Source organism: Botryllus schlosseri, chromosome 15 (genome assembly GCF_051294905.1).
Source record: "Botryllus schlosseri isolate E-star chromosome 15, Bs_hap1, whole genome shotgun sequence".
NCBI classification, from domain to species: Eukaryota; Metazoa; Chordata; class Ascidiacea; order Stolidobranchia; family Styelidae; genus Botryllus; species Botryllus schlosseri.
In genome coordinates this window covers 1,156,931-1,280,447 of record NC_137250.1, presented here as the reverse complement: position 1 = coordinate 1,280,447, position 123,517 = coordinate 1,156,931, and the positions used below count along the sequence as shown (strand labels likewise).

At 39.2% G+C, this 123,517-nt stretch overlaps 3 protein-coding genes, 1 long non-coding RNA gene and 1 pseudogene across 4 annotated transcripts; all 5 read left to right on the top strand.

Moving 5' to 3' along the window:
• The first annotated feature begins 12,625 nt into the window (after positions 1–12,625).
• Positions 12,626–13,887, top strand: LOC145457028 (uncharacterized). Its single transcript, XR_013920764.1, has 2 exons — positions 12,626–13,255; positions 13,480–13,887. It is a non-coding gene; the product is annotated as an uncharacterized LOC145457028 (long non-coding RNA).
• A 20,100-nt stretch (positions 13,888–33,987) lies between these two features.
• Positions 33,988–58,683, top strand: LOC145457003 (uncharacterized). Its single transcript, XM_080335152.1, has 3 exons — positions 33,988–35,590; positions 46,829–48,289; positions 57,077–58,683. Exons 1-3 carry the CDS (start codon positions 35,554–35,556, stop codon positions 57,364–57,366), a joined length of 1,788 nt encoding a protein of 595 aa, XP_080191278.1. The 5' UTR covers positions 33,988–35,553; the 3' UTR covers positions 57,367–58,683.
• LOC145457015 (uncharacterized) lies at positions 57,371–111,253 on the top strand. The gene is made up of 9 exons (XM_080335174.1): positions 57,371–57,399; positions 62,397–62,501; positions 62,913–63,011; positions 100,439–100,594; positions 101,768–101,848; positions 102,046–102,216; positions 103,455–103,650; positions 106,951–107,005; positions 110,603–111,253. Exons 3-9 carry the CDS (start codon positions 62,943–62,945, stop codon positions 110,628–110,630), a joined length of 756 nt encoding a protein of 251 aa, XP_080191300.1. The 5' UTR covers positions 57,371–57,399; positions 62,397–62,501; positions 62,913–62,942; the 3' UTR covers positions 110,631–111,253.
• LOC145457001 (uncharacterized) lies at positions 86,335–92,430 on the top strand. Its single transcript, XM_080335150.1, has 5 exons — positions 86,335–88,342; positions 88,406–88,444; positions 88,513–88,555; positions 88,620–88,659; positions 88,724–92,430. The coding sequence occupies exon 5, from the start codon at positions 89,712–89,714 to the stop codon at positions 92,316–92,318; it is 2,607 nt and encodes an 868-aa protein (XP_080191276.1). The 5' UTR covers positions 86,335–88,342; positions 88,406–88,444; positions 88,513–88,555; positions 88,620–88,659; positions 88,724–89,711; the 3' UTR covers positions 92,319–92,430.
• A 1,284-nt stretch (positions 111,254–112,537) lies between the features above and the next one.
• On the top strand, positions 112,538–113,885 carry LOC145457572 (uncharacterized; annotated as a pseudogene).
• Positions 113,886–123,517: the final 9,632 nt, after the last annotated feature.

Below are 123,517 nucleotides of genomic sequence, written 5' to 3'. Positions count from 1 at the left end.
TGTATAGGTACGTGCTACGTTACGGAAAACAGATTTAGCCAAAAGTCTGTATAGAACTGCGTTGGTTTTAAAGGTGTTACATCATGAAATGTCTGACGAAATTTGGTATGGTGCATTGTTATTATGTCCTATAACCGCGTATCAACGTTCAAGGTGAGAATTCAATGTTTAGCATGCTAATTCTGTTAATAAAATTGACTATGTATGGGTATATGCTATGTTCACGAAAAACAGATATGCGTAAAAGTTGGTATTCGACTGCGATAGTTTCAAAGGTGTTCCATCATTAGATGTGTGATGAAATTTAGCATGGTGAATTGCCATAATGTCCTATAACTACGTATCAAGTTTCGAGTTGGGATTCAATGTTAAGCATGGTAATTCCGTTATTAAATTTTGTTATGTATGGGTAGGCTACGTGCTATACGCTCCCGCAAAACAGATGTACGCAAAAAGTCGATGTAGAGCCGCGTTAGTTTTAAAGTTGTTCCATCATGAAATGTGTGATGGGATTTGGTATGGTGCATTGTTATAATCTCCTATAACCGCGTACCAACTTTCAAGGTGGGAATTCAATGTTTAACACGGTAATTCTGCTATTAAAATTGACTATGTATAGGTATATGCTATGTTCACGCAAAACAGATCTGCGTAAAAGTCGGTATTCGACTGCGTTAGTTTTAAAGGTGTTCCATTATTAGATGTGTGATGAAATTTAGCATGGTGCATTGCCATAATGTCCTACAACTTACGTATCAAGTTTCGAGTTGGGATTCAATGTTAAGCATGGTAATTCCGTTGTTAAAGTTGACTATGTATAGGTACGTGCTATACGCCCCCCACGCAAAACAGATGTACGCAAAAAGTCGATGTAGAACCGCGTTAGTTTTAAAGTTGTTCCATTATGAAATGCGTGAAGAAATTTGGTATGCTGCATAATCACAATGTCCTACAACTACGTACCAAGTTTCAAGGTGAGGAGTCACATATTAGCATGATAATTCTGTTATTAAATCTGACTATGTATATGTACACGCTACCGAAAACAGATTTAGGCAAAAGTTGCTATAGAACTGCGTTAGTTTTAAAGTTGTTCCATCATGAAATGTGTGATGAAATTTGGTATGCAGCATAATCACAATGCCCTGGAGCTCATTTAGATACGTTTTTTAATTTAGTTATACATTCTAGTTGTTTTGATGTAAGGAAAAATCATTCGATAACTCGATACAGCTACTTTAACACGCGTTGATGTAACTTTCCTCATTTGTATGCATGCATAGCCTACGCGAAATTGGTTACCGAATTTTTCGATTAGTTTATATTCCGTATTTTATTTAAACTAAGTCGATTATTAACATGCTAAATCCGTTATTAAAGTTGACTATGTATAGGTACGTGCTACGCTACGGAAAAACAGATTTAGCCAAAAGTCTGTATAGAACTGCGTTGGTTTTAAAGGTGTTACATCATGAAATGTCTGACGAAATTTGGTATGGTGCATTGTTATTATGTCCTATAACCGCGTATCAACGTTCAAGGTGAGAATTCAATGTTTAGCATGCTAATTCTGTTATTAAAATTGACTATGTATGGGTATATGCTATGTTCACGAAAAACAGATATGTTGGCTATGTTGGATATGTTGGCTATGTATGGGTAGGCTACGTGCTATACGCTCCCACAAAACAGATGTACGCAAAAAGTCGATGTAGAGCCGCGTTAGTTTTAAAGTTGTTCCATCATGAAATGTGTGATGGGATTTGGTATGGTGCATTGTTATAATTATAATTATGTTATAGTTATAGTTATAGTTATAGTTATAGTTATAATTATAACAATGCACCATACCAAATCCCATCACACATTTCATGATGGAACAACTTTAAAACTAACGCGGCTCTACATCGACTTTTTGCGTACGCGGTTATAGGAGATTAATCTCCTATAACCGCGTACCAACTTTCAAGGTGGGAATTCAATGTTTAACACGGTAATTCTGCTATTAAAATTGACTATGTATAGGTATATGCTATGTTCACGCAAAACAGATCTGCGTAAAAGTCGGTATTCGACTGCGTTAGTTTTAAAGGTGTTCCATCATTAGATGTGTGATGAAATTTAGCATGGTGCATTGCCATAATGTTCTACAACTACGTATCAAGTTTCGAGTTGGGATTCAATGTTAAGCATGGTAATTCCGTTGTTAAAGTTGACTATGTATAGGTACGTGCTATACGCCCCCCACGCAAAACAGATGTACGCAAAAAGTCGATGTAGAACCGCGTTAGTTTTAAAGTTGTTCCATTATGAAATGCGTGAGGAAATTTGGTATGCTGCATAATCACAATTCCTACAACTACGTACCAAGTTTCAAGGTGAGGAGTCACATATTAGCATGAGCCGTCGAGTTCGTACATGATAAAATTCCTGGTCAAGGAATATGCTTCGGATATAATTTCATCCTTTTCTTCAGTGATCGAAGGTGCTGATACTCGTGATAATTCCATGGTTTGAGGAGAATAGCGAGTCAAAGCTTATTTCGAGATCTAAGCTACTTTGAAAATGAGGATCCTAGGATTTGCTTAATTTTCATCTATATCGTACAATGCGTTTTCGCGTTCCAGAATGACTTATGTCAATGAAAAATAGCAAAAATGGTCTCTCAAGCATTGATCATGGTTTTGTTTTTAAAAGATGCCGCGATGTCGGTATAATATTTTCTAAAACTCAAACTTGGACGAAACCATGAATGTGTAGGACTTATGATTAACATATATTGTGCGCAGACAACTTTGTTACAAGAACTATGATATTCCTGTACTTGCACGAATTACAAATGCGGTATTGTAAATTAGTATATAGCCTACTACACAAAATCCAGAGTCTAAAAGTTTTTATCACAGTTGAGAAAAAAGTACTCGATACGCTATATTTGAATCTAAAAATGTTAATCCCCGTAAAACGTACTGGGTGTGGGGTTCGAGCCCACGTGAACACCTGTTCATTGAAACTTAAGTCCAACGCCTTAACCGCTCGCTCAACCCAGTTCCATTGTATCGATATCTGAGAAACCTTTTAAATTAGGGTAGAAGTAACTATTTGCAGGTAAGTTTCATGAAGTCTCGATACCATATACTTGACTCTGAAAATATTAATCCCCATAAAACGTACTGGGTACAGGGGGTTCGAAGCCTAGACAAATAAGAGGATCGTGATTGAAAATAGATGGAGAATCACTGGATTGAACTTTACTGAATACTCCGCAATGTAAAATTAGTATACACCATACAAAATCCGGATTGTTTAAGTCTTTAGTGTAGCGGAATAGTGTAGTTTTCTAACTACTTTACAAATTCATACGGTTTTTCTTGGTGCGTTCCAGGATAAATGCAATTTTTCACGCTTTTTTATTTTTATTTTTTCATTAAAATTGGAGCTACTGTATATTATTTATCGCCTATATTTAAATTCGGTGTGCTAATGCGTTGAGGTTGAAGCTAAAACATCCTATTTCATGCGGCCAAGAAGTCTAGCACCGCGTAGCCGAATTTAGCATACCGAAAAATATCTACTTTACAAAATTTTCATTTCTTTATGTCCATTAGAGTCGCACCATCTATTTATTTCACGGATAACAAGTTACTCCTGCTTTTATCAGAGGATATACTTTCCTAGGGTTTGCCTACTAACAGTACTTAGTTTAGATTAATGAAAAATATAGTGATTGAAAATAGATCACTGGATTATAGTTTACAGAATACTCCACAATTCTATGTGACGTCCTTGCATGCCAACAACCGTCGAACTATTCGCCACCTCATAAACACTTGAGTAGGCCTACATTTGATGCGTGTGGGGAACACCTAGGTAAATTTTCATATGCGTTTAGTTTCCAGCTCTGAAAGCAAGCTTGGTCTATGATCAATAGCAACTATTTCAACAAATATTACATACCTATTGACAGATAGCTAAGGCACCATGTCGACCAAAAATTATACCTTTTGCCGTCCATACTTTTATAACCCTTGAAGGGGTAAAATTTGCAATACACTAACTTGCAATTGTGAGTCTGTAATGATGGTATTTACTACTATCCACGTGCCTCGCACAAATCGAACAGTTATTACAAAAGTATGATGATTGTTTAGCGAAAGAAAGCATAAAGTCAATTTGACGTCATTTTTCCAGCCTGTCGCAGGCTCAGACTGGCTGATATACTGTATATGTCTGCCACTACACAAGCTTCCAAACCAGGCCTTTGGTTACGTAATAATTAGAGTCCGAAAATATCAATTCACGACGGCTTGGGAGAGCTACGATTAGTATGGTGGGTCGTAAGTTAAACAAGTTTTTACAATTGCGTCGCAACAACAAAAGTTACACTACCCTTGAATTTCTAATTAGGTTTATTTGAAGTATTCCAGGTCATAAAAATTAACAATTATTATTCACGATTTTCATTCGCACTCATCCGGGATTTTCATTCGCACCGTTCGCACCATCTTCGTCATTCGCACTGCATTTATTTTCATTCGCACGAGTGCGAACCGTCACACAGGTTGAAAAGCACTGGTCTATTCGAATAATTCGATGTATAATTGAACTTTCCTCTGCATGATCATTAGGGCTTCTATTTTTTGTTGCAGGGCAACTTTGTCGTAGCCGAATGCGGTATTATCTAGCAACAAGGTTTAAATGACTCGCCTCCGGCGTTTATTGAGCGTATCACCCGTATTCTCGTCATGCAAAAATTATGCATGTATTAGTATGAAGCTCAGATGCAGCAAAGTGTGTGAGACTGCCTGTAAAATGGTGCGAAGCAGCGATTCTAATTTCCCGGCTTATAGCAAACAACGACGCTGAAATTTTACTTCAGACGCACCAAAGTGTGTGAGACCGCCTGTAAAAATGAACAGGGCGTGATAGGATCGATGTCTCCGCCAGGCAATCCCTTGCAACTGTACCGACATTCTCTGGGTTCACATCATCACCAACCGCAACAGTTACAAGTGACGACACCATACCCTACCCATGCATGAACTCTACCTCTGCTATGACGGGAATGAACGGAAGCTACAATTTGCACATCTCGGAACATCAACCGATCTGGAGGATTTCAGCACGCGAATCGACGCAATAACGATCAACGATATCATTGATATGCTCTTTTTTCGAAATAAAATAAACTCGTACACTATACAATGCTATTTCAATGAGACTGAGTAAAGTGTTAGGAGACATGAAAAGCGCTGAATCGTATGAAATGCGATGACTACAGGGTTCGAACCTACAACCTAGATCAAGATAGTTGGCTGATTCCTCTGTGATGACGTTATGAAATCTAGTTCAACGTTTAGTGTATTACGCGAGAATTCATATTCTCAAAAACAGCTCAGTACGCATAATCATGATGATGTGACAATGAGCGCGGGTGATGATGTGGCAATGGGCGTGCTATAGGTGCGGCAATGGGTGGATGATGTGGCAAGGGGCGTCCCATAGGTGCGGCAATGGGCGGATGATGTGGCAATGTAGGCGTGGCAATTAAGGCGACGTGGCCTTCTGGGATTGGCGGGGGTATATTTGATCAACCCTTACTACTCATCGCCATATTGATTCTCTGCTTCTAGTAATATCTGGCGTAACTGTTGGTGATTCAGTTTGTGAGACAAAATCATATTGACAGTTTTCATCATTGTGGCCGAAACACTATTCAGGTTTGTTGTCTTGGCGCACAATGCATTCTGGTGAATTGAAGTATAGATAACTAACCTACAGAGGCTATTTATCTATTATTAAACAGTGTAAGTTTGAGATTTTGTCATTGCGTCTGAGATGTTCCAAGGGTTTTTGAAGCAGAGGAAGAACACCTTTGTTGTCACACGCCATCAGAATGGTAAGCCCTTTAAAAAGTATGGTAGCCTACACCTTCGGTTGCGAGATACACCCGATTGATAAGCACTGATCTAATCTACTTTACAGACAATCTCCATCTCCTACTTTAACCGCCTTCGTTTTGTGGCGTAACAATAGACTAATATACGATGTAGGCTACTTATATCGCAGCAATGCCAAATTCTTTCCAAACATTGCTGTACTGCGAATTGAAGCTCATGAAACGGCGGGCCGTATTCTTGTGATATGACTGATTACTAATTAGTATGTCGCGGGCCGGACGATTTCGCTTGGCGGGCCGGATCCGGCCCGCGAACCGTAGGTTGCCGACTCTTGGCATATACATTTCAGTGCAATGGCAGGGGGGTGAACGCATCTGAAGGGGGGGGGGGGGGGGCGAAGCTGGAGTATATTAAAGAAAGTTTACCCCCAGCTTTAGTTGTTGCTCTGTGTATTGTCTGACCATCAAACTATCCGTTGGGATTGCTAGCATTTTGGTTGCACTTATTAATATTTTGTGATATAATGATAACGGCAGCGTGAAATTTTTTACTATCATAAAAGGCGGCATGCTTCAAAAAGCTTGAGAACCACTGTTTCAGAGTCTTAATAGAAGAACGTGGATAGGGGTTTAAAGAGATTTGAAGATGTATCATTTTTAACTCCGTTTCGAATCATGACGGCAAATATATTTATTTTTTAATTTACCGTCACTTTCCCATTACCAAACATCAACATTCAACACCTTCATTGAGCAGCATTTATCAACAACATAATCAGGTAATAATATTAGAATAGGCTGAAAATATAGCTAGAATTGTTCACTCGGCTAACTAACATATTTTCAGCTTCTCATTTGGCCAGCGGAGGACAATAATTGCCCACCCCTGCCTATAGCCACGGGAGGTGAAACGAGCCATATCTCCACATTTTCGTATATCTTCGTACATGATCTGTCTCGAGATTTCTTTCTTTCGCCTGTTATTCACCCTCGCGGAAAGTTAAAAGAATTAGTCTAGCTGTATTCGAAATTATGAGTGAACGGAATTTTGCCGATATCACATGACGCCATTGCTTCATTTTAGTGGTGTGCAGCCCGCAAAAACGGAATTTGGGTGACAGCTATTCCCGAGTCAGAACATGCAATGATGTACAATATGTCGGCAAACATGGGAATCCGCGACTGACGGTCCGAAGAATTGTCAACGATGATATTTTGACCTGAAAAGATCGACGGGTGTTGACCGACACCTTTATAGGCAACCTGTCTGTAATCTGAGTCCCGCGGTACAAGTAGGCGTATCACCCGCGAAATGCTATATCTGCAAGTACCTATATGATTGCGGGTATATGCGTAAACTTTGAAGCATTTTCGAGATTCGCGCGGCTGGATCATGAATGGACACTAATTCTTGACGACGCATATGTCAGCGATTCTAGTGCGTAGTAAGATAGTTCGCCGTTACCTACTCTAGCTCTTAATAAATGTTCACCAATGCTAAATTCATGTGTCCCGGAATAAACACGGTCATCTCAGTGAAACTACCGTATTTCGAAAATCAATTATCCACGAAATAAAGAAAATGGACACGACACACTGTCCAAAATGCAATTGATATATTATACAGTCGGCAAGTCCGCCTATTACTGACAGATTGTTTCAGTTCGCTTTTGGTCGAATTAAGCGGGAAAAAGCTTTGTCCGAGTTCATCAGAAAATCATGCGCATTAGACAACACTTTTAAAATATGTCGTAGTAATTGACACATATCGCATAAAATGCGAATTATTTATACCTTCGGGTTAGTTGTATTGTATAGTATTTTCGATACCCAACCATTCAACAAATACTGTGTTACTGTATTACTGTGTAATGCATGTAGGGTTCAATACCTATTTTTTGATATTTGCAACAACGGAATCAACTTCTGAACTGCCAAGGAAGGGTCTGTACTGTTTTTGTTTACTTTAGTCAGCAATTTCACTTTCTAACTGAACTTTTATCTACCAATCTTTACTACAAGATGCTGAAAATCGCACCCAATTGGAAACAAATATGATCCTGATACGGCCTTGTATGCCGATTGTTACTGCATCTATCGTCATTCTGTCACTATAATCGCTCATCCTGTATTATAGGGGCACTGATGTTTGGAAAAAACAATTGTGTTCATTATTTATCGATCTAGGATGGAAATTCAACTCTCCTTCCAAACATGCAATTATCTTCAGTAGGGGTCTCAGCCAGGGCCGTAACAGTACTTCGTCAGCCCCCCCAAAACTTTCGTCTTGGGCCCCCCATAGGGTTATAGACCTAACTTCTGGGGGGATTGGCCCCCCAGACCCCCCCCTCCGGCAATACACTGTTTACCACTATTATTCATGTTAGTTGGGAGCTTGTTGAGTGAACCGCATTTTGCCGCCTAAGCGCGCGAAGCGCGGAAAATTTCTAGAATTCATGATTCCATCGGGCAGTATGGTCGGGAATTGCATATATTGTTATCAATTTTTATCTTCTCTCTGCTCACGGAACCGGATTTGCCGGTAGAGCTGATTGAGGTGTGTTTGAAAAGGTAGGACCACTCAATAATAATTAAACATCTTCGGGCGTATACCCGTTGGCAGGAACGAAACTGCACCTCGTCGGGCCCCAAAAAACGTGTGGGTTTTGGGTTCTCATAGGGTGATAAAACGATTCCCCCCATCACGTTGTTCGCATTTGTCACGGAATTATCTGTAGGCTACTGTGTTGTGAGCCAGCGCGAAGCGCGAAAATTTTCGATAATTGATGATAAAATCGGTCAATCAGATCGGCTATTGCATATATATTATGCTATCAATTTATTATCCTATCTACTCACGTAATTAGATTTACCGGTAGAGCTGAGTGAAGTGTCTTGAAAACGGGAGGGCCCGTAAATAATGATTAAACATCTTCGGGCGGGCGGACCTGTTGATATGACTTCGTTACATGATGTTATTTCGTGACTTCCAGTCTGCTATATCAAAAAATATAGAATCGCCCAAATAGGCTTCTAAACTAAGAGACGCACACGATTTCAAATTGGTATTTCTTCACTGGCACAAAATATTTCTCAGCCGGATGGTATTTGTCTTGTGAGGTTCAGATTGCAAAGACAGGAACACTCGGCGCCAGTCATTTAGGCGACTATGGACAATTAAACCTATATGCATTTTGTATAGCCTTCGGTCTGCATAAGGGCATAGACCTTTTCGGCCAAGCTTTTCTCGCTGCCGATCGTTCTGGCACACTTCTTGGAGTCGCATGTTATATGGCCTAAAACTTGATTGTATGTCATGGTTGGTCGTGGCGCGGTAATGGCCCAATACCCAATAATATAAAAAAAAACGCTACTTAAATTTTGAAAAAATTGCATAAATTTTCAAAAAAATACTCCATGATTTATGCTAATTCACGAAATAATTTTGGGCCCCCTTCGAGCTCGCCTCCCCCCCAATTGGGGGGTTTGGGGTGCGGCAGTTACGGTGCTGGTCTCAGCTTTCCCGTGGCCACTTACTGGCCACAGATTTTTTTTTAGCCGGCCACGAATATGTCGTGGCCGGCCATGAAAATGCGTTGTCTCGTGGCCGGCCACAGTGAATTTCATGGCCAGTTCGTGATTTTTGCACATCTAGTTGGATCAAAACCCGCTATTTGCATCCAATTTGACAATACTCAAGTAGATCTTCTTCTGTTGCAATACGAACTTGCTGGCGGCAAGGTTTGTATAGACGACTTTCACTATTATCACACGTAGGCTACTTAAGTCACATTACCACTTTATTGAGTAGTTGAGGGATGGGTTCAAAATTTACACGGCTTTACACGTGTTTACCTTCTGTGTTCGCTGTAGAAATGAATTGAATTCCCACTGACTGTTGAAAAAGTACTCTGGGGCGATGCACTGTAAACTAACACCAAAGCTGATGTTCCTTGAACTTCCTAGAATCTAGATAAATATTTGATAGAGTAATGTATGCGCGTACATCTTATTGCTCGGTCAGACAGACGTCTTTATATTAAAACTGGTGTCCACACAGCTTCCACGCCAGGCGATCAACACAATGGGATTGCGTGGAAAGATAAAACCGTGGTGCGGACTCGATAGCCTTGCAGTTTCTTTGCATCTCCATCGTCCAAGCCCATTAGTGATGCAAATGTAGATAATCTGACTCCCTGCCCCTCCTTCCTTTTCTACATAAAGAAACCGTCATATTTTGCTACAAAAAGTTTGTTTATTCCGTTACCAATTTCATAAAATCCTGAACAATTGAAGATATGATTACAATCATTCACAATTCATATACAAGTAGTTGAATGCAATGTGTCTAACAGAGTTGGATCAATTGTAATTTGTAATTGTAATTGAATGTAATTAATTACATTTTTCAATGTAATTGTAATGTAATTGTAATTGAAGCATTTTTATTTTGTGTAATTGTAATTGTAATTGTAATTTGACAAAAATTTTGCTCAATTACAATTTCAATTACATTAAATTGCTATTGAGACCTGACAAGCACAACATAAAATATTTGACTTATAATGCATTCTCTTTAAATGTCGACAAGGAATTTGGTGGATCCATTCGCGGAAGCCCTTGACTGCGCCCTTGCGGGCGAAGTTTTTTTTTTACCGCTATGCTGGCCTCGGCTGCCATTGTATACAATTTTTAGATTACTAACCAACGTATGGATTCGCAACACGTGACTCACGATTGAATACGCCGAGAAGCGAACTGCTGAGCCGGCTACATGCAGCAGAATTGATATTCCCATACCTGGCGATCCAAGCGTCGAAATTTGATATGTATGGTCCTAATCGAAAGCTAGTGTCGCACTGATTCCGCAATAAAAGTATATTTCCAGGCAATGGTACCATCCCAAAATAGTCGTAAAAGTCTGGGAATCGGCATTGTTCTGAACAATCGCTGGGCGTAATTGGTAATTGTTGTGGTCATGCTGCTGCAGCGTTCTCACTTTTCAGAACAGTCGGCCTTAAACGGCTATTTTGGAGCAGTTACATTGCCCTGACGAGATTTTATTTTGTATTTTCGGAATTAGTGCATCAATAGCTTACGATAAAGACCAGATGCATCAAATTTGGACGCATGGATCGCCAGCTCTAGGACTACAAAGTTTGCTGCTTTTAGCCGGCTCTGCAGTGCGTTTGTCGGTGCATTCATCCGTGACTCACATCTTGCGCATCTACAATACGATACGATGCTGCATCGTTATTTCGTCTGGCTAACTAACCAGACCACTGGATATTATATAACGTCTTATCTGACAAAGCACGGTTTTGTTTTTACTCCTCATCCTAATTCCTACGTCCCTCGATAAAATAATATTATTTCTTTAATTATATACTATATACGCAAATCCAACACGTGCATATATTATAATACTTTTTCAACGACATACTGCACCCTATCCTTAATCCTAACCCATAGGAAATTAGGTAAATAACATTTTACATTGCCAATTGCGTGAGCCATAATTACCGAGCATACAAAACACGCTCATATTACGTCACAATGACATCTTACATAGCATACTATGTACGCACATAAACGCATTTATTACTACACAATCTGAACTAGACTTGAATTGTTGTTAAATACGACGCTACGGTTGTCAAGGAGCACGGTTGAATTTATGATTATACAATTACATGTTCACCAGCAGCAATTGTAATTGTAATTGTAATGTAATTGAAGCATGCAAGGAGTAATTGTAATTGTAATTGTAATTTAATATTTTTAGCATGGAGTAATTGTAATTGTAATGTAATTGAAACATTCATGAAAGTAATTGTAATTGTAATTGTAATTGAACTGAAATAATGTAATTGATCCAACTCTGGTGTCTAGTACATGTTTTTCACAGAAAACACCTAGGGGCACGAGAGATCAGATGCACTTTACATGGCGGTAAGTATTTTCACTGCATTTGAATGTCGAATTATAATGAATGATTGGGACTTGTCTGTGTGATCAAGATTGTTCCCTGAACATTGATTGGGGAAACATTCCATTGTTCCCTGCATCAATCCCAAATATATCATGCCTATTGGTCAATTCGCAGGCTTGGCCGGGGCATTTTTTCATTGGATTAGGCCGGGGCATTAGATGACGCAAAGTATCTGGAGTTATCTATTATTATACCAGTAATTTAATTATATAGCAGGCACATTTACGTAGTTATGCTCACCACGTCAGTTATGCTCACCACATCGGTTAGCAGCTTGATCTAACAACGACATGCGATACAAAACGATCCTTGCACCCAAGTAATCAAGTATCCTCTGGCATACACGGCATCGTAAGTGACTGCGACATGCATCTCATTCGTACATAATTTGTTTCAACCCGGAAGAATGGCACCTAGGTGGATATACATACAAATTATATGGGATCGGAAACGTGACCAAAATCATATTTCTGGGAACGAAGCCCCACATTTTACCAATATTACCGGTAGGTTACGCTACATCGTTGCCTTTATTCTACATCTACAGCACGTCTGCAGTGTGTCAAGTTCAAGTGCTGCTACAGCATAGAAATATCCATAGACTCATCGACACAATTCTCATCGTGCAACAATATGAGTGCAAGCTCCATTGATGTTGAGGATCTCGAACGTCGTATGTATTGTATAGCAGTACGATAATCAAATATGTATATAACTGGATATTGCAGACTCATCCTAGACCTAATACAGAAAAGAAGGATTGTATCAGCGTGGCATTATCCAATTCACAGCTATTCAGCTATACGAAAGATAACAAACTATGGAATTGTTTGTAACTACATGTCCTATATCGTTAGAAAGACATATCAGATCGGGGGAAGCACCGGCCACAGCGAGTTGCTCTGTGGCCGGCCACAGAATGTTATGTGGATTTCACAGCTTTTCTGGAACTTGAAAGAGTATTTTCCACATATTCTTGGTTCTTTGATTCCCTAATTGTTTCGTTCGGGTACTTTGATTACGGTATTTAGTATTGAAAACAAGAAAACAGGTAAAATGACCGCATATTGACCAGTATCTCGATGAAACATAAGGCCCATTTACATGACGGTTTAAGTCAGCTTCGAAGCTGACTCGTCGATCCGACTCTCTCGTATTCGACGAAGAGAGAAAGGCAAACTGCTTCAAGTCGACTCGAGCCTCAAGCTGTCGTGTAATGTGGTTTACGATCGGCTTGAGTATTCGGCCATCGGCGTCTGGCGATTTTCGTTCGACGGCGCTGGTTTTTGGCGTGCGGGCTCTTGGCATCGTAATCCATGTTTTTCAACTGTTGTTGAGAAATTGGGCAAACATGGGAAGGAAAGGTGGGGTTACTTTGTAAGTGCTCGCTGGTTTACGATGGAATGCATGTAATACACCAGTACCGGTGTAGCAACCGTGCTCTGTGCTCGTGCAGTTTTATTAGCGATTCCCTGTGTTCTTTGATATTTGGCTGCGACGCTTAGATCTGTAGTAGCCTAGTTGCTGTCATCAGTTACATAAAATGGGAAACAAGGTAAAACGTTACATCTGTATTTCTACTTCTCAGACTACAGTTCGGAAGCTATGTGGATTGTACCGGTAGCCTATACAATTCGACTACGAAATGCATAGCCTATGCATAGTGATAGTGAACTGATTGAAGAAACGGCTGTGCAGTGTGCTACATCGACACGGGAATACACGGACGATTGCTGCATTTCGTACATACTGTTCCACTGGCTAAACTGATGTGAGCGCGCGTGTGATGGGATGGAGCTGGTGTCTCTCCCGGCAGGATGATATAAAGATTTGTGACTCTCCTGGTGATGATGACGCGCAGCGGTGTTGGGATTATTGCTTTGTTTTTAGTTCTGGGTTATAGTGATCTGCTGACAGTTTTTATAGACATTCTTGGTATTGTTAACTTCCTATTTGGTATATCATGCCAAGATGCTTCAATAAAGTCGCTGCAGTAGTTGCTGTTTCATGACTCTTGAGTCACCCGCATACATGAGGTAGTCTGTTACAGAGGAGGGGCCGAACAACTAGAGGCCACATGGGGTTTGCAAGTGGGTCACCTGAGTGGTAATGACCTTATTTTAATCGCATCGACAAGGGATGCCTGAAATATCAAAACAGTCGTTACTCCCGCCTACTCCACGGCCAATCTTCGTTGACGCCGAAAAAGCTAGCTGATAACATATAGCCTACTTGTTGTTTTCCTTTACAATCATGATATGAACAAGAATATTTTCCTCAACAAATATCGATATTATGAGTATCTCATCATCCTCGTTAATTTCGGGGATAAGAAACGTTTCAGAGTACGACCAAACACACATTGTCGTTGTACCTTTGCCCACCAGACTTAACGAATATATATTTGTAAGGGGTAAAGCGACACCCGATCGTCCACGAAACAGCTTCCGGAAGAATCATGTAAACAGGGCCCTTTTACGAGTCAGCTCGGAGATGAGGCGTGACGTCACCGGAGACGACTTGAACGCCAAGTCGATTCGAGCATGTAACCAGGCCTATAGATTATCTATTCAAGGAGGTATATAGTCGAGTCTACTTAAGTGTAAATCGGAAAAATCTGCAATGAATTAGGACAAATTTCCAGTACACTATTGTATTATTCATAAATTCATCAGGGCAATCCACGAAAGATTATAAACTGCCTCTACATCCTTAAGCTACATGATCAAATATATGTGTATTACTTCGCATCGCAGACTCATCATAAACGATAAACATGGTTGAAAAATGAAGGACATTATCAGCATCATATTGTTCAATCGTAGGTTTGCATATTTACAAAATAAAACTAACTATACAATCGATTGCAATTGCACATCTAACGATTGAAAATCAATATCAGAACGGGGGAAGCACCAGCCACAGCGAGCTCTGATCTGATCTGTGGCCAGCCACAGAATGGCATGTGAATCTCACAGCTTTTGGGGAACTTCTAGCGATTTTCTGACAGATATCTGGTATACCTTGTTTTTTCCAATTCTATGCAGTTGCATACGATTAGCTGTGACGAGTGTCCGCCGAATATTTTGGTCTATTTCTATAAAAAAAAAGATACAAATCAACACTTACCATCAGTTGCCAGTTTTAATAATGTCTTCATCGCTTTTACCTTTCTATACCATTATTTCCTGTTTCATTTAGCCGATATCGCCCTTTTTAATGCATTCTTTACATCATTTTGTGTGTGTTTTAATTGATATATAGAGACTATTCCAGATCGTTTCATCTTCTTCCGCTATTCTTCTGGTATTTCGGGTGAAAATGCATATAAACTGAGGTAAATTCTCGCTCTCACCTAGTTCTATTTACTGTACGCCCATAATAGAACATAATTGATCATACATTTGACCACGATTGGGTCGTGTACAGTACTTATCATCAATACTAACTTGATAAATTGCAGCCGGCCATGAAATTTGGCTATGGCCGGCCATGAAATATAGTCATGGCCGGCCATGACAATGAGTTTGACATGGCCGGCCATGAAAATCACCATGGCCGGCCACAGAACAACACTTTTCATGGCCGGCCACGAAATATCTGTGGCCGGCCACGAAATTATCCGTGGCCAGTAAGTGGCCACGGGAATGCTGAAAGTCCGTCTCATTATCGTTGTGATATTTGAACTCCCGCCTACTCAAGTCTGCATTCTTTGTGAGGCTATTATATTCAAAAAATATCAAAAACACAGCCAAATATTTGCTACAGCCGTGTCATTCACCATTGCCCATGAAAATTGCGCTAGCCGGGGGGGGGGGTTATATAATGAGCAGCTTGAAATGAGTGTTGTAGCCTGCCTTCATAAACTTGGCTGCTTCACATATAAAGTCCCGAGTAAACAGGCGAGTTGGAGTTATTTTGTATTTATTGACAGATGACTGACAATATTGCGTATTATTTTCTGTCGACAACTATCTTGGATTGATTTTCATTTATAGCTATCAATATGACTAGAAAGAATCAACCGAGGAAATTTCAAGGTAGCTCAAAAACAGTATTTGCCCACTTCACAAAAGCCAATTTTATCTGATAGTCCTGTTTTGATGGAAGAAACTGAAAGTAGTACATAAGTTTTTGCTGCCTCTGAAAGAAAACTTGAGCAGACTTTACTTTGCGAAGAAGCCTATTTGGAAGAGATGGGGATGCACGTCAGTAAATGACTGGTTTTTGTTTGATTGATCTCCAGCACATTTCGAAAGCAAATCCAAAATGAGTCATTTACCTCGACCATATGGCAAAAGTGCCCAAAAGAAAGGTTCTTTAGAACTGTCGCAGTAGAACATGAGGTGGCTCTGTTGGTTCTCAACTGGAACATCGGATGCCATGTTGGGCTATTGTGTGTTCATGAAAGCCTGAACTTACCATCGAATACTTTCACAAGGAAGCACTGATGACAAAATACAAAAAAGGAAAGAATGCATCTCAACGTTCTTACTCTGTCAAAAAGCGAAAAATTGAAAGAGTTCGAGAGTCCTTAGGCTTAGACACATCTTACTATGTACCTGACGGCTATTGATACTCAGGTTGTGTTATATATATGGTGAACGATGTACTGTTTATTGTGCCATAACATAACCATAGTAATTGCGAGCGTGTGTGCGAATAAAGCGGACAATTGTTCAAATTGACCAGAGTCTTTTTACGTGCAATTTTTACTTTTGTTCCGCACCCGAGCATTTGATAAAAAAGGCGGATGTACGGATTATCCGGTGTCCGACTGTATATGGTAATTCATGCATATAGGACTTGTCAAAATCAACTATGTTGGACTGTTCGTGTTTCAATGTCGAGTCTAGTATTTGTGACCCAGTAAAATGATGTCTTAGTAGAACTAATGACTTGCAAAGTTCAAGCATACGAACTGTCGACGTCATAAACACTGTTGTGAAATGATAATGAGTGATACTCGATTCAGAATGGAATCACTGAGGCTGAGATTTTGCCCAGTCTTATACTCTCATTACTCGAATCGAATCATCACAATTTTTCGTGAACGACCTATATATCCATGGTTATCTACTACCATATACTCACTCTGCTGCGATTGAACACAGTTTAATTACGTGAACAGTGGATTGTTGAGCATGTAGCAGCCAAAAGATTCGGGGATGTAGCTCAGATGGTAGAACACGCGCTTGGCATGTGCGAGGCACCGGGATCGATGCCCGGCATCTCCATTTTCTCTTACGGAAAAGTTTCATTACTTCCACTAAATTTGACAATTAAAAATTCCTTAGCGGATAATCAATACGCTCAATAAAGTTTCCGAGCATGAAACGATTGACGAGCTGATTACATTGTACAACAAGTTTGAGTTCAAACCAAATTTCAATGTCAATGCTTTTGGATACACAATTAATCAAATAGAAACACTGTCAATGGAGTCGGGATGAATTTTTGACTTTGACTTGACATTATGGTACGTGGAGATTTTAGAATAAGATTGTTGTTATCTGTCTCATTATTATCTGTAATATACACAGAGCTACTTTCATTTTATTATTTAGGGGTGGGGTACAGTGTGCAAACTGAGGGCCTTTATGACGGTTCGCAAAAAATTCTATTGCTATTTAATCAATACTGGAGGCGTTCGGACGCATAAAGAGAAAGGCTTTTAAAGAAAGGGCTCGTGTTTTGGTGGGGAAAAGCTTGACCCCGAAGAGATTCCATCCCTCGATCTTCTGATCCCAAGTCGGACTTTTTATCGATTGGGCCAAGAGGCAGCGGCGGAGTGGGTAGCACCTCAGAACTTTGACGTCGGAATTCATGTCGCGAAGCTATTTCAGGTAGATCGCGAGGAATGTCTAAATAATACAGTTTGCTATTCACTTTGCGAAATATGCTTAAGACTTTATCTTCTCCCGATTGTATGAGCAAATGAACGCATAATAGTTGGTGAGCCAGATTTTCGTGATTGTAATTCTGATCAGAGCGCGGCATTTGGCAGTGCATTGCTGAGAATTTGGCAGTGCATTGCTGAGAATTTCAATTATTACCTTCCTCCAAGGGCAACAATCCCGCGCGATCGGTCGTTATAATCAGCCAACAACTGGCGCGACAAAATCTACTTAGAACCATATTGTGTTCGACGTCAAATATATAACTTGACAGCAAGGCAAGGCTCGCGAAGTCGCAGTAAAGACCACTAACTTGATAATGATATTTTACTATTTTGTCAAAAGAAATACAACATTGCCCCTCATAGGCTCTAGTACACTGCTAAGTGTCGCGTAATAGCACTGTCACAGTTTAAAGAAGTTTGCTTAAAATACTCCTTATCTTTAACATATAAATTGCTCGAAACGAGTTGTAGGCTATACTTTCAAACAATTTCGTGCAACACTTACACTGTTGTGGCATACGCCCAAAGTACAGCAAGAACTCTCTGTAAGGACATAATACAGAATATACCCTCCAGACTTATTGAGCAATATATAATTTGTAGTTTATTTTCTATATTTAATTTACAAGCGTCGAATTTCTTGCATTTTGTTATTGAGATATATATATTTGTCGAACCTACGGGAAAAGTACTGCGGACCGGCACCGGAGGTTGAGATCGATTGGCACACAATTTGCCACACTACGTATAGAAATAACAGAAATCAATTTAATGCCCAACTTGGAATTGACCTCAAATTAGTCAAAGTGATGCATGCTTGGGTTAGTTATTGGTCCAATACGTATCAATACTACAACGTAACAGATCTTTCGTTATGCGATATCTCTTCATATGTAGGGGAGATGTTGTACCGATGGATCAAAAATTGCAAAATGATTTCTGGCCCTCAAATCTTCAGCCGAGAATAGCGGATCTTTTGCTGTCTCAACACTTTGATACAATCTCTAACTATAGCGGGCATTTACATGGATATCCTTCTTTTCAGAAAATATATATAAACGTTTAAAATTTATTGCTCGAACGTGTCATCGGTCCCCACCCGGTGGGCCCAATGGCACACGACGATGGGACCTATGAGACATACGCTCAAAACTCAAATTATTCAGCTTGTTTTGTTGTGTACTCTAATCTAAGTTACAGCATGCCAATGAAGAATGTTTCGTCGTCACCTACAAAAATAAATTATATCAACTTAAATGTTGCGATAAAATCACGTTTTGATTTCCACCAAAATTTACAAAATTAATGCCACATACATATTACCGGAAAATCGACATTTTGACTTTCAAATACCTCGTAATAGCGATAAAAATTACGCTGTCTCTACATATGTAGGCGTGTTTTTGTTGTTAAGTGATTAGTTGGTCCAACTATTTTGCTTGATTTGGCCACGGTACCATAGCTCCCCCACCCTATAAACATTGTAATTGAATTGAAAATAGTCCACTCGAGGATGGTATTGATTCAAAAAATATGTTCCATTATATACCTTCATACAAACCCTATAATTCACATCAAAAATTATTGCGGGTTTGTTAGTCTGAAAGGTGATATAGAAAAATGTATGTGTCGATCCAAATTTACTTTGCACCCCCTACAACAGGGGTGGGCAAACTTCTGAGCTCGCGGGCCGCATTCAACATCTGAATCCATTCGCGGGCCGCACGATATAAAATTTGGATTATAAACCAAAACGCAATATTGATATTTGATTATATAGCGAGGACGTGGAGATAATATATGTGCTTATTTAAAACAAGCCAAACATTGCTTTGATGATATCGTACACGCGTCAGAAACATATAGTGGCGAGATTTCATAAGCTGGTGGAACTCATTAACCATTTTGTCAAAACTATAGAGATGAAAGTCGGTTGGCCCAATTCTTAGAACAGGATTGAAATTTAAATCTGTTAGCAGCGATCTGTTCATAGATTTACTAATTCCACTTTTCGTTCAGTTCCACGACACACAATGCTGACAGCATCATAACCATGTCAGATTCAAACACTCTTCTACCATATGTAGATAAAATATCAATATCCCAATTCTACGCATACAGACAACGAAACTACCTAATACACGCCCGAATCCTTTTTTATAAGCACATCACTGGAATAATCAAAAGTGGAGTGGCCATTCCGAAATCCCACTCGTGAACCAAATTATGTCAATCTCGTTGCTATTCTCCAGCCGTGATATCAAGTATTTACCTTAGATCAGTGGTTCTCAAACTTTTTAAGACACGCCCCCCCCCCCTTATGATGGTGAAATATTTCGCGTCCCCCTTATCGTCATATCACAAAACGAAACCAGGATGCTAGCAAACCTAGCGGGTAGTTTGATGATATGAAAGGTTACGACTGTGGATGAGAGATTTTGACATATGCAATTCAGACTAAATACAGAGCAATAACCACGAATTGGATGTAAATCGCGCGGAGTGCGAAAACATTTTTCATTTGAGCTCAGCTTTGCGCCCCCCTTCAGATGCTTTCACGCTCAGATGCTTTCACGCCCCCGGTTTGAGAACCACTATCTTAGAATTATCATGATGAAATATACTAAGAAAAAGTTGATCAAGTCCCTGCGGCCTGCATTAATTCGATTTTTAGTACGCATTTAATCAATATTTAAAAAAGTTTCTTTTGGCTCTCGCGGGCCGCACAGAACGGTGTTGCGGGCCGCATGCGGCTCGCGGGCCGTAGTTTGCCCACCCCTGCCCTACAACGTAAATGCCATAACTCACTCAGGTCGAATTTTTTTTTTGCATGTGAGGAAAGATTCTGCCAGCATGTCATTTTAGACAAAGTCGCGTAATGTAATCATGCGATTATCACAGAGAATTTTTCAAGTATTTTCGGTTCCAGTGTTTTATCGGTACCACTTCTACCCTACATATGTACAAGGTATGCATTGATATATGCGTGGAGGGCTATTGGACTTACACTTGACTATAAGCCGTTGCTTTGAAGTTGGAAAAATTACATTGACATCGCTCGTCATAGAAGTAATATATAATGGTATGAGGAGGTGGTCACCCTGGTCAGCAACGGAGTACTTCTACTTGTGACTACGGCGTTGTGGTTTCTAGTCACCATTAGTACCAGGTCGCTAACTTTGACACCCAATTCCGAGAAGGCAAGAAAGTGCGAACCCATTTCACTGACGAAAGATTAGTTATTCACAGAAGAGAAAACGCCTAGAACCCTGATATGCAGGTTACATGGAAAATATATCAGAGGTCTCCAGCCTCTAGAGAAACTCGATTGGCAATATGATACTATGAAGCAAATTCCAACGACTGTGTTTCCATTCCTCACAACGCATTCGCACGGTTGATGCCAATATATCACTAAAACGAAGGAAGCATAGAAATGTGCCAACTTAACCATGTACTCAACCCTAATGATTTAATGTATTGGTAAATTCGGGGTACCGAGCTTATCGAACGCATTGAAATCTTAATTAGGGATTGCACCATGGTGTCCTATATGGTGTGGACACAAGCAAATCTCACGGCTTAGTGAAATTGGTCTACTACGCAGTGTTGGGATGACTCCAGTCATGACTTGACTCGAGTCAGACTCGAGTCACCTTTTTCATATGACTTGACTTGACTCGAGTCACTTTTGCTAAAATGACTTGACTTGACTCAGCATATCAGAAATGTGAATTGACTCGTGACTCGGAGCAAAATTCACGAGTCAATTTCGGGTCATCAAGCAATCGATGTTGATAATAATCATTGTATCTTGCATACGTTCGGATTGTACGCGAAATGATGGTGTGAGAGCGACCAATCATTCAGTGATCGTGCGTTTTACTGAGCCTTCATTGTTCCCTCACAAATAAATTGATCGCAAACGAAATGATCGAAGCTTACAGCTTACGTTGTAGTAAAGTAATTTAATCGCAAAATGTATATTTCTGTTCTCTGTTCGTAACTTAACCAAGCCTCCTGTTTTATTAACCGAGCGAGATAGTGTAATGGTTATGCGTCCGGCTTCTCGAGCGGTAGGTCGTGGGTTCGATCCCCGCCCGGGTCATACCAAAGACTCGAAAATTGGTATCCGCAGCTATCCTGCTAGGCGCTGAGCAATTACGGATAGCATGGAGGAGAAAAAAACGGGGGCGCAGACTAGATGACCTCATGGGGCCGTATCGCAACTCCGTCGTCAAAGCATCTCGATGGCGCAGGCGAAAAGGAATATCATATCTCTCTCTCTCTCTCTCTCTCTTATTGAAATTGAATTCCAATATAATTTATACAGCCCTCAACCATCGGCGCAGGCTGGAATTGTATCATATTAATTTGTAAATGGGTAATGTATTGCCTCTTATCAACTCGTTTCTCTATATTGGCTGGTAACTAGGGATGGTGTGAACTAGGGATGGTGTGAACGTGAGGTTCACGTTCGCGTTCTGTGTGTGAACCTCGGAAATTTAGAGGTTCGTGTTCACAACAGAACCTTGGTAGGTTCTGCACTGTGAACCTTTTGGTAAATTGTAATTTTCACTCCATTGTAAGATATTTGGCTCAAATTTATTGCATTTCAACTGCGGGCCACTCCATGCATGGTGCTGGCAGCATAAAAAATCAACGCTTAACGAGCATGCACCATGCACCTTGACAACCTTAAAAGTTTTAGTTGCTTTGTTGCAAAAAGTTTCTCGGAATAACCAGCTTTCCGTTTGTGAATATTTAGTGACGATCTGCTGTGAGCTTGACCCGCAATCACACAACATCACGAGCGATATACGTAGTCAGCGAATGATGCTTATTCAACCAATCAATGACATTGATATCGTCTTCTGATGTAAAAAATCGAACGGGCGTACTGGGTCAATCTTGACTTCATATCTTTACTGTATCATTAAAACCAAATCCGTGCGATTAAGGTGCTTGCTACTGCTGCATAACTTGTTGTTTGTGGTATCCGTAGCGAGTATTGAAACCCGCTGTACACTCTGCTCAATATCAATGTAGCAATACTATGAACTCCGAACTACGAACACATTGTCCGGTCTGGCTAAGACCGTTTAGGCGTAAGCTTATATTCCTTGGTAAGTCCTCGTCGAAATTGTTGGCAAAGCGACGGAATGTACTGATTTTGCGCAATTATTATATCCTTTGATTACCGCTGTTAATACATTAAGCGACGTTTAAAACGCCGATATGTATTTCAGAATTGTGGCATTATGTGGACCGAGTCTTCGCTAGGTATCGTGTACATTAATATAGGCTATCACTTCATTGGACGATAGGGTTGGAATTAGCAATATGACGTCACGTGACGTCACGGGGTTCACGTTCGTGTTCACACAGAACCTTTCAAAAAGGTTCGCGTTCACACGAACCTGAACCTTTCAGAGGTTCACACCATCCCTAGTGTGAACCTCTGAAAGGTTCAGGTTCGTGTGAACGCGAACCTTTTTGAAAGGTTCTGTGTGAACACGAACGTGAACCCCGTGACGTCACGTGACGTCATATTGCTAATTACAACCCTATCTTCAATGAAGTGATACCCTATAATATTAATGTACACGATACCTAGCGACGACTCGGGCCACATAATGCCACAATGCATAAGTACAAATTGGCGTTTTAAACGTCGCTAAATGTATCAACTGAGGCAATCAAAAGATAAAATACTCCCGCAAAATCAATATCTTACGCCGCTTTGCCAACAATTTCTACGAGGACCTATCAGTGAATATAAGCTTACGCCTTAACGGTCCAGGCCAGACGGAACAATGTATTCTGCGTCTGAGTATTGCTATTGATACTGAGCAAAGTGTAAAACGGGTTTCTAGACTTGCTACCGATATTACCCCATTAACAAGTTCTACAGCAGTAGCCAACACCTCAATCGCACGGATTTGGTTTTAATGATGCAGTAAAGATATGAAGCCAAGATTCACCCCGTACGCCTGCTAGATTTTATACATCAGAAAACAATATCAATCTCATCATTTGGTTGAATAAGCATCATTGCCTGACCACGTATTTCGCTCTTGGTGTTGTGTGATTGCGGGTCAAGCTCACAGCAGAGAGTCACTAAATACTCACAAACAGAAAGCTGGATATTTTGAGCATACTTTTGTAACAAAGCAAGTAAAACTATTGAGATTGCCAAGGTGCATGCTCGTTTAGTGTAGATTTTTAATGCTGCCAACGCCATGCATAGAGTGGCCCGCAATTGAAATGCAATAAATTTGAACCAAAGATCTTTTATAATGAAGTGAAAATTGTAGTATATGAAAAAGGTTCACAGTGCAGAACCTACCAAGGTTCTGTTGTGAACACGAACCTCTAAATTTCCGAGGTTCACACACAGAACGCGAACGTGAACCTCACGTTCACACCATCCCTACTGGTAACTATAATCAGAGGCTATGCAATTATACTCATGTAGTCATGCATTTCTACGTATATGTGAGTAATAAACCGCCTTCTTGCGTTTATATTTAACTCTATATTCTTTCATAGGTTCAGAATCAATAACCACTCAATTTGTATTTCAGACAGCTAGCAAAATGCAATAACGTAAGCATGCCTCATACTTCCAAAAGGCAACTTGACTTGAAATGTGACTTGACTCGTGACTTGACTTGACTTGACTTGACTTGACTTGACTCGACTTGACTCGAGTCACCTCCAAAATTCGAGTGACTTGACTTGACTCGTGTCACCTTCGAAAATCGATTGACTTGACTTGATTCGAGTCAAAATGTGCAATGACTCGAAATGACTCGTGACTCGAAGGTAGTGACTTGATCCTAACACTGCTACTACGTCACACTCTCCATTTGACGAAAGGCAATTTGACGGTATTTTTGACCGGCTTGCCGAGCATTAAATCTGATAAAACTGGTATCAATCGCAAGCTATCGCGGTACTGATTGCAAAATATAAAATATTATTCTGCTCGTGGCCCTGGAACCCCCAAAATCACCCTCGAATGTTGCATTGCTACGGAGTTTGGTATTGTGACGCATCGATGCGCATATGCATGTGCGCACGAGGTAAGAGTGAGAGTATGTGAATGCTCAATTGGTTGCGCAACAATGGCCAAGACGCTTGCGGTTAGCGCTGCTTTCACTTGCTCTGAGACAGCTACGAGTAGAAAAAAAATATATTTTCGCAATCAGTACCGCGGTAGCTTTCGGTTGATAACCGTTTTATCAAATTTCGTGATCGGCAAGCCGGTCACTATATGACGCTATGATTGCGCCGTGTGTTAATTGATCAGAGAGAAGCAGACATGGCGTCGCCTGTATGACAATGTTGTTCTCAAATCTACATTGTCTTTGTCATTATCGGCGAGAAATGGCTTTGAAGTGACATTGCTGTCGTTAAAATGCATTCATTAAATACGATATATTCCGTGTATATGTGGATAAATGGGCGAATAATATATCGAATCAGCAATCCGGCCCGCCATTAGTACTTAATTTTGCTATATCCGGCCCGCCGACTGGAGAAGTTGCCCGCTCCTGATATGTATAGTACTCTTGTTCCACTATATATTCATATGTCCCTACTGTACTCTCTACTGCAGTTGTTCTCAACTTTTTTTGTCATCGCGGACCCCTTTTGGACCTTCACGGATCCCCGCGAACCCCGAATTTTTAGTTCAAATTAAGCTCAATTATCGTACAATCGTCATCTGTCTGGTGTCTTGAAGATAACATAATACTATTTGTGCAGAAATTAGGTTGACTTTTATTATTTCAAAGCGAATTTCGCAACTGCATTTCTGGAAATACGTGGTCGTCTCTTCAAATCCGGGCCTTCGATTTAAGATGAACGAGTGCCGAAAATCCATTTCCACAAGTATAGGTTGTGGCGAATGCAATAATAAAGCGTTACGCTTCCGACGGCACATTTGGGTATGATCGCGACAAATATGGCACCAAAATTGACAAATATTTTTGTAAGCTGCCGAAGGCAGCATAGCGGTAAAAGCTTGAAACACTGCGCCCGCAAGGGCGCAGTCTAGGGCTTCCGCGAATGGATCCACCAGATTCCTTGTCGGGGTTTAAAGGGAATGTATTATATACGTTGCACAATAATTTGGTTAACAAGACATTCTGGTGTTTTACGATAGGATCTTCCTCGGTAAGATGTCATAGGCGGGCTTGACCCTACCGACAAGAATTCAAAGATTGGACGTTTTGGGTGGATATCATGTAACATAACATCTGGGAATATTTAAGATTAGGAGTCCTTATGGGAAGATACAGTATAAATGAATGTAAAGCCATAATAAGGAAATAAAATAGATATCATAATTTATAGTATAAGCAGAGGGAAGTAATGTAGTAGCATGAATATGACTCAGTCCAAAGCAACTCTACCATAGCATCTCACGTCGTCAGGGGTGGTAAAGATGTAGGTAGGGCGTATTAGCCTCTCCTTTTCTGTAGCAAATACCGGTAATGCTTACGACCCGAAGGAGCAGTTGCAAATCTTTTTTTAAGTTTTGGAGTCATGTTCCTAATACTACATTACGAAGATGAGAATGAAATCATAAGACAGTATAGGAGTAAAGAGCGTGAATTAAAGTAGGTAATTGAACAGAAATAGGTGCAAATAATGAACGTATGAACCATTAAGTAGTAGGCCTATAGATGATACGAACCTTATCCATTCGATGGTGTTACGGTGGATGAAACCACGAGTCACCTGACAATTCGTATCTTCAATATATTCGTATGCAAGCAAAGACAGTTCGGAATATGGAATTGTTATGTTTGTTAGTAGTCGTTAACGACAAAACTACTTCATATTGTGACGCAATATACGCATGTGTAGTATGCTAGGTAATTATGGCTCATGTAATTGAAAATACACGATATCATATACCTATGGGTTGGGTTACAGAATACATATAAAAACAATACAATTATATATGATCGGTTTTGGGTTAAAGTTTGGGTATAGTATATAGTAAAGTATAACGAAATATTGCTGTAAATCTACGTGTTAGGGTTAAGATTTGGTATAGTATATATAAGCTGAAGAAATAAAAATATTATTTTCTAGGGTAGTAGGAATTAGGATGAGGTATAGGAAATCGAAAAGGTGGTTTAGTCAGATAAGATGTTATATAATATCCAGTGGTCTGGTTGATTAGCCAATCTAAGAACTACACAGACGGAGTTACGATCGAATACCGTGATCCGGAGTCGTTCATAGTTGTAAGCTGCCGAAGGCAGCATAGCGGTAAAAGCTTGAAACACTGCGCCCGCAAGGGCGCAGTCTAGGGCTTCCGCGAATGGATCCACCAGATTCCTTGTCGGGGTTTAAAGGGAATGTATTATATACGTTGCACAATAATTTGGTTAACAAGACTTGTCTTGTCAGCCTGATACATCACAAATACAAGCATTCATTTTTCATTACGAGCGCATCGACGACAGCTCACAAATATAGCTTATAGAGAACCAACGAATTCACGTCTAGATACCAGCTGATAGAGAATCAACAGATGCATGTTTATGTAGAGGTACCGTTTTTCTTTCACATTAAAACGTGGTTGATTAAAAAAGGTCAACTTTCCGGCTCAGCTCCTGAAATAGCCGCCGGAGCGTTACTTCAGAGCTGATTTACTGTATCGTAGTCGAATTTGCCCGACATTTACCAAAAATTCTCAAAACAAGGACAAAATCTCAAAAAGGACGCTACTTCTTAAAATTGTTAGATTGCCCAACAGAACTTACATTTGGCTCAATTCCAGCCAGTACAAAGCAATGCTATGAGAAAAAAACTATAGATTAACTACAAAGAGAGACTGGCGATTTTTACCGACTACCTCATGATATTGTTAGATTGTGTCAAAATATGATTCATAGCAAATTTAGCTCAATTCCAACTACAAGAAGCGAAGTTATTAGAGTGGAATATTTTGGATATGAAAAATAACCGGCTTACCACTAGTATATAATTATATTACATGAAAGAATTTCTCACTAAAAATACTCCATTTATTTTCAAATCCAAAATGTTCTCTTCTGCTATCATTGATTCTACTTTTTAAAATTAAGCCAGATTCAGTGATCTTTTTATGCCACATAACAATTTTATCAAGTTGCCACCCAGTAGAATAAAAAAGAAGTTATTTTTGAACAGCCCTATTGTACAAACATCACACAACATTAGCTATTCATTATTACTCACGTGCAAAATGCACATACCTAACAAAACGTCAAATGAACGGAGGGTATTGTTTGTTTTCACAGACAGCAGATCAAATCAATGAGTTATACTTCAAAATACTAAAGTGGAAAGGAGATCCTTAGATATCTTAAAGCAGCATTGCCTTAGAATAAATCCCCATCTACTGAATACACGTTCCACGGGTGCACCATATGCAGGAATTGACAAGCATTTTTGAACCACGCTGAACGCGTGACGTGTCGTCACGCTTGCTTGCCCGGAGGGAAGTACTGCTCAGCAATCCGAACGCAACAAAATTGCTGATCCCATAGCTGACAATCCGCGCGCCTAAATTAAATAAAGTTTATTCTATTTGAAAGATACTGCAATACTGATTCCGAAAATATACAATAAAATCCAATTAGGGCAATGGAACTACCTGGAAATACACCTCGAAGTCGCAGAATCGGCATTGTTCTAAACAATCGCAGCGACGCCGCACAATGACCATAACAATAGCCCTTGCGTGGTTGCGATTGTTTAGAACAATGCCGATTTTCAAACTTTAAGGTGTATTTCAGGGGGCTCCATAGCCCTGATTGGATTTTATTGTATATTTTCGGAATCAGTGGGACAGTAGCTTTCAAATAACATCAACTTTATTGAATTTAAGAACGCGGGTCGTCAGCTATAGGATTAGCGATGATGTTGCGTTCAGATTGCTGAGCAGTATTTTCCTCCGGGCAAGCAAGCGTGACGACGGGTGTTGCGTAGCTATCCGTATGTTAGTTATCTCTAGTATATGGAAATCTATGTCCAAACCTAATCCGATTCTAACTTAACATCAAGTAAAAACGCTAATTTAGGTAAGAGAGGAATTGGAATTTTTTCTTTCACAATCAACAATTCTCCTGATGTAAGATAACTTAGCAGAAGGCTGCACCTCTCATGTTCATTGGCACCGAGTGTACCATAGTGTAGTGTGTCATAAGTATATAAATAACTGATCTGAATAAATTTTGTCGCCATTCGTCACACGACATATCAATCCCCCAGAAAATCGGTAAATCCAATCCAAATCCATTCAGCAAAAACTCTCTAATCCTAATCCAATCCAAATCCGACAAAATTTCAGAATTCCGTTTTTTTTCAAATCCTAATCCTAATCCATGCTCATCTCTGCAATGCATTGCTACTATGTATCATTGTCTGTTGTTTTTTACGGCGACATATCTGATATCAGACGAGTGCAACAAAGCAGTGGTGACAAATAGCGATGTCGGCAGAATTCGTCACATGCGTTGAACGAATCATTACGATTAACAAATTTCTTCATCTTCAAGTCATATAAAATAAGCCGAGTCAATCACTTGGGTCGAGTCAAGCGTAATGACTCGAGTACAAGTCGAGTCGATCCAAATATTGACTCGAGTCGAGTCGAGTCGAGTCGAGTCATTTTCCCATTTCAAGAAAATGACTCGAGTCAAGTCGAGTCAGAGAAAAATCGTGACTCGAGTCTGACTCGAGTCGAGTCATGACTCGAGTCATTACAGCCCGGCAGGTAACTGCTGCTACTACCACTTGTAAACGATATGATATTTGAACAAGTGATTTGTGGTACAGAACTTCAGAATACCGCGAAACAATAACTTCATATTGTTAATTTATTCGCTAAAAGCTTTTCGACTGACTCTCATCAGTAGCGAAACGTCAGTGATAGGGTGAATCAAATTCGGAATGTAAGAACTATTTTGTCTGTATGACGTAATAATAACAAAAACAAACAACTAGTAGACGGGCAAGATACGGTAGTAACGGTACAAAACAAACGTTAACGAGTACATATTCGGTTATAAATAACCGAAAACACAACACATAACATATTGAAATATTCCAAGAGTGTAGAGGCGTTCCTTCTGGCGACAGAGAATCGGCTTTCGTAGCTTTATGATCGTAGATTCAAGGACCTTTAAATGACCTTTAAATGATATGTTGATGACACCTTCGCCATATTTGAGAATGAATCCCAGTGTGATTTGTTTCTGAGCAAATTGAATGGTCTTCACCCGTCACTGAAATTCACCTTGGAAAAAGAGGTTAATAATTCATTAGCATTCCTTGATGTTGTAGTTGAAAAGACGGGTGCTAATTTTGTTACATCAGTTTACCGTAAGCCTACATTCAGTGGGCAATACATTTCGTGGGATTCTTTCTGTCCAGTAAAACGTAAAGTAAATTTGATAACAACTCTGGTGCACAGGGCTCAGATGATTTGTAGTAAAGTCAAACTTGATTCTGAATTGGAGAACATTCGATCAATCTTTCAGTCAAATGGTTATCCTGATCATATCATTAAAATCACCATGGATCGTAAACTCAAAGATTTCAGAAAACTTAAACCGTTTGGACCTAGAAAATGTCCTGTTTATTTGCATCTTTCTTGGATTGGGAAAGTGTCCAACAGGTTTGAAAAACAAATTAAATCGTCAGTGAGGCATTGTTATTCGCAAGTAGAACCTCAGATAATCTTCATGACGAAATCTCTGATGCCTGCAACACAAAAGGATGTGCTACCTGCGACAAATCAAAGCAACATAATATATGAATAGCCTACATGTCCCACGGCAAATTAGAATAACTAATGTTTCTCCAACTCCTTCATCGCAGTCTGTTGACACAATGCGTGATTATGATCAAGTTACTGCTTGTAATTCGGCTATTGGACAGCATCTCTTATCCCATCCAGAATGTGCTGATCATTACAATGACAGTCAACTTTCTATACTTGCTCGTGGCCGTTCTCTTTTTCATTTAAAGGTCCTTGAATCTACGATCATAAAGCTACGAAAGCCGATTCTCTGTCGCCAAAAGGAACGCCTCTACCCTCTTTGAATGTTTCATTAATGTTATGTGTTGTGTTTTCGGTTATTTATAACCGAATATGTACTCGTTAACGTTTGTTTTGTACCGTTACTACCGTATCTTGCCCGTCTACTAGTTGTTTGTGTTTGTTATTATTACGTCATACAGACAAAATAGTTCTTACATTTCGAATTTGATTCACCCTATCACTGACGTTTCGCTACTGATGAGAGTCAGTCGAAAAGCTTTTAGCGAATAAATTAACAATATGAAGTTATTGTTTCGCGATATGATATTTGTTGCGCACCTCTAGTAAATATAGAAGATATAGGATGGGGTGACTTCCCATCGCTCTCAATTTGAATTGACTCGGCTTGAATGATTTTGGTAACTGGTAATTAAACTTTGTTTGGTGATATTCAGTGATTCATGCGACACCAGTGTTTGATTTTGATAGGCACTGCCTTGCTCATGGTGTGTAGACGGCAATCGGTGATCAATAGCAATGAATTCCTGCCATCCTGCGATATCAGCTCATTTTATAGCTCAATAATAAACCAACAGCTTTTATTAGAACTATAAAACATTTAGCAACTCGCTAATACTGGACGGAATAAAACTTTCAACTGCTCGTTAATACTTTTAGGAATAAAACAGAACCGTTGGTTGTCGTCATTTATGATTAATGGCACCTGCCGAAATGAATCTGTTTGAGTAAACAAACGTGCGTGTGCTACATACCAATCGGGTAAAGGATCTAGCTTTCACAAATACCGCAAAATGTTTGTGTAATATACCATATATGTTTGAAACTGGCGGGGCCGCTGGATTACAATTTTAACAGAATCGTTGTCAGTTCTATCGCGGTCGCTGACAGGAACTTCTACCAAAATTCTATAAATTATTTGGAGCTATACTTTGGGTCTCCGAGTTGTGCGCTTCCTTTCCCATATTATCGCATGTCAATCAAATATATATGTGATTGTTTCTTGTGAATGTTACTAGGCTTCGTAGTGAATAACGTGCATTTTTAGCCTACATTCACAAATAGTAACATGTATGCCTATACCCAGAGGTGGTCAGTAACGAAGTACTTCTACTTTTTTTAAGTACTCAAGTAGTTTTCCTCTACTTCTGTTACTTACTCAAGTACATCTGATTTTCTCTACTTCTACTTCTACTTCGCAATATTTTGTGACCTACTTACTTACTTTTCGCTATTTTCAGTTTGTCAAGTAGAAGTAGTTTATTCCCCAATACGGAAGATAGCCTGATGAATTTCGGGGCCGTTTTCATGGAGTACCGACATTTAATATACATAAAAGCCCAGAAATTTTGTTGCGCTTCGCGCACAGTATTCTTGGAGTGACAATTATATTTTCACGAAAGTATCAGTGAATATAATTTAGGTACCGGATTGCTTGGTTCCGCTCACACCGCATTGTGGCCCATATCAAATATTTAATCACACTAAATATGCCCCACCATAACGTTTGAAACTACCATATCGCCATCTAACAATTATCTATCATATCGTAATGTACCAGCCCAGGACGTGTCCTGCTAATTAGGAGAATCCGGCTTTTTTAACGTTACACCTGTTTTAGCAGATCACCTTTGAAGCTTTATGGACAAAAGACATGACATGTATTTTCCGCTTTTTAGAAGTGGTATTTCTATTTCAATTTCAATTCCGAGTATCATACTTAGAGTTCTAACTACTTTCAGTCCTTTTGTCTGCAGAACATACCTGTTGAAGTATGAAAGCTAGTGTAGTAATGCCTCTATTTTTCGAAAATAAAGCTACACTAAATATAAATTATACGATCCACAATATTTGTCATCAACGTATACTAATCGCGCTAAGTGTTGAAACCGTATCCGATACAACTTTTCCTTATTGCTCTTCGCCTAAACTTGGAGCCTTATAATATGGGGTAGGGCGTCATGCCATAATATTCTCTAATATGGGGTCTTCTAGTAAACAAAGGGTTAGTATCGCATTTTCATATCAATACTATAATTTGCATCCCATGATGCGAAAAAATGCTCATTCTGTCGAAAATTGATACCGCCTGGGATGCATCAATACAAATCAAGCTCTCTGCACATTCCGCATAGCTCAATTTGCAGCATTTGACAGTTCAGCCGCCGAACGAATTAGGACTGGTTTCAAAACTACTTATTTACTTGAGTAGATTTAAAGCTGGTCAATTCTACTTATACTTCAAGTAGTTTTTGGATGCTTATGGAAGAAGTACTTCTACTCGTACTTGAGTAGATTTTTCGTCGCTACTTCTATTTCTACTTGAGTAGCTTTCATGACTACTTTGACCACCTACCAAGGTGTCGCAAGTATCATGTCAATGCACTTAAAGTTGTCAAGTGCAAAGTACAAATATCCGTGCCTGTGAATTGTGGCATCTTGCTCGAATCATCATTCATCTTCAAATGCAATTTGTTGGAGAGCCTGACTCATATTAGCTTCGCAAACATAATTGAGACTTAAAATTCGAAAATCGCCGTCCTCGAAGCAACACGTTATCCATGAGCGTTATCAATGAATGTATACGTCTTTAATATGAACTACTTTAGTAAACAAGTATACCCCTGCTGCAAATAGTTTCTCAGGAACCTCTCTCTAAAGTGTGCGTGATTAACAAAACCAGCAACCCAACCATCGGTATATCCATTGGTATTTGTATGACTAAAGACATCAATAAAACATCATTCAAGGCCGATCATCATTATATTATCCATAATGTACAGGTTTTGATATCTCGGTGATGACTTTGAACATATGAGGCACTCAATTGTATATCGTTATCCTGCTGTTCATGTCACACGGTTAAGACTATGCACGAGTTTCTCGCCGTCAGTCCTGATCTCATTGTTATTAATTACTTTGTTGAAGCATGTCCTTATTTCGTGACCTACGCGAAACATCTTCGCTACGCAAATGATATTGAAATAGGTCACACGTTCCAAATAAAACCAAAAAAAACTTCTGCCCATTTCTCCACTTGATACATTCTTTCTCTCCGTGGTCGCATTTATACTGCGGGTCTCAGATTGCAGAGACATAACTATTCTGCGCTGGCCATTGCGGCACCTGCACGAATCAATATCGAAGGTGTCGGCCAATATGCTGCGCTTTTTTTGTAGGAATAGCCTACATGTTTCTCATCGTCGTATCACACATCTGCTGGCGGCTGTATATCACATTGAAATTTCATCGCAATGGGTGATTGCTTTGATATTGCATCGAGGGATTATTTGATCAAATCGCATATTCTCACGTCATGAAATGTAATCGCTTCTCCACACAGACCTCGAGTAAAGTTGGGAACTTCGTTAATGTATCACGCCCTTGTATTTTCAGTATGGTCTGATAGAATAACTGTACACACTATCAGGGGATCCTTATCATGGCGGAAAAGGTTCAAGAACAAAATTATGGTATGGCTGATGTGTTAATATATATTTGTTGCCCGATGCATGCGGTTACGGTTGGTAATTCCTGAAATTTTTAAATTCCTATTCATCAATATTAGCCTTATGAACTAGTTTCACGTTTATCGAAATATCATTTATTTTTCTCGTTGTCTATCCAAATACTGCTAAATAAGAGAGTAGAAAGTTTCGATGATCCTACAAATTCAAAACTATTTTATGAATATGCATCGAAACATCGTCTGCAGTGCAGCATTCTAGTGTTGGGATGACATAGGTCAAATTTTTGTTATGACTGATTTGACTCGAGTCACTTCGCAAAATGACTTGACTTGACTCAACGTTTCAGAAATGTGCTGCAAAATTTACGAGTCACTTTCAAGTCATCAAGTAATCGGTGCAGAATAAATCTCTGTGTATCCTACCCTGAACCAGTATTCAATGATTGTGCGTGATTCCCCGGTTTACTGAGCCTCCGTTGTGTTAGTGCAAGTGTTTTACCGAACACGAAGTGATCAGAGCTTACTTCTCACCCCTGTCGTTATCTAATAGCAATGTATCCATGGTCTATTGACTACGCACAATGCCCAATGTTCTCGATTCTCAACCCTATCATTTAAATCGAGCGAACATAATTTATGCATTTATATTACACGACAACAATTGGAGTAGGGTTATATTGTATTTTATGGAGCTGTAGTTGGGTAATGTATTGCATCATATCAATCTGTTTCAACTTTTTTCGGTTTCTTATTCTCGCCTATATTATAACTGATATAAACTCAGGCTGTACAGCTAGTTACGTAGTCTATCAATTGTACTTATGCGTGAGCTATGCAACTCATTTTTGCATGTATATTTAACTCTATATTCGTTCCTCGATTGAAAATAAATGGCGACTCAATCTGCACTTCAAACAGTTACCAAAATGCACTGCTTTTGTATCATGGTACGCACTCCAAAAATTCAACTTGCTTGACTGCAACAGTCACCTTCGAAAATCGAATGGCGTGACTTGTCTCGACGCGAGTCAAAATGTGGCATGACCCGAGAGGACTTGACGAGACTCGCAGGTAACGACTTGTTCCCAACACTGCAACATTCTGGTGTGTCTTAGGATCTGCATCGTTGGCAGAGGGTGAAAACGTCAGTCAAAATTTCGCAAACAGCTCGGTTAACGTCGTGACTGGCGATCAGATCAATGTAAACGTCTACAACGTTATGAGCACTGAAGCAGATGCAAGTTCTGCAGACCAAGGTGAGTGTAATGCTATTTCATTCAATAGATGGTGTCTCCGTTTCGAAGAATGCATGGTCTACTACAGGGTTCGGTAACTTTCGTTGATAAGATATATAGTCGACTCCGCTAAATTCGGACTGTTTGGTTCTGTTCCCTTTGGGCCGAATTAGGCGAAAAATCATTTGTTCGTTTCATGGCCATTGATCATGCGAAACGGCGCAAAATATATTCATTAAACGGTACTGTTGTGTAATAAATGAATTGTAGGTGAGCTATGTAGTAATCCGCACTGACCACAGAAGACCCTAAAGAGTTATATACCTTCGGCTTTATGGTATTGCACAGTATGTCGATACAAAACGATACAACAAATACTACATATTCTATTAATGTGTAGCACACGCATAATATAGGGATGGAATAGCACTTTTTAATCTCGCCGCCCGCGCAGCTACCTGCGAGTAGTCAGTCTTTACTCTTTATTTTCCTTTACTTTAGTAATCAATTTCACTTTTTATTCCGAACTTTTCCATACCAAGATGGTTTACAAGATGGACGCAATTGTACCGAGTATAAAAGCGACTATGAAGCTGGCACGGCCTTACATGAATTTCTTGTCGCTTGTGGGTGCACGGATCATTGCTGTGTCACAATACTCACTCATCTGTGTTGAAACGACCAAAGTAGGCTACTGCTTACAGTGTCATAACCTAACGATAGTAATTACGAACCTGTGTCCGAGTTTGGCGGGGAATTGTACAAATTAACCGGACTTTTTACGTGCAAATTTTACTTACTTAAGACGGAAGTGTAATCTTCCCGAGTACGAAATCTACTAATTTATATTCAATAGTTTGTGGTCGAATCAACAGGATCTTTCGTTGGCGAACATTGCGGCGCCGGTCTTGGTATTGATGTTATGTAGGCTAACCGGGCGATCGTGATTTGTAAATGTAAGTCCGAGTCACTTGAATATATTAATAAATGATCTACTATTCTCATCACGTAAGATTGACTCAAAGAGAGCGTCGATGATTCTTTCGAATAAACATTTTCCATTTTATTAAATTTTACAATTCACCGTTCACCGTTGAGTTACCAAACCCCGTCATTCATTATTGTATAATATTCCGCATTCGTAGCTATGTTGAAAAGCATTGTACAAGTAGATCTCGGCATGTCTAGTGATACTCGCTAATGCCTACTGCGGTATTGCATTATACCTATCCGATCAATAACCTGAAGACTATTGTACACTTTTAGTTTTAAGAGACACTAAGGCAAGGAGGTCAATTCGTTCAATGGTCAAAACTTAGAAAATGGGTAGGTATCTTACGAAATGTACGTCACCTAGTGGTCAGTTCGATGGCCTAAACGTCACATTGAAATATTGCACCCGAAGTCAAGAGCCTAAAATATTGTGGAAGCCGGCATTACAGCCATTTGAATTCGAATGTTGCATAAACTATTCCCAACCGTGGCCAGCAAAAGGTTGGGCAATGTATTCTGATCATTATTCGAGTACTGAGCAACAAATCTCGATAGTCGACGGATAATGAGCTACATGGTCTTTTATGTACGAAATGCATTACAGGAGGTATCTGCAGTAGTAATTATATAACAATAGATTAGGCACCGCAAGGATTGCTCTCATATAACACTGGTGAACACAGTTTTTGTTGACTTTGATAAGACAATTGATTTTGACTGACTTTTGGGCGCTGAATTCAAAAATTACTTCCGTTTTTTTCTATCACGTCAAGTTTTCTGGTTAGGCAACCACCACATTATCTCATAACCCACATAAAAGTAGCCTAATACTTTTAACATTTTATGTTCATTGAATGAAACGATTCAAAAACCACAAGCAGTCGAAAGTCAATCAATAGACTTCAACTAAACATTTGCACTGCTGTATTTGGTTGATTTAGACCAGGGGTGGGGCAACCTTTCCGGCCAAAGGGCCACATGAGATTTACGAACGACGGCGCGGGCCAATTCAATAGTGATTACCTTTTTTTAGTCGTCCGATAGGAGCGAGCCGAATTAGGTAACATTGAAAACGATACTTATATTACTATGCATTAAAATTGATAACAATTATGTCATAAAAACTCAGTGTGCATTCATGAGCTGGTCGCGCTAAGCGTGGAATTTTTTCAAAGGTAATTATTGAACTCGACCAATAATAATGTTACTTGCATATATTGCGGGTCTTCTTGGTATACCACTGATAGGCTCATTTGGCAAGGACAGGAGGATTCGGCCCTTAGACATATCGATATCGAATATTTCGGCAAACATGCGTCTACCATTTTGTGCAAAGTAGCGGGTCAAGCTATTGAATTTTGGGTTGGCATTTCAATGTTAACTGGATTATTAATTATTTGATGTTATAACTGATTTATAGAATTACCTCGCGGGCCACACGAAACCTTCCCGCGGGCCATATGTAAGCTTCAATCTATTCTGATATCTTACCCCCCCCCCCCCCACCCCATCATCTTCAGATATTGGGGGACAGTTTCTCCTTGCTCTTCGCTGACTATGCCAAGGTTTTCCGGGAAATTAATTAGATATTTTAGCTTTTTTGAATGTCTGCTTTCCCGACATAAAAATATGGCAGTGGCGCACGTGTATCAGGGTTACATATGTGCATCCTTATTTTCTGACCACTAAGAAAACACATTTCAAAGCTGACACATGATCCAAGCGTGCAACAAGTCAATGTTTCTGTATTATTCTCAATGTTTCTGTATTATTTACGAAGACTAACTGCGGGTGCAATTGTTACTGCACCTAAGACGTTGCCATTTTGGAGAATGCCACACTTTAGGATCCTTTCTGAGCTGCGAATGGACATTTGCCATTCATTTGAGTTGTAAATCGGGATTCCTAACTCCTCCAGTAACCCATAGTAACAGTTAGTTAGGGTTGCATTTAAAACAAATGGTTATTTAAAACATTTTGTTTAAAACCTGTTTTAAACAGTGTTTTGAACAAAGGCCTTTTTAAAAAAACAAAATTGTGCTTTTTTCAAGTTGTAAAATTATGCCAAAATTGTTTAAATACTTCCTAAAAAACATGTTGTATGAGCCTACGGACTATTACCACCCGATGTAGCCGACGTAAACCAATATGGGATGATAAGAACCCTCAAAATAGTCGGTTCAACAGCTATAGTACAGATATTTCGTAAAAGGAGCAATATTTACCCTATATTTTCAATTGTCAATGTCAATTCGCTATCACGTCACAATTGAATATTTCTGACGTCATGGCTTTAAAAAAACATGTTTTTAACAAGGGCCTTGTTTTAAACATGCTTGTTTTAAACTGACTTTGGTTTTAAATGCAATCCTAGTAACAGTGTCATGCCAATGCCAGTATCACGGCAATACACAAAGCTACCGAAACTAGCCCCACGATGAAAACACTCTTTCTCATGATGGAAAGTGAGATATCTTCTCTTTTTTGCCAAGTAATCTATTTTAAAATGGCAAGGATGTTAAAAGTACCGTACATTTTTATTGTAAGTTCCAGAGCCTATGTCAGATCATATTAACTTGTGTTGATGGACTACTCTACGTTCTGAATCATCTTCGAGTTGAAAATCTTCATCATTAGGCCTGCTATCCCTAAGATCTTCATCCTGATCCAAATTATCGAGCGTAGAGGAGTTTCAAGTTACACTTGATAAGCTGAACGGGGCATTGAACCTGTAGCTGATAGTAACTGTAATGTTTATTTTTCTTGCAATATCCTGCAGTTTGCATCAAATATGTGTCACAAATATACTCGGATGATTGCATCCTCTGACCAAAAATGGGTGAAAGCATCGGCCTAGATCAGTGGTTCTCAACCGGAGGTCTGCGAAGCAATTTCAGGGGGTCCGCGAAGCCTACAAATTTGCAAAATGGTAGATACCCGAATTTGTATTTTTTTAATTGGAGAAATCACGAGTTAGTTTCGCTTCGTAACTGCTAAAACTTCAGAACCCACATAAACAGAACGGCCGTTTGAGATGGAATATTCGACTGTGCAAACTCATTTCAAATGCCAAATTGCCTACTGATACAAACTGATTGCTGTTTAGAAATGTTTTGTTGTTGTTTTGGAAAAATATTGTTTGCAAAAATCCGTTTTCTTCTGTGATAAGCCGCTATTCCAGAAAAACTTCAAGATGAGCTGCTAGATAGAAATGACTAGGCCGAACGTTACAACTTCATTAAAGATCTGTTTCCCAATTTCGGTGCTATCCTATGTTGCGATCATACCCAAAGGTGTCGCCAGATGCTTTACGTGTTGCTACTACATTCGCCACCACCTATATTTGTGGAGAGGCATTCTCGGCACTCCTTCATATCAGATCGACGGCGCGGATTTTCAAGACACGACCGCGTGTATTAAGAGATGCAGCTACAGAATTCGCTTTGAGATACCAAAAGTCTTCCTAATTTCCACATAAATAACATGATGTTATTTTCAAAAATGGTCATTTTGTTGCTGTTTATAAGCATTATTTGCACAAGGCAGATAACGGTTGCACGAAAATATAGCTGAATTTGAACTAAAACTGTGGGTATCCGCGGGTATCCGTGGCGGTCCAAAGGGGGTCGGTGAATACGAAAAGGCTGAGATCCACTGATCTAGATGGATACCACCCAGTCAACAAAATGGAAAGCGATCGCCCGGCGTATTTTGCGCATTCAATGTCCAAATGATGCTTCAAAAGATACACTTTTCGCACTTCAGCTGCAGACTCATTAACCCTTTAGTTGCCGTTCATTAACCCTCTCGTTACTACAGCTTACAACCGCTAGTAACCCTATCGCTACCTGAATCGTTGTTGCTTTCTGGCAGATATATTAACCTTATGTTGCAAGATATCACAATTTGACAACATATTTTCATTATCATGTTGGTTATAATAAAATCCACCACGAGCATACATTCAAAATACCGGTCAAATACAGTCATAATACAGTCATATGAAATGCATAAAACGTCACATTGATTTCAGTCGAGATACAGAGAGATGTTCTTTCCGGGACAAGTTTGATACAACTATTCCTGTTCTTGAATTGAAATGCAGACAAAATCTGGTTTATCAAACAAGTCTGTGCCTTGGCGGGAAGAATAGGGTCAAGGCAACGCGGAGCTACCATCAGCAGCCAGCTTACTGTGTGGGACGCTAACTTCATTCAGAGCCCAATTGTGAATGATAAAACCCAGGGTTGTAACCAAGTCACATGGTTCCGAGTCACGAGTCAATCTGACTTTTATGGTTTTGACTCGAGTCAAGTCGAGTCATCTTCAATTCATCACCGAGTCGAGTCCGAGTCCAAGTCACAGTTTCAAGGGTCAAGTCCGAGTCATAGTGTTATGACTCGAGTCCGAGTCCAAGTCACGGTATTGAAGTCAAGTTCAACTCATGCTTTCAATCCTGCTTGGGTGATAGCGAATTCCGATGCTACAGATAGACAAGACAGGCCGCCAAAATGATAACTCTACTAATCTTAGAACTTAATATCAAATATCTGTCTTCTCAGTCCGATACACATAACAAATACAAGCACCGGCATTCTGTTTTTCTTTCGAGCAGATCGACGACAGCTCACAAATAGCTGATAGAGAACCAAGGAATTCACGTCTACATGCTATCTGATAAAAAAAACCATCGAATTCGCGTCAGAGCTAATAGAGAATCAACAAATGCACGCTAATGTCTGAAGAGGTATGTTCACCATACCAGGATGCTGTAAAAGCGTGCATGCAGCTAAGTGCACTGTGCAGTGACGAAAGAACAGATACCTTTTGATATTACTAAAGGTTTTCCCAATTGCATTACAGACTACATCGCATTTACAGCATTAAAGAAATAATTGTACAACGGGGCTCTTCAAAATCATTTTTTCAAATTTTCCGAATACTCCTTTAAATTGTACATAGTAATTGTACATTGTAAAGTCATGCTCATGTCACATCGATAGGACTATTTATCAGCCTAATGCCTGTGCGCAATGCATCACTGATCTATATAAACACCGCACACCTGCTGGTTTCCAACCGTTCATGGTCGCGACTCCATTTCCAATATGAAAATGTTCCGTGGCCCAGCTCAAAATTTGATAGGCTGATTACTAATTGAAGGTCGGCACATTTGCCCAGACTTATCCACGGCATATTTGGAAACTGATTTGATTGCATTCATCATCTTCGCGAACCCTATAATAAAGGCAAACTACCCCCAGGTTTAGAACGTCCAGGTTTAGAACCTCTACCTTTGAATAAAGCACCGAAACGGTGTAAACCGACTCTACGAATATAGCGTTATCTTGTAATTGTAATTGCAATTAGACTTATTTCTGTAAATGAATGTTATTGTTATTTATCTTTGATCACAGTTTTTGCCAGGGTGGTAGTCCCCATATTAAAGCCGACATATGTGATACTAAATCGCGCATAGCGCGAACAAAAATTTCACGTAGCATAAATCTACCCAAATATAATATTGTTTATGATGATGAAATTATGAGCTTACTTCAAAATTCCAGACATTTCGGCATATTTTCGAAATTCATCCGGGACGCAGTTTTAACAGTGAAATTCCGGACATGTCCCGGAAATTCCAGACGTGTGGCAACCCTACCTTAGAATAAACCCACCTCTACTGAATACACGTACCACTGGTGTACTAAATGCAGGAATGGACAAGCATTTTTGACCCATACTTAGGAGCGTTGGATACTCATTCTTTCTAGTTGCCGAAAAATGCAAAGAATCATCGCCTTCAAATCTACACAAGAGCTTATCAGTCTAGCTCAGTGGTTCTCAACCTGGGGGCGCGCCCTCCTTGGAAGGGGGGGGGTGGATGGGGCGTGAAACATCTGATGGGGGGCGCGATGAAGCGGTCAACTGAATTTTTTTCGCGCTCTGCGAAATTTACCGGTAATTTACCTGTAATTCACGTGTGTTTCTTTGTGTATAGACCGAATTTCATATTTTTTAATCCTCTCATCAACAGTCATAACCTTCCATGACATCAAACAATCTGTTGAGGTTGCTAGCATCCCGGTTGGATTTTGTGATATGACGATAAAGAAGCGAAAAATTTTTCACTATCATAAAGGGGGTCGTGTCTAGAAAATGGCTGAGAACCGTTGAGCTCTTCTAAGCACTTGACCATCTGAGTCATTGCATTGGCTCTAATTGAACTTTGCTTCGATTGTTTGCTTGTATAATTGAAAAGTCTTGTGTAGTTGAAAAGTCGTGAGTACTTTGATTGCGGAGGATCTATTACACCTTCATTACTGGATCATTTTGTGCAATGCATTGCTAATATGTACCATTGTCTGTTGTTTTACGGCGGCATATATCTGATATCAGACGAGTGCATCGGAAGCGGTGGTGACAAATAGCGATGGCGGCAGAATTCAACAGATGCGTTGATCTAGCCATTACGATTTGCAAATTTCTACATCCACAAGTCATATAAAATAGGCCGAGTCAATGACTTGGGTCGAGTCATGCGTAATGACTCGAGTACAAGTCGAGTCAATCCAAATATTGACTCGAGTCGAGTCGAGTCATTTTGCCATTTCAAGAAAATGACTCGAGTCAAGTCGAGTCACAAAAAAATCGTGACTCGAGTCTGACTCGAGTCGAGTCATGACTCGGGTCATTACAACCCTGATAAAACCCACGTTGAGGCTTGGCTTGGTCTCTGGTATCTGGGTTAATTCCACTGGCCTCATATTCATCGATGTACACTACAGAAAGCGAGATAACAGTAGTAGTGACAATCGGCTGATCAAGGACATTGTCGCTGCAGGCTGAACCAATGCTTAGAGAACGATTTCTTATGAACTGTTGCCTTCGCCAACGCTGCATTTCTTTCAATTCACCATCAGATTTATACTGATATTTGGGCAGTCACTTCATGGCTTCTGTCTCCATCGTAAAATAAAGGCTAGATATAGCAATAAAATAACTCGTAGATTAACTGAAATGAGTATCACAAATTTTAATCAGAAATTATTACAAGATAGAGTATTTGGCTGAACAGTTGAAATGGCAACCGTTGTAACGATTGTAAATTCAGTCACAAATAACGCAGACAGAGAAAATAGATTAGGGTTGCCATACGTCCGGAATTTCCCGGACATGTCCGGAATTTCACTGTTCAAACTAGCGTCCGGGAGGAATTTCAAAAATATGCCAAATGTCCGGAATTTTGAAGACTTGACGTAGGCTCATAACTTTTTCGTAAATCAGCATAAAAACAACATTTTTAGGGAATATTTATGCTGATGCATGATATTGTTCTTCGCGCTGCGCGCGATTTACTGTCACATTTATTGATTTTAATATGGAGACTACCACCCTCGCAAAAACTGCAATAAAATATAAATAAAACAACCTTCATTTACTGGAATAAGCGTAATTGTAATCGCAATTATAGGAGAACGTTATATTCCTAGAGACCGTTAAGGCCGTTTAAATGCTTTATTCGAAGATAGTGGTTCCAAACGGGGAGTCGAGAATCCGAAAAATCCTGCAAGAATAACGCTAATTAACCATATTTTTTTAACTACCGTAACATTTTTTACAGCCAGACTGTTCAGAGTCAAGTGTATATCTATTTGATGCTGGTGTGATCAAACTAGATGACCTTTACACCCTCATCGATCATTCCTATCTAATACCGAATACTCTGCAAGTGTGCATGCATATTTTCTGTACCACCACCACTGCCGTGTGTTATGTATTTTGGTTGGATGAAAATAAAGACCCTCTCTCTCTCTCAAAAAAAAATCCGGTTAAAATCCGACCGTCACTGCAAATTCAAAATCCGGATCCAGTCCGCCAGGTACAAATCAATGAAATCCTGCTCCGGCTCCTGAACCGGACTGTGCCCATCTGTGATCGTGACCACCTCTGGTCTATGAGGAAAGCTTTGCAAGTGTGACGTCACAACTCATTTTGAAATCCACCAGTGGGCGCTAAAGAGTGTCCGGAATTTTGGTTGCTGAAATATGGAAACCCTAAAATAGATGGTTTGGACATATCCCATGTTTCGTTAATATACCTAGCCTACATTAATGAATGCACTAGCAAATGATGTCAAAGCCATAACCACAACACGTCAAGATCCGGCGCGCGTAACGACACTCTTCCGCGGTTTACATTAAACTATATATCAACAAATCCGTAGTACGCATAACGGTCAGAACACTTGACAAGTATCACGCTGTTCACTGCCGCCAACCTGACACTTCAGGCCACGGAAAAGTCAAAGTCAGCATTTATATCAAGTCCTATTTTACAAGCCTAACGCAAACAAGCAATTAATATGACTGATCTGCTATTCGAAACACCATTTCACTACCAATGCACATCTAAGCAAGCATGTGAAAAACATCAAAATTATCCCGAACTATCTCTTGCTCCACTTAACTCAACTAAGAACTTCATTCATATTCCCTTCCATCGCTACAGTCTCGGAAATACAATTCGCCGGTACGATAATTCAAACTTCAAGTGTGCAGCGGTAAACAACATCCGATGACTTATGACATCACAATCGCCGCGTGATAATCAAGCGCAATTTGATTGGTTAATTACACTGACACCAATCTCGCTGGCCGACGAATGGAAAGGAGAACAATCGATCTTCTGAATTCGAGAGCGATCAGTTTTTGTACATCAAAGGTGCCGCCTCACTGTGGTGTCAAAACGGTTGCGTTCACTTCTCTCCTGCACTTTCTTCGCCTGTTTCGGCATTGAATGTACACACTTTTGTTGACTGGGCAGTACCTTTTTCTTAAAATTCAATTGAGCCCGTGGCTATATAACTTATTACATGATAAAAGTGTGGATTTCTATATGGTATGGAAAGTAATATGGGTAAATTCGGAAAAATTTGCATATTTTGGGCATATGACGTAGAGCAAAATCTTGACGTAATAGAAGAGAACCGCTGGCATTTTTGGAATAAGCACCCCAAAATTAGCTTATGTCAAGTGTAAAATCAAATTCGAGAAATGTTTGGTTCAAAACTGTCTCCCAGTGTAATTGTTTATTGGGCGTCGCCTCCCTAGTTCAGTTGTTTTGCTGTTAGTACGCTGTTAGTTGCGTTGTGTTATGTGTGGTTACTAGCTGTTGACTTATTGTGTTTCTAGGTTTGTCTCTCTAACCCCACAAGACTACTATTTAAAAACCTAGTTTTACGACCTACTTTGTCTTGCTTTATGCGCCGTTTATTTAAGTATGTACATCAGCTTTCATCAACGGGGTTTCGCTTTGCAAGAACGGTCGTGGAATTTGAGTTAACAACTTATTTAAAAATGGGCATCAATAACCATACTTAAGTTAGTATCAGTTATAGAATCCATGTGCAGTGATTTCGAATAAATTTTAGGTCATTAGGTAAATGTTGGCGTATTTTATACTTTTCTGTAATATGCCGCTTTCACTAAATTGCATCTCACCCGGTAGGTTTCGATCAATGTTATCCACATGCATCAGATCAAGCCACTTCATTTTAGTTTCGCAGTCAGGCCAGTAAAGCCTACGTCTTCAGGTTTACTGTGGACAATAAACATCGGTTTTTATAAATGCGATTTGCTAAATGTCAATATTGCCTTATAGTAATATCATACTTAAAATTCGATCGCCGATTCGCGATACGTCGATGGAAACAAAGACAGATTGTTACGGATGTGTTATCTTATCGTCTGTAGCTGATAGAAGTTACAATCACCGGCTAAAGATGACCAGACCACATGCGGTTATGATTTGAAAAAATTGGGTATGAGAATTCTAGTAGGATTTCTAATAGTTATCCATTTGATTTCAGTCGTTACTTTATTTGGACTTGGAATTTGGACAGGATCAAAAATGAATTGCAGATTTATATATTTTGAATATCAAATTCGATCATATCTCTCACCATGCGGTTAGAGAAGGGGAGGCTGAGATAAAAATCCGTCATTCAGTCACAGATGATCAGTTCTGACCATTCATTACTTAGTGATCCGCATAAATATCTGACTTGGGAGTAACGCAGGACGCCTATCCTGCTGCAACCCTACCCATTTATCCGGGCTTTGGACTGGAACTGATTTTGCTTGAAAACGGCTGAGGTCAGTCAGTGTTCAACGACCAGAGATCTATTGATTATAAGATCAGAAATGTAGCCCTTGAGTAGGGATGATAACATAATAACGCCTGCTGGTAATTTTTGTATTGCAGAAAAATATTCGACACTTATAAATATCGTCAATGCCAATACGCGTGGAAAAACTACCGAAAAAATTCTTGATCACTTCAAAACCGAGGGGCTGTACCAACCGGATTTTCAAGTTAATCCGCGTATGCGAAAAGTGAAAGTTGAAGATTACTTCAAAGGGAGGTATCAGCACGTCGAAGACATGGAAGTAACAACAAAGACGCTGTCATGCTTTGGTATAAAAAGAAAGAAGGTATTGAAAAATCAATTAAGAAAAGAAATAGGATTTACCAGGCACGAAGTGAAACAGGAGGATGACCTGACGTTCGATCAGGTTTTGAAGTCAATTACTGGAGAGGGCACTTCCTTAAACCGTGAGGAAAGTTCTATCGTCGGCATTGTCGCGTCCGCGGGATCCGGGAAAACCACTCTCATGCGTAGATTAGCGAGAAAATCACTCGATTCATTTTCCCCGACGCAGGAAGGCTTCAATCAAGATAGCTGTAAAATGATATATTTTGTTGAATTGAAAGCCGTGCAGTACGCCGAACATATAAAGCCGTCTAAATGTCTTTTCGGAGGACTTTTCAAAAATGAGGCTGATGTGGAAAATGCTTATCAGTGGTTGCTGGATAACCAAACGAAAGCAATTCTATATTTCGACGGTCTAGATCAGGCTGCGTGGAAGATCGATTATAAAAAAAATAGTACGAAAATTAATCCGTTTTCCCATGCCGACACGGCAACAATCATGTACAACATTCTGTCTGGGAATCTGTTCCCCCAGGCGAAAATACTCTTCGCTTCACGCGAATTTAGAGTGTCAGAGTTGCCCACAGAAGCACGACCTAGCGAAATCATCAGCCCTTCGGGGTTTACACCGGACGACGCAGAAAAGCTTTTCGTGTTTCTAATCGGAAAGAAAGGGGCTGGCGTTTGGGATAATATCCGTGTTATGTCACCTAGGCTACTTAACCTAGTGTCTGTTCCCGTGTTCCTAATTTTAACAGCAGTTGTGATGGCAAGAGATCCGACGGGATCACCTCCCACTACAGTAACCGAACTGTACAGAAGAATTATTGCTGCTCTTCGACGTGTTGAGAACGTTCGACAGCACGACAAAATTGACGATATCATATTTAAATTGAAGGAGATGGCTTATCGAGGAATGATGGAAGGGCGGGTAGTGTTTCACAAAGACGATTTGAGAAAGTCCGGTGTTGATATGGAAGACGTTAAGGACTTAATAATGAAGGTTCCTTGTAACAATCTACTTAGTCGTCATTTAATTGAGGGTGATTTTATCTTCTTCTTCTGTCATCAAAGCATTCAAGAGTTCCTTGCAGCAAGCTTTATAGCGCATATGACTTTTCGGAAATTCTCTCAATTCGATAAAAAACATCTCCATCAGGAACGATGGTCGGTCGTTCGCAGATTCGTCGCCGGACTCGTTCACGAAAAATCAACGGATGATCTTCATAAAGGTGAGTATAAACCCGCGGTTCTGAGAGTTGGAATTCTAGAAAATAGTTGGTATGTTGTATTTTTTTCAATTCATCTCAATGATATGATGTATATGAAACTATAGATAAATACAAATTTATGTTTCAAATCACAATATCACCATTAAAGCTTCTCCTGATCATCTGATCTCCCTCCACTGCGACATTTTTCTGCTACCATTCTCTCCTCTTCGCGGATGCAGTTTTCTAGAGAGCAAAATATTGAGAGGGAAGCAGGATTAAAATTAATAAATATAGCGACTTTAAAGCGCGAATAACAAATTAAAAGTTTCAGCTAACATAATCTGCCCAGTGCCCACGAATATTCTACTTTATGTTCCTTTACGAACTAATGCTTGGGACCCCTCATGTGGAGGGTTTGGACTCTTCTGGTGCAGCCCCGATTACCGAAATACACACAGGTAGCAGGCAAAAGAGCGTTTACGACCTTGTTTATGAGTCTATGTGACAGGTAAAATATATGGTGGTATACTCAAACGTAAAGATTCTCAAGTTTTTTTGACTGCTACAGTCTTGCTGAAGAAATTAAGTTTGTTGTGTGACGTACGACATACCACATCTAGTTAATCGGCAAGTGGAGTGATGAATACCTGCAACCCCTCACCTGCAAGTGATCATCCGATGTCTTTTGCATGACGAAACACTGAACGCAACTGCACATCATGCTTTATAGCTACCCAACCACCACAAAATTGCTTTTTCTTACCTTCGCCGTTATAGCTATGGAGCAGGGGTCGCCAACTCAAAATGGGTCGCGGGCTACTTTTCAAAATTCCTGGAGGCCGCGGGCCGCAAGACTTCAATATCGAGATTAAAATAGGCAACGCAGTTTAACAACCACTTTTCATAACTCTACGTTAGTACAAATAGTACAATTCTGTGCTCTCTAACATGGGCGACGGGCATAGTCACCACAAAAGAAATAATATTTTATTGTACAAACACAAATACAACAAAAAATATCATGATCACCAATTTAATCATATTTTGAACTATGAGCTGCGCACGATACCTGACAACACTCTGTAGCAACTATAACAGGGGTGACCAACCTTTTTGCTATTCACGGCGGCATTTCTATTACTCATGTAGCTTGCGGCCGCATATTGAACTAAATGGGACCAAATACCCACATTAAACTGTTCATGACCATTGCCGGTCTACTCCGGACTAATCTATTTACTCATATCGGTATACTATGCGCACCGAAATCGTGAGTTGTCATGTTATGAAGAGCCACGGGGAATAGTTCTGTAGTCGCGCCAAGCGCGAAATTTTTTTCACTTTCATTAGTGTATTTTGTCAATAAATATTACAATCAAACATTTATCTTTTCTCGGCCACTGTGATCAGATTCACCGGTAGGGTTGATGCAGGGGGTGTATTCGAAAACTTAGGGAAGTTAATAATGCGGTGCTGCATCTTTGTGTGCCAATTCTTATTACTCCCCTTTGTTGCATGCAATTATTTCTTGACCTCCCACCAGATTTTTCGGTATAGTGGAAATATAGCATATTTGATTCGCCCAAATGCAGGCCTGTACCAGAAACAAATTTCATTCATGATGAGAAGAACACGATTAAAAATTGTATTTCTTTATGGGGCGCATGCATCATTTTCTTCTGCTGTTTGCGTCTGTACTGCGGGACTCAGATTACAAAGTACACTACTATATTAAAATCGAAAATTAACACGTATTGAACCGCGCCTAGCGCGAAGAAAATTTCAAGAATAAGTCAAATCTCTCATTAAGTAGGGAGTCAATTCGCAAGTTCAATTTGCATATTGACGGCCGCCAACACATCCTAATGGAATTAAGTGTTGACGGCCGCATACTTTTCCTTCTACTGCCGCAGATTGGCCACCCCTGGATTAAAGAATCGATATTTGGGTTAGCTAGACACGGTAGCCTACTAGCTGGAAAACTATCTCCTCGTAAAGCATGGTCTTTTGTAGAGCCCGAAATCATTTTTCAAGCGCATCAGTCTCGGCAATGGTGGGCCATTGCACGTCAAGGCAATATGCCCATTCATATCAGCAAGTTCGTTCTCCTTGGAATGATATTACCATGCCGAAGCCGTATCAGATAGTGAGGAATAGTGATATTGGCCATAGTAGAATGGTTACTTTGAACACCAACAACAATATATTTTTTAACTGAAATCAGTTTCAGCATTTCAAAATGCTTTGGAAAGCGTTATTCCAAAATTTCTTCAAATCAGGTCGCGGGCCGCATGCGGCCCGCGTGTTGGTGACCCCTGCTATGGAGGCTCGTTTGTCAATCGCGTAATACCAGACTTATTGTTACAGAGGGTGGGTGTGTTTGAGAAACGGATACATAAAAAGTGGTGATGAAATTATCCGCCCCTAGACGGCAGTCCTATGGCAGGGGTTCCCAACCTAGAGGTCGCGGAGACGAAAATTAAATAACAACGACTATTACAAGAATGCCAATAAACTGGATGATATGGGCGGTTCATCTCTGAAAATTTTAGTTCAATTTTCAAACTAGAAAAAAAAGGACCTTTGAGGAATGCCTACCAGGTAATCAAATTACGAGATCAGTCAGAGCGCTATATAAAGCGTGACCTACTATATTGTAAGGTTAGCGTCTGACCGCTAGTATGAAGATGAAGAGTCGGGTGAATAGAAATCAACAGGACGGGAATTTCTCCTTTCCTGAAAACTACATATGACCGGTAGTGCTATATGTGTTGACAGTATACAATACATACAAACGTGCTCGGCGCCGCCAAATAACTTAGAGATCGATATTTGTATTTCGCTTGTCGCAGGATTTCAGGTAGGCTACTTCACTATCGATTGGATTGACATATAAATGGCTCCAAAAGACTTACGTACGTTGTTATAGTCTTCATAGATGGAGGTTTCCGAGTTCATAATTCCATAATCGCTAGTACTGTGAGTATAGTCGCCAGCTTCCACCATATGTTGTGAGAACGTTCGGGCGAAGGTGCTGACCCATTTTTAGTAATCAGCACGACAAATTGAGAAGTGAGTCATGGAACATATTCAAATCGAAATTTGGGTCGCGGACATTGTAAGGTGGGGAATCCCTGTCCTATAGGAAACCAGCGTGTTCGGGGTGGCATGTGAATTTGAACCAATTGAGACGTATTCGCAGTATCAGGATTACGTTGTCCAACACGGAGCTAAACATAACCGAGATGCTCATGGTCGCAATTAATGTTCCCTCTAAGCTGCGCAGTGCTGACATGGTCTCTGCGCACAGAAAATCTAAGTTGCGCACAAAAAATCCGAAGTGAGTTCGTGAGTGTGCGCAGACTCGTCAAAAATTAGAGGAAATATTGGTCGCAATAGCGCATACATCCGTCACATTGATGTAAAAACGTGGTGTTTTGTGTTCATTTGTGCTGTGTTTTAAAGTGTTTTAAGCTATTTAAAAAAATCCATGCGATAATTACGTCTTTTGTTTTAAGGTTTAAGAACCACCGATATATGCGATTCACTGCACACAGTATATGCATTATGCATGTTTTCCCCTACTGAATCAAGTCCAGTACCACGTTATTTACGAACAGGCCGGAATATGTAGGCCTGACGGCGAATACAGGTTCGTAGCGAGCACTGTTTCCTCTAAGCTGCGCGCGTGCGAAATTGCGCAGTGCAGACACGGTCTCTGAGCACAGAAAATCTAAGCTTCACACAAGAAAAAATTGAACCTGAATGAAAAATAAAATCAACAAAAGCAACTGCTTTCAAAGTCTGCGCGCACATAAAAATGTGTAGCGCGCACAAAAAAAGCCGAAATGATGATCTTTTTTAGTCGTTACGCACTGTTGTCCGACGGACCGCGCAGTGAGTTTATGAGTGCGCGCAGACTCGTGATAAATTAGAGGGAACATTGGCAGCGAGTATTTGTTATCTAGTCACGCCACGCTCTAGATTATTTCACAGGTATTGAATGAATATTGTCAAAAATCGTAGGTGGTCAGTAACGAAATACTTCTACTTTTTAGAAGTAATAAAGTATTTCTCCTCTACTTTTAGTACTTACTCAAGTATATCTCTGTTTTCTCTACTTCTCCTTCTTCATATTTTGTGGTTAACTTACTACTTTTCGCTATTTACAGTTTGTAAGGTAGCAGTATTGAGTGTGACAGTATTGAGTGTGACAGAGAGAGACAGAGAATGAGACGGCGAAATTTAGAGACTGTTTTCTCTGAGCACCAACAACAATTTAACTGTCACAAAATTTAAAGAATGTCCAGAATCTTCGTCGGGCTTCGCGCGAAATAAATGAGGAGCGACAAGTATGTGTTCACGGACGTATCGTCTAATATAGTTTAGGTGGCGGATGGCGCGGTTTCTTGCAAATGCCACCCCATTTTGTCGCTTGCGTCTTATATTCTCTGCATTACTTTTAATTCAGTGTGCATGCCTCTTATTTACTTCGCCTAGGCTAAGGTGGGTGTCTGATCTTAATGGCTACACCAAGTTGTTTCGACACCTTCCTATCTTTTCATTGTATCGCAGTCTTGTGATGTTTTGAAATGATGAAAATATTAATAAACCTGATTGATTGATTGATTGATTCATACCCCATTGCCGCTCATATGGCATGTTTCATCACAGTCAAAATGGCTCAGAAAATATGTTTGGAACTATCGTATCATAATCTGGCCTCCAACTATCTTATCGTTATCTAGCAGGGCGGTTCAAATATGGAAAATGTGATAGACCTACTTGACTTTTATGGGTTTGACCGTTAAGCGTCAACCACCGTTGCAACTGTCTGGAACAAAATACATTTGAATAGTACATTCATATTGAAATGAACCCGAATGTAAAATTGTATATTGAAGTTCTGTACCTCCAAGAACCTTTAAAAAGTACATGAAATATATATCCCCTTTCAGAAAATGTAGTTGTATTGCTCCTTATGCACGGTATCGTTACATTGAGGTCTTCTAATTAATCTGAGTTATTTTGCTATGAGCACATGCATGTATTGTATAAGTTTAGAACTAAGTGCGCAGTAGCCCCATTCTTTCCGAAGTAAAATTAAATGAAAATGGCATATTTGCGACCTACCATATTTTTTGTTAACATACAATAATCGCGCAAATTGTTAATGCAATGTCTGATACAACTCCATATTGCTTTAGGCCGCAACTACGGGTCTTTTAATAGAGCGGAGGGCACCATTCCATGACATTATCCGCGGCTCTGGAGTACACAAAAGCTCTTCGATAGCAAAACTATTATTTGCATCCCATGGTGCGATCGAATTCTTATGTGTGGAAACTTTGTACCTCTTGGTATGCGGCAGTACGAACCAAAGTCTCTGCATCGTAGACAGGGCTCAGTTTCCAACTATTGACAGCTAGGAGAGATGGGGTAGCCTACCGATGGCTCAATAATTGCAAAATAATCTCTGGCCCTCAATCTTCAGCCGAGAATAGGGGATCTTTTGCTGTCTCATCACTTTGATACAAGCTCTACCTATCGCGGACATTTACATGGATATCATCCATTTCGAAAAATATTTATAAACGTTTCAAATTTGTTGCTCGAACGTATCATCGGCCCCCACCCGGTGGGTCCAATGGCACACGACCATGGGACCTATGAGACATACGCTCAAAACTCTAATTTTTCAACTTGTTTTGTTGTGTAGACCAGTGGTTCTCAACCGCCGGTCCGCGGACCGGTGCCGGTCCGCGACGTCATTCCTGCCGGTCCGCCAGGTATATTACAATTTTATACCTTAAGTTCAAGATGCAATGTTTAAGGCTTGTCGATTGATAAATGATTAAAACACTAAATTTTAAACTGATTCTGAACTTCGTGAGGTGACATTATGGCTGAAAACATGTTCGATTTGACTTAAAGTCCAAGGCGTGTCATTTGACGACATGCGGGCGACAAGTACAGAACAGTTACGAGCTGACTCATCGCTAAACAGCGCAGTTTGCGCGATAATTCGTTTTCGATTCATTCATTTTGCGCAGGACCGTAACTGGGGCACCCCAAACCGTCCAATTGGAGAAGGGCCGAGCTTGAGCAGAGCCCAAAATTATTTTGCAAATGAACATAAATGATAGCGTTTTTTTTAACACTTTTCCCAACATTTGCCATTTTCCTTTCGCGCTTAACGCGATTTATTGTCACTAAATGCCTTGCTTATTCAGTGCCCTTCTCCGAAAAATACGCATGATTAATAGAAATAGGCATTTCGGCGTCAGCCATAACTGCGCCACGACGTACCAACACATAATCAAGTTTAGGCTAACATGGGACTCCGAAACGCGTGCCGAAAATTCGGCAGCGAGAAAACCGATTCAGTCATGAATGATCGAAAATTCTCGCCATTGGCGCCTTTTGGGCCCAAGACCAACGTTTTATGGGGTGGGCCGACGAAGTGCTTTTTCGGCGCGGATTGCATGTATAGCAGGGTTGTAATGACTCACGATTTTCTGATGACTCGACTTGACTCGAGTCATTTTCTCAAAATACGGAAATGACTCGACTCGACTCGAGTCAATCTGTGTATTGACTCGACTTGGACTCGAGTCATTGCGCATGACTCGAACCAAGTCATATGACTCGAGACTCAGACGGCCAAGACCGACATTTCATTGTTATGTCGAAGAACAAGTGAAGTAACCACCCTATTGGGATATCGTCTATTGGTAATGGTATTTGAAAATGCGACAGGAAACTGTTAAAAGTGCGAAAAATCAGTATTTCATAAATACGAACCATTCGATATCACCAAACAGAGTTATAAAAGTGGGTTTAACATGACTTTAACTGGAAACTGAGCATTCAACACCATGACTCGGACTCGAACCTCTGTTCGATGACTTGAACTCGGACTTGACTTGGTGGTGAATTGAAAATGACTCGACTTGACTCGAGTCAAAACTATTAAAGTAAGATTGACTTGTGACTCGGATATTTATGACTTGGTTACAACCCTGATGTATAGTGAGGTATTTTCTTCCGGCGCCCATTGTATTAGTAGTTGGCAGAGTAGCCTATGCGTTCGGTCGCAGTGGATAAATGAGCAAAGGTAGCACGAGAAGCTGCTTGGTTCGACTCCGAAACGCTTCTTCTCTCGATATTGTCAAAGAGAAAATTATTATTCGAGTTGACGTGGTCTGTTAAACCCACGGCCTTTGGCGCGAAAGACTCTAAACGACACTCGGCGGTAGCACGTTTATCCGGACGAGGCAATTTTACCTCGACTCAGCAGACTGACTACCATAAAATCACATGGATGTCATCATGAAGATAATTAATTACGATCAAAACCCTCTAAATGTCACTCTCTAGCATCATATAATTGCAAAAAACGGTTGCATACTTTACATTTTGGCTTCATTTCAATTTTGAAAGTTCACCGGTCCGCCAGACATTTTTTGAAATTTTGCCGGTCCGCGAGTTGAAAAAGGTTGAGAACCACTGGTGTAGACTATAATCTAAGCTGCAACATGCCAATGAAGAATGTTTCCTCGCCACCTTCAGGAATAAAATAAATTATATCAGCTCAGATGTTGGGATAAAATCACGTTATGATTTCCGCCGAAACTTACAAAATTAATGTCACATACATATTACCGGAAAATCTACATAATGACTTTTCAAAACCTCGTAATAGCGATAAAACACCACAGGTAACTATGATTCACAGCCTCTATATCTGTAGGCGTGTTTCTGTTGTTAAGTGATTAGTTGGTCCAACTATTTTGCTAGATTTGGCTATGGTACCATACGTCCCCCACCCTATAAATATTGTAATTTAATTGAAAATAGTCCACTCGAGGATGGTATTCAGATTCAAAAAATATCTGCCATTACCCTGATACAAGCCATATACTTTACAACAAAAATTTTTGGGGGTTTGTTAGTCTGGAAGGTGATACAGAAAAATATATACGTCGATCCAAATTTATTTACACCCCCTAAAACGTAAATCATTTGTCACAGACCCCAGAACTCACGTAGGTCGAAATTTTTTGCATGTGAGGAAAGATTCTGCCAGCATGCCATTGTAGACAAAGTCGCGTACAGTAATCACGGGATTATCAGAGATATTTTTTCAAGTATTTTTGGTTCCAGTGTCTCATCGGTACCACATCTCCCCTGCATGAGAGCGTATTCACGACCGTTTCTAGCAACTATTTCCTTTCTTGTTTACTTGAGTAGATTTTAGCTACGCTACTTCAACTTCTACTTGAGTATATTTCCTGACTACTTTGGCCTCCTCTGTCAAATATATCGTTACTATTAGTTTTGGATCATGTTTCATCAGTCACCGTGAGTAAATTTTCGGTGGGGCGACAATTTAGGGCATGTATATTTTACACACACAAAATCACGCACCAAACGGCTAGGAGTATTTTGGAGATCATCGCGAGTTGACGTCGGGCGGGTCGAGTGTTATTAATTACTTTGTCGAAGCATGCTGGTATTTCGTGACCTCCGGTAAAATTTCGCTTCTTAAAAAATATTGGAATCCTCATACGCACCGTACAAAATTAAAATGCAAACTCCTTTCTGGAAACACAAGCGATTCTAAATGCACAGTCCGCATTAATTTCATGTGCGGATCGAATTTGTTCTGCGGGGCTCAGATTGCAAGGAAATAACTATTTAATATCGAAGATCACGGCCAGTATGTGGCGTTTCGGGCCGATGTTTTGGAAGCTAACATCGCGAAGTGACGTGAATGTAACGATAGTACTTGTTTTCTAACAGTCCCACATCAGACAAAGAAACAGCGCGTTATCGCTCGATCTATTCGATCGCAACTTGATAATGAAAAGAACGAGCGCAGCCAGGATCTCAGCTTCTTTCGCATGGAACTTTATACGGCAATCTATGAATCCGACGACAATGATATGATGAAAAATCTTTCCGGGATCCAAACACCTTATATTTCATTGAGTCGGGATGAAGCTGAAATCGTTGGATCTCTTGCAGCAAGGAATGAAAGCCTCGATTATCTGTTCTTGAACGGCAGTATCGACGACGACAAGGTTTTGTAGATTATTGCAAGATGTCTTAAGAGTGCAATTCATGTAAGGTTTAGCGAAAATCACTCTGTATGTGACGATTGATTTCTTAGAAAAACTACAGAAAGGGTCATTCTGAATCAACCAAATTCAATCTGATGCAATATACCACGCGAAGCCTTCTAAGTCCTACTCTTTCATCACATCAAATTGTCACGGGACGACATTTCAATGAATCAGTATTGACCAATGATTCCTAAACTCCATTTCGCGAACCAATTCAGGTTTGAGGGGACTCATGAAAAACACGGTTCTCATTTGTGATTGATATAACTATTTTCGAAATGAGTGTAATGTTAATTTCACTGATAAACCAATAATATTACCTTCTTGCATAACATAGTTCTACAGAAGGTCAACTTTCATGGAACATCGTTTAAAAACCAGAGAGATCTGTTCGTACATAATTAGCGGAAAGAGTGCGTATTCACACCCGAAGGGCCGAAAAGGGTGTTACACGGAAACAGAACCTAACTCAGAATTATATCGCGGTCATAAATCCCGAGTGCACTCTTAACGAGAAATGTGTGTAATTCCACTTGTATACGACATTTTAATACAAATTATGCATGCATGTGGAACGTATTCAGTAGGGATGGTGTGAACGTGAGGATCAAGTTCGCGTTTTGTGCGTGGAGCTCGGAAATTTGGCGGTTCACGTTCAGAAACGAGCCTTGGCAGGTTATGCACTATGAACCTTTTTCGTATATTACAATTTTCGTTTCATTATAGCATCTATGGTTGAAATTTATTGCCTTTCAACTGTTACAAAAGTTTCTTCGAAATATCCAGTTTTCCGTTTGCGAATATGTAGTGACTCTCTGTTGTGAGCTTGACCCGCAATCACACAACATCAAAAGCGAAATACGCTACACGATCCAAAACCCAGGGTTGTAATGACTCGAGTCATGACTCGACTCGAGTCACGATTTTTTTGTGACTCGACTTGACTCGAGTCATTTTCTTGAAATGAAAAAATGACTCGACTCGACTCGAGTCAATATTTGGATTGACTCGACTTGTACTCGAGTCATTACGCATGACTCGACTCAAGTCATTGACTTGGCTTATTTTATATGACTCGAAGACGAAGAAATTTGCGAATCGTAATGGCTAGATCAACGCATCTGACGAATTCTGCCGACATCGCTATTTGTCACCACTGCTTTCGTTGCACTAGTCTGATATCAGATAGGGGCGCCGTAAAAACAACAGACAATGGTACATAGTAGCAATGCATTGTACAAAATTATCCAGTGATGAAATGGTAATAAATCCTCCGCAATCAAAGTACTCCAGACTTTTCAACTATACAAGGAAAGAATCGAAAGAAAGTTCAATTAGAGCCAATGCAATGACTCAGATGGTCAAGTACTTGGGAGAGACTGATAAGCTCATGTGTAGATTTGAAGGCGATGATTATTTGCATTTTTAGGCGACTACAAAGAATGAGTATCCAACGCTCTTCAGTGAGGTTCAAAATTGCTTGTCAATACCTGCATTTAGTGCACCAGTGGAAAGTGTATTCAGTAGATGGGGATTTATTCTAAGGCCATGCCGCTTTAATATATCTGAGGATCTGCTCTCCACTTTTGTATTTTTGTAATGTAACTCATCATTGATTTGATCTGCCGTCTGTGAAAACATACAATACCCTCCGTCCATTTGACGTTTTATTAGGTATGTGCATTGTGCACGTGAGTAATAATGAATGGCTGATGTTGTGGGATATTTGTACAATAGGACTGTTCAAAAATAACTTCTTTTTTATTTTACTTGATGGCTACTTGATAAAATTGTTATGTTACATTAATAGAACACCGAATCTGGTAAATTTTAACAAGTAGAATCAATGATATGAGAAGAGAAAATTTTGGATTTGAAAATTAATGGAGTATTTTTAGTGAGAAATTTTTTCATATAATATAATTACATACTAGTGGTTAGCCCACTGTTGGGATCAAGTCACTCCCTTCGAGTCACGAGTCATTTCGAGTCATTGCCCATTTTGACTCGAGTCAAGTCAAGTCAATCGATTTTCAAAGGTGACTCGAGTCAAGTCAAGTCACTCCATTTTTGAAGGTGACTCGAGTCAAGTCGAGTCAAGTCAAGTCAAGTCACGAGTCAAGTCACAATCCAAGTCAAGTTGCCTTTTCGAAGCATGGGGCATGATAACGTCATTGCATTTTGCAAGCTGTCTGAAATACAGATTGAGTGGTCATTGATTTTATACCGATGAACGAATATAGAGGTAAATATACACGCAAGAAGGCGCTGTATCGCTCACATATACGTAGAACTGCTAGACCAGAGTTTATAGTTACCAGCCAAAATAGAGAATAGATACGAATTGATAGGATACAATACATTACCCATTCACAAATCGATATGATACAATTCGAGCCTGTGCCAATGGTCGAGGACTATATAAACTATATTCTAATTCAATTTCAATAAAACAAGAGGTTTGGTTAAGGTAAAAACAGAGATTAATTACTTTACTATACTGGTTTACGACAACGGAAGCTGTAAGCTTCGATCACTTCGTTTGCGGTCAATTCACTTGTGAGGGAGCAATGGAGGCTCAGTAAAACGCACGATCATTAAATGATTGGTCGCGCTCACGGTTACACCAGCGTTTCTCGAACAATCCGAACATATGCAAGATTCAGTGATTTTTATCGACACCGATTACTTGATGACTTGAAATTGACTCGTGAATTTTGCTCCGAGTCACGAGTCAATCCATATTTTTAATACGCCGAGTCAAGTCAAGTCAAGTCATTTTAGCAAAGTGACTCGAGTCAAGTCAAGTCATTCGAAAAAGGTGACTCGAGTCTGACTCGAGTCAAGTCATGACTCGAGTCATCCCAACACTGGGTTAGCCGACTATTTTTTTATATCCAAAATATCCTACTCTAATAACTTCGCTTCTTCTTGATGGAATTGAGCCAAATTTGCTATGAATAATATTTTACACAATCTGACAATATCGTGAGGTAGCCAGTAAAATTCGAGAATGTCTATTCGTAATTAATCCAAAATTTTATCCCAGAGCATTTCTTTCTACCGGTCCGAATTGAGCCAAATTTGAGTTTATTTTAGGCAATCCAACAATTCTAAGAAGTAGCTGGAATTGGAAAAAATGTTTTTTAACTGCCTCAATTATTTCTCCAATGTTGTAACTGCATTGTAATCTGTAATGCAATTGGGAAACCTTTAGTAATATCAAAAGGTATATGTTTTTGTCACTGCACATAGCGGCATGCACGCTGTTACAGCATGCTGGCATGGTGAAAATACCCCTACATAAACATGCATATGTTGATTCTCTATCACCTTATTTGTCGACGTGAATTCGTAGGTTCTCTATCAGATAGTATGTAGACTTGAATTCGTTAGTTCTCAATCAGCTATTTGTGAGTTGTCGTCGATGTGGTCGTAATAAAAACTGAATGCTTGTATTTGTGATGTATCAGACTGACAAGACAGATATTTGATTTAAGATTAGTAAAGTTATCATATCGGCGGCCTGTCTCGTCTATCTGTAGCATCGGGAAATGAGGCCAGGAGCTGTCCGTAATCTACCTAAATAAACATGTGCCAAGACTCTGGTAGGGACAAAATAAGCATGTTTGGCAAGCAAGGAATTCGATATCACCCAAGCAGGATTGAAAACATCGGATTAACATGACTCCAATACAGTGACTTGGACTCGGACTCGAGTCATAACACTATGACTCGGACTTGACCCGGTAAACGGTGACTTGGACTCGGACTCGACTCAGTGATGAATTGAAAATGACTCGACTTGACTCGAGTCAAAACCACAAAAGTAAGATTGACTCGTGACTCGGAACCATGTGACTTGGTTACAACCCTGCCAAAACCTTTCAGAGGTTCACACCATCCCTAGTGGGATGGACCGCGATATAATTCTGAGTTAGGCTATATTTTTCGTGTATAACCATTTTCGGTCCTTTGGTGAATACAGTGTTTTCGCTAAGAGCGTGCGTACTTGCATACCTTCCTACGTTCCTACATACATGGATAATTTGAAGTAAAATGTAGTGCTCGATTTATACCGCGGTATAAGTCTGAGGTTGGTTCTGGTTTCGTGTGCCATGGGTGTAAATTCACACCCGTATATCAGGGATGGTACAAGGGTGCAAATACATACTCTTTCTCGAAGAGTGTAACGTACGACATTCAACACCTTTCTAGATTTTTCCATACCGCGTGAATATGTTCTCATATTATATTTATGATTATTATTATAATTGAAGCAGCCCGTGGTGAGTAACGATTGGTTAATATCAGGTGGTGAAGGCTGTGATATCCGAAAGTGTCAGCAACCCGTATATTGGCATGGTCATTAGTATTTGCGATCTGTGCGAATTCACGTGATTTTTTTCACGCGTGGCGAATTGACTGCTGAGTTTCGATATTACAGAAGCAGTCTGTTTGTATCGGGTGAATTCGTTCTTGAACGTCGTTATCAATTCGGTTTTTCTCCTGACTGTTTGTTGGCACTGGCAAGTATTGCGACTCCCGTTTGACAAGAAATACCGAGATGTAGCGTTTCATATGGTTGATTCAAGTCTGCTAACATTGATTTATGCCGATGCCAAAACTGTTATAAACAAAATTCAAAATATCCCGAAAACAATATATTTTTGTCATGTGCCAAAATTAACCATGCCTGAGTAAGTGAGTATGCCCGCTCTATCATGTAAATCGGAAAACGAATGATATTCGTCGAATCCAAATCCACGTCTACTATGAATTTCGAAATTATTTAAAATAGCGACAATGCATTCGCTTTATATCACTTAGATTCATTTAGATCACTGACGATACCTGATATAACGATCTATGATATCTCTTTGTAATGAAGACAGTTCCATTCCGTCTCGGTGGCTTCATACCTCGACGTCGATGATTTGATTTATGACTGAATTTAACGCCTAGTTCTCGTGCACATTTCATACATATATTTCCAGGTGAAGGAAGTGAATTTGGGTGGCAACAATATCTCAGCCACAGCCTTATGTTCACTTCTCGCACACCGTCGCATTGCATCGTTATCTGGAAATTTGCATTGGAATGTGAGTTCGCTTATATAATTTCGTTTATGTCTTATAAATCTTTGCTTAATCCGCATCATTATTTGACTGCGCCTTGAGCCGTATGCCCCTCCTACATCAACCCTTTTCATTTAGCCTGGTTTGTAACCGACACTGGTTTACAATGGATTCTGCTCGTCGGTGACTGCGTTTTGCGTAGGTCTACTGATAAATAACGCTAATTTGTCATAAACGTTGTTCGATGATACCGCTGAAGAATAATGAAGGCGTTTCACGCTTCAATTCTGTAGTCAAATCCATTTTTATACATGTCGTATTCTCGGGTTCCAGTATTGGCGATATAGTAGACTTCCATCATTACTATATCTGTGTTATCGATACCGATATCGATACTTTCCATGATCTCAATATTCTCATCTGTACAATGTTTAGATTGTCGAGCTTGATGTAAACGAGAATCATATGGAGCTGAGCGACAAAGAAGATGCAATCGAAATAAGTAGCGATGTTGAAGGGCATTTCAACATGAAGGTTGGATATCAAGATTATTTAAATATGAATACCATATAATACTAATGATTGAAATGGCAGTCCTTATTTCTATCGCTCACTTTTCTGTCCATCCCTCTCATTTGATATCTCACTGCAAGAATATACAGATATTTTTTATATACGTTACGGTTACGACAGTAGTTATATAGATCGCTCGTGACGGGCTATGGGGCTCTTATGGCGGGGTCGCGAGCGGCTGGAAAACCGGGGGTGGCGAGCGGCTCCTTATGCCTTATGGCGGGGTGGCGAGCGGCTATTGCGTCTTATGGCGGGGGTGGCGAGCGGCTCTTATTTCTTATGGGCGGGGTGGTGACGCGCCTGAAAACCGGGGGTGGCGAGCGGCTTTTATGTCTTATGGCGGGGGTCGCGAACGGCTATTGTGTCTTGTGGTCGCACGGTAACCCTTTTCAGCATAGACAGCGGTCGCACGCGGCTTCGTTGTCGGCATGTCGTACTTCGTGTTGAATATGTATCAAGTAAATAGTCATGTGAAAGAACCTTTGTTAATGTGTATATCGTCGTGTATTATTACGCGGTCTCTACTGATTCACCATGTGTTCTTATGGGTGCGGCCGTGAATCGCCCTTTCGGGTATTGGCATCTCTCGCGCGTCGTACTTTCGCATGTCGTGCTTTCGCGTATAGGTTGTGTTGGTGATTCGCCATGTGTTCTTATGGGTGTGGCGGTGATTCGTACTTTCGGGTATATACATCTCTCGACCGGTGTTGAATATGTATCAAGTAAATAGTCATGTGAATGAATCTTTGTTAATGTGTATATCGTGCCCCACAAACGGAAACACGGCTTGTTGTGAGGATTAAGCAGTGCGACCTATATTTCGAATGACCTGTGTGTGGAATTGTTTCACGGCCAACCGCGTGCTACTATCGATTATTACACTAATCCAGTCAGCACTATTACATTCAGGAGTATTCAGTATTCAGCAGCGACACGAAAAGCGATCAACAAATAACCGCGTTCACAAACTAACACTTCAAAAATGTGTGAAATAGTTTGCAAAACCCCGCAATCGCTGACAAGATAATGTCTCGGGCATAACCATTTTAGTGACTTGGTGTTAAAGACATACCGATCGCTCACAAGGTAATATTTCGGTAATTAGTTTGTCACAGAGCCGTCGCAGACGGTGATTCGAAAACCAACAATTTGACACTTTCTGGTGCTTGCTATATGTTTTGACACTTCGGAACGTGGTTGACTTTAGTTGTATAATAAGAATCATGTGAATATACAAGTAATGTGTCAATTTGTCAACTTGAAATGAAACTTACTGTACAAACCAAGTTGATTCGTATCTGAATGTGTTAATTCGGTACAATTCTAATTATTTTGAGAAATCTTTTGACTCGACCGTAACCGAATATTACTGACGCCGACTTTCAGCCGCATCGAATTATTCGCACATTCCGCGCCGCTGTTTTCGCACTTATAGAATCAATACAACTATAACTCTACAAGAATCAAGAATCACAAGTATGTGTATTATACAGTTATTGTCTTTATCAACACGAAATCAAACTCTTAACAAAATCACGCAACTAATCATTTGCCAGCTCTAACATTATCAAAAAATTCCAGTATTGTTGATTGAAAATCCTCGAGTCCTTATTATCAAAAACGTTATAGTACGGTGTCGGAATCCATTCGCGGAGTGTACTAAAGCTAAATCCAGATAATCCAAAATGAAATATTTGGACTTTGACATAGTGTGTATTGAAATAGGATTGACAAACATGACTACCAACTTCCCCACAGTCCCGTTTCGATATTATACACACATTGATTTGAAACAAGTAATGAAACATCACAACTCTATTCACGGTCTGGCTTTCCGTTTGTCAAAGAGATATTTTTACATCTTACCATACTCAAAAGAATTATTCACAACATTACCAATTGTTAAAAATCTAGTTTTCAATTCCTTGATTATATCACTGCAACTCATGAATTTGAATTAATTCATCCTGGCTGTATTCGTATGATCGGTCGTTTTTATTCGATTGTAAAGGTCGTTACTATTCTGAAGACAAAGTATTTACTAATCGGTGCATATACGTTTTGACTTGGACATATTATATTTTGAGTATACGAGATTTGAATGTCTGAACAATAACTGAGAAATAATTTATCACAATTAAATCCGTATATTACAGCGTAATAGATATTTGAATGTCAGCAACTCGGTAAGATCATAGTTACTACCACATTACCTAATTTACCCGACCAACTCGTCATGAGCATTCCCGAAATCAACACAAACATGACTACTGACTTGAGTTAACCACAAAACAGCATCAAGTTTTAAATCCACTTGTAGCTTACGGTTTATTTGAATGCGGGTTATGTTTTGTTGTAATTGAGTGTACGGAAATAGTATTACATCTCGACATCTTACCATCTTACCATATTCAAAGAGTCAACCACGAAAACATTGTCAAGTCAATCCGTTACCCAACCAACTCAAGCAGTATCAGTATGAAAACAACCAAGCATACACGAGTCCATACAATCGCTACAATCTAAAATCCATAGCAAGTTCGGTTTTAGGCATATACCACCAACTCGTCTTTTTTTGTTCAACTGTAAAAGTCGTTACTATACCACAAGACAAAGAGATTACTATGCGATATATTTCGTAAGACAAAAGTAATTACTTCTCAGCGTCGGCGACTTGAGATTAACATACTATGTTTGAGTATAGGAGATTTGAAAGTATGGCCATCGTAGTTTCTTACAATCGAACACAGGTGTTATATCAAAAGTTATCATACTGTAAACATGAGGATTGTCACATCGATTTAACATATGAGATTTTGTAATGGTCTATCATGACTTGATTATTAAATTATTCGCGTTAATTAGACCCGGCGTTGTGTTGAAAGTTATGACAGCAACAAACTTTTCAGTACCGTTGTTATTAACATATTGAGTTGTAAAACTATGCGTGTCTGAAATGTTCTTGAATGGAAAATTATTCCACCTTGGTACATATCACCCTGCGTATCGCGGATATCAGAAAATATTTTACAAATGTAATTGTCTCCACTAACCGAGACTAAAGATGAAACAACAATTTCCTTTGTTAAACAATAACCGGTACAATACTTTATCATCGTAAACAGCAGCGAGAATTGAAACACTTTCGCACATTATCCGGTGTCAAGATATCACACTAGGTGAATTGACATACGGCCGCCTGATTAATACCTAATCCATTCGCACCATTTCACATACTTTGATCATTACAAAAGTAAATTGGAATATGTTTGCTAGATGCATCCAATTCAACTAGAAGTGTCTAGTACCCAACACTCGTAATATCGAAAAAGTACTTGCTACACTGTTATTTACTAAACGTGTTTTGCATTGTTGTTCATTTCTAGTATTGATTGTTTTTGAACCGCCAAATAATAATTCCCGACATGAAACCAAACCACCGAAAGTCGTTACCATCACAACGAAACAATCTGTACAATGTTTGCCAAATGTATCCTATAGTTAGGTGTACTAGAATTATTTGTCTAACACATACACCGACAACGCAACCGAAAATTTTTCCGTTATCATTCGCTAAAGTAAATGTCGTCACAATACTCATCAAGCTGTCATCTGTAAATCAAGATTACATCCAACTTGCAACTGTATCGTTTAACTACCGGGTTGCATCAGTTTGCTATTTTTGTCATTTAGTGACTGCTGAACATACCAAACGATACACATTCACTTACGAAATACTGTGTTGATCGTAATTTCCATCATCGTGATAATCGAAGTACATTTGTTTCGAGTTCATAACAACCGACTACTTCTCTATGACATGACGAATTTTTGAAAAGTTATGCTTAGAAGATTGGTGCATCTCGCGAAAAATAATATACCACTCATATTGATACTGTTACTCCATTGACCGGTATTTTCAAACGAGTCGATTTTCAACCGAGCAAAATTTCTTACTTGAGTTTCTCCGCTTAATGTAAATGTAAACTCACCCGTCTTTCAACAACAAACAATGATAAAAAGTACACAATCAAACACAACAAGTTTTACTTTTGTTGGACACTAATTATTATTCCACACATCACATTTCATACTAAGTGTATATGAAAGATATTCACGGCACACGAAAATGTTCGATATTCAATGCTACGAACATACGCAATGATTGGTGACGCTTTCACACTATTTCGATTTAGTGTAACAAAAACAACAACAACAATATTTCCCCTCTCTTGACTTATGAAAACAACAGGCGAACCTTCATTCAATATTTTGTTTTTGTCAACTAGTTACTTTTTCATGAGACCCCCACAACTCTTACAAAAGTATGAAAGATATTTACATCACACAAAGTAATCAACTTTACTCGATATTCTCACATGACGAAACTAAAGAATGGTTGGTTTGACTCTACAAACTGTTTCGTTACCTCAAGACCTTTATTGTCTGAATGGTTGTTCATGTGTCTTAAGAACCAAATAGTTCAACACAGCACTAGTACCAACAGCAACATCAGAGTTGTTTACACAAAAGTTTGTATGTGCGCAGTATGCAAATACCACGTGTAAGTCCAGCACAATTGCAGTATCCAGCCGAGATTAGTTAACACCAATTTATTACATCGGAGCCGCGTAAACTTTCGTGAATGTAAGGCATACTCACTTCTCGAGTTTCTGTCAATGTCATAGCAATAAACCAGCTACTCTAGTAGCTCTAGTAACGACTCTCGAATCTTACACACAGATCAATCTACTTTGCTAACGAAAAGTGCTGAGTCATCACATGATTATCCTCACAGCAACCAGTAGATGGAGCTGTATTAAAATGTTCCTAACCATCTGCACATCAGTGCCAAATTGTTTTGAGAATCGAGTTGTTGTTCCGCGTCAAGTCTCCATGTTGAAGCGTACATTAAACAGTACAATCCAATTAAAACCATGAATCTATTTTCATTTCGTCACATACAGAAAAATAAATTTTCTTTCTCCAACACATACTTGTAACCAATCGCTTTCATTAAACACACAACACCATAAAAGTATTTACTTTCTACAACATAGACATTCCGATGTAGTCAAGAAATATTTTTATTAATCAAAATCATCGATTTCTGTTCACGGTGTTAGTGTGTGCATTTCATACCTGTGGGTCCCGTATTAAAATGGACACGACACGACTGAATGTAAGGGGGGTAGAAGTCTATCACATCGATTTACATGTGGTCTTCGCTACGGTTTCAAAAAACGAATCATCTATTTTGCATTGGTCGAGACCGAGCGAACCAGTTACATGTATTCGCGGTAATGATTTTGCTTGTCATATGCGAATGATAGGTTGCTACTCCGACAAATCAACATACAACAATCTTCTGACGATCATAATAGCAATTTCATTTTACGCCGCTTCGTAATTGTACAACTCGGTAACTACGTTTAACAAGACCAATCACACTACCGGCGTTGAACACAAGATACCTACCCAAGTAAAAATATCATTCTGGTTTGGACAACTGACGTTTACCTGTGTAAAATTATCATTTTCACTTGGAGGACCACCGTTACCTAACTAAAGTACCATTGTCCTTTGGAGATTTATCGTTTACCTAGTGTAACAAACCCCTTTTTCACTTGGAAATATGTTTTTACCCAGTGTAACAAAACCCTTTTCTTTTGGAAATCTATTTTTGCCCTGGATAACAAACCTTTTTCACTTGGAAATCGATTTTTGCCCCGGATAACAAACCTTTTTCACTTGGAAATATATTTTTTCCCTGGGTAACAAACCTTTTTCACTTGGAAATCTATTTTTTCTCTGGGTAACAAACCTTTTTCACTTGGAAATATATTTTTCCCTGGGTAACAAACCTTTTTCACTTGGAAATCTATTTTTTCTCTGGGTAACAAACCTTTTTCACTTGGAAATATATTTTTTCCCTGGGTAACAAACCTTTTTCACTTGGAAATATATTTTTTCCCTGAGCAACAAACCATTTTCACTTGGTGGGTCGTCGTTTACCTGAGTAAAAATATCATTTTCCTTTGGAGATCCGGCGTTTACCCAGTGTAACAATACATTTTCTCCTGGTCATCTAGCTTTTCCTAGAGTAACAAAACCATTTTCATTTTGAAATCTGACAAACACACCTGACAATTTGGTATTTGTTGTATTGACGATAGTTTGAAATAGATTACAACGGATAGCGACAAAATATACACCAACAACAACTCCGATACATTTGTTTAATCAAATATTCACTTGTTCTGATTCATCCCATCAAAATCATTGGGTAATCGCATGCAATAACAATGTGCTGTTGTACATCGACATGTATGTTTTCGGAATTGGCGAATAAAGCGGTTTCCGATATGTCCGTGATGTCCGGGTTCGTGCTTTGGATTTTCCAGAGTCAAAATGTCTGAATAAAACACCTCATCGACTTTGGTAACTGGTTGATACATGGATAATGGCGTTTGGAAAACGGATGAATTTATGTTCCCCATCGCGCTGACAACATCGGGTTACTTGTGAGTTTCCTCGGGTCAGTTTACTATATTGTGTCTTTACTGGTCAATACATGTCGCTCCAGTCAGCTGAAACCGGATCACTAATATGAGAAAGTGTGTGGACCGGATCCGGATATTCACACATGAACCAACGACCAATATTCAAGTAAACATGTTACAGACCGTGTTTTTTCACCATGAAAAATACCAATGCATACACCATCACATCAAGTACGTCACGATTGTTCACAAGTATTCGCGTAAACCAGGTGTACATACAATGTGTCGGTGTACAAACATCATGGGACACAAATTCATGTTCTCAAGTCTCATCATGCGACGACTCTGTACATTCAATGTGGGTATAGATGACTTGGGGACAGGCAAGCAGCCATATTTGGACGTAACATGGTCTTAGTATGAACCAACCTCCACCCAACTTGTGAAAAAATCAATCTCATACGAGTACAACCCTTTCACGGGTTCACACCTTGATTTTGCAAGATTGTTCGGATTCTCAGGTAGACTTGCATCGTGATCAAGACCTCGATATAATCGTGTTGCGTAACTCACTCAATCCCTGCACATTGTTGGTCATAACCTGCTAACTGTTTCGCCGAGACCGCAGTGTTTCACCCGACATAATGTATTTGGCGATCACCATCGTTATCAATCTTTCACGCGATGAATATGTCAGATGTCGCTACTCCCGCATAACGACTACAGATAAACATCGTGAGCAGTGACTCCGCATTGAAATCGTAAACATGGACTCTGTGTGTGTGTGTGAATCTCGAGTTCGATTACGATTTGATAATGTAATCCAAGGTGAATCTCTGTGAGTCGAAGACTGATTTCGTGTTAATCACGCCACAAGAGGGCGCTGTCTCGTAATTCTACAGGTCAACATAAACCGCGGTTGGAAACTTTTGGTCTAGTTGATCCAGCTACGTATTGAAACAGTGTACCCACACAGACCATTGAGAAAACGTTGTCGTTACCTGACTATATCCACGAATGAATATGGGACTACGCGTAACGTTCCATAGATTCCTCTGGCCCCACACCGTGGTTTTACGACACAGACAAGATGCGGTAGTGGAAATATTAAAAATGAAAAACGATACCTTGGTGACATTTGATTTGGATTTTACACCTGATGAACCATACACTCGACTGGTACATTGGGATGACAACTCTATCATCAAGGTTGAGGGAAAAGAAATGTACAGATTTGTTGGTGTTGTGGATATTCAGCGAAAATCAGGGTATATGATTGTGTATGGTTCGCATATTTGACTGAGAATATATCGGTACGCATAATGCACTGTCCATTGTATCATGTCTCCAAGTCATCTATACCCACATTGAATGTACAGAGTCGTCGCATGATGAGACTTGAGAACATGAATTTGTGTCCCATGATGTTTGTACACCGACACATTGTATGTACACCTGGTTTACGCGAATACTTGTGAACAATCGTGACGTACTTGATGTGATGGTGTATGCATTGGTATTTTTCATGGTGAAAAAACACGGTCTGTAACATGTTTACTTGAATATTGGTCGTTGGTTCATGTGTGAATATCCGGATCCGGTCCACACACTTTCTCATATTAGTGATCCGGTTTCAGCTGACTGGAGCGACATGTATTGACCAGTAAAGACACAATATAGTAAACTGACCCGAGGAAACTCACAAGTAACCCGATGTTGTCAGCGCGATGGGGAACATAAATTCATCCGTTTTCCAAACGCCATTATCCATGTATCAACCAGTTACCAAAGTCGATGAGGTGTTTTATTCAGACATTTTGACTCTGGAAAATCCAAAGCACGAACCCGGACATCACGGACATATCGGAAACCGCTTTATTCGCCAATTCCGAAAACATACATGTCGATGTACAACAGCACATTGTTATTGCATGCGATTACCCAATGATTTTGATGGGATGAATCAGAACAAGTGAATATTTGATTAAACAAATGTATCGGAGTTGTTGTTGGTGTATATTTTGTCGCTATCCGTTGTAATCTATTTCAAACTATCGTCAATACAACAAATACCAAATTGTCAGGTGTGTTTGTCAGATTTCAAAATGAAAATGGTTTTGTTACTCTAGGAAAAGCTAGATGACCAGGAGAAAATGTATTGTTACACTGGGTAAACGCCGGATCTCCAAAGGAAAATGATATTTTTACTCAGGTAAACGACGACCCACCAAGTGAAAATGGTTTGTTGCTCAGGGAAAAAATATATTTCCAAGTGAAAAAGGTTTGTTACCCAGGGAAAAAATATATTTCCAAGTGAAAAAGGTTTGTTACCCAGAGAAAAAATAGATTTCCAAGTGAAAAAGGTTTGTTACCCAGGGAAAAATATATTTCCAAGTGAAAAAGGTTTGTTACCCAGAGAAAAAATAGATTTCCAAGTGAAAAAGGTTTGTTACCCAGGGAAAAAATATATTTCCAAGTGAAAAAGGTTTGTTATCCGGGGCAAAAATCGATTTCCAAGTGAAAAAGGTTTGTTATCCAGGGCAAAAATAGATTTCCAAAAGAAAAGGGTTTTGTTACACTGGGTAAAAACATATTTCCAAGTGAAAAAGGGGTTTGTTACACTAGGTAAACGATAAATCTCCAAAGGACAATGGTACTTTAGTTAGGTAACGGTGGTCCTCCAAGTGAAAATGATAATTTTACACAGGTAAACGTCAGTTGTCCAAACCAGAATGATATTTTTACTTGGGTAGGTATCTTGTGTTCAACGCCGGTAGTGTGATTGGTCTTGTTAAACGTAGTTACCGAGTTGTACAATTACGAAGCGGCGTAAAATGAAATTGCTATTATGATCGTCAGAAGATTGTTGTATGTTGATTTGTCGGAGTAGCAACCTATCATTCGCATATGACAAGCAAAATCATTACCGCGAATACATGTAACTGGTTCGCTCGGTCTCGACCAATGCAAAATAGATGATTCGTTTTTTGAAACCGTAGCGAAGACCACATGTAAATCGATGTGATAGACTTCTACCCCCCTTACATTCAGTCGTGTCGTGTCCATTTTAATACGGGACCCACAGGTATGAAATGCACACACTAACACCGTGAACAGAAATCGATGATTTTGATTAATAAAAATATTTCTTGACTACATCGGAATGTCTATGTTGTAGAAAGTAAATACTTTTATGGTGTTGTGTGTTTAATGAAAGCGATTGGTTACAAGTATGTGTTGGAGAAAGAAAATTTATTTTTCTGTATGTGACGAAATGAAAATAGATTCATGGTTTTAATTGGATTGTACTGTTTAATGTACGCTTCAACATGGAGACTTGACGCGGAACAACAACTCGATTCTCAAAACAATTTGGCACTGATGTGCAGATGGTTAGGAACATTTTAATACAGCTCCATCTACTGGTTGCTGTGAGGATAATCATGTGATGACTCAGCACTTTTCGTTAGCAAAGTAGATTGATCTGTGTGTAAGATTCGAGAGTCGTTACTAGAGCTACTAGAGTAGCTGGTTTATTGCTATGACATTGACAGAAACTCGAGAAGTGAGTATGCCTTACATTCACGAAAGTTTACGCGGCTCCGATGTAATAAATTGGTGTTAACTAATCTCGGCTGGATACTGCAATTGTGCTGGACTTACACGTGGTATTTGCATACTGCGCACATACAAACTTTTGTGTAAACAACTCTGATGTTGCTGTTGGTACTAGTGCTGTGTTGAACTATTTGGTTCTTAAGACACATGAACAACCATTCAGACAATAAAGGTCTTGAGGTAACGAAACAGTTTGTAGAGTCAAACCAACCATTCTTTAGTTTCGTCATGTGAGAATATCGAGTAAAGTTGATTACTTTGTGTGATGTAAATATCTTTCATACTTTTGTAAGAGTTGTGGGGGTCTCATGAAAAAGTAACTAGTTGACAAAAACAAAATATTGAATGAAGGTTCGCCTGTTGTTTTCATAAGTCAAGAGAGGGGAAATATTGTTGTTGTTGTTTTTGTTACACTAAATCGAAATAGTGTGAAAGCGTCACCAATCATTGCGTATGTTCGTAGCATTGAATATCGAACATTTTCGTGTGCCGTGAATATCTTTCATATACACTTAGTATGAAGTGTGATGTGTGGAATAATAATTAGTGTCCAACAAAAGTAAAACTTGTTGTGTTTGATTGTGTACTTTTTATCATTGTTTGTTGTTGAAAGACGGGTGAGTTTACATTTACATTAAGCGGAGAAACTCAAGTAAGAAATTTTGCTCGGTTGAAAATCGACTCGTTTGAAAATACCGGTCAATGGAGTAACAGTATCAATATGAGTGGTATATTATTTTTCGCGAGATGCACCAATCTTCTAAGCATAACTTTTCAAAAATTCGTCATGTCATAGAGAAGTAGTCGGTTGTTATGAACTCGAAACAAATGTACTTCGATTATCACGATGATGGAAATTACGATCAACACAGTATTTCGTAAGTGAATGTGTATCGTTTGGTATGTTCAGCAGTCACTAAATGACAAAAATAGCAAACTGATGCAACCCGGTAGTTAAACGATACAGTTGCAAGTTGGATGTAATCTTGATTTACAGATGACAGCTTGATGAGTATTGTGACGACATTTACTTTAGCGAATGATAACGGAAAAATTTTCGGTTGCGTTGTCGGTGTATGTGTTAGACAAATAATTCTAGTACACCTAACTATAGGATACATTTGGCAAACATTGTACAGATTGTTTCGTTGTGATGGTAACGACTTTCGGTGGTTTGGTTTCATGTCGGGAATTATTATTTGGCGGTTCAAAAACAATCAATACTAGAAATGAACAACAATGCAAAACACGTTTAGTAAATAACAGTGTAGCAAGTACTTTTTCGATATTACGAGTGTTGGGTACTAGACACTTCTAGTTGAATTGGATGCATCTAGCAAACATATTCCAATTTACTTTTGTAATGATCAAAGTATGTGAAATGGTGCGAATGGATTAGGTATTAATCAGGCGGCCGTATGTCAATTCACCTAGTGTGATATCTTGACACCGGATAATGTGCGAAAGTGTTTCAATTCTCGCTGCTGTTTACGATGATAAAGTATTGTACCGGTTATTGTTTAACAAAGGAAATTGTTGTTTCATCTTTAGTCTCGGTTAGTGGAGACAATTACATTTGTAAAATATTTTCTGATATCCGCGATACGCAGGGTGATATGTACCAAGGTGGAATAATTTTCCATTCAAGAACATTTCAGACACGCATAGTTTTACAACTCAATATGTTAATAACAACGGTACTGAAAAGTTTGTTGCTGTCATAACTTTCAACACAACGCCGGGTCTAATTAACGCGAATAATTTAATAATCAAGTCATGATAGACCATTACAAAATCTCATATGTTAAATCGATGTGACAATCCTCATGTTTACAGTATGATAACTTTTGATATAACACCTGTGTTCGATTGTAAGAAACTACGATGGCCATACTTTCAAATCTCCTATACTCAAACATAGTATGTTAATCTCAAGTCGCCGACGCTGAGAAGTAATTACTTTTGTCTTACGAAATATATCGCATAGTAATCTCTTTGTCTTGTGGTATAGTAACGACTTTTACAGTTGAACAAAAAAGACGAGTTGGTGGTATATGCCTAAAACCGAACTTGCTATGGATTTTAGATTGTAGCGATTGTATGGACTCGTGTATGCTTGGTTGTTTTCATACTGATACTGCTTGAGTTGGTTGGGTAACGGATTGACTTGACAATGTTTTCGTGGTTGACTCTTTGAATATGGTAAGATGGTAAGATGTCGAGATGTAATACTATTTCCGTACACTCAATTACAACAAAACATAACCCGCATTCAAATAAACCGTAAGCTACAAGTGGATTTAAAACTTGATGCTGTTTTGTGGTTAACTCAAGTCAGTAGTCATGTTTGTGTTGATTTCGGGAATGCTCATGACGAGTTGGTCGGGTAAATTAGGTAATGTGGTAGTAACTATGATCTTACCGAGTTGCTGACATTCAAATATCTATTACGCTGTAATATACGGATTTAATTGTGATAAATTATTTCTCAGTTATTGTTCAGACATTCAAATCTCGTATACTCAAAATATAATATGTCCAAGTCAAAACGTATATGCACCGATTAGTAAATACTTTGTCTTCAGAATAGTAACGACCTTTACAATCGAATAAAAACGACCGATCATACGAATACAGCCAGGATGAATTAATTCAAATTCATGAGTTGCAGTGATATAATCAAGGAATTGAAAACTAGATTTTTAACAATTGGTAATGTTGTGAATAATTCTTTTGAGTATGGTAAGATGTAAAAATATCTCTTTGACAAACGGAAAGCCAGACCGTGAATAGAGTTGTGATGTTTCATTACTTGTTTCAAATCAGTGTGTGTATAATATCGAAACGGGACTGTGGGGAAGTTGGTAGTCATGTTTGTCAATCCTATTTCAATACACACTATGTCAAAGTCCAAATATTTCATTTTGGATTATCTGGATTTAGCTTTAGTACACTCCGCGAATGGATTCCGACACCGTACTATAACGTTTTTGATAATAAGGACTCGAGGATTTTCAATCAACAATACTGGAATTTTTTGATAATGTTAGAGCTGGCAAATGATTAGTTGCGTGATTTTGTTAAGAGTTTGATTTCGTGTTGATAAAGACAATAACTGTATAATACACATACTTGTGATTCTTGATTCTTGTAGAGTTATAGTTGTATTGATTCTATAAGTGCGAAAACAGCGGCGCGGAATGTGCGAATAATTCGATGCGGCTGAAAGTCGGCGTCAGTAATATTCGGTTACGGTCGAGTCAAAAGATTTCTCAAAATAATTAGAATTGTACCGAATTAACACATTCAGATACGAATCAACTTGGTTTGTACAGTAAGTTTCATTTCAAGTTGACAAATTGACACATTACTTGTATATTCACATGATTCTTATTATACAACTAAAGTCAACCACGTTCCGAAGTGTCAAAACATATAGCAAGCACCAGAAAGTGTCAAATTGTTGGTTTTCGAATCACCGTCTGCGACGGCTCTGTGACAAACTAATTACCGAAATATTACCTTGTGAGCGATCGGTATGTCTTTAACACCAAGTCACTAAAATGGTTATGCCCGAGACATTATCTTGTCAGCGATTGCGGGGTTTTGCAAACTATTTCACACATTTTTGAAGTGTTAGTTTGTGAACGCGGTTATTTGTTGATCGCTTTTCGTGTCGCTGCTGAATACTGAATACTCCTGAATGTAATAGTGCTGACTGGATTAGTGTAATAATCGATAGTAGCACGCGGTTGGCCGTGAAACAATTCCACACACAGGTCATTCGAAATATAGGTCGCACTGCTTAATCCTCACAACAAGCCGTGTTTCCGTTTGTGGGGCACGATATACACATTAACAAAGATTCATTCACATGACTATTTACTTGATACATATTCAACACCGGTCGAGAGATGTATATACCCGAAAGTACGAATCACCGCCACACCCATAAGAACACATGGCGAATCACCAACACAACCTATACGCGAAAGCACGACATGCGAAAGTACGACGCGCGAGAGATGCCAATACCCGAAAGGGCGATTCACGGCCGCACCCATAAGAACACATGGTGAATCAGTAGAGACCGCGTAATAATACACGACGATATACACATTAACAAAGGTTCTTTCACATGACTATTTACTTGATACATATTCAACACGAAGTACGACATGCCGACAACGAAGCCGCGTGCGACCGCTGTCTATGCTGAAAAGGGTTACCGTGCGACCACAAGACACAATAGCCGTTCGCGAGCCCCGCCATAAGACATAAAAGCCGCTCGCCACCCCCGGTTTTCAGGCGCGTCACCACCCCGCCCATAAGAAATAAGAGCCGCTCGCCACCCCCGCCATAAGACGCAATAGCCGCTCGCCACCCCGCCATAAGGCATAAGGAGCCGCTCGCCACCCCCGGTTTTCCAGCCGCTCGCGACCCCGCCATAAGAGCCCCATAGCCCGTCACGAGCGATCTATATAACTACTTACGACATCGTGTAATTTTCTTCGAACTACTGGAATGAAAGTTATAGAACAATGGGTTATTAAATTACGGGTCGCGACCCAAACATGGGTCAAGAAGGGTATAATTTGGGGTCGCGACGGCACTAGAGCTATCTTTGAATATGCATGTATTATTTGCTGAATTTCTTGCAACCAAAATTTCTGCGCGCTTCTCTCGATTTCCTGTGGAAAATTTACATCCGAGGTCACTTGCCAATTTACGTGAGACACGTATTAAAGTTGTTATTAAATTCTGGCTTGGTCATAAAAATGCGCCAACCTCTTTATTCTACCAATCGGTTCGAAATCATGACAAGATTTGTCCGACATTGGTTTCTCCGGTATCCACCGTTAGAGTTATTGTGTGCCGCTAGCGTGTGCGGAAATATGATATGCAGCTATTTAGAGGTCAACACCTTCGCTCCGGGACACTTGAAGACATGACGTTTTGACCAGTATACGGTTGGGCAAAGTGCGTTGCTAAAGAGATCGGCGGCGATAAAACATTGGCCAAAATTGCCCATTGCTGGTTGGCTCAAAACATCCGGTCGTCGAAATGGTCGCCACAGAATAGTCGCATCCTTGCAATCTGAGTAGACGCGCAGCGAAAATGCAGCAAAACTAGAGGAGAATACACCCTATTTGAAATTTCGTGCGTCAGTCATCTTTAATCGAGCTACGTTGCGTACAAATGTTGTTTGCGCGTTCTGTATGTCAAAGATTCTCGTAAGAACGTAGCATAGGCTACTAATACCAATATTTAAAATGTGTGAGACTTGAGTCGCGAGATGCCATTAAAACTCAAATTTTTGTCGCGGTCTGAAAAGCTTAGGAGCCATTGCTATAGAACGATAATAAGAGCATGTGGGTTGAAATTGGGGTTGTGAATTGGGCTAGAGCAGGGTTCGGTGAACCCCGGCACTATTTGTGGCACGCGAGATCATTTTTCATGGCACGCCAAATGAATTGACGAACACGACATATTATAACCATGTTGTTTTGCAAAGAATTTCACATAGGTTTTCAAAATGGAAAAAGCTAAAATTAATTGATAACTCAATATATAATACAGTCTTTTTGTGGCAGATTTTAGTTATCCTGAGCTTTTTTTCGCGCTCCGTGCGATTTACCCTGACCCAATTTCTAGATTTTGGGAAACCCACAAAATTATATATACGGCGACTTAATATCGTAAGAAACCGTTTGGATGCTTCAGTCTAAAATTGTGCACTGTGCAGCCTGTGGAAACTCGAATAAGATATATGAGCCAGCATTTTAGCGCTGGGCATTTTAAAGCTAGGAGACACACGTTTAGGCAACGTACGACTGCGTGCGCTGTGTGCGTTGCCAAATTGATTTGCAGCGATAAAACATTAAAATATAATAACTGCCGAATGTTGGCCAAAACGTTTGACATCGATATGTCCACTGTTCAGGCGCCGAAATGAGCGGCGCGAACTATCCAGCTCCCGCAGCTTGAGCTACACGTCTCAAATGAGACCCACAGAGGAAATAATGATTCTCGTGTCGAAATGTGGATTTTGAATTGTGTTCGTCTCACGAAAGGATATATTGTTTTAGTTTCGTCTAATACGTGTAAGCGATCCCAATATATCTGGAGCAACGGCAATAATCTTTACCACTATACCGCGATCTTTGGAGCTTTGCAGACAAATCCAGTGCCAGTCCAACTTAATTGTGATATCAAATTAGGCTTACCATACGTCCTCTTTTAAGAGGATTTGTCCTCTTTTTTGACTTTTTTGAAAGTGTGCTCGGAGGACGCCCTTTTGTCCTCTTTTTTGAGATTTTGTCCTCTTTTTTGAAATTTTAGGTCAGATTCAGTGATATGTGATATGCCGCAAATTTGCACAGAAGTGAAGCTCTGACGGGTATTTCGGAGTGAAAAACGGTGATTTTAGCTCTGAGCGAAAAGATGACCTTTTTTTTTAGCCAACCGATCACAAAGTAGGAAAAATTCACCGGATGTTGAGAATTCTACTCCGGTTTTGCAAGTTGCAAATTTCTGAAAAAGTGTCCTCTTTTTAGATTTCCAAAATATGGTAAGCCTATATCAAATCGACTTGCATGATACATGGATTTGTACATTTTTATCATCAGACCATCTTATCATAACATCTTTGACGGGCCGGTCACTTATTATAGCTATGGTACCGAACACAGTAGACTTGGGAACGATCCAAGCAACCACTGAAGATCGATTATTACGCGATTAAATGTAAATGAAGCACGTATTACGTGCATTAGGCGGTAGGGACCAAAATTTATACCCTTCGTGACCAAAACTGTAAGAATCACTGACGTAACCGATGCCTCTGCCAGCTGCAAATGGTAGTTGGTGTGGTTCCCTGCTTCAAACGCTAATATGACAAAATAAAATATGGTTGGCTCGCCAGTTGGTAATATTTTACAATGCATTAATATTATGGTGTAGAAATAACGCCAATAACAACGATATACTGACGCAAATTGTGAATTTATCTTATCGAAGAGCTTATATTTTATGATTACTATCAATGCGCGTGACTCTAGTTGTTTTTTTGGAAAGACTAACCTACGACTTTGATCTTTGACCTATGGGCTACAGGACTATTTTGAGGTGAGCCACAGAGCTGCTAGGAAAATTGTGGCGTATGTGAAAGTTTAGTTCTGTCATATTATCGCCGCAAACAATTATTGATATTGTCGAATCACACGTAGGCTAGGCCTACATCAAGTTTTTCACGCAGTTGACTCCGATAAATGGCACGTGTGGTGAAACGTATTGCGTCGAAATGTTGAAGTCGAAAATGAGAGGGGCGATGGCGTGTGTTACAATTACCACTGCTCCGGCTCCGGCCCGGAAAATTATCGAATGTGTCTGTCTATATCAGGGGTGGCCAACCCGCAGGCCAAATGTGGCCCGCGATAGGGTTTTGAGTGGCCCGCGAGGTAATTTCCTCTTATATTATCGAATTCCTGTTATGTTAACGAAAATGAATTGCTCAGATTGTGAACTTGCAAGGCTAATAAAAAATTACAAGTCTGGCTGAGACACTTGGGATGTTGATGACTAAAATATCAGTTCCGGTGCATTGGCAGATCCAGGGTCCAGTCTCATAGTAAATCGTCGTACATTACAATGAACTAAAATAGTAGTGATATTATTCCTCACGCTTCGCGTGTTTAATTGTCACACGATTTCTTTCTTGGTAGCCTACCCCCTCCTGAAAATGAAAAAAGCCTAATTTACCCGATTGAGTCTAACTGTATTCGCAATTACCGGAGAAAGTCTTTTCGCGTTTTCGTTCGCAACGAGATCGTCGACGATGAAATGATTGCCGCATATTACCGGAAACCTTCGAAATCGATGTGTCCAGATGCCGAATAGTCGTGTCCTTGCAAACTGAGCCCAGCAGGCGGTATCCAAGCGTGCTGTTAAATTATGTAAAATCAGCAGATATGGTTGTTGCATATATAATAGCATCTTATGAAAAACGTCGGAGCCGGAGCTACTCCTCAAATAACGGGCCCCAGCTCCGGCTCCAGCTGAATTTTATGTAGAGCTCCGGCTCCGGCTCCAGCTCCGGGGAAAATGAGCGGCTCCGGCTCCAAAGCCCTGAATGCACGGATTAGATTGGTGACTTGGTAGGAACAGCGGACGGCCATGATAATATATGTGAATAGTACATGGGCTACATGAAAGATGTCATGTGAACGATACGAGATCGGTTGACTTGTTTTACCTACCTGCTAGTAAGTAACGAATTGGTATGAAAGAATTACAATGCATGCATGAACTGGACTGTTGCATTCCCCTGTCATGCGATATATATGAGCAGTCGGTTCCTAAATCTCCGGACTGCTGATGAATCGATTATTTATTATCAAATAACATATTTCAATAATTGATTGCCTTATTGTATTTAAGTCTAATAAACCCACTTAGCCATAGTTTCGTCGATATGAAAACCGTTCGTTTAATCTGTCCTCGTCCAAGTTTGCTGGCAATCTTCAGAAGCACGATATCTTGCAACTATTTATAGCCTACATTACAAGTCAAGTATTCCGTCTGTATTTTTAGCAGAACTAAGCATCGAAGAAGTGGGATACAGAACATTTTCAAACCGGAAATGGGCCACGGTCGAAAAGAGGTTGAAAACCGTGAACTATAGCACTAGGGTTGTATTTCGAAAAAAGGAGTTTTAAGGTTTAAAACATGTTTTAAACGTTATTTTAAACAAAAGGCTCTTCGCCTTTCTGACCTCGCGACACCCTCTGAGAGGGAAAAATAGTTCGTGGCACCCTATCACTTCGAATACACCGAGTGAAAGGTTTGGGAAGCTGGTAAGGTCATCAACTAACGTCAAATCAATGTTCAGCCCCAGATTCCGATGTTAATGACTGAGCAAATCTCATCAATACTGCACCCAATATCCCTGCCTCATTGCCGGTGAATGGGATTTCTCATCGCAATTGATTACGACGAATATAGCATTTTCAAGTCATGGTAATTGCAATCTATAACATTAGAAAAATCGATAATCGCAACAGATTATTTGACATATCTAATCGATTTCGCTGTAGAATAACGATTATTCAACCTTTTACTATCACGAGGACTAATGAGCGGAACATTCGTGAACTAGGAATAGTTCTCGTCTCTATTTAAATCACAAGTATTAGCTGTTATCGTGATCGAAAAACGAATTATTCACACATATCCGATTTTGATGTAGTAGTATGATTGCGGGAACCAAAGGCATGTCGTATGTTTTTTCATAACTCACACAACACTACTTAATGGTAGAGAATGATAATTCCCAATCTGCCCAGATTGAAAATTAATGTTTTATGTTTAATTATGCTTTCTTAAACGCAGTTTGAACGTTGCGGCTTGGCCAGAGGTATGTAAGCTGGACAAAAATTCAAGGATATTTATTCGTCAATTAAAACATGACGATTTCTACATCAAATCATCAGAAATCAACAGCTACTGATATAAATCATAACCGAACTGTTCGTCGTCGTTACTCGTAACGGTGATCCACAATATCAGTGTCGTGTGGATTGAAAGTATACGTATGTACATTGTACAATTGTACATTGTACAACTACTTCGAAAAGCAATATCGGTTATGGCCAAATTTCATGTTCGCTTTCATACTGCTGTGGCCATATACTTTGGACGGGCACCAATCTATACTTTGCAATCCTTTGCTTAATATTTAAATATACCACCCACTTACACACCATGTTGTTGAATTCTAACAGCAGACACGCCACAACTACCAAGTGTGAGCTGGTTTATTGTCAAAGCAGGAACGCGAGTTCCTCACACAGCAGCAGAATACAAGGAATAAGCCAGACTACATAATAAGCACGTGCACAATAACAAAAGCAAGGGCAACACTAAAGGTTGCTGTCTAGCAGAGTCAATTAATCATCAATCACATTACAACACATGTTAGAATGAAAATCCCCAGCTATAAAGTTGAACAATGGATTTATTGGGACGTAGCAAGCAAATGACGGCATATTCTCTTATGAACTATTCTGATTGCAATCGATATGGTGTCTTCCAATAGGTGTACAATGTACATGTACAAGGCTCAAGTTCAAGGGGCGTTTAAACGTTTTAAACATGTTAGTTTTAAATTGATTTTTGTTCTTAATTCAACCCTAACTGCTATGCATATTACGACTACACCGTTTTCTTTGCGACAGTGTTATAGCATTGAGGTTGAAATCACATATCGGGCATTCTTAAGAACTAATTTATCTGTAAATAAAAATAAAAGTACACATGGACAAACTCAACATTTAGATTACTAGGATGCATCAATATGTTTCAGCAATACGATGCAGCCGGTCGCTTTATGGATTTATTATGTGACAATACAGGTAACTCATAATGAAATACCCACTTGTCACTCCTGAGTTTCGTTCCCAATTGATCTTCGTGGCAAACTTGAAATTAAAACTGATACCGGTCACAATTCGTGTTTTTATGGATCGATTTCCTCTCTTCATGTAATCGATGTGCGTAAGCTAGGAAGGATTCGGAACAGTGGGAGGTGTCAATATTTGTTTTTCGTTTAGTGTAGGGTTGCCATACGTCCGGAATTTCCCTCACGTGTCCGTAATTTCACTGCTAAACCTGCGTCCGGAAGGAATTTCTAAAATATGTCCAAATGTCCGGAATTTTAAAGGCTTCAAGTATAAGCTCATATTTTTTCGTAAATCAACATAAACAATAATATTTTTGTCCGGATTTATGCTACATTAAATTTTTCTTCGCGCTGCGCGCGATTTGTACTACATATATTGGTTTTAACATGGGGACTACCACCTTCGCAAAAACTGCGACCGAAAATAAATAACAATAACATTCATTTATAAAAGAAGTCTGCTATAATCGCAATTACAATATAACGGTATATTCATAGAGTCGGTTTAGTCCGTTTGGATGCTTTATTCAAAGATAGTGGTTTTAAACCTGAGGGGTACTTTGCCTTTATTCTGGGGCTCACGAAGAGGTTGAACGTAATCAGCTTCCAAAATAGGCCACGAGAAAGTCTGGGCAAATGCGCCCACATTTAATTAGTAGTCAGCTCATCAAATTTTGAACTGGGCCACGGAACATATTAAAATTGGAAATGGAGTCGCGACCATAAAAGTTTGGAAACCACCGGATGTGGGGTGTTTATATAGCTCAGTGGTGTAGTGCGCACCGGCATTATACGCTGATAAACAACCTTATCGGTGTGACATGAACATGACTTAACGATGTACAATTACGCTCCTTGACCACCTCTAATCGATAGACAAAGCTTTACTGGTGTGACGTCATATTGAAATCCGCTAGTGGGCGCTATGGAGCGTCCGGAATTTATGTAACAGAAATATGGTAACCCTAGTTTAGTGAGACCGAGACTTCTTGACCGTATATCTGAGATTATGCCGCAATTACATGTTTGTTGTTGGTAGACTATGACGTAAATACCAAACTTTGTTTTGTCACAGGAGTAGTGTAGTCGATCGCTCGTGACTTGGTGTTTTTTGCATGGGGTTCTTATGGGATCTCTGGTGAGGTGCCGCGAAACTCGTGTTGGTGATGGCACCCTTTTGACCCCCCCTTCCGCTGGTGAGGTGCCATGTGTTCTTATGGGATCTCTGGTGATGGTACCCTTTCGGGTATAGGCTTCGTCGGTGATGTGCCGTGAAAACTCGTGTTGGTGATGGAACCCTTTCAGACCCCCTATCGCTCGTGATGTGCCATTGTTTCTTACGGGATCTCTGGTGGTGTACCATTGGTTCTTATGGGATCTCTGGTGAGGTGTCATGTGTTCTTATGGATGCGGTCGTGATTCGCCTTTTCCGGTATAGGGCGTGGTCGTGATTCGCCGTGAAAAACTCGGGGTCGTGACTCATCTTCTTTGCTATAGGCGGTGGCGGCGATTCGCCTGTCGTGTATTCTTACGGGATCTCTGGTGATTTACCATGTGTTCTTACGGATGTGGCGGTGATTCGCACTTTCGAGTATAGCCATCTCTCGCGCGGTGTTGAATATGTACGAGTCACCAACAATAACCGCGCGGACGGAAACGTGGCTTGTTGTGAGGATTAAGCAGTGCGTCCTATATTCCGAATGACCTGTGCGCTGAATTGTTTCCGTGCAGTTGTGTGCTACTATCGATTATTACACTAAACCGGTCAGTGTGAAATAGTTTGATCGTAAATTATAATATATGATGTAGTTTAGTCGTATCAAATGACCGATCGTGTTCCTTGCTATTGATTGCTACCTGAATAATATTCTCGGATTATTCGCTGTTTCGCCCCTACAGAATAGTCTGCTGTTCACAGTCACAACTTCATCGCGATAGCACAATTTTCACACCTCGATCAGTAGAACAACACCGCACTAACCCAGTTGTCGAATCACATAGGTCATACATTTTACGCGAAATGAAATATTGTATTGTGGTATACAAATATGCAAACTATTCTTTCAATTCAACAAGTCTAGTTAACGAATCGATTTTCAAGCTGCCGACACAGTTTTTAACACGAGTGAGTTGATATTTCTTCCCGGGTACGAGCGACGCTTTGTTCCATTGGTCCAAAACCACCTCACCAGTATCATCCTTCAATGTAAAACTGTATAATTTCAACTCCTTTCCGGCACCAGAATTGATCGTCTTCTCCTCTCGAGAAACACAAGTAGCGGCGATCGAGACGTATTCATCTTTATTTCCGTATACCGATTCACAGGTCAATAATGGGTATTCTTCGGTCGTATGTCTCGATTTTCCATGCAGAGTTACTGACGAAGCCCGTCCCAGTAATACAGCCGGTTTTCCAGTAAACTTGTCAATTTGGACCCAACCGGATTTGACCATGAGTTTTTTTCGTTTGGAGAATGCTTTCTCAATGACCCCGAACAAATCACGATTGAAACACGTGAAAGATATCTCTTCGTTATTGCCATCGATGAATATACCTTTGAGATATTGGCTAACACAACCTCTTTTGGGTGATGATACGAATTTGACGCCGACGTGAAAATTTGAAGCTGCTCCGACTTGCATAGTGTTGACGCTGTTCGATGCCATATCGTTTGATAAAGTGAGAGTCATCAACAAATCCGTCGATATTTATAGAATTAGGTGCGTGGTATTGAGTGAGTTAACAGTCTTTGTAAAATCCTGATGACCCGCGTGAATAGACTTGGATTGAAATAAACTTTACAGGAGTTCTGTAAGAAAGGATGCCGTTCACAAGTGAAAAACGACACGAATGAATTTTCTTCTTACCCAGTCACTTATCAATGTACTGTAGTGAGTATTCAAGACGTATGTTGCTAAATCTCTGTACGCCGCTAGGGTACTTATGTCACTTTTCATCGCCGCAATGCTTATGACACTAAAAACCCCATTCCAGTCGATACCGTACGATCGAATCGAGTTAACCAATGCGGTAAAATCGCACTTTCGAACACGGCTCACGTTTTCTCCATGTACATAGAAATCTAGTACTCCGTGGATGAATTTTTCCGTTTCGCTCAATGTGGGGGTTGTCAAGTTATGATAATAGAGAAGGTAATTCTCAATAATCGCGCTAGTTGCCATAACGAGTATATGTAACTATCAACTGAAAAAGTAAACCGTGAGAATGACACCACAATGTGTTAAAATAGTGAAATACACCGCTCAGATTTCGAAAAAACAGATATTGGTGGGTGCGTTTGACATGTGTGACACAATAAAAATCGTCCGTTTCGCTAAACAGGAAATTCGCTAAAGCACGGCGCGCTGTGCGATTTTGAAAAAACAGATGGCCGCGACCGCGTTTTGACCTGTGTGACACACTAAATACGTCCGGTTCTGAAATTCGGAAACGCAGTCGGTTCTGAGGATTACGCAGTGTGCGTGCGACCTATATTTCGAACGACCTGCGCACTGAATTATTTCCCATCCAGCCGCGTGCTACTATCGAATTTAATCTATAAATAGCCAACACCGCGATCCGGTTGTTATACTTCGCTGTCGCAGACATAAACGTTGGTTGTAGCAGTTAGATTAATTATTGTACAATGGTCGAGGCTCAGATAGATAATCTTGATAAATTTGGTTATGAACCAAATGCATTCGAATCGCAATTTGAAGAGAATGCGGATATCTTTGACGTGATTAATCCTGGTGATCTGATGACGCCTGATTTAAGAGTTGAATCCGCAGAACGCGACCTTACGACAACGATCGAAATGCAACCAAACCACGCAGATATAGCGCCCCAGGCGTCGCTGAAGTCGGTGAGTCGACGCAGACGGAGTCGTGTTCGCGAGGAAGAAGACACACCACCAGAGACAGGCGACCAATACCAAGAAGTTGTATCCCAGAACTGGCAAGCGATAAAATCATATGTAGTGAATCAGAGTCGGCGCGTGTATAATATCCGAGTCATCGATCGGGAGCTAGCGGATGTTTTCCGTGATATACAAGCTATATTTTTCTCAGAGTCGACTCGTTTCAAAATCAATTTCGCGTATGGAGTCATTCTACATAACATCGCGGTTGGGAGATTTCGCTATTTTCATGCATCGGCGAATGTTGATAGTGTATTAGAAACACCAGCGGCGATTTCAACACTAGCTAAATTCGATGAATTTGTTGAATCTATTCGCTTGGAAACGGCACTAGATGTGTTGCAAGACTCTCGACTAGATACAAAATACAGGGCGGTCTGTCTGGCTAATGTACAGTTTTATGTATATCCTACCGATGGCGTGTTGATTGGTTGATCTGATATCGAAATACCACCAGGACTTGCACAATCAAGATGTGCCACACCATTTATACGGTGAAAAAACTACGATGTCGATGTGTCTTTTCATGATCTCAATCATTTTCATAATGATCCAAGAAAATAATCCTGGCATTGAATTCTATTGAGATGTACTTGTATGTATTGTGTGTGGTGTTATTGGGATATATTTGTACATTATGTTTGTTTAATATGATTTTTTGTATTGTTTGTTAATGTATCATTTGTTTTCCAGGTGGATAACATTATTTCATATCTCAAGTCGGTTATGTCATTAGATTTAAATAGTTTACATATAGAGATTACATTGGCGCAGGGATTAAGGGTTTAATGAGTAAGTTATTCGGTACGAGTACTTTGATTTATGAATATAATTTGTTATTTGTTTATCCTGCAGACAAAACAAACATCGAAATTTAAACAAAGAATAGCAGAGGTGAGTTATTACTGTTCAGAACTAACGAGTGTGATGTAATGATTTTTTTTTTGTTTGTTGTTGAACAGACGGAGCGAACTCGAGGTTTGAGTTGAATACACGAGTTTACTGGTAAGTTATCTGCTATAACACAACGTTAGCGTGCGTAGTTTAATATGTCGCTGGTTTTATTAAGCATAAAGAGTCAAGGGAGACGCCGACAAAGAAAATAGATTGTAAGTAAGACTAGTTTAATGTTCCTCAAGTGCTGAATTTAACCGCGTGTTATCAATTTTACAGATGAGTCGACACCTTTGGAATCACGAGGATGAGAATGTGCTGCCAGAGATCAACAACCAAAAGCAACAAATTACATCTCAGAACTGGCAAGCGGTGAAATCGTATGTAGTGAACAGTAGCCACGCACACAATACTATCGTCATCAATCGTAAGCGATCGGATGTTTTCCATGATACACAAGTTGTCTGTCTGATCATCCCGCAGTTATATGTATATCCTACCGATGGTGTGTTGATTGGTTGTGGTGGTATTAAGCTACCGACATGGCTTACAAAATCGAAATGTATCATGACATTTACACGTCGAAAAAACACGGTACCATACAAGGACAATCTGTGTGCTTTTCGCTGTATTGGTCACTCACTAGGTAAAGATACCAAAGATTTGGCTCGAAAGTTCACTTCGGTGTATGGTGTAAATGTAGAATCTGGCGTAACTCTTGACATGTTGGATGATATTGAGGATTTGTTGAATGTGGCTATATTTGTGTATACCAAGACTGATGGTAAAGCTATCGCACTACGTCGTAGTACGTTTGAAGGGAAGCCTGTATACTTACATTTAGAAAATGCACACTTCTGTCTCATAACAAACATAAAACGATATATGGAGAGCTATCGATGTGATGTTTGTCAAAGATTTTTTAATTTACAGTACGAATTGACCAGACACAAATGTACAACAGAGCCTGTTGAAGTGTTTCCCGGCGGCGTGTATACACCTCCTCTGAACATTTTTGAAAAACTCGATCTAGAAGGGGTGTTCGTTCCCCACCGGCTTCGTTATTTCAAATATCGTATCGCGTTCGATATAGAGAGCATGTTTGAGAAGTGTGATATTCCGGATTCCTCCAAAACTTCATGGGAGTGCAAACATATCCCCATTTCTGTTAGTATATCATCTAATGTGGACGGGTTCTTGGAACCGTATGTAATTGTCTCGAACGGTGACCCAAACGACTTGTGTGCGGAAATGGTTGATCATTTTCATGATATTCAAAGTGAGTCATTTAGGTTGTTACAGATGGAATATCAACACTACTTGGACATGCTCGAATGTAAAATTACCGAAATTACCGCTCGACCCCGCCGAGAGAAAAATACCACTTGAACGTTTACAAGAGGAGTTTATGCGATATTTAAAACAAATCCCTGTTTTGTCGTTCAATGGCGGTCGGTATGACTTGAACTGTCTCAAAGAGTACTTGATGGGTTTACTCGTTGATGAAAATCTGAGTGTATTGAAGCGGGGTAACAACTTCCTCTCGTTGACAACTAACAGACTTAAATTTTTGGACATTGTAAATTACTTGGCACCCGGATTCTCGTACGATGCTTATTTGAAAGCCTTCAAATGTAGCGCCGCTAAAGGTCATTTTCCGTATGAGTTTCTGACTAGTTTGGAAAAGTTGGATTATACGAGTCTACCTAGCCACGATGAGTTTTACAGCTCGCTAAAAGGTCGTAATATATCCACAGCTGAATATGAAAACTGTTTGAAGGTTTGGAACGATAACAAAATGACGACTTTACGTGATTATCTCAAATGGTACAACGCAATCGATACTCATTACTTCATTGAGGGGTTAGAAAAACAATTTCAATCTTTCAAAAGTCAATTCAGTGTGGATATATTCAAGGAAGCTGTCTCCCTACCCGGGGTTGTATCGAGACATCTTTTCAATAGCATTCCGCGTGATTTCACCTTGTTCAATGATAAACACCAAGATCTGGTTTCGCTATTCAGAGATATTTTAGTGGGCGGACCGTCGGTCATTTTCCATCGATATCAAAAACAGGGTGAAACTCGAATCAAAGAAGTTTTTTATAAGGAAAACGCTCAGATTACCCAACATGTAACAGGGCTGGACAGCAATTCGTTATACCTTTTTGCTTTGAGTGAACCTAGTCCAACTGGTTTCCCGGTCCATTGGCAACCACTCGATGCTGAGTGTACTAAATTCAAACCTGTCAAGACCGCACCGAAATGGGGGGAGACAGCAGCTCAATGGTTAAACTGGTATTCGTATACCCACAATGTACATGTCCACCATGCTTTTAATGGACCCGAAATCCGCATAGGAGCTCGTAATTATCCTGCTGATGGGTTCTATCGTAATTCAGCTGGTCAAGGGGTAATCTTGTCTTTTCTTGGATGTCATTTCCATGCGCATCAGTGCAGATTTGGCTGTGATGATTTGGAACGTCGAGAACGGACTAAACGTGTTCATGATTATTACAAAAACCTCAATTACCAAGTCATATGTAAATGGGAATGCGACTGGCACACGGAGAAACAGGAAAATCCTGATATTGTGCGATATCTTAATGGTATTCAACCACAATTGACTCGAACCAAGTCTGTCACCACACAAAAATTGATGGAGATGGTAATGACTGGTACATTCTTCGGATGTTTATCAGTTGATATTTTTACGCCAAAACATTTACAAAGGAAGTTTGTTGAACTATGTCCGATATTCAAAAATACGATGGTGTCTCGCGAGCATTTGACAGGTCACATGAAACAGTTTGCCATTGATCGTAAATTACTCACCAAACCCACGCGCATGTTGGTTGCTTCATACTGGGGCAAGAAAATCTTGTTGACCTCCGACTTGATCAAGTGGTATGTAGAGCACGGGTTGATTATATCCAAAATTCATGAGGCGGTCGAATTCACAAAAAAGACATGTTTTGACAACTTTGCGAAAAATGTCTCAGATTGTCGACGAGCTGGCGACCGCGACCCTAGCCTAGAGATCATCGCCCTGACACAAAAATTAGCCGGAAACAGCAGCTATGGCCGCGTCTTGATGAACCCACGTAAATTCAAACGAACCTCCTACTGTGATAAAAGCGAATTGGGCGCCAATGTGAAGGATCGTTTTTTTGTGAAACATGATGAATTGCACGCTGATCTGTTTGAAATAACGAAGCGACTTAAAACGATCAAGTGGGGTAACTGTATTCAAGTGGGATTCTGGGTGTATAACAACGCTAAGCTCAAGATGCTCTCGTTTTTTTATGACTGCTTGTGTAAATATTTCCGTGACGAATGCTTCATGCTATTAATGATGGACACAGACTCTCTCTATCTCTCGCATTCAGCCTCATTCGACGACATTCTTATCCCCGAGAAAAGAGATGAATTTTATCTTGAATACGAGAACTGGTTTCCACGCTATTTTTGTGACAACCACCGAAACGAGTTTTTGACTGACCCGGTTTCTTTTGATCGCTCGAGGCAGTGTTGCAAAGACACGTATGCGTATTACCTTCGTCAACCGGGTTTGATGAAAGTGGAGTATGAAGGTGGTACATCTTTCTGCGGTCTCCAATCAAAAAATTACTTTTGTGATGGTCCAAAGAAAAAATTGGCTTCCAAAGGTCTCCAGAAATCCAACCCAATCGATTTCGAAACTTTTCTGGGTGTTCTGACGTCTAAAGAATCTGTCGGGGGAGTGAACAAGGGGTTTCGGTGCAGAGATGGAGGTGTCTATACGTACAAACAACAGCGTAAAACATTTTCCTATTTCTACGCCAAACGTCGAGTGCTTGAGGATGGTGTGTCAACCCTACCATTAAACGTGTAATTGTGTGTTATTGTATTTTATTTGTATATTCTGTGTGTGTTTGATTTTATTTTGATTCATTTGTTTATATGTTTGATTTACTTGTGTGTTCATGTATCATTTGTTTTCCAGATGGATAACACTATTACCTATCTAAAGTCTGTCGTGTCGTTAGATTTTAATGGTTTACATGTAGAGATGATTACCTCGGAGCGGGAATTACCACAGTTCATGATTCTTGGTTCTACCAAACAACTCCTAACGTCGATGACACCCGATTGATGAAAAGCAGACCACCAAAACTTGTGATCCGCGGTAAGGTCTATAGTTTGGTATAGTAACACTGTTAGATTTTGAAGCGCTATGAACGTATTATGAATCCTCTTATGTGATTTATTATTTTACAGATTGGGATCAGCTGCTTGATGACCTGAAGCGTTCGTAACACTGCAACTTCCACTGACGATGAGAAACAGATGAAGATTTCATAACCCGTGGAAAATTGTTAAATCGAACTTTACTGGGTTTATATATTCCACTAGAGCAAGATGGCTACAACAGTGGATATTCCCAACCTTGTTGATATATAAACACATACACTTTATCGAGTTTTCAATAAACAACAAATGATGGAATTGATCCACCCATTCGCGTGTATTGTGAGTGGTCCTTCGAGAAGTGGGAAGACTACTTTTGTTGCAAAGCTGATTAGGCATGCCACGTCCATGATTAAACCAAGTGTATCCAGGGTCTTGTATTGTTACAATAATTATCAGGAGGTTTTCAAGACGATGCATAACGTAGAATTCCACGCGGGTCTAAATATTTTAGAAGAGTTGAAGGTTTGCTCTGAAGACACCTTGATTATAGTGGATGATTTCATGACTGAGACAGCGAAAATTGCAGACTACTTTACAAGATTTTCTCATCATTCGGCCAAGTCAATTTGCTATATCACACAGAACCTGTATCACAAGGGTAAAGGAGCGCGTGACTTGAGTCTCTCGAGCTCGTATATGGTGATTTTCAAGAATCCGCGCGACCAACAGCAGATCAGTTTTCTTGGTCGACAAATGTATCCAAACTCTAGATTTTTAACAGAGGCTTATCGTGACGCTGCTAGACAACCTCATAGTTATTTATTCCTCGATCTCACGCAAGAAGCACCTGAAAATCGACGCGTTATGACCAATATATTTCCTGGTGAAACCATGGTGGTTTATAGCCCGATGGTATAAATAGCCAAGCGCGGGGACGACTTTAAACTCAAAATGACCAAGGTACCAGCTCGGACACGGCGGCATATACCCACACTAGAGTTCCTACATAAAAGTAAACCCGAAATACGCAAGCAAATTATATCGGGAGCCAGCAAAGAATTGATCGAGTGTATATGTGATTGTACAAAGAACATTTTAAACGGCAACATCCCTCTTTCAAAGTATAAAAGAAAGCGACTATCAGCTCATAAATGTAGTTTACGTCGACTTGTCAGGAAAGACATCCCTATTCGACATAAAAAACGTATGGTTAATCAGAATGGGGGTATGTTTATGACTCTATTATCAAGCATCCTACCTGTCGTCACTGGTTTACTCGGTAATCTTTTCAAAAAATGACTTCTTTTAAAAAAATCTTCATAAATCCGAATCCAGTCAACGGCGCTGACGTTCAGAAATTGGATTTGGATATCGACAAATGTATGAGCGACATATTACAGATGAACATACCCCAAGAACGAAAATTAGCCTTATATAACGATGCACTAAATCGTTATCAAACAAAACACGACACATTGAATCAACCGATGAAAATCGATATATCAGAACAAAGGAATCTATTTTCGGTTAGTGAGTTGGACGCACTGCGACGCCTGATCAAGGGTGAACCATCAAGGATTCCTATACCATCACCAAGTAGCCAACGAAGCAAAGTAAAGACTCAGCATGCCCCGACGAAAAGTGGTCGTACACCCAAGACCCCGAGACGATACGGATGGGAGCCATACTAAGTATTTCACGCCGGGGCTACCTGGTAGTTACCGCGGTGCATACGTATTCTCTAGAGGGCGGAATAGAACCAAAGTCAAGGAGTTTCTTTCGAGTAAGGACGCGTACACAAAACATTTTCCCTATCGAAAGAAATTTAAGAGACCTAGAGTGATTACGTCGGGTCTTGGTGTTCAGTATCAAACCGATCTCATGCATATGCAAAATCTTTCAAAAGAAAACGATAATTTTAAATATGTGTTGGTGACGATCGATTGTTTCAGCCGCTTTTTATATCTGTATCCGCTCAAGAACAAAACCTCGCAAGGTATTATTCGTGGATTCAAGGAAATATTTAAGGATCGTATACCTCATGTTATTCAAAGTGATCAGGGTTCTGAGTTTACTAACCGTGCGTTTCAGACTTTCTTGAAAGATAACAATGTGCAACATTTTCATACAAATAGTGAACTGAAAGCATCGATATGCGAGCGTGTTATTCGTACTGTGAAGCAAGTGTTATATCGTTATTTCACGCATAATAAGACTTTGAATTATGTCGATGTCCTGCCCGAGGTATGCCGAGGGTATAACACTACTTTTCACGTGGCTATAGGGTGTCCTCCAGCGGATGTTGATTATTCAAATCAAGAACAAATTTTCCATAGGTTATACGGTGACATGACCCCTAAAATACCCAAACTAACTATCGGTACCCCCGTCAGGATTTCGAAATCACGTGGTAATTTTGTAAAAAGTGCCTTGGCGAGTTGGAGCGAAGAAATCTTTTTCGTATCTCAATGTCGTAAAGGTGACCCTCCTACTTATCAGTTGAAAGACTACCACGGTGAAGTTATAGACGGTCGCTTCCAGCGTGAAGAATTACAACCGATAACTAAAAATAATAATATTTACAATATCGAGAAAATCCTGTCTACTCGCAAGAAAGGAAAGAAAACGCAATATCTTGTAAAATGGTTGGGTTACCCATCTAAATTTAATTCCTGGGTCTCGGATTTGTATAAATAGACGCTGAAAATGTTGTTCAACGAAACTATGGATTCTGATTCCGTCTCATCTCGCATGGGTCAAGTCTCGAACAGTCTGAAAAACCAGATTGTGTTTATTGTACAGATTTGTATGTTAGTGTGTGTAATCGTGTTTTCATTATATCAAATTTCTGTCGGGGTGGATCGTGAAATATATTTAACGCTACTGTCTTCTTCACTTGGGTATTTATTACCGAATCCATCACCTCACCGTATATGCTGAAAGAAACAATAAAATGTTGTTGACTCTACCTTCGAATGCGAGTTTGGATAAATTTCCGAATACTAGCACAGATTTTCAAACGGAACTTTACAAAGAATTAGAAATGAATCGCCATGAGCTAGGATTATGTGAGCTGACCTTCCCCCATGATTTTCAACCGCGAATTGAAGTGACAGCGAAAAGTATCGGTTTTGGATTTGTCGATGCAAATGGATACACCGATCGGTATTATATTCCCGAAGGATCGTATTACAGCGTCGGTGAAATGTTAGAATCGTACGAGAAATATTACATGGGAGACATTTTCATTTTACAAGGGTTCGGAGACTTTAGAATCACATTCAGAAGATTAGTCACGAGTGAAAAAAGATACAAGCGAGGTGTACCCATAAATACCGATACCGCAGACTCTAGTGTCAAACACATACCCCGTACCACGCATGATTCACCCGAACCTTACGGATTGATACCACTTGGTTCTGTGTTGGATACAATAACATTTAGACGCGTTGTATCTCGTCGCCGCGGAGTGGTAGAATTTATCTTTACACCCGCGATAAAGTTGGAACGGATTGATAAGGTTTATGTGTATTGTGATCTGATACAACCAAGACCACACGGTAACAAGCTGCAACAACTTTTACGGGTGGTTACTGTAACCGCTAACCGGAATGAAAACCAAATCAACATATTCCCAAAACCATACTTCTTTGCTTTAGCGAAAAACAATTTTAGAACAATACGAATTTATCTACGTGATGCGGCTGGCAACCCCATTAAATTTCGAAAAGCACCAGTGACAGTGACCCTACGCTTCCGTCGTAGAGCTGTTGATTCAATATGAGTTACATCACGTTGTCTGGCACCCAGGGCGAATTCTCAGTGGTGTTACCGAATGAAATTATTTGTAATGAACTCGCGTTGATGGATATGAGTTTTGTCAGTGAATCTCTTGATCGAATTATAATCAATCATGATCAAGCACTCTGGGAGCTACATAATGAGAAAGATCGAATAGTAGATGCGTACCTAACACCACTTGGGAATTATGCAAACAACCTCGAGTTGACGCGAAGAATATTATCTGAAAGTTTCAAACACTGTTTCACCGAAAGAATCAACGATGAACTTTTCCGAATTCGTTACTCGAAACGTATCACACTCCACCCCACGGACATATTCACGAATTATTTCAGTGTAGTTGATCAAGTGTCGACACCAGTATGTAATGTCACGTCGATCAAACCTAAACCAACTCAACCCCACCTCAGATATCTTTTTGTGTATATCAATGTACTACGACATCATCCGGTGGGTGATTACATGAGTCAATTGCTTCGTGTGATCCAAGTAAATAACGAAACGTGTATGAGACAAGAAGTTGTATATGAAAAACCGTTTTATTTCCCAGTGTCGATTAACCACATCCGCGATATAAAAATCACCATCCGGGATCAATACGGTCAGTTAGTACATGATATAGAGACCACATTGACACTCCACGCACGATGAAAATAGTGACGTTAACCACCTCTATGGTTGGTGCTGATTTTGAACACAGACTACTCACCATCAACAACATCCCGACGAGATATTGTGAATTAGCCCTCATGGAGATCGATTTCTCTTTAACCGAACCGGTGATTGGTCAATATTTGTTTGTGTATTGTGATATTATTCACCCTCACTTACTTGGAGATACGTTAGCGCGTTTATTACGAGTTATACCGCTGACACCTGGTGATGTCACGCATAATTGGGTAGCGACAAATCCGTATTATTTCCCTGTTTCAAAAGATGTTGTAGATTCTGTATGTCTTTACCTCAGGGATGAGTTTGGGGAACCTATAAATATAATAAGTCGTTCATTGCAAGCTACATTTAACATTAGGAAGCGATTATGAAAGTTGTTTTCACGTGTGATCATCATTCTGTCCATCGTCATTATAACCAGACAGGCGATGGTTATGGATATTTTAGTGGTGGAGTTCAAGCCGGTTCCGGTATCGGGAGTTTGTTTAAATCACTCGGTCGTTTAGTGACACCTATTGCGAAATACGCTGGCGGTCAATTGTTACGGACTGGAGGTGAAATAGCGAGAGATCTATTACGGGGTAACTCGATCAAGTCTAGTGTTGTCAAGAGAAGTAAACAAGCGGGCGGTCGAGTGGTTGATAAAATTTTAACCCCAAAAGCTATAAAAAGGAAAAAAACAAAGTCAAAGAACACTTCATCCAAACGTCGTCGTAAACAACAGGATATATTCGACTAAGAACTATGTTGATGCATGCGGGTTCCCGAGAATGTCATAACTCCGGATTAAACATATTTAGTATACCCCACACACAAACCAGTATTGAGGAATCGCAATATGTCGTCGTCAAACCCCATAGTTTAGGTAATGTCATGGAAGTACAATTACCAAGGACGGATCGATATATGGATCTACAAAACACGTTCTTGAGATTACGTTTGAAGCTCACTAAACGCGATGGAACTGATTTAGCAAACGATACACAAGTGGGTCTGGTCAATAACATGTTGGATTCTCTTTTCAAACAAATCGATGTAACTATTTCAAATGAGGTTATCACAAATTCGGATAATTGTCATGCGTACAAAGCTTATATCTCTCGGTTGTTGAATGATACACATGGTGCCTCGGAGAGTTTTGTGCAAGGACAAGGTTTTTATAAAGATGTCGCTGGTTCTATGGATGTTCTTGGTGCAGCGAATACTGGATATGTTAAACGAAAAGACCTTACAAAAAACAGCACTCCGCTAGAGTTGATCGGAAAAATTCGAATGGGTCTTTTTGAACAGTCTAGATGTATGTTGGATAATGTCGACATGAAATTAAAATTTACACGTAACGAAGATAATTTCTGTCTGCTCGGTGATGCGGAAGATGTACAAATTGTTTTACTCGAAATGGAGGTGTATGTCAAACAGATGAAGATCGCCGAAAGTGTAAGCTTAGCACACAAGTCTGTATTACAGAAGAATACTGCCAAGTATCCCTGGATACGCTTACAAATGTCGACTCATACATTCGCGGCGGGTTTGTCGAAAATTGATAGAGAGTTAGTTAGCGGCACCATGCCAAAGAAGATCGTAATTGGTTTAGTCGAGACCACGACATTTAACGGTGTTCGGGCTAAAAATCCATTCAACTTTAAACACTTTGATGTTCAAAATCTTTCGTTAAGTGTGGATGGGCGTCAAATTAACGGACGCGAATTTCATTTCGATTTTGAGAAACATGGCGGACTCGAAGGATATATGGCACTATTCTCTCAGACAGGTCGCTGGGAATCCGAGGCGCCTTTAAATATTTCACGCAAAGATTATGTTAATGGATACACTCTTTTTGTGTTTGATTTGACACCCGATAATAGTTTGGGATGTTATCAACTTCATAAGACAGGAACTGTGCATCTGGTTTTGACTACGTCGAAGCCTTTACCAACCTCCGTAACCTTGTTATGTTTGAAGGAGTTTCAACATCTTCTACAGCTGAATCAAAAAAGACAAGTCATCGAAATATGAATACGTCTGAGATCAATGATATTCTCTATAACCACCCTGACACACAAAGTCTATATCTAGGAACTTATCCAGTAGACCAGTTACCGAAGAAACCAACTAGCGGAAAATTCGCTATCATCATTAATTACGACGAGTCGAGTTTGCCTGGGTCTCACTGGGTGTCTATATACCGAGATGACGATACTCATTTTCATGATTCGCTAGGTTTCGGACCGCTAAAACCTCGGATATTCCAATTCCTGGAGCCGGATGAATTTTCCGTGACTGGCAAACAGTTACAGAGTAAAACTTCGGATGTGTGTGGAGATCATGCTATCGCATTCTTGATAAAAAGAGCTCAAGGATTTTCAGTCAAGGAATACTTGGCTAATTTTGGTGATGATAAAAAAGTGAATGATACGATTGTACGTGTTTTTGTGAAGAGTTTGATTTCAGAGTAATAAACGAATGTGTAAATGTGTATACTTGTGATTCTTGTTGTGACTGTGAACAGCAGACTATTCTGTAGGGGCGAAACAGCGAATAATCCGAGAATATTATTCAGGTAGCAATCAATAGCAAGGAACACGATCGGTCATTTGATACGACTAAACTGCGACATCATATATTATAATTTACGATCAAACTATTTCGCACTGAACGGTCTAGTGTATAATCGATAGTAGCACACAACTGCACGGAAACAATTCAGCGCACAGGTCATTCGGAATATAGGACGCACTGCTTAATCCTCACAACAAGCCACGTTTCCGTCCGCGCGGTTATTGTTGGTGACTCGTACATATTCAACACCGCGCGAGAGATGGCTATACTCGAAAGTGCGAATCACCGCCACACCCGTAAGAACACATGGTAAATCACCAGAGATCCCGTAAGAATACACGACAGGCGAATCGCCGCCACCACCTATAGCAAAGAAGATGAGTCACGACCCCGAGTTTTTCACGGCGAATCACGACCACGCCCTATACCCGAAAAGGCGAATCACGACCGCATCCATAAGAACACATGACACCTCACCAGAGATCCCATAAGAACCAATGGTACACCACCAGAGATCCCGTAAGAAACAATGGCACATCACGAGCGATAGGGGGTCTGAAAGGGTTCCATCACCAACACGAGTTTTCACGGCACATCGCCGACGAAGCCTATACCCGAAAGGGTACCATCACCAGAGATCCCATAAGAACACATGGCACCTCACCAGCGGAAGGGGGGGTCAAAAGGGTGCCATCACCAACACGAGTTTCGCGGCACCTCACCAGAGATCGCATAAGAACCCCATGCAAAAAACACCAAGTCACGAGCGATCGACTACACTACTCACAGGAATCAACTCTAGTAATTGAACGGTGCGCTGACATTGCTCCTGTGCTATTTTGTGGGAGACTTTTCGATGCAGAATTTATCAAATTGAATGAACAACAACATCTGTTGGCCAAGCAGGATGATCTGAGGAAGACGTCAGAGCGAAAATTAGGAAAGGTCAATTATAGATGTTTTGCTTGTAATAGTAATAGTTATAGGTTCGGGCTTGCTTCAACTTGATCGTTGAATCATGGTTGGCAGTAGGGTTGCATTCGAAACAAAAATCAATTTATAACAAACATGTTTAAAACGAGGCCCTTGTTTAAAACATGTTTTTTCTTGTGATTTTTTCGTTTTTAAGCCATGAAGTCACGGTTATTCAATTGTGACATCATAGTGGATTGACATTGACAATTGAAAATATAAGGTAAATATAGCTTCTTTGACGAAATATCTACGTACTATAGTGGTTGAACCGACTATTTTGAGGGTTCCAACCATCCCATATCGTGTACGTCGGATATATCGGGTGTTACTGGTCCGTAGGCTGATACAACATGTTTTTGGAAAGTATTTACACAATTATGGTATTATTTTACAACTTAAAAAAAAATTTAAGGCCTTTGTTTAAAACACTTTAAAACATGCTTTAAACAAATTGTTATAAACAACCATTTGTTTTAAATGCAACCCTAGGTGGCAGGTCCACTACTCGATTTCCCTTCATTTTCATTTCATAGTAGGCCTAATCTATGAATTAGTTCAAGACGTGCATTGCGATATTGAGCTAGTCCCAATTCAACTCTTAGCTCATTGACTTTTCGCCATATTTGGTTGTCGGTTATCTTTTCGAAACATATCATATCAACGAATGTAGATAGAGTCGTCAGGAGCAATCTCCATTCTTGAAATATGATTAACTTGTATCCGTGCCCAGTTCCACTCTGTTTCCAGTATATGTTCTAATACTATAGTTGTATGAATCAGCCCTAAACATAAGCTACAGCATTGCATACGCAGCGTTCCATACAGCTTCGATTACGCATTATTCATTGTAAGTAGGCTATATAGCAAAAATACTGCAATCGCGGCGACAAGATTTCGTGGACTTTTTGTGACAATATTGATCGGATGGCACGTTCGTATCCTACAGAGCATATTCCAAGGTATAAACTTTAGGATGAATGCATAAGCAGGAATGCTAGTCAAACCTGCATAGTATTTGTATTATAAAAGAAAGAAATATTTCTATTAAAAAAACTATTGTGAATCTATGAAGAATCATGCCCTTGGATATTCCACACTCCAAGATTACGTGATCTTGTCTCATGAAGCCAACATTGCGTTCAGATAACAAAGATATTGTTTGATTGCACAGAAGAAGAAAATATCGATTGGCCATTGATTGAAACTTCCTTGAAAAAGTATCAGGTCAGACTCTTCAGTCGATTTTCGGAATGCTTTTAAATATTGTTATTTCTTCCTATCGTTACATTGGATATCGAACCCGATAATCGTATTGACGGGATGACGGCTATATGTTAACGTCCTCGAATCGTTGTCATGCTCATGTTTTCAGATCTTCTGTCGAGCTCGAAACCGAATAAAATCTCTCCTTCTCATTTCAGGTAGATTTCTTGGACATTGTTGTGAATACATCAATCGGTGATTACACTCGAATTTTGGAACGTGGGAGGAATATTTCCGCTCCTCGTCTTCGCGTCAATGCCCATGCGATGTTCGTAGTTGAGACTGAGCTTGACTACAAAAATTTAATGGAAGCATGTCAACAAAAGAAGGTAGCATTTATCAACTGGTATTATTTGCATATATTGAAGATACATCTCCCATCGATCTATTTCACCTCTGTTATTGAATTCTGCCCTAAATGACGAGTCCCCTTCGCGGTATTTAAAGTACCACCCGTCCGAGCTATCCACCGCAGTTGCAGAATTCGTTAGGTTTATCTCAAGCACCAAGTATGAAATTATGACCCGTGGTGTAAAACTTCAACAATAGCGGTAATAATACAGAACAATACTCAGTGTTGGGATGACTCGAGTCATGACTTGACTCGAGTCAGACTCGAGTCACTTTTTCGTATGACTTGACTTGACTCTAGTCACTTTGCTAAAATGACTTGACTTGACTTGACTCGGTGTATCAGAAATGTGGATTGACTCGTGACTCGGAGCAAAATTCACGAGTCAATTTCAAGTCATCAAGTCATCGGTGTGGATAAAAATCACTGTATCGTACATATGTTCGGATTGTTTGCGCAACGCTGGTGTAACCCGTGAGAGCGACCAATCATCCAATGATCGTGCGTTTTAATGAGCCTCCATGGAGCCCCCATGCATTGTTCTCTCACAAATGTATTGATCGCAAACGAAGTGATCGAAGCTGACAGCCTCTGTTGTCGTAAACTATAGTATAGTAAAGTAATTTTGCAAAATGTATATTTCTGTTCTGTCTCCTTAACTTGACCAAACCTCTTGTTTTATTGAAATTGTATTCGAAAATAGTTTATATAGTCCTCAACCATTGTCGCAGGCTCGAATTGTATCATATCAATTTGCAAAAGGGTAATGTATTGCATCAATTTGTTTCTCTATTTTGGCTGGAAACTATAAACTGAGGCTGTGCAATTACTTACGTAGTTTATTAGTTCTACTTATATGTGAGTGATACAGCGTCTTACTTGCGTGTATCTTTAACTCTATATTCGTTCATCGGTTCAAAATCAATGACCAATTGACCAGTCAATCTGTAGGTCAGACAGCTAGCAAAATGCAATGACGTAATCACGCCTCATACCTCGAAAAGGCAATTTGACTTGAATTGTGACTTGACTCGTGACTTGACTTGACTTGACTCGACTTGACTCGAGTCACCTCCGAAAATCGACTGACTTGACTTGACTCGAGTCAAAATGTGCAATGACTCGAAATGACTCGTGACTCGAAGGTAGTGACTTGATCCCAACACTGACTATACTATAATACAGAACATTAATAATATTAATCTCCTGACACAGATCGAATATATCAGATGCATATTTGACCATGAATGTCGTGCTTCACTCGATGAGATTTCGTCTCTCGTCAGCAACTCTAATTCAAAGAAAGTTACATTGATATACCGGAATGAACATGATATGCCGCAAAGAGACGAATTGAAGAGAGTCCTGAAGATTGCAAATGATTTCGATACTGATTTGGAAGTTTTAAAATGTGAGTCTTTATTTGAAATTCAGTGTATTTTAGATTATATAGTTGTATTAAATATAATGGGAGTTGTCACATAAATAAATAATCCGTTCTCTATTTTCAAATAATATTAGACAAAATATGGCATCGAATCAATATCAGGTTTGGCTTGCTACATCTGGTTGGAAATACGCAATCTCATATTCGATCTAATATTCATTTATGACTCCGTATGTATGTGTTGCCAGGCATGCCAGGAATGCTTGGGATTTATTTGGTCATGTGAGGTTTGGATGTATTTATATGAAATAAATCAGTCATATCGAGAGCTAATATTGAATTTATACCGGAGCGGAGCACAGCATCATCACATATTCGAACTATTGCGTGTCCAATGTAATGATGACGAGATTATTATGAAGTGGGATGTTTTTTTGTATCACATCCTCATTTCACGCAAGGGGCCGAATTTATCCCGGTCAAACAATTTGCACTTCCAATGTTACCAACTCACCAATAAATCGCGTTTGTACAGTTACATGCATGACGTACCGTTGTCTACACCAGCGGTTCCTAAATTTTTTCGCTTGTGGCCCACTAGAAAAAGTTGCTCTTTACATGGTTATGCAATGGCTATGCTTATTTATACAAACAGATATACGACTTAAGCGAGGTTGTATTGTTGATAGGTTTGCATTTAAAACAAACAGTGTTTTAAAAAAATAACTTTTTTTAAAAAAAAAATTGTGTTTTTTTCAAACGTTATCTAATTATGCCATAATTGTGTAGATACTTTCGATAAAACATGTAATATGAGCCCTACGGACGATTTACATCCAATATAGTCGACGTATACGATGTGGGGAGCCCTCGAAATCGTCGTCAGTTCAACAGTTATAGCATGTAGATCAGTGGTACGGATTGGGTGTTCTGATGATGAAGACCGCCGACCGTAAAAATGCTGCATAACGATGTAGTCCTAGTTAAATATAATTTTGGTCTGTTAACGACAGTGGTCGGAAGCCCTTTCGTGGAAGGAGCCATATTTACCCCATATTTTCAATTGTCAATGCCAATCCACTGTGACGTCACAAGTAAAGATTCGTGACGTCATGGCTAAAATAAACAAAAAAAAGTAAAAAAAAACATGTTTTGAACCAGGGCCCTGTTTTAAACATGTTTGTTTTAAATTGATTTTTTTTTTAAATGCAACCCTCATTATTGACAATCATACTCGCATTCAACGTCAATTACAAGCAGTCTCTTTCGTATACAGCTTAATTTCACTAAAAACCCAAAAGCTATGTGCACATAGTCATGGAGATGTATATCACACTGGAATTCTGATTGCTTTTGCTCCTAGCTTGGTATAGGATTTGGAAAAGGACTGCCATAATTCATCTATATTCTTGGAAACAGCGTTTTGAAAAACTTGGTATTTCCTAAATTAGCTGTTCATATGATGAAGGATTACTTGATACACTGCTTTCCAAATGGACTACCCATCCAACGAATCTTGAGAAGTAATATTGCATCGTAAGTTTAAGACCAGCCAGTGCAATGACGTTTTGGGGAGTAATTTCTTGTTTATGAGTTGATTCATTAGGAGCGTGAAATTAACTAAACGCTTTCCCCGAGACGTACCAGCTTAATAAAAACATAACAAATACCCAACTCATCGTCTATGACACGATAAGTTCCATTATGTTGGTCACATGTGCATATTCATCAGCTATGAAGCAGTTAGAGCGCTTTCAAGTCGCATATGTTAGCCTGTCTCCTGCTGTATGCCTCAATTTCAAAAATTATGATGATTTTTTCTTAAATTACAAAAATATTTGCGGCACACCCGAGAATCTGTGGCGGCACACAGTTTGGGAATCACTGATGTACACTGTTGACTGATAACGCACGGTATTAAGGAATTCAAGTTTAAATCAATTGTATTTATAACGATCAATTTTTGTACGAAACCAAACATGATTTTTTATACCTTTCGAAATGTGAACTTCCAATTTCCAATCCAATTTATCAATCCGAATATTTTCATTAATGTGGCTCTAGCAGTGATGGGAGGATTCAACTTTTTGGTATGACTTGACTTGACTCGATTCACTTAATACAAATGACTAGACTTGACTCGGCGTTTAAGAAATGTAGATTGACTCCTGACTCGAAGCAAAGTATCGTGTCAACTTCAAGTTACCAAATAGGCCTATTTGGATTCGAGTAAATCTCGGTGCGCTGATGGGACCTGTGAGAGCACCAGCCAGTCAATTCTTGTGCCTTCATTGTCATGTCACAAATAAATTGACTGCAAACGAAATGATTGAAGCTTATGTCGTAAACTAGAAGTAATCGGTTTGTATTAGCAATGTATCTCTGTTTTATACACTGCTCGCAGGGATCAGTCACCTATATGAACCTCTTGAATGATTTAAACCGAACGGATATAGCATATATATTTCTCGTCAGCAATAGATGCAGGTTTGAATTGTATATTATGGACGTGTAAGTGGCTTGTTGTGACTTGTGTCAATTTGTTTCACCTTTCTGCGGTATCGAATTCTATCCTCTATTTCGCATTGTAGTAGGCCTAATAGACTGAGGCCATACAGTTACCAACGTAGTTTAGCAGTTCTACGCTTCTGTGAGCGATACAGCGGCATTTAGCGTTAATTATATATTCGTGACTTGATTCAGAATAAGGATCGACCCAATCTGTACTTCAAACATCTTGCAATCATTCCTCGTCTCCAAAATTTCGATTTGTCTTGACTTGAATCCAAAAATCGAGTGACTTGATTTCACTCTCGAGCCAAAATATGATAAGAATTGTGACTCGTCTTGTGACTTGTTCTGGGCTCTTGTTCGATAGCTGATGACAATATTAATTTCGATCGCATCTGGAAGTTCCATTGCTAACATGAGCTCATGAGGGATTTAAAGTTTGATGTCATACAACACACACTTGTTGCAATGGCTGATACTGCATAAACTTTTATAAAAGGATAATACAGTCATTCAAGTGGCCTTCCCCGGTCTTCACGTTTAGTCACATATATTGTTCATCCGTCACGCATTTATACATTATACCCAGCTTCCTCTCATTGACATATGGCATACGGAAATTGTTTTGTTCAATCTAATCAAATATTATCATTTTTGAAATACCATTCTACTTTCTTCGATTCATCATTGGCATCGACTTTGAAATTGCTAAATTACTCGTTTTGTGAAACTAACTGTCAGAACGAGGAACGGTTGCAATATTATGCTAATAAATAGCCTACTTCACAATCTGAAATTTATTTCACATTGTAGACTTTCGGAAAGTCGAAGATGCCTGGAAAAATCTCGACAGGGATTATTTTTGGAGGTGAGTAGATGTCGCAAAAGTTAAGTGATGTAAAAATTAGAATTGAAATTCATCTTTTCATTCCACTGTCGATCAATTTCCATATAGGCCTACGCCAAGTTGCACAAAAAATATTCTGAGTCGCTAAGCATCGAACGTAATCGTACACACCGTCTATCGGCTGTTTATGACGGCAATGGCCTTGCCTTTTAGAGACTTCTCAATCATTCGTAATACGATCACCAATGTTTTGATCATTTTATGTCACAATACTTTTGTGCCAGGAAATTTGACAATATTATTCCGCGAGGAGGTGTCACATATATATCCACACGATCGTGAATGGGAGCCTGTCGTACCGTGAGAGGGAGAGAGAAATACTTTCATTTTTTTACTTGAAACTGGAATACAAAACAATCTAACAACAACATTAATAAGGAGACAGAAAAATCACACAACCAAAATTGGCAATCGCATAGGAATAACCGATATATGGGCCTTGTATCACTCCCGTTGTGTGCATCGAGCAAGACCACACACAGAAGTGTATCGGTTGTCATAAAAACTGCTCGTTTTTTATATTCTATATACATGTGATTAGTTTGATGCGTTTTCCCACACTGGGCACCAGTGTGAAATTAAAATGTTGTGATATTAAAATATTTATCAGTGGGAGTGTTGTAATGCGACTGATTACACTGGTCAAAACATATTTTTAGACAGACAAAGTAAGAGTGGTTTTGGGGTTCTGAAGGGCACTGATTCCGAATATGACCTCAGTTTTTTCAAATTGGCTCTTGTTGTGGAGATAACCCATGGTGCTATTTTGACCAAAATGCCTCATTTTCGCGGTAAAGACTATAAAATCGGCTCAGTTGTACTATAAAGTTTAGAAAATCAATATAGGTTGTTATTTTAACACGCAGAAGACTCTTTTAAATCAAAATAACAGCAACAGCACTATATTTAGGGGTAATAGATTTATCTTAGTTACAGGTTTTCACAGATATCATGTACATAAATGAACTCCAGTCATGTACATAAGTATTTACCTAGATACTCAAATAACGTGGCATTAATTCAATCAGTTTTACGTCAACCACTTACTGTAAATTTGAAATAATCAGTTGGAATATAATATTATTGATATATTCCAAATCACAATTGTTGTTTTTTTGTAAGATTTTCGCCTGTAAGCTATTTAGTGCAGTTTCTTGAAAGGTTCCGGCAATGGTCTGACATAATATGTTCAATTGTTCATCTCATCTGCCCTGATATCTTTATTTTGTTGTTCTGATGTCTTGGTAGAGCCTCTCCCCTTGCTAATCAACAAGATGATCAGGAAATATATCAAGATTCCTGAATAGGAAGTGAACTTTTATGCTCATGTTTGTGCTCAAGTGTTCGATATGCAGATACGAATTTTTGGACAACTGTTTGTGGTTGGGTGCTTTATGATCATCTAAAAAGTATATTTACTACATCTTAGGACAAATTACATGCAGTGATGTCCTTTCTAATGTGAAATTAGAATCTTTCATCGGTATTCGAATATACGAGATACCAGATTTAAGCTTCTCATTTGATAGGGTTACTAGGTACACCCACTTTGTTGACTCAGCGGAAAATTATCTATTTACCAGTCAAAAGAAAGGAGACGCATATGAGTATTGTAGTTAAGCCTTCCAAGGGCAAATTTTATAGTTTTATACTCCTCTTTATTCTTGGTAGAATGAACAATTGATACAGGAGAATATGTATTTCCGTTGTGCAAAAGTACAATTTTCAGGCTTGACAAACTGCTTTTTTGACAAAAAATATTTCGCATCAGGCCATGTTAATATTGTTAGAATGCCTGAGAATGACATGAGGGTTCTTCATAGTCAATTAGGTATTTATGCGCAGTATAAAATTAGAAAAAAGCTACGATTTTCTTCCTACCAAGTGAAATATTTACGGGTAAATACAGTAATTTTGGGCTTTTTAGGGGTATAAATTACTTCTGACAAAGAGCCAATCTGACAAAACTAATGTGATATTCGTAATCAGCAACCTCAAAATCCCCAGAAACGGCTCTCAGATGTTCTGCCTAAAAAAATTTCATTTTGTTGACCAGTGTTATTAATTGAATGCTAGACAGCGACACTAAGGTATTTCATTCTTATATATATATTGCTTCTGATGCTGTGTAAGGAACTTGTGTTCCCGTCTTGACAATACACCAGCTCAAACTTGGTACAGCTGCAAAATGTCTGGTGTCTGATGTTAGAATTCAACCCTTGTAGTGCTAAGAAGCTTCAATTGTTTATGACCTCTGAACTCTGATTTAGTATTTCTGTTCCCTTCATTTGGTGATTAGGTAAAGGAATGTTTTATTGATAGGTTAGGATATAGTGTATAAATGTCTTTGTGTGTTCGCTAGCCCTTATTGTTAGTTTACCTGTGTTGTCTACGCTGGATGCTACTTGTTGCTGTAAGAACAGATTATCTGTTTCTCTGAAATAAATATAGTTCGATTGAAGATATATCTCAAGCCTCGAGGAATCAGGTCACGATAGGTCGTTCATGAAAGCTTCAAGAAACGTTGTAAAAATGTTGTTAAAATGCGTGCTACAAATCAAATTACTTTGGGTATACTTGATTAAACTTTTTCGTAATATATTTCATGCTGATAATGATAAGTGAGTTACAATCTTACCATAGATTTTTTTATGGCGCGATAGCACCACCTCGCGGCTCATGCATTTTGAAAGGTTTCAATTGGTAAAAATCACAAGAAGTGAAAGTTAAATGACTTAATTCAGACCACGAGTGTGATTTAAGATAGGCAAAATGAGCAGATTCATTACTTTTAGTGATGTACTTGGAAAAACTGATTCGCGAGTGTGTTAGATAGATTACTTCATTGTATGTGTAGACGTATTTATATTTATGATATTTATATATTATGGAAGCATATTTAAATGTAACATGGTTTTGATACTGTCAGCACTGCGTGGCGTTAAGTTAAACCAAAATACAATCAGAAAATCTATTGACAGATCACTGCTCACGGTCTCAAATTTACATCCAGTTCTAAGAATCGGGACAACCGACTTTCAGCCCTAATTTTGGCAATGATGACGGTTGCTTGTAAATTCTCGTCAATGTTTCTCACGCATGTTCGTTATATCATCAAATCAATGGTTGGCTTGTTTTAAATATACAAATACATATATATTATTTCCATAATGTCGTTCATTATAATCAAATAAAAATATTAAATTTTGGATTAGTATCCCAATTTTATACAGTGCGGCTCGCGAATGGAGTCAAATGTCGAATGCGGTCCGCGAACTAAAAGGTTTGTCCACCCCTGCTATAAACGAACCTCTGCATAACTAGTCAATTAATTTAATGACCACAAATTTCCATCTCAGGGTACATTGAATCCCTGCAATTTATATCACTACGAGCGCAGTTCCGTCGCAAAAAGTCAATTCCTATTTTGTTCATCATAATTTTGTATACGTACGCGGTCCATCGTCAACACACAGTCCACGAAGTTTTCGTGTTTGATGTGTTTAACGTGTTCGATTAATAAGTATATTTCTTTACTCGGAGGTATTTGCTTTTCAGAGAATGGCGACGTCGGAGAGACGAATAACAAACGCCAATATCGCTGTCATCATAATCCAACAAGACTTTACGAGCAGAATGAATGTGTTACATTTCAGAAGTCAAGGTCACGATTTCGCGCTCGATTGATGCATTTGACACGTTATCATTTAATGATATCATTTATATTGTACATTTTACAATTATAAAGCCGAAAATACTTTACTCGAAGTTTTACAGGGATCGTCATATCCAGGAAACGTCGAATCGATGCTCGATACATCCTCGGATGAATGTTTTATGACGTAAATTACTAATTTAATGGATTGCTGATATATTTTGTTGGGCCGTTTTCTTTATTGGTGCGGATTCTTTCGCAAGTCAGAATGGCTATCGCTGTCTTCTATAATGAGTTGATGTATTGTATATTGTGTAAGATCGTTGGATCTGTTTCTGAATCATGCGGTCAAAAGTTTCTGAGCATAAACTCAGCTTGGAATTATCCGTCGAATCAACAACTAATTGTACAACTAATTATTAAGGCAATTAACCCTTGTACGCTATCATGTATATTCGTGATGTTACTTGCTCATCACCACTAGTTGTTACATATGAATCTTAACGATGATAGAAGACTTCAGTTTTATCTGAATATAGCAATCAAAATCTGAATATGTGATTTTGCTTATTTGGTGTTTTAGCTCAGTGTTCTTCAACCTTGTTTGGAGTGGTGAACCCTTTAAAGCCGCAGCTTTCACTCATGCTGACGTTTCATCGTTGCCTCCGACGTGAGCGCTGTGATGACTAAACTACAGAAAAAAGTTATCACACCCGCCTGGTTGCCGAATAAGTTTTTATTTGCATACTGAGATAATTAAGAAACACACCTTAACAGTCCCGCGCGTGGCTGGTCACGGCCAGAGGTGGTTAGTAACAAGGTACTTCTACTTTTTCGAAGTACTCAAATTGTTTTCCTTTATTTGAGTACTTACTAAAGTAAATCTAATAATTCCCTACTGTGTCATATTTGGTGACTTACTTGCTTTGCACTTGTCAAGTTGAAATATCATTTTCTTTCAATAAGTGAGACAGAGAGAGACCAAGACGGCGATATTCCGGGCTGTCTTCACGGACAGTACAGAAATTTTGTCATTCCTCGCGCGTAATATTCACTGCGTAACCAGTATGCTCCACAAGAAACTCTCGGGCAATGTATAACACCATGTAACAAAAATTTAGTTGAGACGATTTTTTGTTATTTCCTATACCACATTCTTTAGTAAAACATGATTCCGGCATTCATTTGCGCCAATTAAGTGTCGTGTAAAAATGTTATTTCAAGCTTTTGGAACTTCCCGCACCATGTGTTCCAAGCTCTTTTGTTGAATTTCCTATTAACTGTGACGTCACTTTGATCCATTATTCAATTCATAATAGTTTGTTGTTAGTAACAATCATCTTCTCAGTCTCAGATAATAAGTCTTGGCTACTGCAGGCAATCTCAAATTCATTATCGTTTTGTTCTGTTAATGCACTGATTGTGGATCTAGTGCAGTGGTTCGCGACCTTTTCGTCTTCGCGGACCCCTTTTGACCGTCAGAGATCCCCGCGTACCCCCGTAAGTTTTCGTTCAAATTTAGCTTAATTATCTTGCAACCGTGATATGACTTGTGCATCATTTAACTGTAGGATAGTGATAAACAGCAACAAAATGACTTATCTTATAAATGATATCATACATTAGGTAGAAATTGCATCGTTTTTTATTATTTAAAATCGAATTTTAAGGTGCATTTAATGAAAAAAGTGGTCGTGTCTTGAAATCCCGCGCTCTTCATTTGATATGAACGGGCACTGAAAAAATCCATTTCCGCGAAGATAGGTGGCGGTGAATGTAACATTAACTCGTAACGCTTCCGACGACACCTTAAAGCAGCTAAATTCAGAAACAGATTAATGAATGAACGTCCACATCGGCCAGTCATTTCTATCCAGCAGCTCATCTTGAAGTTATTCTTGTATAGTGGGTATGTATATTACAGAAGAAAATGGATCAAAGATTTCCATTTCTGGCGACTGCTCACTAGTTTGCTGAGACTGCCAACTTGCAAACATTTCAAAGTCACCCTGGTTAACCTCACTACACCATTTTTTTTAATTTTTTCACAAACCCCGACAAAACATCTTCGAATAGCATTATATGTTTGTATCATTAGGTTGCTGTAAATTCCACAATTATAAGAAGTTTGCAGAGAAGGATATTGCATTTCTGAAGGCCATTTTTGTAATGTGAGTCGTAAGGTTTAACCAGTCATGAAGCGAGTATGTCTCCTGATTTACCTAATTGAAAAAATACAAATTGGGCTGTCAATCATTTTGCAAATTTGGAGGTCTCGCGGACCCCCTGGAAATGCTTCCCGGACCCCCAGGTTGAGAACCACTGATCTAGTGAGTATATTCTAATCATTAATATCAACATCACAAAATCTGCCTGCGAGCTTTTTTTATATGTGTGTGGTCCGTATATCAGTTTGAAACAAGTTAAGTACAAAATATAGATAGGATTTAAGTTTTTTTATAGTTATAAACTTCACTGTGGCATGAAGATTGGAGACAAAGATAAAAACTGGGCATTTCATGTATTCTTCGAAACATGCCAATGAAGATATGGAGGATGGCTAAGGAGAGATCGGCATTCAATGTCATTTGCTATTGAAGAATCTGAAGGGAAATTCGAAACCTTATAGCCGACTCTTATTTCTCTATGGGTGACGTTCCAAGATTCAGAATAACTAAAGAATCACTTGACATTGCATATCCTTCTATGCCATCTCCTCTTAAGCACCTGTTCCGTATTGCAGTAATTTTTTACTGCCCAGACTACCAGGCAAAAAAGCTCCAGAAGACTCGACAGGGCTTAAAGATGCAGAAAATGACTCTGATGACGACTTCCATATCTCCCATACAGATATAAATCCAGAACCACACATTCCAAACTTGATGATTTAGTTGGGACTCACTAAATCAAATGCGGAAATTCTGTCTCCAAGGTTGAAACTAGGGAACGATGTCCTTCGTCGAGAAAAGGGCATGAACGATTTCCACGGTATTTTTCTGTGGCAGGTTCTCTTTGCTTATGCGGGAATGTTGGCAATCTTTTGTAAAGCACTTGACAATAAAATGCCTGTGAGAGAATCAGGAGCATTCAAGGCATTTTGAGATGTAGTTGAAAATTTTCTTTGAAATAAACGAAGCAATGAATATAAACCTCTGGTAAACAATATGACCAAGATATATGGAAAAATAAAGTACAAGTAGTGTAATGATCCTTTTTATACGCACGCCCTCAGGCGATTTAGAATGTAAACTCTCTCATAATATAATTTACGTCTGACTATGCCCGGTTTATGATGTCATCAAAGAGGAATTAGGCGACTGCAGTAGGTTATAGGTTCGATTCCCACTTATTCTATTATGTGTATTTACCTGGATATTCTATTATGTATATTTGGGTTAGTGATATACAATAATTCATTATACATTAGTTGATACTTTTCTCAGATATTCTATTATGTGTATTTAGGACTAATGTCATCTGTCCATATTTTTAAACTTGATTGTATGTGTAGGCCTACAAGTTACGGTCCCTGCAGGCTCCACATTTTACGACTTATTTTCATTAGACGCAGGCAAGCGATTCTCAAGTTCGGAGCTACGGAAACAGATCACTCGCATGTGCGCGTTCCGAAGTCGTAATAGCTTAGTAGCATATACGCGAATCCCAAGGCGAAAATAATCGAACGAACTATAGCCGCAGGCGCGCGACTCGCTGGGCTTTAATTATACAAACACTTTCGACGCTTTTACGCGAACCCTGGCGTTATAACGACAAGGTCTAATTAGCGCGTTCTGAAGCCGTAAATTTAGTCAACATCATTTGTCAAGTCATCAAGTAAACGGTGTCGAATAAATCACTGTATCTTGTGTATGTTCGGATTGTTCGCGATGCACCGGTGTCACTTGTGAGAGCAACCAGTCATTCTATGATTGATCAAATACCACAAACTTTGCTTGCTTTCAGAGTTATTAAAGCACATAACAGAATTTACCCAAAAAAAGTCGGTACTCCGAAAATTTTGTAAAGTAGAGCTTTTTGGCGTTGGACTCAAGTTCCAATGAACAAGTGTTCACGTAGGTTCGAGGTCTGAATGAGTCTTTTAAAGTAGATGGAAACGAAAAAACGAATCGAAAAAAGTTTGGATGCGGCATATGAGATAGCCCTGATTTAAAGATGATGATCGAGTGTGACAATAGCACTCGTCAGGGTTATACTAGCATAACCTTAAACTACTCTCTACTTCACAAAATATAAAGTTATAAAAGTAAGCAGATTTCTATGAAAACCCGTTAAATAGAAGTAAAAGTAGCCTAGAAACATAACTACTTACTGAAAAATCGTTACGTAGAAGTGGGGTTAGTCTACGAACATAACCACTTACTTACTATGAAATCTCTACTTGTACTTGTATTCAAGCGGAATTGCGACCGATGCATTAATGACTTTAATACTCTGTATTGTAAATTATCATCGCAAAGTGCATGAATTTCCATGTTGATCAAATACCACAAACTTTGCTTGCTTTCAGAGTTAGTAACTAAGCGAATAACAGACTTTACCCAAACAATCGGTACTCCGAAAATTTTGTAAAGTAGAGCTTTTTGGTGTTGGACTCAAGTTCCAATGAACAAGTGTTCACGTAGGTTCGAGGTCTGGATTAGTCTTTTAAAGTAGGTAGAAACGAAAAAAGTAACCGACAAAATTTACGAAGTTTGGATGCGCCATATTTAGGTTTTTTAAAAAGTTATTCATACCCACGATTCGAAATATTGTTTACTAACTTATGTTTTCGATATAAGATAAGCGTGAAGTGTACAAATTTCGATGTTGCGCAAATACCACAAACTTCACTTGCTTTCAGAGCCGGTAACTAATGCAAGACAGACTTTAAAAGTTGCTATTCTGAAAATTTTGTCAAGTTAATAGTTCAAAAACTTATACTTCAGCACTACGAAATGTACAAGTACTTTACCTTTACACGACGTTTTTGTAAAATGAATACTAATTTTAATAAAAAATAAAAAATAGCGAAAAATTACATTTTATCCCGGAACGCAACAAGAAAAATCGTGTGAATTTGTAAACTACTTATTCGTTACATAATAATAATTCTACTTGTATACTTTTTCACATTCTATAACACTTTTAGTAGTACTTAACAGTTTCAGTAACCAATTTCGCGAATGCTATGCATACAAATTAGGAAAGTTACATCAACGCGTGTTAACTAGTTATATCGATTCATCGAATGATTTTTCCTTACGTCAAAACAACTATAGTGTGTAACCGCATTAAAAACGTTCCTAACCCTTTACACACCAGTGATGAATCGTACAAGGAACAAGTTTCGAGAATCGAGTTTTTTAAATAACGTGAAAGTATCACACCACAAACTGCGCTAGCCTTCAAAGTTGATAAGCAAACAAGTACTTGCACTCCATCAGAATACTAAAGTAGCTTATCGCGTATATGTACCTTGATCTCAGCCTGAGCTATGTCTTGAAGCCTACGGGACTCTGCAAATTGTTTCGATTTATTCTGTCCGTTTTAATTTAAGATAAGGAAACCCATTTCACTCAATGTATCGATGCCTACGGTACTCTACAAAATTTTCTTATTAATTCTCCCTATGTTAATTTACCATAAGAAAGACAATTTGACTCCTAAAGTCCGAAATACTTGTTCGCTTGAGCTAAGTCGCAGCGCCTGGAGTGGAATTTTATAGTTCTCGTAAAAAGTTATTTGTATACAATATATGTTTAAGGTAAGTCCTACACATTCATGATTTCGTCCGAGTTTGTATTTTAGTAGTATATACTAATTTACGATACTGCATTTGTAATTTGTGCAAGAGTTGTATGCGCACAATATATGTTTATCATAAGTCCTACACGTTCATGATTTCGTCCTAGTTTGAGTTTTAGAAAATATTAAACCGACATTGCGACATCTTTCAAAAACAAAACCGTGGTCAATGCTTAAGATACCATTTTTTGCTATTTTTCATCGCCATAAGTCATTCTGGACCGCGAAAACGCATTGTACGATATAGATGAAGCTTATGCAAATACTAGGATCCTCATTTTCAAAGTAGCGTGGATCTCGAAATAAGCTCTGACTCGCTATTCTCCTCAAAGCATGGAATTATCACGAGTATCACCTTCGATCACTGAAGAAAAAGATGTCATTATATCCGAAGCATATTCCTTGACCAGGAATTTTATCATGTACGAAGTCGACGGCTCATGCGTTAAGGTAAATACGAAAGCAGAGAGAACCTTACGTCGAGTTGGGGATGCGACGTTTTTGTAAAATGAATACTAATTTTAGTAAAAATAAAATATAAAAAAGAGCGAAAAATTACATTTTTATCCCGGAACGCAACAAGAAAAATCTTATGAATTTGTAAACTACTTATTCATGACATAATAATAATTCTACTTGTACACTTTTTCACATTTTATAACACTTTTAGTAGTACTTAACGGTTTCAGTTTTAAATAAAATTCGGAATATAAACTATTCGTAAAATTCGGTAACCAATTTCGCGTAGGCTATGCATACAAATTAGGAAAGTTACATCAACGCGTGTTAACTAGTTGTATTATGTAGCTTGTAATTCATGCAAGTAAGTCGGACAAATTCGTCTCATGAACACGACTCTAATGGACATAACGAAATGAAAATTTTGTCAAGTAGATCTTTTTCGGTATGCTAAATTTGATGTTGTTCCATACCGAATAGCACTCGTCAAGGTTATACAAGCATAACCTTAAACTACTCTTTCCTTCACAAAATATAAAGGTATTAAAGTAAGCAGATTTGTATGAAAACTCGTTAAATAGAAGTAAAAGTAGCCTAGAAACATAACTACTTACAGAAAAATTGTTACGTAGAAGTGGGGTTAGTCTACGAACATAACCACTTACTTACTTTGAAATCTCAACTTTTACTTGTATTCGTACTTTACCTTTACACGGCGTTTTTGTATAATGAATACTAATTTTATTAAAATATAAACAAAAAGCGCGAAAAATTACATTTTATCCCGGGACGTAGCAAGAAAAATCGTAGATAGAAAGTAGATAGAAAACTGCACTATTCCGATGCACTAAAGACTCTTACACTCTGGATTTTGTGTAGTATATACTAATTTTACATTGCGGAGCATTCCATAAACGTTAATCCAGTGATCCTCCTATTTTCAATCACGATCCACTTATTATTCTAGGCTTCGAACCCCACACCCAGTACGTTTTATGGGGATTCATATTTTTATATTTAAATATAGCGTATCAAGGCTTCGTGAAACTTACTTGGAAATAGTTATTCTACCCTAATTTAAAAGATTTCTCAGGGGTTGGCCGAGCGGTTAAGGCGTTGGACTTAAGTTTCAATGAACAAGTGTTCACATGGGTTCGAACCCCACACCCAGTACGTTTTACGGGGATTAATATTTTTAGATTCAGATATAGCGTATCGAGAACCACTTATTCATGACATACTAATAATTATATAGTTGTACACTTTTTCATATTTTATAACACTTTTAGTAGTTCGTAACAGTTTAAGTTTGGAATAAAATTCGGAATATAAACTAATCGAAAAAATTCACGAAGTCCTGATACGCTATATCTGAGTTTAAAAAATTATTCATCCTAATCTGCCTCATCATTATATGCTTGTAACTAGTTCCGAGCTTACTTGCGTCATCGACTACGCGGTGCTAGTCTTCTTGGCCGAATGAAATAGGATGTTTTAGCTTCAACCTCGACGTATTAGCACACCGAATTTAAATATAGCCGATAAATAATATACAGTAGCTCCAATTTTAATGAAAAATAAAAATAAAAAAGCGTGAAAAATTGCATTTATCCTGGAACGCACCAAGAAAAAGCGTATGAATTTGTAATGTAGTTAGAAAACTACATTATTCTGGTGCACTAAAGACTTTGACACTCCGGATTTTGTATAGTGTATACTAATTTTACATTGCGGAGTATTCAGTAAAGTTTAATCCAGTGATACTCCATCTATTTTCAATCACGATCCTCTTATTTGTCTAGGCTTCGAACCCTACACCCAGTGCGTTTTATGGGGATTCATATTTTTAGAGTCAAGTATAGTATCGAGACTTCATGAAACTTACTTGGAAATAGTTACTTCTACCCTAATTTAAAAGGTTTCTCAGATATCGTTACAATGGAACTGGGTTCACCGAACGGTTAAGGCGTTGGACTTAAGTTTCAATGAACAGGTGTTCACGTGGGTTCGAACCCCACACCCAGTACGTTTTACGGGGATTAATATTTTTAGATTCAAATATAGCGTATCGAGTACTTTTTCTCAACTGTACTAAAAACTTTTACACTCCGGATTTTGTGTAGTATATACTAATTTACAATATCGCATTTGTAATTCGTGCAAGTACAGGAATATCGTAGTTCTTGTAACAAAGTTGTATACGCACAATATATGTTTATCATAAGTCCTGCACATTCATGATTTCGTCCTAGTTTGAGTTTTAGAAAATATTAAACCGACATTGCGACATCTTTCAAAAACAAAACCATGATCAATACTTGAGAGATCATTTTTGCTATTTTTCATTGGCATAAGTCATTCTGGACCGCGAAAACGCATTGTACGATATAGATGAAACTTAAGCAAATCCTAGGATCCTCATTTTCAAAGTAGCTTGGATCTCGAAATAAGCTCTGACTCGCTATTCTCCTCAAACCATGGACTTATCACGAGTATCACCTTCGATCACTGAAGAAAAGGATGAAATTATATCCGAAGCATATTCCTTGAGCAGGAATTTTATCATGTACGAACTCGACGTATGATATAGGCCTGTTTCAAATTCAAGACAGTTTCAGTGTTAAACAAAAATGTACTTTGAATACTTACTTTTACAATGTGAAATATTATATGCATCAACGAAGAAACGTCACTTTTACAATGGTTCGGTCTGATTTCTATATTATTCCACTCTCGTTATTGGACTGCGGTGTGACGCTCAGCTATATCTCGATGCCAGGGCTTCCGCATTTATTTTTTCGATGTTTTCTGCCCTATGTAGATTTAACATAAGGAAGGTTATTTGACTCATAAAATTTGAAATACGTATTGGCTCGAGTTGAAGCCATAGCGCCTGGACTGAAATTTTACGTGATTTTCGTTAATATCCCACCGGGCTAATTTCGAAATGTAAATTGAAAAACTCAAATACCGCATAGTAGGACTTCGCAGATTTTCAATATATTTTTGCTATTTTTTCATGGTGATAAGTCATTCGGGACGGTGAAATGTATTGTAGGAAATAGATGAAACTGTACATTACATTTCAATATTTGATTAGCAGCTAATCGAAATACCACAGACTGCGCTAACCTTCGGAGTTGTTAAGTTAAGAAGTACTCATACTTCTTCGGAGTACCCAAGTAGGTTTTTGGCCTACATGCACCAAATACTCTCAAGTCCTTATGACATTGGAGTGCTTTAACTTCATGATAGTTATAGTATTAAGCAGAAATATACCTGGAGCACTAACGTTTTGCTTACTCAGATATGACTACTTCTATCTTATTTCGAAGGATTCCTCGCTCGACGCGAAATTTTATTAAGTTTGTATCCAACATGTAGGTTCACTTTGAAGGGTACTTCGTAAAACTCAAATATTGCACAGTGAGAGTTCGCAAATTCTCGATGTATTTTTGGTATTTTCATTGCAGTAAGTCATTCTGCAGTGCGAAAATGCGTCGTAGAATATAGATGAAACTGACACCGCTCACCAAGACCACTGGACCACTGAAAAAAGTACATTTCAACATTTTAGCAGCAGTAAATTCCCAGTAAAGTACAAGAAGTTTGTTTGTTTGTTTTGGGGTATTCATGGTGTTTGTCGACTACTATGGTCATTTACACCAAGCAGATATTCTTCTTATTTTTCCGTAACAAGAAGTAATGATTTCCGAGTGAGTTAAAAAGTAAGTATTGAAGGTATAGTTTGCTCGAACACCGAAAAATCTGAAATAGAAGTAGATGCAGTGTAAATAGTTAATATCTTGATTAAGTATAGCGCAAGCAGGCAAAACCTATACTTGAGTACTCCAAAATGTACAAGTACCTCGCTATGGACACCTTCCACGTAAAACGTGACTAGGGTTTAGACTACTTTATCGGTACTCGACAGTTTCAGTTTTAGATTAAATTTGGAATAAAAAACTAGCTCATTCACCCACTTGGAAATCTCTTCTTTAACCTTCACTTAAGTGTAGCAAGTATATCTCATTTATTATTAATTCTACATGTACACTCGACCATATTTTATGACTTACATAATTAATTTTCACTATATTTGAAGTCAGGTCTGTCAAATAGCAGTATATGTTACGATGAGCTTATATTCGTTCTGTTTGATCATCTTGACTAACGATATTCATTCGGCGAGTTCTCCAGTGATAGTCTTAGGACTTGGAACAGAGTTATATCACATCATAGCTATACGAAGTTACGACAGTTTATAATTAGCTACCTTACGACACCAAATTTCGTTAGTTCATCTCCACCTTCAAATATCGTGTTATACAAATATTGTTTATGCGGAACAAATACATATATGGCTATGTTGTTGCAATCTTCAAAAAAGTACCTCCCTCAGTAACCAATTTCTCGTGGGCTATGCATACAAATGAGGACAGTTACATCAACGAGTGGTAACTTGTTGTATTATGTAGCTAGTAATTGGTGCAAGTAAGTCCGCAACTACTGTTCAAGGCCTTTTCCGCGTTCTTAATAATATCACCTCAAGTTTACTCAAGTAACTCCAATTTGATACTCGAGCACTAAATCCTTCTTTTCCGCGAGTATATATGCTAGAGGATATCGCTCGATATTCAAACAATTCGCAATTTTGCTGGAATAGAAGTACAATTAGGGATCTAAAAGTAACTAATATAGATGGTTATGTTCGTAGATTACCTACCCTTCTACTCAAGAGGTTTTTCAGGTGGAACTACCTACTTTTAGGACTGTAAATGTCAAAGTAGTTTGAGCTTACGTTTGTATCACCTTGACAAGTGGCATCATCAGACATGAAAATGATATTATCACGTAATACCAGAAGTTAACACACGTCAATGTGTTTCGGAATTCACGAGAAATTGGTTACTAAGAGAAGTATATTCTTGTGTACACAATAGCGGAGAGAATATTTAAAATGTAGTAAGCAGGCCGATGGGTATTCATTGAGTTGTATAAGCATAAAAAACATTCCCGCGCGCTCCTAAACCCAACTCTGCCTAACCCTACCACCTAATCCTAAGACGCGCGCGGAGTACCGACTTTTTTTGGGTAAATTCTGTTATGTGCTTTATCAGGGTTTCTGATTTCAAACTGAATGTCGAGACATACATGACCAATAAAGACACAATATAGTAAACACGCGGGGGAAAACTCGACCTGGAGTTGTTATCGCGATGGGTGACATAAATCCACCCGTTTTCCGAACACCGTTATCCACATACCAACCATCGTCAAGGAGGTGTTTTATTCAGACATTTTGACTCTGGAAAATCCAAAGCACGAACCCGGACATCACGGAACTATCGAAGCCTATTGTCCAGTTTTCCAAAAACATAAACGTCAATGTACAACAGCACATTGCATGTGGGTAACCGATGATTTTGATGGGTTGCATCAGCACAAGTGAATATGCGATTACACAAATGTATTGGAGTTGTTGTTGGTGTATATTTTGTCGCTATCCGTTGTAACAATATACAAAAATATCAAATTGTCAGGTGTGTTTGTCAGATTTCAAAATGAAAATGGTTTTGTTACTCTAGGAAAAGCTAGATGACCAAGAGAAAATGTGTTGTTACACTGGGTAAACGCCAGATCTCCAAAGGAAAATGATATTTTTACTCAGGTAAACGACGGACCGCCAAGTGAAAATGGTTTGTTACCCGAGGAAAACATATATTTCCAAGTGAAAAAGGTTTGTTACCCGAGGAAAAAATATATTTTCAAGTGAAAAAGGTTTGTTACCCAGGGAAAAAATATGTTTCCAAGCGAAAAAGGTTTGTTACCCGAGGAAAAAAGATATTTCCAAGTGAAAAAGATTTGTTACCCACGGAAAAAATAGATTCCCAAAGGAAAGGGGGCTTGTTACTCTGGGAAACGATGGACCCCCAAGAGAAAATGTATTGATACACTGGGTAATCGATAAATCTCCAAAGGACAATGGTATTTTTTACTCAGGTAACGGCTGACCTCTAGGTGAAAATGGTAATTTTACTCGGGTAGGTATCGTATGTTTAGTGTCGTTGGTGTTGTTAAACGTTGTCGCCGGTAGCCGTTGGTATACTATTACGAGTGTGAAAAGGATTTACACGTCCTGTGCAGAGTATCGCGATAGTGAACATATTTTTCGCGTGATGAAACAAGATCGCTGTTTAAATTTTAATGCATTTCGATTACCGAGTTGCTGTACAATAGAGATGACTCTGCATTAGACCGTACTGTGTACTTCGATTAAAACCACAAGACCACATGTAAATCTATTCGCACAGCTCGATGATGTTGATATGGTGTTACTTGAATTAATTATTACCTATATTTACACAACATGTAAGTTTCTTGAACTCGTGCTTGATGAAAACGAATGGCGACAAGTAGGTTTTTGTGTTTGAGTGAAAAATAATTATTTAGAGTAGTGACATTTTGTGGTCAACGAATACAAATCGATCATGATATTACAATATACGTCTTCGTCAACATAACGACTTGGTGTAGAAATACTTTCACGTTTT

Coding starts and splice junctions, on each gene's coding strand:
- LOC145457003 (XM_080335152.1), top strand. CDS start 35,554: ATGAGCACTGAAGCAGATGCAAGTTCTGCAGACCAAG. Junction 35,591..46,828: donor TGCAAGTTCTGCAGACCAAG/GTGAGTGTAATG, acceptor TTTGTATTGCAG/AAAAATATTCGACACTTATA. Junction 48,290..57,076: donor AACGGATGATCTTCATAAAG/GTGAGTATAAAC, acceptor GTTTTCTAACAG/TCCCACATCAGACAAAGAAA.
- LOC145457015 (XM_080335174.1), top strand. CDS start 62,943: ATGGAGCTGAGCGACAAAGAAGATGCAATCGAAATAAGTAGCGATGTT. Junction 100,595..101,767: donor CAGAGCGAAAATTAGGAAAG/GTCAATTATAGA, acceptor CATTGCGTTCAG/ATAACAAAGATATTGTTTGA. Junction 102,217..103,454: donor AAGCATGTCAACAAAAGAAG/GTAGCATTTATC, acceptor CTCCTGACACAG/ATCGAATATATCAGATGCAT.
- LOC145457001 (XM_080335150.1), top strand. CDS start 89,712: ATGATATTCAAAGTGAGTCATTTAGGTTGTTACAGATGGAATATCAAC.